General features: G+C 41.5%; 3 protein-coding genes and 1 non-coding gene across 4 annotated transcripts; 3 read left to right on the plus strand and 1 right to left on the minus strand.

The window, feature by feature from the left end:
• The first annotated feature begins 2,821 nt into the window (after positions 1–2,821).
• Positions 2,822–108,101, plus strand: LOC134205450 (probable peptidoglycan muropeptide transporter SLC46). Its single transcript, XM_062680700.1, has 7 exons — positions 2,822–3,423; positions 93,005–93,414; positions 93,493–93,894; positions 105,923–106,191; positions 106,373–106,612; positions 107,213–107,453; positions 107,586–108,101. The coding sequence occupies exons 2-7, from the start codon at positions 93,110–93,112 to the stop codon at positions 107,941–107,943; spliced, it is 1,815 nt and encodes a 604-aa protein (XP_062536684.1). The 5' UTR covers positions 2,822–3,423; positions 93,005–93,109; the 3' UTR covers positions 107,944–108,101.
• Positions 47,326–50,224, minus strand: LOC134206434 (uncharacterized protein K02A2.6-like). The gene is made up of 3 exons (XM_062682150.1): positions 49,556–50,224; positions 49,073–49,423; positions 47,326–49,026 (listed from the first exon to the last, which is right to left on the minus strand). The coding sequence occupies exons 1-3, from the start codon at positions 50,222–50,224 to the stop codon at positions 47,326–47,328; spliced, it is 2,721 nt and encodes a 906-aa protein (XP_062538134.1).
• On the plus strand, positions 62,258–63,178 carry LOC134206435 (uncharacterized). The gene has a single exon (XM_062682151.1). The coding sequence runs from the start codon at positions 62,258–62,260 to the stop codon at positions 63,176–63,178; it is 921 nt and encodes a 306-aa protein (XP_062538135.1).
• Trnag-gcc (transfer RNA glycine (anticodon GCC)) lies at positions 92,846–92,916 on the plus strand. Its single transcript has one exon. It is a non-coding gene; the product is annotated as a tRNA-Gly (tRNA).
• Positions 108,102–114,269: the final 6,168 nt, after the last annotated feature.

Below are 114,269 nucleotides of genomic sequence, written 5' to 3' on the forward strand. Positions count from 1 at the left end.
GTTTCAGAATACATCGACGGTTTGCTTCGGAATTCTTCGAAGATTTAGTTTGGGCTCCCTCGAGGATTTACTTCGGAATCCCTCGATGAATTGCTTCGGAATCATTCGAATTTACTGTCCCTCGACGATTTGCTTCTGGATCAGTCGATAGATTGCTTAGAAATCCTACGACGATGTTCTTCTACATCCCTGGAACATTTGCTACGAAAACCCTGAACATTCACGTTGAAATTCCTGGAGGATTTCAGTCGGAATCTCTGGAACATTTCCGTTGGAGCTCCTGGAACATTTCCATCGGAATTCCTGGAATATTCGCGTCGGAATTCTTGGAGAATTCCAATCAGAATCTCATTGGGATCCCTGAAACGTTTGAATATGATCCGTCGCAGTGTGCGGGACCAAGCCGCTACAACACTTGGTCGCAATAGCAATAGCTATCAATTTGAGTCGTTGTAGTAATCATCGGCTGGTAAACAAATGCTCTTCGACACCGTGGGCTACAACAGAAAAAAACATGCTTGAGAAAAGCACGTACTTGGATGAGTGTGATTGATCCGTAATTGCCTTAGGTGGTTGGACCATAATCATCACATTACCACTAAGATAGAAGGAGGTTTCAAATTGTTTGAGAATTTTTGAAAAGAAGCTCAAAATAGAGAAAATAGATGAAGGGGCTATAGCCCCCTCTGGGCATCGGGGCTAGTTACGCCAATGATATTCTGTATTAGTATTGGTGTCAGCGTTAGCGATATATATACGCTATCGGATGTGTGTGTGTTGACATTCTGTCACTTGTTGTTTGTTTATTACGCGCGTTGAAAATGGATTGATGCATCATAAATAGCCGTTTTTGAAGGTCAAAATCATTGCGGCGTACTACAAAACTAAGGTTTTGGGGACGATTGATGCCCCCAGTGGCCCGGTGCTAAGACGGAGATGAGCCCTACGTGTTCCAATAGGACGATAACCTTTTATACACGGAAATTTCGATTTTAGCCTAATATGGGGACAATTTCATCGACTTTTTGGACAAAACATTGGGACCTCACAGCTTCCAGGATTTGAACCCTCTTAACTTTTTTGTTTGATCCTTTATTATGTTAAAGCTGTACGAATACAAGATCAGTAACTTGGAAATGTTACAAACGTTCCTTATAAACAATACTTCCAATGAAATGCAACCGGGAAACGAAATAATTTAATCTAAATTTTTAAACATTTTTTGAAAGTGTATTCGAACTTATTGAACGTAGAAGTCGTGGTTGATTTGGTAGAAAATTCGATTCAAATTCCAGGACAATTTGGAGATCTTACAACATCTCAGATATAACATAAATTTTACCATATCTAAGTTTCATTATTTAAAAAAAATGTTGTATTGTAACCAAAACGATTCTTCAAACAAATATTTTTTGATACTTTGAATTCTGTGGGTTGTAGACTTATGACATGTTCAACAAAATACCCAAATATAAAAAAAATATGTTGAACTAAGTTTTTGCACTTGTAGTTTTTAGGATATTTAATTTTTTTTCTGACAAAAATTTCATTTTGGTTTTACCGCAATATTTTTCTACCTTGTGAATCAATAAACTGAAGTTATATTTGAGCTCTGGTAAAATTTGTAGCAAAATCGGTTCACGGGAAACCGAGATCTAAAGCTGCAAAGTTGTAAAAAACAGCTGGTGAGAACTTTATTATGTCAGCCAATGTGTATGACCCATCCGTATTGAATCGGTTTAAAATCACGTTGGATTGTTGCTTGGTTATGAGTTCGGGATCACTTTTTCTGCAGACATTACCTTCAAAATCAGACTCTGGACTTTCATAATTCTTGGAATGTTGATTTTCTATGAAGGTAGACTGTTGGATTAAGTAAAGATTTGACTACGACGTGGATTTATGGACTATGGATACCTGATCTATGTGTATGCGAATTTGGTTTATTATAAATCGGAAATGCGGACCTTCGACACAGAATTTATTTGTATTTATTTAAAAATACATATGAGAGAGTTAGTTCTGAAAATATATTGTCAGATTTTCTGGATATGATACACTGCGCGGCGTTTGTAATGTTCCCAAATGGGTACTTGCACAAAACTTCACGCGGCGAATGACTGTCGAAAGGTACGGCCGCGGCAAACGATACACCGCAATGCTATTCACCCATAAGAATCAAGTAAACGGGCTGCAGAAAGCGCGGCGGTACCTTTCATGAAGGGTTCGCCGCGTGCAATTTTGAGAAAATCAGGCAATATTGTGAGAGTTCGGCTACGTGCCCGATGCTGGGAATTTGGTTTCCGCTAAGCTGCGGAGCACGACGGAGGTCCTTCGTAGCTTAGTAGGGAAAGCACGTGTCTTGCGTTCTGGTTTCGTGGGATCAAACCCCACGGAAGGGAACGCTTACCCTCCAATACCTTTTCCGAACTAAATCTATCACATGTTGTGCATTTGCATAATCGAGTTTAAGACATAGTAATTAATTTCCACTCCGGGTGACTTAATACCCGGAACATAGGCAATTAACTTTGAATGTACAGAATTTATTTAACGTATTTTTTTTTCATATAAATATACGAATACGACAGATTGAATTGATTTGGTATGTAACTTTCAGTTTTTGAAGAACTTTAAAAAATATTTAACAAGCTGCGAGCGTGCCCCCAGTTCTCCTTGTGGCATCAAAGAAGACACACAACCAGCTTAGCCGGCAGCTTTATTTGGAGGCGCTCATCCACTGGCGCGCGCGCTCGCATTATGCTATGGCGAGGCACAAATCGGAGGGCGCTTTCGAACGGTGACTGTAAACTTAGAACTTCAGTCGGTCGGACGTTTAGTTTCGCGACAACCTCAACGGTGAGCAGTCGAGTTTCCGGAATAGTCTTCCATCAGGACATTGGCGACGTGCGAAGAAGTCCTTTGATATTGTGCATCGTTTTGGACCAGTGATTTATCGTCACTTGTGAACAAGATTGGGGGATCGAAAGATATGAGCACTTTTCTGTGATAAGAAGAAGCACAACTTCTCGCGTTTGGAATAATGTGGTGATCGGAACCAGTCGGGTCATTAGTGCCCTAGCAATATAGATAGATGGTGACAGACCGCTTGTTGACAAATTTGAATTTACGAGTTTAAATTGAATTTACGTGGGATTACCGTTCTCGGTAGGCTCAAGGAACATCAGCGCATCCATCAAATTGCGCTGCGGTCGTTGGCGGTTGATAAAGTGTGCTAAGTGTACCGGTTCTATTTGTAGTGAGATTCCTGAACGGAGAAATGATAGTTGAATGGTGTTGAAATTGAGGGAAAGGGTTTCACAATTGGAGCATCTTGGATACAAGCTGAAGGTCAGGATGAATACACTGTGAAGATACATTCATGAATACATCTGAGGAAGTGAATGATAAAGTGAATCATTGGTAATGGCAATTTGTATTGTATGCGATTTACATATGAGTTTATTGCGAGTAATGACAATTTGAGTTACAGAAATTATTGTGCTATATTAGGTTTTTGTTGCTGTACATATTTGTAAACATGCCCGACATTTTATATTTGCAAATGAAACCAGCCCCTTTCTAGCTCAAATAGCATTTAATGAACATATCTTCAAATATGCATTCGCTTGCGTTTAAATTCTAAAAAAGAATTTTACATACTTTTAGAATTATTTTTATATTTTGTATAACATTCACACACAACAACTGATTTACAACTGATTCTTAGACAAATATGCTGTAGAAACAAAGGTTTCCAAAATACAATTGTTCATAATTCATGAAAATGCATAAGCTTCAATAAATAGGGTAACCGTAGTGGAGGTAGCACCAATATAGTTGATTTAGTTGGGTTTAAATGAAATTTTTCATATTTATACACTTTACGATGGTTTCAGTTGATGCGTCATGCTTTAAATATCCTGTTAAATGCAACTTATCTTAAGGTTTTTGACATTTTCGAATGACATCTATCTCATTTTTGTTAGCAAATTTATTAGTTTATCTATTAGCTAAGATATTAAAGCTGTAAATTTCCCATACTTAGTTATCAATTTAAAAAAAAATATTTTCTTTTGGGGATCTACTAATACCTCCACTATTGGTACCGTTACCCTAAATGTCAAATATTTCGATTTTTAAATTTCAGATTTTTTGGTCATTTTTTGGTAGAAATCACGCGATTTCTGTTCGATCAAAGTTAATTGCTTATATTACGGATATAAGCCACCTGACATGGTCTTTAATTAAAATGGCTGAAACAATTACAATGGCTGAAATGTGTTGGAGGTAATTCATTTCCTTCTGTCACACGACCCCAGTCCGCTGGACAGGTGCTTTCCCTACTAAGCTACGAAGGACTTCCGTCGTCCTCCGCAGCTCAGCCGAACTATCGCAATCTATTTTTGGAATCAACGCAATTTCTAAAGCTATCCTCGCACCTTGATGGGAATCTTGTCTACGAATTTTGATCTCATGTGTTCAAAGCTTTTTCGGGTTAACGGAATTTTGGCACGGAAAAATAAAAATCGTGACCGATTTTGGGGACATGGGGACTAAAATCCAGTGGAAATTTTCCCGACGTGTGAGACTACCCCGGCGCAGCTACAAAGCAAGACCATGCTGAGGGTGACTGGGCTCGATTCCCACTGCCGGTGAAGGCAATTTTCGGATTGGAAATTGTCTCGAATTCCTGGGAATAAAAGTATCATCGTGTTAGCCTCATGATATACGAATGCAAAAATGGTAACCTGGCTTAGAAACCTCGCAGTTAATAACTGTGGAAGTGCTTAATGAACACTAAGCTGCGAGGCGGCTCTGTCCCAGTGTGGGGATGTAATGCCAATAAGAAGAAGAAGAAGTGAGACTACCTCAATAACCAGACTTACGCGAGTAATAATATCAATAAAAGTTAACTTTTTCACAGTTCTCGAGGTGATCGTGGACTTTTTTTTTGCTATTTCTAGTCATGATACCTGCATTTACAGTTCGCGATTAAGTGATAAAACGTCCAATTTTTCCACAAGAGAAGAGTGTTATAATGAAAGATCAACAAGATCAATGCCGCTCGATCACATTTTGCATTAGCATGTTGAGTGATCGAATAGTGTTATCTATTCTTCTTCTTCTTCAATGGCTCTACATTCCATTTGGAACTTGGCCTGCTTTTCAACTTAGTGTTCTATTATCATTTCCTCAATTATTAATTGAAAGCTCTTCTATGCCCGCTATTGCATTGCCTGAGTATGTTTGTTGTGTGGCAGGTACAATGGATACACCACAGACAAACAGAGAAATTAACATCGACCATGACTTCAGCGATCAACTTGAATTTGATTGCCTGCTTGATTCACAACTAGAGGCGCTACCGTCGTAATCCTTCGAGTTTGACATTTCACTCCAGCGCCTTCTGGTGACAATGTCATACGAAACATTGTTTCGTGTAACATGCTCGCAAGATGATGGTAGAGGAGTTGAACGATGGATTTTTCAGAAAGTGCTTGATAAAGCGTACTATTAGTACTTCGCGTAACTGAAGGAATAAAATAGACCCCATGTCGCGGTCCTTAACCCCCGGTGTTGGCCGGGAAACGAGGAACCTTAGGGAAGATCGAGTAAAAAACCCCGGTGGAAACTATGACCTCCTCTCCGGGAGTGCACATCCGATCGAGCGTATGTTCCTTATGTCAGGGCGGCTGATCATCGTCCCAGTGCCAGGAGGGACATTAAGCATAATTGTGCACGATGGTCCTCCGGAAATTTAGGGGGTTGGTGTCAGGTACTGCAAGCCAGTTAAAAAAAAAAACCTGCATCGAATTATCAGCGAGAGAATACGGCCCGGAACAATCGGCGAAAACCACAGCGACTAAAAGGGTCTAGCGATTGGAAACTCGGTTCATGGAACTGAAAATCTCTCAACTTCATCTGGAGTACACCGGAAGGGGGCACCGGGGCCGACAGCTTGTGGGGACCCCAAAATGTACAAAAAAGGTTGGTTTTGGTACATAAGAATTAAAACATTCCCCGTTTCATTCATCTTCCCATGGATTCAAAAGATGCGATTCAGTTGTGATGACTGGAAACTGCGTGTCATTTGTTGAATTGAGATGAACGGTCTGAACGCCAGTAAGATCAAATTCGTTTTCGTCAAGCCATTCACAGTCGGTAGATTCATTGCGAACAAAAACCGCCATCCATTCCATTTGGCGTTTGGCCTGCTAATCTTGTGAATAGCGACATCTTTGGATTTGTGTAGTCTCTTATGCTCACGTAGCATAATCTGCGTTGCGAAATACAATCCACAATTTGTACAGACACGCTCTTTCAAACAATCCTTGAGCGAAGGGCAATACAAATCATAAGGAATAATCTTGAAGCCAGAAAACGATTTTGGCAGTATCTTTGACGTATCTACGGAATTAAAAAAAAATACCGAAGGAAAATACTGTCGATCATCACGAGCTGATCCTTTCAGGTCTTCTGGAGTCTGCGTGATGGAAATGGGAGGTGGTAAAAATTTGTTCACTTGTCATAAGACGAGTTTGTATAATCCCATTTAATTCCACCACTTATTTGTATTTTGACAGATACGTATTTCGACCTCAACAGTAAGGCCGTCTTCAGTTTCTTGTACTTGACTCGACTTAGTGGTGGAATGGTGGTGGAATTTAATGGGATTGTACAAACTCGTCTTATGACAAGTGAAGACATTCCACTAAAAAGCTCAAAATAATTTCCTTAACAAAAATTTATTCTCAAAACATTACCCAGGATCAATATATTCAGCAATTGTTGGGTAGTCATCGATAACCAGTTGATTCCATACGTTACGGCCAGTGTAACACCAGCATATTTGAAGTTCATCTTTTCAAGTTCTGTATCTGTAGTTTTGAGTTGCGAATCAAGGTGGGATCTGAAGTGGTCGTGTGGAATGATAAGTCCAGCCAAGTCCCGGCTGAGTGGAGCCATTCACCTTCCAACCCTGTTAAAGGCACTACGACCAGGTGCGTTGGTTGCAATGAACAGTGCGTCCAAATTGTACTCCTTAAAATGGTGAATTGCCGTTTGAATAACCTTTCTGTATCGCGGTTTCTCATCTGGGCCTCCATCTACAACAATTATCATCACGGGTTTAACAAAACCATCGTATTTTAAAACTGAGTCAAATCCCTCGATTTCCATCAGGCGATTCATATCGACAGCGTGAGAAAAGGCAGTAGAGGAAGCATGATAACCGGATCTGATAGCCAAATTCGTTGGGCCGGAGTATCCAACCGCTTCCAAGACCGTTCCTTTTGATATCAATTCCGGCGTACATGGATGGAATCAATTTATGTTTATTGGCCAACAACCACCGAAGTAACCAAAAGTTCCTTTAAGAGTACGTTTTTCGCTTAAGCAGCTCAATGAAGCTGATTAAGCGAGATACGTACTCTTAGAGGAACTTTTGGTTACTTGGGGCAGTTGTGATCTGGTATGGCAACTTTATATTCCACGTGCATGAGTATTGGTGATTGCTTAGTAGCAGCAGCCAGACCAATTACCACAAGGGCCTTGTCGTCCTGACTTATAAACGCGACCGCATCAGGTCCCAGTAAAGATGCGATTTCCTAAAGTGCCCTTTTCGTCGCAGTGCAAAATTTTCCGTCCTGGTGGTCATGATGGTTAGTGGCCGTTCGACTGATGGTGAATCCTTTGCTATTCAATCCCGCAGTTAGATCGTCCAGCGTCTCAATGCTCCGAATACTTTCGTCGTGTCGCTTTTCTTGTGCTGCTGATGCATGAAGCGCGATATCGCAGATCGTTTTCAACAAATCGCTTTGAGTTTCTTCAATGCGAGGACGGCCCGGGGTAGCTCGAATCTTCAGATATTCACCTAGAAATCTTCGTCGCATGAAATAGTAAATATAATAGGGAATTGAAGTTATAACAGCATTTTTATCTTACCCGCCTCAGGAACCGTTTCAAGAAGAAGCAGTTTTGCATTGACACTATATTTTTGCTGCCGATCTTGCTCGTTTATCTTTGTTTTGAAAGTCTTTTCAAGTTGTAGTTTCTTAGTTCAGTTCACTTTTTTGCTTGTTAATTCGATCTTGAACATGTGCAGGACGCTTCGATGTACCGGATGTGGATGCTGTTTGTTCCTCAACACTTTGTTGACCATACGATTTACTTTTTGTGTAGGAATGTTCAAAGTCGAGGTTGACGCTGCCGGTTGTTGAGTCGGCAAACGTTTGTGACCATCCTCTGCAGCTTTCAATGATTGTCCCCAGAACTTTTTTTCCTCAGTGCACAACCTTCTAGTTCCCTGATTTTTTTTTCGACACATTCTCTTTAAATCAGGTATCTGGCACCCCCAATCCTTTGACAATAGCCAACATCTTTGAGTTTCCCATTGTTCGGTTGAAATTGAGTTTCCCATTGACAATTCTATTTTGTAAACAAACCACTATTCCGAAGTGATTTTTTTTTTCCATTCGGAAAGTGACTTTCAAGCGCAGCGGTAGTTACCGTTATTGTTGGTTGAAAAAATTGCGGTTCGATAAATCAAAATCAAATTTTTCGTATTAAATCGGATAGTGAGAAGAATAAAATAGTAGAGCAAAAGAAAAAGCAGTGCGGTGTAATAATTTAGTGAAAGGTTTAACCCGCGTGCAGTTAAAACCGGATGCCATATTGGTGAAAAAAGTGAAGTGAGGTTATGGAGGGGAAAGAAGATCCTCCGGATCCCGGAGGTGACGCTGCAAGAATAAAAAATGGAGTCAAACAACGAATGAAGTTCGAATACGCAATTAGTGATGAAGCGCCATATCGGGTGTACTTCGAAATGCGAGGAGGAGCGCAAGCAGGAAGAATAAACAAGTTTTCACTAGGATCGAAGCTACGGGCGGCGCAAAGGTACAAGAACCACATAATCGACATGAAGCAGATTGGACGTAACAAAATCATGGTAATCTTCAATAGTTACATCAGAGCAAATTCTATCGTCGAAGATATTAACAACGAGAACGGCATGTACACAGCGTACATTCCAAAACACGTTGTTAGCATATCAGGAGTCATCACAGGAATCCCGACAGATATCTCCACGGAAGAAATATTCATGGACCTGGAAAGTGAGACACCCGTTCTGGAGGTTTACAGGCTGAACCGTTATGTTAATGGGGAGAAAATACCGTCGAACAGAGTATCCGTTACATTTCGGTCAAAAGACTGCCGGATAGGGTACGACTATTCTGTTGTCAGACCAAAGTACTACCGTTCGTGCAGAAGGTGGTTTTCTGTGGCAAGTGTTTAAGATACAACCACAAAGCGGAAAATTGTAAGAGTTTCAGGAGATGTCAGACGTGTGGTGATCGTCACGATGACGAGAACTATGACAATTGTCAAGAACGCAACAAGTGTCTACACTGCAAAAAAACACACCCCACCGGCAGCTTGGACTGCCCAGAGCGAATGCGACAGGAACAAATAAAATCGATAATGGCGAAGAAAAACTACACGTACGTCGAAGCAAGAGAGATGGTGTCCTTCACCTCGAATAACATCTTTGAACCTCTGAACTCACTTCAAGATATGCCTACACTCGCGGAAACACTAGCAGAAGGCAGCAACCTGCAGTCGGAATGGCAGCAAACAAACAAACCAAGAGTACCCATAACTCCGGCGGTAAAGCTGTACGCTGAAAAAAGGAAAAACCATAAAACTAACGCGGTGTTACCAGAAAATGAAGCACAACCAGAATCGTCGAGTGGGACACAGATGGATGGAGTAGCATTACAAAATCCATACAAAGTACACGAGATGGAGAGATGGAAGAACAAAATGCAACAGGAAGCCAACAAGATGATTGAATCAAGTGTAACAAACAAATACCAACACAAAGCAATGAGCTTCTATTCGGAGCTGGTCAGTGATGGAAACTTAAGCAGTGAAATAAAAGAAAAAGTGAAACAAGCAGTGCAAAAACATTTTAAACTGAATCAAACGATTATATAAAGTGACAAAAAGAAGTAAAAAGTGAAAATGAGATCAACCAGTGAAAACGAAAACAAACAAAAAGCAACAGTGGAAGGAAATATAAAAATAATACAGTGTAATATCCAAAGTTTAAGTAAACATAAAGAAGAATTACAAAGAGTGTTGGTCGGAGAAAAATATTCAGTAGCAATATTAACAGAAACGTGGTCTCAGGAATTGTACGAGGAGACGGCTCGATACAGGATTTCCGGATACCATAACGTTTTACAATCAAGAGAAGACAACTATGGAGGAACAGCTGTTTATCTGAAAAACAATTTCAACTACAGTAGAGTTCCAATTGAGAACCTGACGGAATGCACCCAAGCGGTAGCAGTTGCCATCCCGAGTAAGGATCTCGTAGTGGCAGCGGTTTACATCACACCAGCAGCAACGAGTCAGAATTTTGAAGAAGACGTAATCAAAGTGTTCGAGGCTCTCAAGGATTTCAAAAACGTAATCATCGGCGGAGATTGGAACGCGCACCACGTGACGTGGGGGAACGATTGCAGCGATAGAAAGGGGCACATTTTCGTAGAGCTGGTCAACCAATATGACCTGCTAATTCTTAACGACGGACAAAAAACATTTGTGCCAATACAACTAAACAAAAGGAGTACAGCAATAGATGTATCGTTGTGCACCAGTAATTTGTATGGAGAGTTCGATTGGAAAGTGCTGGATTTCGGAATTGGCAGTCATCATATGGCAATACAAATCACTGATAAAGAAAAGCAGTCAAAGGAAGAAAATGGATTTATAACAGGAAAAAATAAACTCAAAACTCGCAATGCTAGGAAATGACAAAATACACTCATGGGAGGAATTAACCGAAGAAATGAAGAAGATCTATAAAACAGCAAACAACGGGACACTAAAACGCCTAAGTACTGGTGGTCCACAGAAGTGGAAGATGCCTGGAAACGAAAAACAGAAGCAAGGAGGGAGTTCAACAAAATAGGTAGTGTAAGAAACTTAATCGAATTTAAAAAAGCAGCAGCAAAGTTCCAAAGGCGGAAAAAGATTGAAAAAGAAACCAAGTGGAAGGAATTCATCGATGAAATAAACCCAATGAATAGCTCCAAACAGCTTTGGCAAAGTATCGGCAGACTAACAGGTAAAACTTTTAGGAGAAAAGAAAATAATCCCCTTTTGGACGATAAGAAGATAGCAGAAAAATTCTTGGATCTACATTTTGGAAGGAACAGCCCTGTGGACATGATTGACTTCGGTGGATCATTTGCAAGTTACGATATTCTTGATCAAGAAAAATGGAATAGGATAGTAGGGGATAAAAAACCGAACTCGGCACCTGGCGTGGATAGAATTACCTACGGAATGCTGAAGCAGTTGCAACCCGGTGTTGTGCAGCAACTATTGAAGGATTTTAACGGACAATGGCGTAGGAGTTTCCCTGGAGATTCGCTGAAAACGATAAAGGTGGTCGCAATACCTAAAGCCGAGAAGGATCAAAGTAAACTGGAAGGTAAACGTCCGATTTCACTGGTTCCAACTTGTACCAAAGTTGTGAATACAGCCGTATTGGAAAAGTTAAAAGAAGCCTTGGAAGCAGGCAATGTTCTCCCCACAAGATCGTTCGGTTTTAGAAAAGGACTATCCACGAATACTTGTGTGACGTATGTGGTCAACAAAATAATGGCTAATAAAAGGAAGGAAACTTAACGAGCATAATCTTTGTGGATCTAAGTAACGCTTTTGCAACGTAAAAGTAGATACTTTGAAACAAATATTGTCAGAAAAAGAATACCGCTAGAGTTGATTTGCTGGATCACAAATTTTCTAACTAATAGAAAAATAATTTTTCATACAAATAAGGAAAAACTTGTAAGAGTCGTCAGTGAAGGTCTTCCACAAGGGGATGTTCTATCCCCCACTCTCTTCAACGTATATACTGCTCCTTTGCATGAAATCCAGATCGATGACGTAGAGCTGGTGCAATATGCCGACGACTTCGGCATCATAGTCACAGCGAAAACAGTAGAAAGGCTGCGAATAATCGGACAAGACTATCTGGACCATTTCGTAGAATCAGCAGCGAAGCTCAACTTGTCAATAAACCCAGCAAAAACTAAATCCATACTATTTCAAGCCAGTAATAAAACACTGGACTATAAGATAGATGGAACAAACATAGAAACTGTTAGGTCACATGACTATCTGGGCATGGCACTAGATAGATCTTTAAACTTTGGGAGACACACTAAGGAATTAAAAGGAAAGGTCAATGAGAGGCTCAACATGATCAAGGTCATCAGCGGAGTAAAGACTGGAGGGCACCCGGAGACAATGCTGAACGTACACAAAGCGCTTGTTCGAGGAACGCTGGAATACGGCTCTACGGTGTACAGCAATGCTGCAAAACCAAACCTAAATAAGCTAGCTGTTATCAACAATCAGAGTCTACGAAAAGCCACAGGATGTACCAAAAGTACTCCCTTAAATACTCTGTTAGCAATATCTGGCTTAGAATCCATGCCAATAAGACAGGAATATATAACAGGAAAAGAGATCGCACGTAACATCGCACAAAGAACGGCGGTCGGAGAACAGCTAATCGGAACAACCATAGATAACAGATCGGACACGAAAAAGATAAGTTACATGGAAACAGTTTTTCTTAACCACTTTGAAGTATTCGATGCTATAATGACAATCAGGAAGAACTGCGTGAAGTACCCGGATATAATAATCCGACCGACATTGGATGGACTGGTCAAATCCAAAGGAAACACGAACCCAAAACACCTAAAACAACTAGTTCTGTTTGCATTTAACGGCACCTACAAAGGACGCAGAAGAGTCTTCACGGACGCCTCGAAGACAGGGCATTTATGTGGAGTTGGAGTTTTTATTGAAGGATCAAATAAAAGAGTCTCCGTTCGACTTGCTAATGAAATTAGCATCACAGGAGCAGAGCTTGCAGCAATTAAAATAGCTATGGAAATTATTTCTAAAGAACAATTGACGGGTGCTGTAATATACACGGACTCGCGATCGGCTTGCGAACTTCTGGAAGCAGCGAGAGACCAACAGGAACGAGAAGAATTATTAGATGAAGTGTTAACAATGGCAGCAGAGTGGGGAGTTTCGATGCAGTGGATACCGAGCCACATAGGAGTGAATGGTAACGATATCGCAGATCAACTGGCAAAGGAAGGTATTACGAACGATCAGCCAATACTAGATAATATAATATCATACAAGGATGTATACTGTATACTGAAACGCCGAAAGTCACTGAAAATCGACGAATGGTACAAGGACTATGCTATTGAAAAGGGACAAAAATTCTTCCAAATTCAACCAGATTTCAGATCTAAACCATGGTTTGTTGGTCTAAAGCTAGACGGGAAACAAGTTCGATTACTAAATCGACTGATGGCCGGTCATGACTGGTCAAAAGTCTGGAGACACAAAATGAAATTAATAGACAACCCAACCTGCGAAACATGCAATCAGATTGAAACAGCAGAACACTTAATTCTGCACTGTGAAAAATACCGGAACGTACGCGTAAGATACTCATTACAACAATACAACAACCTGATAGAAATATTTAAAACGAACAGTGTAAACGAATATCAGAAAATCTTGGATTTTGTAAAGGATGCAGCTTTGGATTTATAAGAACCCTCAGCTGTGGTCAGGCGACCGAAGACAAGCAACAGGGCATATAGTCTTGGCAACTGGCCCTTATTCCTGGCAAGTAAAACTTGCCTCCCAGAATGAAGAAGAAGAAGAAGAAGAAGAAGAAGAAGATTTTTTTTTTTCCAAATATACATAATTATTTTACATAATTTTTCAAGAACTTGTGCGAAAGTATGAATGCGAGGTGTACACTTCAACAAGAATATTGACGCCTTTAAGGACATAGATGGAGGAGTACCACGATGGCAGTCAATATGGCACCGAACCTCCCACGGGTCAACCCCACACCTCCCGCACTCCTCTCCCACCAACATTCGAATGCATCGAACAGCATCGAACAAAAGTTAAATATTCAAATTACTAACCTGTTCACAGCATATTTATTCATTTCCCGTGATAATGAACATGTTTATCCAAAGAGTTTTATGTATTTCAGCTCGAATAATATCATAAATCAGCAATTTCGTGCCGATTTATTAGCCGTTCGCGATTTGGTGGGTTCATCACTGCACTTCATATCTTCTCAAAGGGCACTGAAAAAATCAAGTTTTAACTCACCTCTCCACACATGAGCAGCCCGAAATGTTGATGGAATGCAAATTAAACATCACTTTTCGAAATCAGTCACTTGTTTGAACCGAAAACTTAATATAAACTGCTATTTTTGCCCGAAAAAAACCATTAAAAACTGATCGCGGAGCGAATGTAAACAACGGCACCGGCAGCAGCAAACTAATAACTAGGGTGGTTCAAAAAATAATTTTGCTCCGCCACGCTCAGTCGATTATGATTTATAATTTGGGTGTCATCCGATGGTTTGGGCTGGTTTGAACAGAGGCTTACCGTGCACAGGTCGTTACAGGTTTGTATGACAGTTGATATGGCGAGGTTGAATTTTACATTATTCTGATTGTGGCGCTCCGTCATTGGGCGCTGGCGAGGGGGGAGACCATATGAATGGATAAAATATTCAAGAGCTTTAACTCTGTAGACAATGCATATTGAATGGTCGTTCCAATAGTTAGAAGTCGATTTCAATCGAGGTTGCGTGTCTTTAGCCTGATAATTAGGCTTCTCAGAAGGCATCAGTTTGGCAACAGAAATGTGTGCTTCAGCAAAATAGCCAAAATTTGTCTGTGATATCTATTGCACCAGGAGCAGATACTTCATACAAAAAGTGTGACATGGGGGTGAGCGGGGTATAAAATGATATTTTTTTTGCGTTACGTAATCAATGGATCTTTCCTGCGGTGCGATTTTCGTTCAGTGAAGTCTTTAGAATGTTGCTTTCAGCTATGTGGGTTCTCTTTTCGCCAGCGTTCGAGGAGGCGCTGTAGCCAGTGTAATGAAAGGTTTTGTTTCCCATACTAGTTTTCATACAAACTTGAACCGGCTTGTGCTCAACCAGTTTTTGTTCAATTCGATTTTTGGAGGACACTCGGAGCATGGGACGGAATCGAGTGAGCGTGTTGGAGCTGGGTCGTTTTTGAACCACCCTACTTATATTTTATGTTTTTTTATAAATACGATACCAATACTACTACAGTATATGACAGTTTTTATTGTACCAACACTTTCAAAGCTTTGTTTTGGTACTCAACCCACCTTCACCTTAATAAATTCTCATATTTCAATCGGCACCAAGCGCTCTACTTCGCCAAAATATCATAATATTTAAAACATATTTTCATTAGCAGGTTTCAACGACTATGATTACATCTTTGTATTAAATTAATCGATGATTTTGATGCTGGAATCAGAAACATGGCCGCTTCGCAGACCCCTGCTTTAAATACACTTTTATCCTTCTCCTTCACCGTATTGCAAAAGACAACAGCTTCGGATTGGCATTGTTGCTCTGTTTTCTCCGGAAATGCCTTTGCAAATCCATTGTAAAGTGCTTGGAACAGTTCGTTTTGATTCATCGTAGACCAACCTTTTTTAAATTAAATAAAAACTTTCACTGCAAAATTTCTCTTCACGAATTGTTAAAATCAGCTAAATACCCAATACTAAATACCTTGCGCGGTATTTTTGTTTTTGACAGCTTTGCAACTTTTAAGTGCACGGTCAAATAAATTTATCCAAAATTAAAGTTGAAAATAGGGGAAACTGAGGTAATATGCACCCACGGGGCAAAACGACCCTTTAGCATTTTTGAGGACATTTTCGGCAGTTTTTCGATAGTATTTACTACAGAGCATGTATTTTGGATCTCAAACTTCCAACTCAGTAGTAAACATTCTTGAAAATATTCCTGGAACACCGCCAAAAAAGCCAAAAGGTCGTTTTGCCCCGGTAAGACGCGCAGCTACAAAGCAAGACCATGCTGAGGGTGGCTGGGTTCGATTCCCAGTGCCGGTCTAGGCAATTTTCGGATTGGGCATAAAAGTATCATCGTGTTAGCCTCATGATATACGAATGCAAAAATGGTAACCTGGCTTAAAAACCTCGCAGTTAATAACTGTGGAAGAGCTTAATGAACACTAAGCTGCGAGGCGACTTTGTCCCAGTATGGGGATGTAATGCCAATAAGAAGAAGAAGAAGTGAGACTACCTCAATAACCAGATTTACGCGAATAATAATATCAATAAAAGTTAATAACTTTTTCACAGTTCTCGAGGTGATCGTAGACTTTATTTTTTTTGCTATTTCTAGTCATGATACCTGCATTTACAGTTCGCGATTAAGTGATAAAACGTCCAATTTTTCTACAAGAGAAGAGTGTTATAATGAAAGATCAACAAGATCAATGCCGCTCGATCACATTTTGCATTAGCATGTTGAGTGATCGAATAGTGTTATCTATTCTTCTTCTTCTTCTTCAATGGCTCTACATTCCATTTGGAACTTGGCCTGCTTTTCAACTTAGTGTTCTATTATCATTTCCTCAATTATTAATTGAAAGCAGCAGAAAGCAGCATAGTTAGTGCTAAAAATGTATCGAGCTGACAAGCCATGAAGCGGAAGTTGAATCTGGCTATGGAGAATTTTTAAGTTAAACTATTTCACTTATTTTAAGTAGAGGTGTGCGCTGTTCCAAAAATCATCGGCGGCGGCGGCGTTTTCGGCGTCACGCCGATAGCCATTTCGGGCTTTTTTATTGCGTTCTTTTTTTTATATATATTTTGTTCTTGATTTCTTCGGACCATTTTCAAGACATTATATAGCATTACCGGGAGAATCTTTTAAATTTTGTCGAAAAAATCTGATGAACTTCCCCAAAAAAATAGCTCTTAGTTTTTCCAATTAATTAATTTGGAAATTATTTTTAGATTTGGTACTTGAACTACTTTAAAATTGTCACGAGAAATTCTTTGGAAATTCCTTGGATAGCTTTTCGAAATTTCCATGGGAAATTGTTCAGAATTTTCGTGGAATATTCTTCGTAAAATACAAAAAAAAATTCTAATATGCACGAAAAGTTCTTTGTAAATTCTGTTAAGTATTCTTCAAAATTCACACAGAAAATTCTTTAAAATACCCACGAGGAACTTTAACGAGTTTTCGCAGGAAACTCCCTGTAGTTTACACGAGAAATTCTCCGAAGTTTCAACGGAAAACTCTTCAGAGTTCAAAACTGTGGATATCACCGAGAAATGATGGTAAACGAAAATAGTTTGAAATTTTCATAGAAAAATTCTTAGAAAATTTGCACGATTTTTTTTTATATTTCTATGAAACATTCTTCAGATTTTCCCCGGGAATCGCACTGAAACTCTATAGAATTTCGGCGCATAATTTGAATTTTTTACGAAAACTTCGGTAAAATTTCAATGTATTTTTGACGGAATTTATTTTTTGTTTCTACTGGAGATTATTCATATTGTCCATAAGAATCTTTTTGGCAATTCCACCAAAAAATATCAAATAGGAGGAAGGGTCGATTGACTGAAAATCTTCCGTTGGAAAGCCATCTGGCCGAAATTAATTTGGTCAAAATGAATTTTCGAGCGAAACGGTTATTAAATCAAAAACGGTTTGGCTGAAAATTTCAACACCAAGGCGTTTGCCCTTGACCCTGTTAACGAGTCATTTGGCCGAAATGGTAGTTTGACAGGAGAAGTTATCTAGCCAAAAATTCAGTTCGGCTGAAATGGTCGTTTGACAGAAATGACCAATTGAGGCTTTTCTACCGAACGACCATTTCGGCCAAAGGACCATTTTGCCAAACGGTATTTTCGGTCAAATAACATTTTTGGCCAAACGAATTTTTCGATCAAATAACCAGTATGTAGGTTGTATGTCCATTCGGCTAAACGACATTTTCGGCCCTGTGGCCTCCTCCCATTCGTCCATTTCCCTCGTTTGGCCGAAAGTTATTCGGATGCTTTCTTCCGGTCGAACGGTTATTATGTCGAAAATAATTTGGCCTAAAATATCATTTGACCGAAAGCGACACACAGCCGAAAGAAACATTTGTCCGAAGTGGTACCTTGGTCGAAAAAGTTTTTTCTTTTTTTTTAACTAATTTTATTTGCTAATTATCTAATACATGCATTCATCTCTTAGACTAGGTGTTCCGTGTTTTCTTAACACTATCATCCTTATTTGTTATGTTATTTTTTTAGTTATCATTAATACATTTCAATTGCCTCTGGCAGTTAGAATTTTTCCTCTGGTTGAATTGAACCATGTAGGAATTGCAATGTTTTTAAATTAAACTAATCTTAACCTATTTTATACTAAGGGTACAAGGAGTTAATCGTTGCAATAGAAGATTGCAACGATTTTTGTCTAAAATTGGAAATTATTTTGTTGGACATTTGTTGCAATGTTTCAATATTAGAAATTCTATGAAGTTCATTGGTACTATACCACGGAGGCAACTTCAGAATCATTTTCAAAATTTTATTTTGAATCCTCTGAAGTGCCTTCTTTCTGGTATTGCAGCAACTAGTCCATATTGGCACAGCATACAACATGGCAGGTCTAAAAATTTGTTTGTAAATCATAAGTTTGTTCTTAAGTCAAAGTTTTGATTTTCTGTTTATAAGTGGATATAGACACTTAATATATTTGTTACATTTGGCTTGAAGGCCTTCAATGTGATTTTTAAAAGTTAATTTTTGATCTAGCAGAAGTCCTAAATATTTAGCTTCGCTAGACCAATTAATTGGAACCCCATTCATAGTGACAATATGTCTGCTAGAAGGTTTCAAATAAGAAGCTCTCGGCTTATGTGGGAAAATTATAAGCTGAGTTTTGGAAGCATTCGGGGAAATTTTCCATTTTTGCAAGTAAGTGGAGAAAATATCCAAACTTTTTTGCAATCTACTACAAATGACACGAAGGCTACGCCTTTTGGCTGAGAGACCCGTGTCATCCGCAAACAAAGATTTTTGACACCCTGGTGGTAAATCAGGTAAGTCAGAAGTAAAAATGTTATACAAAATGGGCCCCAGTATGCTGCCTTGGGGAACACCAGCTCTTACAGGTAATCTATCAGATTTAGAATTCTGATAGTTTACCTGCAGTGAGCGATCTGATAAATAATTTTGGATCAGTTTAATAATGTACAGAGGAAAATTAAAATTCATCAATTTTACAATCAAACCTTCATGCCAAACACTGTCAAATGCTTTCTCTATATCAAGAAGAGCAACTCCAGTCGAATATCCTTCAGATTTGTTGAGCCGAATTAAGTTCGTAACTCTTAATAACTGATGAGTGGTTGAATGCCCATGGCGAAAACCAAATTGCTCATCAGCAAAAATAGAATCGTCATTAATATGAACCATCATTCTATTTAAAATAATCTTTTCAAACAGTTTGCTTATTGAAGAAAGCAAACTGATAGGGCGATAACTAGAAGCCTCAGCTGGATTTTTGTCCGGCTTCAAAATTGGAACAACTGGCTGTTCTGCCACATTGAGAGTTGACGTAAAGTCAATGTCAACTTCTCTCCACGAACAGCCTAGATAGCCGTGTGGTGTCGGCAGCTGGTTATCTGGCTAAGAATAACATTACAGATTGCCTGTTCCAGTGGTAAAAGTCCACCATACAGGTGACCCCCAATTTTCGGTGTGATGCGGCTTTATGCTTACCGTGCCTACGAATGAATGGTTAGGGGGGTCTAATAAGAACCTAACCGCAAACGGAGCCTGTGAAGCACCAGGGCCCCCTTCACAGTATTTTAGCCCTCGCTGCGCTAACCGGAGCTATGGCGTAGTTGACTTTTTACTTCTCCGAGATAATCGGCTACTCTTATTCAACCTCATCGTGAGGTTGAATAAGAGTAGGGTTATAAATATGTGTTTTAATTAGTTTTCAACAAATTGTCACCTATATGGATTCACATTATGCGTTTTTTACAATGTGCTTTGTGTATGTTACCTATATGGATTCACATTATGCGTTTTTTCACAGTGTACTCTGTGTCTCGTCCTTGACGTTTGGCTTCGGCTACTATTGTTCAATCTCAACGCGAGGTTAAATAAGAGTGGGGTTATGAATATGTGTTTTACTTAGTTTTCAACAAATTGTCACCTATATGGATTCGCATTAGGCGTTTTTCACAGTGTACTCTGTGTCTCGTCTTTGACGTTCGGCTTTGGCTACTCTTGTTCAATCTTAACGTGAGTGTGAGGTTATGAATATGTGTTTTACTTAGTTTTTCAACAAACTTCCACCTATATGGATTCGCATTATGCATTTTTTTACAATGTACTTTGTGTTTGTCACCTATATGGATTCGCATTATGCGCTTTTCACAGTGTACTCTGTGTTTCGTCTTTGACGTTCGGCTTCAGCTACTCTTGTTTAATCTCAACTTGAGGTTGAATAAGGGTGGGATTATGAATATGTTTTTTACATAGTTTTTCAACAAATTGCCACCTATATGGATTCGCATGACGCGTTTTTTTTAAATGTACTTTGTGTTTGTTACCAATATGGATTCGTATTATGCGTTTTTCAAAGTGTAATCTGTGTCTCGTCCTTGACGTTCGGCTTCGGTTACTCTTGTTCAATCTCAACGTGAGGTTAAATAAGAATGGGGTTATGAATATGTGTTTTACTTAGTTTTCAACAAATTGTCACCTATGTGGATTCGCATTATGCGTTTTTTTTTTACAATGTACTTTGTGTATGTTACCTATATGGATTCGCATTATGCGTTTTTCACAGTGTACTCTGTGTTTCGTTCTTGACGTTCGGGTTTAGTTACTCTTGTTCAATCTCAACGTGAGGTTCAATAAGAATGGGGTTATGAATATGTGTTTTACTTAGTTTTCAACATATTGCCACCTATATGGATTCGTATTATGCGTTTTTCAAAGTGTAATCTGTGTTTCATCTTTGATGTTTGGCTTCAGCTACTCTTATTTAATCTCAACTTGAGGTTGAATGAGGGTGGGGTTATGAAAATGTTTTTTTACTTAGTTTTTTTTCAACAAATTGTCACCTATATGGATTCGCATTATGCGTTTTTTTACAATGTACTTTGTGTATGTTACCTTTATGGATTCGCATTATGCGTTTTTCACAGTGTACTCTGTGTCTCGTCCTTGACGTTCGGCTTCGGTTACTCTTGTTCAATCTCAACGTGAGGTTAAATAAGAGTGGGGTTATGAATATGTGTTTTACTTAGTTTTCAACAAATTGTCACCTATATGGATTCGCATTATGCGTTTTTTTTTACAATGTACTTTGTGATTGTCACCTATATGGATTCGCATTATGCGTTTTTCACAGTGCACTCTGTGTTTCGTCTTTGACGTTCGTCCATTGTTACGTCCTCTGTGTTTTTGTGACACCTCTCTTTAGTCCCTAGCTGAATGCGTGTGAGTCTACATAATTGGCTTTCCTATAAATGGTTCCATTCTCCTTTCCAACTTCACTTCCTCTTCCTTTCCCCTTTTCCCTTCCTTTTCCGTCAGGTGAATGATGAGAAAGGCCAGTGAAGGCGATGGCACAAATCTCCCAAATTGAGGGGAACGTGCCTCCTGAGCCGACGTTCTGATACCTGATACCTGAATATGAACCATCATTCTACTTAAAATAATCTTTTCAAACAGTTTGCTTATTGAAGAAAGCAAACTGATAGGGCGATAACTAGAAGCCTCAGCTGGATTTTTGTCCGGCTTCAAAATTGGAACAACTTTGGCGTTTTTCCATTTATCGGGGAAGTATGCCAATTGAAAACATTTGTTAAATAAATTAACCAAAAAGGACAAAGAGCTCTCAGGAAGTTTTTTAATAAGTATGTAGAAAATACCATCATCACCCGGGGCTTTCATATTTTTAAATTTTCTAGTAATAGATCTCACTTCATCCAAATTAGTTCCCAACGAAGGGTCAAAAACATTATCTTGGTTGAGAATGTCTTCGAAGCTTCGGGTAACCTGATCCTCAAATGGACTAGTGAGACCTAGACTAAAATTATGGGAACTCTCGAACTGCTGAGCAAGTTTTTGAGCCTTTTCGCCATTTGTTAATAAAATTTTATTTCCCTCTTTAAGCTTGGTCGAAAAAGTTATTTGCTTTTACAGGTCATTTAGCTGAAAATGCCGTTTGCTTTAAATGGTCGTTTGGCCGAAAATGTCGTTTGGTAGAAAGGATCTTTTGGCGGGAAGAGTGAATTGGCCCGATAATGCCTTTTTTCAGGCATTGCAATATCATCTGAGCACATGATATCATCTTTGCTTGTGCAAAGATATCATCCCTAATCAAAGAGCACTCTGGAAAGATATTATCATTTGAGCATTTGATGATGATCCTGATAGGTCATTGCGCGCGGCAAACCTAACCTCACTATTTTGACAGGTACTGGTCCTGTTGTTTACGTTTCGGACTGAGAATTTTTTTTATCCAAATTAAATCTGCATATTGCACGATGTTGAAGACATTCTGTACATTCCGCATTCAAATATTGCTAATTATCGATAAGTTTAGGTAATTATCGATCAGAAAATCCAAAGAATGATAGAAGTATCTCAAAATAAAGTCGTCTGTAAACAACAGGACCAGTACCTGTCAAAAGTCGTGCATGACGTCACTGTGCAATGGAGTATAGCCAGCGCGGTTCGGGGTTTGTTCACGTTGCGAGGGCGTTGCTACAACAAAAGCAGTGAAAAAACTTTTCTCCATGGCGAACATTGCACTTTGTTTACTGAGCAGATAGATAACAAAGATCGATATCCCAGCATATCAGTATCTTTGCTCAGAAGATCGAATGATGGGATAAATTGCAATGCCTGCTTTTTTTGCTAAACAATCTTTAGGTCAAACGGCATTTTCGTCCAAATAACCTATTCGGCTAAACCAGCGGCTATCAACATGGGGTACATGTACCCCTGGGGTAACTTTACCGGCCCTAGGGGGTAACTTTACCGGCTTTAGGGGGTAACTTTACCGGCCTTAGAGGGTACCTCGACTTAAAATGCGTAATGGCGGTTGTATTAAAATTCCAATAAAAACTTATTAAAACAGTAATAAACGTGTAATTTTAAATTCCAAAACATTATATTGTACATAATATGCATGGATCAGTAAATCAAAACCTATACTGAATCCGGCCCATTACAACCAGCATATAGTGTATGAAGGGCTGCGGAACAAAATATCAAAAGGATAAAAAGTAGAATGACTAAAATCATGAATTTAGAGGTTTGGAAGGCTCAGCAGCCTTTTTTCAAGATGTTCGGAAGCCATCTTTTAACAGGCTGGCCTCCTTTCAAGAGACTGAAAAACGTCATTTCAAAGGCCAGGAAGCCTCCATTCAAGAAGCTCGGCAGCTTCTTTTCAAGAGGCTGGAAAGCCTCCGTTCAAAAGGCTGGGAAAGTTTTGTTCAAGAGTCTCGGAAGCTTCTTTCAAACTGCTCGGAAGCCTCCTTCCAAGAGCCTCGGAAACCTTCTTCCAAGAGGCTCGAAAGCCTCATTTTAAGACGCTTGGAAGCCTCCTTCCAAGACGCTCGGAAGCCTCCGTTCAAGAGGCTGGGAAGCCTCCTCTCAAAAGACTGATAAGCTTCTTTTCAAGAGGCTGGGAAGCATCCTTTCAAGAGGCTGAGAAACCTCCAATCAAAAGACACGGAAGCCTCCTTTCAAGCGGCTGGAAAGCCCCCGTTCAAGAGGCTCGGAAGACTGCTTTCAAGAGGCTGGAATGCCTCCTTTCAAGAGGCTGGGAAGCCACCTTTTAAGAGGCTGGGAAGCCTCCTTCCACGAGGTGCGGAATTCCATTTTTAAGAAGCTTGGGAGCCTTAAGAAGTCATCAAAGTCTTATAGGAAGCTTGATGTATAGACTTAATTTGAGTTGCAAAATTCCATAGCACAACGAAGATTTCAGACAACATTTTGGAGAGCCATATATTGCGTTAGTCTTTAGGTCCATTTCCATATATCTAATGAGTTATTCTTATTTTCATGACCAGCGAAAAAAAGGGTGTGCCTCAATGAACGTAAAAGCGAAAAAAAGGGTGTACCTCAATGAACGTAAAAGTTCGAAAGAATACCTCTCAAGAAAAAAATTAGACCCGCTGGGCTAAACATTTGTTCCGTAAAAACAACCAGTTCAGCCAAATGATACTTTCTGTTGAGTGTCCATTTTGGCCAAATGGCCAAACGACCATTTTGGCCAAATGGCCAAACGACCATTTTGATCAAATGGCCTTTTCGGCGAAACGTGCTTTTAGCCAACCGAAGGAACTGTTTGACCGAACGTCATTTTCGGCTGTCTGTCCCTTTCGACCAAATGACTTCTTTGGACAAAAAATGTTGTGCCAAGCAGTTTGTTTGGTCAAATAACATATTGAGCAAAACAACAAATGACTCTCTGCTGAACAATGTATATCCGTTCAAAAACTTTATTTCAATGAGAAATTCTATGCATTCCAGCGGGAAATGTTACGGAATTTTTTTTTGCAATTATTCGTACGCGGAATTTCCACAAAAAAAATCTGCGTACTTCTGCAAATTTTAATCGGCGTAGAAAATTATTGATTAGCGGCGTGACAATTTTAAAACGGCGGCACGCCGATGCGAAAATGTCGGCAGCGGCGGCGTGCCTAAAACTGTCGGCGGCGGTGGCGTGGCGCGGTGGCGCACCCCTCTAATTATAAGACGTAAAGAATATAGACACTATAGGTTCCATAGAAGAGCGGAGGCACGGTTGAGTCATTTCGATTTAGTGTGTTTTTCCGTTGTTCCACAGTATACCACGCGAATATGACGTCACACGCTCCATTGCTTGGATTGCATTTGTGACGTCATGCTCGTTTGGATACACTAACTGACAGTTCGTTTGGCTACACTCGCCTTCGCCTCAGCTCGTCTATGGAATCTATAGTGTCTATAGTAAAGAATACATTATTTCAACACTCACCTAGTTCAGTTGAGCAAATTATCATTTAACTGCTACTCCAATGTTAGTTTTCCATTGCCAGTATCGACTTAAAAATAGAGAGGTTACGGTATTTTGATTCAAATTATCGAGCGTAACACTCGTTATATGTGATAATGACGTTAGCCGCGAGGTGAAAAGACGTGTTGCGGATGCAAGTAAGACTTTCTAAGGTTTGCGTAGCCAGCTAAAGTTTCGCAGCCTACATACACGGATAAAAGTAGTTTTTTTTTGTTTTGGACATAAAGTGAATGTGAATGATGTCATCTACTCCTCCTCTATCCTATGTCACATTTAGTCCCCCTTAAAGCGTGACATAATTTGTGCATGACCCCTAATCAACATCCATAGCCCACACTTCGGAAGCACTGATGATATAAGGACGCATTCTACGCGCAGCTGGAACGTGAGTACGACAGCTGCCCAAGCCACGACGTCAAAATCATCATAGGAGATTTGAACGCTCAGGTTGGCCAAAAGGAGGAGCTTAGACCGACTATTGGAAGGTTTAGCGCCCACCGGCTGACGAACGAAAACGGCCTATGACTAATTGATTTCGCCGCCACAAAGAATATGGCCCAAAATGAGAGACAATTATGTGTACACACACATACATACACACAGACACGGACATCACCTCAATTCATTGAACTGGGTCAATTGGTATATAACACTATGGGTCGCCGAGTCTTTTAAAAAAAAGTTAGTTTTCGGAATAAATTGAAAGGCTTCGTACAATAAAGTTGAAAGGCAAAATATGCCCTCAGTACGCAGATACGATCACTTTCCCAATCTTTGGTCACCACATATTACATATGTATCAAGTTACAACATTGCAAAACTTACGGCAGTACCGGAGAATCATTAGTAGAGAAAAGGGGAATCGGACAAGAACGAAAGGAAATAACATAGTAAATGACGTTTAATAATAAAATTGTCCATTTATTACCAAATAAATTAGCAATCAATGAAAATCTGGCAATTCATAAAACTGTTTCACAAGGACGACAGAGGAAAATGCATAAATGACACGGATATCAAACCTGTTTAGATAGCTTCAAATACCCCATCTGCGAGATGAACTCAACGAAACGTAACGGTGCCCATCCGGCTCGCTGCGAACTGCCACGATAGTTTTAACCGCCACACGCAAATTTGCATGCAATCAAAGTACGTATTCTCAAATTATCGAATAGGTACATGATATACCAAACCAGCATGTCACTCTCGAACCTAATCATCACAGTACAGGGCAAACCGCCTCGGGGTACCGACAAGTAAGTGGCGGCGGATAAGTAATGTAATGTCCGATAGGCGTGCATTGTCACCAGCATCAGTAATGTTGCTTAATAGGTAGGTACCTAAATATTTAGATAAGTATCACGTTGGAAGCGTTCGAACGTTGCATCGTCAAACCATGTGTGCCATTGCCTTGTACATAGAGGTGTAGGTATGTACGTTTCACCAAGCAGCTTGCCCTAGAATGCATTGTGCAATTGTGTTTTGCTTAAAAATTTGAAACATTTTAGGAGCGACTTAGAATTGTCGTTTAAATTAGTTTAAAGCTATATAAGACACATAGGGAAGATCCATTAATTACGTAACGCAAAAATTGACCATTTTCAACCCCCCCTCCCCCCTTTGTCACACTTTTTGTATGAAGCATCCAAAAAATTTGTATGGATTGTCACACTTCAGGCAACCCCCCTCCCCCCTCTAAGCGTTACGTAATTTGTGGATGCTCCCATATAGAGCTTTTAAGATAACCATGATATGATATTTTGATGATTGAAGAAAGCCTTGGAAGATTATTCATTAGATACTCTTTGTGCATAACTATCCCGTATTTGTTTTAATTTTTGTCAGATGCAACAGGTCTAATGACTTTCGTTTCTGCTTCAAACGTAGAAAGTTGTGAGTTAAATCGATGGCCCTATATTCCTAGTTTGTGTCTACAATGCAGAGCATGACGATAACCCCTCCATTTATTTTCTCTATTTTGTGCTTTTTTTTTAAAAATCTCGAACATTTTACCACCTCATTAATCTATCTTAGTGCACCCAACCGGCGGTTGTTAGATTTTCCAACAATTCTGTATAAGAATCTACCAACACCTGTATAAGAACTGGGCATATGCGATATTGCTAGATTCTTATACAAACATTTTTTGTACAAGAATCTAACAATTTGGCATATGCCCAGTTCTTATACAAGTTTTGGTAGATTCTTATACAGAATTGTTAGAAAATCTAACAACCGCCGGTTGGGTGTGGTAATGTTATAAATACGGTCCAACCACCTAAGGCAATTGCGGATCAATTACACCCATCCATATTCTCTTTTCTCAAGCACGTGCTTTCTGTTGTAGCCCACAGTATCGAAGTGTGTTTGTTTAACAGCCGATGATTGCTACAACGACTCAAATTGATAGCGTATGGCTATTGCGTCTAAGTGTAGTGGCGCTCGACGCACACTGAAAGGACAATACGTGACGGATCGCCGTCAGGTTCCCACCGGTACGCAGTGGAAATTTTTGCATATTTCATAAATATTCTATCTAGGGGAACAGACGGCTTTGGCAGGTTTTGTTCTATTATTGTCAGGGGGGTTTTTGTCGACCGAATTTCGTGAAATTTGGCCACAATATTCTTTGATATGCAAAGAATGTTTGAGCCAAATTTGAGCATAATCAGTCATAAAAAAACCCCTTGACAATAAAAGAACAAAACCTGCCAAAGCCGTCATTTCCCCTATCTAAAATGAAAAAAAAAAATGATGCCACATTCCTCCAGGGATTCCGATGAGAATTCTCCAAGGATTTCGATTCGAATTCTTCAGTGATTTTGACGGAAATGTTTCAAGAATTCCGACGGAAATGTCCCAGGGATTCCAGTGAGAATCTTCTAGATATTCCGAATGAAATAATCCAGGAATTCCAACGGGAATGTTCCAGGAGTTCCAACGGGAATGTTCCAGAGATTCCGTCGGAAATCCTCCAGGAATTCCAATATGAATGTTCAGGAATTTCGTAGGCAATATTCCAGGGATGTAGAAGCAAATCGTAGAAGGATTCCGAAACAAACTGTCAAGGGATCCCTAAGCACATCGTCGAAGGACTCCGAATTAATCCTCAAGTGATTCGGGAGGAAATCCTTCATGGATGTTGAAGCTACTTTTTGAGGGATTCCGAAGCAAATCATCGAATGATTCCGAAGAAATTCATCGAATAATTCTGAAGTAAATCATCGAGGGAGCCCGAAATAAATTTTCGAGGAATTCTGAAGCAAACCGTCGAATAATTTCGATTCCGAAGCGAATCTTCGAATAATTCTGCTATTCGTCGAGGGATATCGAAGCAAATTATTGAGGGAGTCCGAGGCAAAACGTCGAGAGACTTCGAATTAAATATTCAAGGAATTTTGAAGCAAATCGTCGAAGTATTCTGAAACCAACCGTCAAGGAATTCCGTAGCGAATCTCCGAAGGATTTCGAAAAAAAATCTTCGGATGACTCCGGAGGAATTCCGAAGCAAATTCTCCATGGATTACGAAGCGTATCTCCCAAAGATTCCCAAGTGGATTCAGTGTGAATTCTTCTGGATTCCGGTTGGAATACTTCGATGATTTAGAAAGAAATTCTTCAGAGATTCCAATGTGCATTCTTCTCGGATTCCGATGGGAATTCCTCTCAGATTCTGATGAAATCCTTCTCGGATGCTGATGGGAATTATAGAGAATATCATGCTCCTAGGCAAGCGGAAGACTGCTGGAAAACTGTCCCTCTAGTCCGTGATGGTTTACCGCATGTCTTTGACTGCTGGCAAAGTACCATGATTGCTTTGAATAATATTTTGGTGGCTCTCCGTTGTTGTTCATATCAAACTAACGCTGATACTTTCAAATCAATTAGATATTGCCTTTTCATAATTAAGGTGAGTTACGGCGGCGTCCAAAAATGGCAGCCACAATGGCCGTGCTATCTCTCACCTCGCGTTTTTGCTCGCACAAATGTGAATATTTAGGCGGTTAGCACATCTGGAAACCATTTTTTCATGTATGCTGCAAGTGAGCAAAAGTGAAAAACTACTTTTTGCTTTTGTCTGTCGTTTACTTTTCAAGTTATGTGCCCTCAAAAGTGCTATGTAGATTTGAAATTGGGCTCCAACGCGATTCACCTTAACACCAAGTGCAATTTCACTTCCACACAGGAATCTTTCTCAGAAATGAGAAACAAGCTTAATTCTCTTTCACTCATTTTAGTATGATAGGATCATGAATATGGGAGATAACTCTTTTGTTCAACCTTTTTCAGTGATTCATTGTGCTATATGTTCAAAAATGATATCACTGCTTACTAACTTTTCAAATCCTAGGGGGGAGCTAATTTTTTTTCTAGGGAGGGCTAAGCCCCCCCTTATTTACGCCAATGCGTAAAGTGTAAAATAATTTATTTCGAGATATTGAATATGTTTATTGATGCTGATGGCTTGGACCGCTACCGATGCTATGGTTGCGATTGAACTGCAGTCATTAGGTAGTTGCGGGCGTTTGCATTTTTAAGAAAATTACTGACAACTTTTAATAATGCGCCTTTCCTACTACTAACAGCAACCGAACGATAGTCTGCATCTTGAGCGAAAATTTATTTGGAAGTTGTTGCAACTCGACGATTTACCACTATAGACGCCATCTATGCGATTAAATATTCTGCAGCAATCAACTCCGAAGGTCGTCACCAAAACCGCTACTGATGAAGTTGAAGTTTCTACAGTCCCATTCAGTGGAGCTTTGTACTTTAAAGAAAATTCTTCTCGAATCAACTATATTTTGTATAAAAATAATGGTCCTGAAAAGAACCGATTTATTTTCAATAATGTGCATTTTCAATCCCTAACAGCAACAAAACCGAAATCAGAACCTTTCGAGAAAATTTTTCTTTTCGCCGTCGACAGCCAATCGATGATTTATCGTCAAATTACTGAAGTAACTCACATTATTGAATAAATATCTAGCAAGCAATCACCGACGGCCGGCACTGGGGGTGATATTGACCAGTTTTGGGAAAAACTCAAAATATCAAAACTCATAACCGATTCAAATCACTTGTGAGTTGAAACGCACCCAACTCAGCACACCTAAAAAACCTTTTGTTCTCCTTCGTAAAATAACAGTGAAATAACATTCAACACATAGAACAATTGATACTTTTGCGTGTGTAAACAATAAATAGCCCCCAAATTGATTAGAGCGAAATGATTTTTTATGAAATGAGTGAAATGATCCGTTTTAGCATGAAAAACTCAGACGTGATGCATTATTTTAAAATCGCAAACGAGTTAGTTCGCGCGGGAGCGCTCAATGATTGAGTTTTATGAATGTTTTTACCAACACTGATATTGACACCATCAAATTTTGTGCAGTCACCAAGCGATTATGTTTTGCACTAAAATCATCTCTGCTCAAGCCTCTCTTGTATAAAAGGGTGGTACTAAAAAAGCACCGATTTATTTTCAATAATGCGACTTTCCAATCATTAATGGGAACAAAACCAAACTCAGAATCTTGAGAGAATATTTTATTTGATGACAATGATGATGCTGACTCGCCATATATCTCTACAAAGGTTTGAGCTAGACGATTTAAGGTGAAGCACTGTGACACTCTAATTTCTATGTAGTTATGTCATAAAAATCATCAACCCTGGATTAGTAATGGTAAAAACTTCCAATACAAATTCAGTAAGCATACGCAATTGATTAATTTTTTTGTTAACATCCGGTTATAGTAAACATTGCATGCATTTGGACTAATTCAGCCTGATTTAAAAGCAGGATTATTTGGGACAATCGTCTCCGTACTCCGTGAAATCTTGATTGAACTGAAGATTAGAGCCCAGCCCGTAAGTTGCACGATTTTGAGGTCTGCGCTTGAGATGCCCATACGGGATTGGTTAGTTTTTCAAATTTTAACAGTGCCTGGTGAATTTAATTCTTTATTTTAGCATCTTTAATTCATGGTTTTTAATTATTGGGCAAAATCTTAAAGAATTCGATTGATTAATACTAAATTATCCAAAATCGGTTGGAAGATGGCTGCATTATTAGCCCATACTTCCTGATCACTTTTTGTGGCGATCTCAAATTTGAATCTGCAGAATGACCCTCCTATCTTCCTGAAGGACGTAATCCTACGTCAGAAGTCGTACATTTAGGTAGAATAATACATATTCCATTAATTCGAACTAAGTATTACTGTCATCAGATTTTTAAAAAGACGTCAGGTGCTGCCTAATCGGGTTGTACCGGTTGTAGATAAATGTGACGTAGGACTAAGTAACTGTGTCTAATGGGCGGCAAAGACCAATGATTCCATTCTAATTTTTATTTGTCATCACGCGGTAGTGTTTCGTTATCTGGATTATTGAAACTAAGCGCTCGCGCGAGGCACGACTTTGCCATTTCTTTGCCAAGTAACACGAACCGAAGCCCTTCCCTTTGGTAAACCCAATACACACTGATAGGGCGGGGCTGATGGTAATATGTTACTGGATATTAACAAGTTGCACTGTCGCGCGTATGCTTCATTTAACTTAATATTTTACGTAGTACAGACGCTCTCCTTCGCTGTTGCTGTCGCCGTCACATTGACACCATCGGAAGGACATGTCACGTCACAAAGCTGAGCCACTGGAGTCAATGCTGCTTTATTTATTTTGTGAAGGAGATGATTTGAGAGCTATAGTAATTTTCAAAATGTGCAATCGCATGGAGTATACAAAATTTGATAGCGTAGGTAGACCTCATCGACTCCCAAGGTGTTTTTTTTTCTTTTTTTTTTCTTCCTAAACAATGGAGGGGGAATCTGCTCAACAGACATCCTGGGTTGACCAGGAAGTGCTGGGTTAGGGGCCACCTCCAATGAGGGAGGCAGGACTGCATCCCCGACCAGCTAAACCGTTTCCATTGCCGCCAAGCCCATCGTCCCTTCGGTACAACCAGAAAGTAATGCTTTGGGGCAGCAGGGACAGCAGGGACAGCATGATGTCCAAGGGCTTGACGACCCCTCCCCAGCTGTCTGCGAGTCAGGGAGAACTGCCTAGGGCGTGGTGGGATTTAGCAGTGGGCTCTGCTAAAATCCCTCCCAAAAAACCACAAGTGCCCGTAAGCGGACTCTATCAAAGCGACTGTGTGCCGCTTCAAAAGCACAAGCCCAGGGAGGGAGTGCCATCTGGCATGTGGAGTGTCCCTACTTCGGTAGGGTAGTGCGTGAGTTGCTTCGGCAGGGAGTGAGTGATCTGTTTGTGCTGAGGCAGGAGTGTCATAGCGAGTCGCCGCCGCTATGGCAGCCTCGAAGCGCAGCAGAAGTCTGACTGAGTATGGACTGCACATGCTAAGGTAAGAGTGTCGTAGCGTTGCTACCGCTATCGACACCTCGAGGCATGGCAGTGGAGTGTTAGAATAAGTTGTGGAGTGTACCTACTTCGGTAGGGTAGCGCGTGAGCTGCTTCGGCAGGGAGTGAGTGATCTGGTTGTGCTGAGGCAGGAGTGTCATAGCGCGTCACCGCTATTGTCACCTCGAAGCGCAGCAGAAGTCTGAGTATGGACTGCACATGCTGAGGTAGGAGTCGAGGGACCTATCGACACCTCGAGGCATGGCAGTGGAGTGTTAGAGTGAGTACCCGAAAAAGGGTCACATGGAGCGAATGGTCTTTGGAGAAGCTGCTTCGGCGGCAGGGTAGCAGTGGGTTGTACCCACACACCTACAGTTGTGCACATGTGGTGCATGGGGAGTGTCCCTGCTTCGGCAGGGTAGCGTGTGGTCTGCTTCGGCAGTGGTGTGATTGATCTGCTCGTGCTGAGGCAGGAGTGTCGTAGCGCAATATCTGTAGGCCCAGGCAGTTACCGCTATTGACACCTCGAGGCACGGCAGCGGAGCGTCCGGGAGAGCATCCAAGTAAGACTCAAATGGAGTGAATGGTGTGCGAGCACCCAAGTCAGTCTCGCGTGGGACGAGTGCCTGTGTGAGCGATAATGAGCGAGTACGCTTAGTACTGCCGTCCCCCCAGAAGTAGTACTGCGAGGTAGTTCCTGGGGGAAACGATGGTGGAGCCCAAGGGAGTTTAGTCGGTATTACCGGTATGGTCGAGTCCGACACTCCAGTACACTTCCGTGTGGTAGTTTGGCAACTACAATGCACGTGTACTGGGTTAGTGTGTAAATGCATTCTCCCTTGTAAAAAAAAAAAAAAAAAAAAAGAAAGTAATGCTTCAAAGGGGGGCCAGTGCATAACGCACCCTCGAGGTTAGCTGCGTGTCCTTGCAGCATCGAACATCGTGACTCGCTTTTTTAGAAGAACACCATGGTATCGTGCCAGCGCATTGCCGGCTTTCCAGGTGGCCTTACCACGCCCTATGTCCTCGGAAGGTGGGCAGGGTCGACTTCGCGCCTGCTTCCCTCTGCACGACTGGTATCAAGAATGATGATGCCGCGTGCACCCCAAATTGACCTTTCTGCGAAAGGGCCTATTCGCCAGCACACAGAGGGACTTGCCGACACGGTGCCTACGCCTGCCCCAGCCTTGACGAGGACCCCTTTCCGTCCTCGGACTCGGAACCCGCCCGGTTAACCGACGCCGCGAAAGCGACGATACCATGTTGTTTTTCACGCGGCCACTTGTTCGATAAAAGGATCGAGTTCGACCACAGGGCACCGGTATGACCCATGAAGCCGACTCTGAACCCTTGGACCACCTCTTATTTGCGCCTGGACTAGCCATCCCTCGAGTCCACGCGCCACCTTCTGTGTAGCTCCGAGACGATTTGGACGATAGCCGATAAAACGGCGTTCCAGCCGGGCGAGGCCGAGTGTCCGAACCGGTGTAGGTACTGTCTGAAGCAACCATGGCCTGTAAGGACCTGGGTCAGGTGGAAAGTGATTTCCCCATGGCGCCTCTTGACCCACGTACCTATCTCCGGTATCAACCTATGTGTCTATCTACCCTTAGTGGAACTGTCCCACGCACGCTGCCATTTGACCATTGAGGCCAACCTGACAGTCCTGCGGATGCCTCTCGTGCCGCGCATTTCAAAGCACTCTGTGTCTTCACCGATAACGATGTCAATAGGCATCATACCGGTGATGACGCAGAGTGCATCGTGCGACACGGTACGGTACGCGCTCGCAACTCTTAGGCACATGAGCCTATACGTACTTTCTAACTTCGTTCTGTAGCAGTTAATACGCAGGGCCGTGCCCTAAGCTGGCCCCCCATACCTCAGTATGGACAGAGCAACGCTAGCCAGAAGCTTGCGCTTGCTGGCATAAACCGCAGAGCTATTGGACATCATCCGGGACAATGCCACTATAGCTGCGGAGGCACGCTTGCAGGCGTAATTGACGTGGCTACCAAAGGTGAGCTTATCGTCGATTATTACACCCAAGAGTTTGATTGAGCGTTCAGAGGTGATCGTGCAGTTGCCTGCCCTTATCACCGCTTGCTGCTCCGACTTTCGGTTGTTAACAACAACCACCTCAGTCTTGTAGTTCTAACTTCCTGGAACTCATCCACTCCTCCACAATTGCGATCGAGTGGGCTGCAGTCAACTCCACCTCTTCGATCGATTCGCCGTAGACCTCCAGCGTAATATCGTCAGCGAAGCCGTCGATTACCACGCCCACCAGGAACTTCAACCTCAAGACACCGTCGTACATGACGTTCCATAACACCGGACCCAGTATGGAACCTTGCGGAACCCCTGAGGTTATGTCAACGCACTTCCGACCGAGTACTCGATTCTGGAAGTAGCTTCCGAGAATCTTGTACAGGTACTCGGGAATTCCGAGACGCAGGAGCGCATCTGCAATAGCTGCCCAACTGGCACTATTGAAAGCATTCCTCACGTCGAGAGTCACTACTGCACAATAGCGAACTCCCCTCCTCTTACGCTGGATAGCTATCTCCGCGGATTTGGTAACCGACAAGATAGCGTCTACGGTCGACTTACCCTTTCGGAAGCGAAACTGGTTACTCGATAGACCATCCGCACCCTCCGTGCGTATCAACAACCTGTTGAGGATGATCTTCTCGAGCACCTTCCCCGCCGTATCAAGCAGGCATATTGGTCTATATGCCGACGGATCCCCTGGTGGTTTTCCCGCCTTTGGCAATAGGACCAAGCTCTGCCTTTTCCATGCTTCAGGAAGACTTTCGTCGTCAGGCATCTCTGCATGACAGATCTGAACATCTCAGGAGCCTCGACAATGGCCGCTTTAATGGCCAGGTTCGGAATACCATCCGGTCCTGGCGCCTTACCACACTAAGGGACTGTGCAATCCCGCAAGTTCCGCCACAGTTACTCTTCCCTCGTCGGCCACCCTGGCTCCTGGCAGCTCCACGAAGGGAGGCCAGGGGCTTGGGTGGTGACGTGGAAGAGCCCTGCGATGATCCTCTCCAGCATCTCTGGAGACCGCTCTGTAGGGGCCATCGCCCCACGTGTCTTGGCCACTACGACACTATAGGCGTCACCCCATGGATTCGCGTTGGCACTTTGACACAGGCCCTCGAAGCAGGCTTTTTGCTTGATCTAATCTCAGTCTTCAGAGCGGCTCTAGCAGCCACGAACGCCACCCGTCGTTCAACACGCTCCTCTTCTGTGCGTGCTCGCTGCATCCGCCTCCTTGCCCGTAGGCAGGCGCGGCGCAGGTTCGCAATTGCTTGAGTCCACCAGTAAGCCGGTGGTCTCCCATTCCTAGGGTGGACTTTCCTAGGCATGGTGGCATCGCATGCACGCGAGAGTACTGTTACCAGCTGCTCGCCGCTCAGACCGAGAGTATTGTGCTCGCGGCGGACCGCTTCCTTAAACACCTCGTCGTCGAAGTATGATGTCTTCCACATACGAGGACTAGGCCTCGCCCCTCTTCCGTCCGCTGAATGCTGGTCGTATAGTCGATACTGTAGCGAACCGCCAGCTGGTCGCTGTGAGTGTAGCCATAATCTACCCTCCAGTTCGAACTACTCGTTTGGCCAGGGCTCCAGAACGTAACGTCGATAATCGACTCGGCACCGTTCCAGCTGTAGGTATTTTTGGTACCGACATTAGCCAAGTCCACATCCAACATGGCCAGTGATTCCAGCAGGATCTGCCCCGTTGATTCGTGGATCGGCTTCCCATTCCACGGCCCAAGCGTTGAAGTCCCCGCTATCACCACCGGCCTACGCCCCATCAAGTTAGCCGTCAAACAATCTAGCATTCGACCGAACTGCTCGATCGACCATCGAGGAGGCGCATAGCAGCTGCAGAAGAAGACCCGTTGATTTTGGCTATGACGAAGCCCTCGTGTGTCGAAGACACCAACTCTTGAACTGGGTATTTCCCCGTTGTCCATATCGCCGCCATGTGAGACCCATCGGTGACCCAATTACCGTTCCTGGCGGGTACCCGGTAAGGATCTGCTATGATGGCGATATCCGTCCCCCATTCAGCAACTGTCTGACACAGCAGTTCCTGGGCTGCATCACAGTGGTTCAGGTTTAGCTGCGTTACCTGCACTGTGATTTTGCAACACGCTTAAACGCCGGGCACTTCGAACCCCCCATGGGGTGCTTGCTGTTTGCAGCTTTGCTGGAACAGATCAAACAGTTGGGAGGGTTCGTGCAGCATTGTGCCTTATGTTTCTCCAATCCGCAGCGTCGACAGAGCTTGCTTCTGTCAGGGCCTTTGCAGTCCCATTGCTTGTGCCCCGGTTCCAGGCACTTGAAGCAAACTTCGGGTTGCTCGTATATGCCCACAGGGCATACCGACCACCCCACCTTGACGCTCCCTAACTTGACTACCTTGGAGGCGTCAGCTGCAGGTAGCCGAACCAATGCTACCTGTGTCCCTGCTGGACCTTTCCGTAGCCGAACGGCTGCGGTGGACGCCTCCACTTCACACTGTCGCCGCAGTGCCGTGACGAGCTCTTCGACTTCGGTGATCTCGTCCAGGTCTTTAACCCTTAGATTCACCTCCGTCGTGAGTGCCCTCACCTTGACCGTCTCGCCTAGGACTTCCTCCGCCAACTTCTTGTAGGCGGCGCCTTTTGCGAGACGCCCCGCTTTAGCTCGAGGATCATCTCGCCCGTCCGGGTACGTAACCCTCCGCGTTTTGGGGCGGCCCCCAGGGAGCTCATCCCCTGGAGACTGTCTCCCCCGTTTTTGTGTCTGCTCCGTTGGAGCAGCCACCCCCGACGTGCCCGCGAATACTTGAGCCTCGGTCTGGGTAGACTTTGGCACCACCGTCTTCGCTGGCACGTCCTCGGTCGATTCGACCTTGCCCAAATCCGCGAGTTCTTGGGCCTCAGTCTGGGTAGACCTTGACTCCATGGATTTCACGGGTTCGCACTTGGCCGTCCCGACCGCCGTTTCCAGCTTGGCGTCCAACATCGACTTCGAAGTTTCTGCAAGCTCCTCTTGAGGTCCTTACTGATATTATGCTTCGATGACGCAAAGTCGATGATGGCGTCCAGCTGTTCCGTCGCCACCTCGAAGGCCGAAAGCCCATCGCGTTTGCGGTTCATCGCCTCCACAAGCCATGGGCCGTCAATAACCTCTACCGGCGTTTTTTAGCCGAGAGGAAGGTTAAGTGACCCACGCTGGCGCTGCGCACTGAGCTGCCGACTATTGCCTCTGGCCTCCTAGGCGGAGACCTGAACAACCCACCTCTTGCGAAGGGGTTGTCGCCTACACTACTACCACTAGTTGAAGAATTGCCTTGGTTTTCCATTTTGGTCCCACGAGTTGCTCGGGTAAAGAGGTCCACCACGCCAGAGCCCAGCATGACGCGGTAAGGGACAATTACTGTGGAGGGTGTCCAGGTACCCCACAGGCTCCGTTAAAGGCCTAGCTTATTATTTCACCCCCCTGGCCATGCATCCCCTCGGCACGGGTCGCTTGACGCCTTGGGATTAGGGGTTAGGGATAATGGTCCCGGTCTGACTCGCAGTGGCCATGGGGAGGGGTCGTCAAGCCCTTGGACAAAGTCCCTGCTGCCCCCACTCCCAAGGTGTGGACTGACTGATAAGTGTCTGTTAATTTGAGAGGAATTTTGTCCAGTCTGTAATTTTGATCCTCCAATGCGCCTTACTAATAGCTAATATGAACCAAATGCATGTTCCAAACCTTGCGTAGAAATTTTACTTTGTGCTACTACCGTCCAATGGCCACTCGATGATTTTGCGCTAAGACACCACCATTAGAAAGGATTTTTAGCACTGTCTGTGATTTCGTGGGACCGCAACCGATGCCATTTTTGTATCTCACTTTTTCTCGCCATAAAAAGCTAGTTCTGAGAGAAACAGACAATTTTATAGCGTCGGTAGACCGTTGTCGTCACGTGAAATTTCCTACAAAGGTTCGCATTGATAAGTTTATTTATGTTGAATTTTCTCCAATGTGCAATTTTGTTTTCTCAATGCGGCTTTCAAATAACTAACAGCAAATAAACGCTTGTCGAATTTCACTTTGTGCTTCAACTGTTCGACGACCACCAGGAATTCCTCCGGAAGTTTTCGCTAAGACGCCACCATTTAGAATGAACTTTCAGCATCTCCGCAACCGGGACCGCAACAGACGCTATTTTTGTAATCAACCCTTTCTTTACATTAAATGCTGGTCCTCAGGAGAACCGACGTCGGCGACGGCCGCTCAATGATTTACTTTCTGCAGGAACCTCCTACTCGCCACTGCTGACGCTACTGAAAAAAGAGCTATAGCTGCCATCGTCGAGGTTGGATGATCTGCAGCATCTCGACAACATCGATGCAATAGTTTCTCGTTGAGACTGTTATCAGTGCCGTTGTGCTGCTGCCTTCTCGCTCCGCTGCGTCCACTCTGCATGAAATCTCATACGAATTGAGGATTAGATTTGATGTTTGTATTTGCGATGCATGTACGGGATTGGTTGTATTACTATTTCTAAACTGTTTGCCAATTTTTGATAAAAAAAATAGTTGGAAATATATGTTTTAGAACAATACAAAAAAGCGTTGAATCTTCCTTGATCGAATGGTTCAAAAATATTGAAAATCCAGCGTGATACGGCTGAGCTATTAACATTCAAAGTCTATCATATTTTCGTGACGGTCTACGGTTTTCGCAATCGCAGAGTATACCCCAATACAGAAGCAGTAATCCTAAATACAACGAGGTACCGAAATCCGTACAGCACCGAAATCCGTCCACCACATGAGATATCAATAAATTAAAGCATTTCAAAGGTAATTAATTTGTAAATATTTTATCTCATCCTGTTCATATTGTACCACTCATAAAGAATCTACTCCTTCGCTTATCTTTAGTCGCAACGAATAATAAGTACCAGATACTCGCCTAAGAAAAATATACCTTCAGAAACAAATCTACTTTGATATTTTTGTAAATTTCGCCTCTACGTGGTAGATTCTGGCGGGGAATACTTTGATAACACATAAATAGCACGTGATAAATTTCAGCAGAGGTCGATTTTCAGGTGCCATTTTTTGCGTATTAGGGTAAACACATACTAAAATTGACTGTGGTAAAATTGCAAATTTGTATAAATACAGTTCGTTCAGTGAAATATAAATTGAAGGTATCGCTTCTCAAGGTGCGTATTGAAGTGGTAGTGTAGTAAATCGGTCTGCTTTAATATAAATATTTAGTCAGATACTAGCTGTACGGATTTTGATCCTTCGATTCGAGATCCGCCAACGGGGAACGGATTTCGATTCAGGAGATGTTAACTTTATTCAATGTTTTATCGTGTTCTGCATAGTGTATAGTGCGTAAGAGTGGAACAAATATAGAGGCCCTCTTGCACTTGTATAACAACGAAAGCTAACGAAAATTAACTGGTGGAATTAAATGGACAGTACTTAATTCGTCTTAGACGGTTGTATACATTCCACTAAAAGAGCTATATATATATTTTTCTGAACGAAAGTTTTTTTTTTTTTGATTCGCAATTTCTAGAGTCTTTAACATATACTGAAGTGGCTAAGTGTACGGATTTTGATGCCTCACGGTATACGGTGAAATATCGGTAGCAAGAGCACGGATACGTTGGCCAAAAGTTCTACGACCGACTACTTGTTCGTCGTACGCCAGATACCAGACGCAAAAAGAGATCAAGAAGTGTTTTGATGAGGAGAACATAAACCATGCATTGCAGAAGCTGTTGGGGAATCATTCATCCTTTATGTGGCAAAAATGAAACGACTGTGGAGGGCCAAGTAGATAGCCAGAATGCTGGACAATACCTTGGTGAGAATGGTTCTCGATAATGATCAGAAGGGTATAGACGATTTGCAGAACCTCTGTGGGCAGCGCAACATGATAATAAATAGTGAACTACTTTACTATGATTCACAGATATTAAACATGTTGTCAACCATCTTCACATCTCGGGTACTTATTCAAAAGGACGTATGTGAATTTGTAAACAAAGATTCAAACGTCGATGTGTTCAATCTGATGGCACTCCCACGCAAACCAACACCACCAACAGGTAGCCGAAGGCTTCCCCTATCTCTCTGTGGTGATGGTTTGCGTGGGAGTGATATCAGATTGGACAAATCGACGTTTGAATCTTTGTTTACAAAATCACATACGTCCTTTTGAATGAGTACCCGAGACATCATCTTTGAAAGCGGGAACAACTGAACTCTGTGCTGATTCGGAACGACATATATATTCCATATCACCTTTATGTTGATAGAAGCTACAAGCTGGAAACAGACGGTGAATAGATTCAAATGACAATATTGTGGAAACGTGTCTGCCGTCTGATCATATCTTCACGACATAAGACGAACACATGCGCTATTACATGCTTGCATTTGCACACGTCCGATCCCGCCCTTCTATCGGTTTGTCTAAATGCGTCCATTTGAGCAGAAATTATCGTTCAGTTCACACCGAAATCTCGATGTAAATTGTGTTGTTGATGCCGAGATTTTTTTTTCTTTCCATTGGAATGTCCCCTTCCTTATATCGCATCGTTCCCACGAAGCAAATGAAATATTGCATCTCTATTAGGTGCTTTTTCAGGCTGTGAAAAAAAGAATGTTTTTCGTCATTGTCAATCGGTCTGGATGTCATCGCTGGGTTTCCATACCTATTGCTATCTGGTGTGTTATCCAACTGACGGCGGCGGCAGGTGGAATTCAAGTAGCAAAACGTGATCACAGGTGACCAACACCTGTGTCAATCGTGAAAACCGCACAAGCTGTCAACCGTTTCTAAGTAATGTCCAATCGAAAGAATGGCGCACGACTCTATGGGAAGATGATTCAAATTTGTTCCCATTTGAGCCGGTTCTAGCGAACGTGGTCGTATTGAGTTACGACGTATCGTCGTACGTTGTCCTTTCACTAAGTAATAATATAAACTTGTCGAGGTCAAGGATCACTTCGAGGATTTGGATGAAAAAACATTCTAATAAAAATTCTAGCTTGTTTCGCAAGCTGACGGCGAGTTCAATCTTCATTGGTATGTTTATTTAAGATTGTTTCTATGATTCAAGCAAAACACGCATTCAGCTATCGGTTGTCTTACATTGCTTATACAAAAAATAGTAGATGATAACACAGACAAAATGATACTAAAAGACCCAATACTTATCGAGTCAAATATGTTTTCTTCGCCATTTTCCATGAGAACATAAAAAAAATCAGAATGGGTGAACGCTTGATTCAACAGTTCAACTTCTCTAGACCTGGTTTGTGCGGATAGTGATAACAAAGTAGCAGATCAGCAGATCAGGGTCAGCGTTGAGGATCTCGGCTGATATGCGATCGACCCCTGCAGGGCCCTGGGGCTTTATTCGATTTCGTGCTTTGGATGGCTGTTTGAATCTCTAGCAGTGATGGATCTTCGGTTGAGGCGTGTTATACGTCGGATCCTAGGCAGAACATGGTACTAGCCTGACTGGCACTTAAAAAAGTTGTTCGAAGTGCTCGAACCAGCGCTTCGGCTGGTCAGGTGGGACGGTCAATAACCGATCATTTGATAGAGATATCATAGAGATATCATAGAGGAGGCGAATGTCCCCGGTTGCTGCGGCTCTCTCTCCTTCGTCGTCTGGTCCTTGTCTCGTCGACATGAGCGTTTCACTTCTTTCTCAAGAGCCAAGTATCGTTGACGGGCTAAGACTTTGAGTCCTCTGGTTTTATCCCGGCTTCGGCTTCTCTTCGCTTCTCTATCTTCCTCCAGGTCTCATCGGCGATCCATTGTTTTCTCTGGGTGCGCAGTTCGCCCAAATTGATCTCGCTGGTAGCGATGAAGGCATTCTTGATGGCAGTCCATTGATCTTCCACGCTGCCACCTGTTACCAATAATTAGTAGCAAGAGGGAGGTCCAGCACTGGGAGTTCGGGGTAGTCAGTCAGGCTAGAAGAAAAACATGTAATGTATAAAAAAAACTATCTTTTTTGGAAAAAATGTTATTAACTAAAAGTGTAATGATGGCTTAGATTTTATAGAATTCGTTGGCACATAATAAATATAAAAATGAAAAAAAAAAAAAACATTTGAATTATATAACTCATTTGGAATTAGGTTGCTATAAAAAAAACTGTTTATTTAAAATTATACAATAAGAGCAATTTACCCTTCACCGTTGAACCCGTTCACCACATCTAAAAGGTTGGCAGTGAGCACGGCCGGAAGAAACGACGATAAGGGAGAGAGAAAGGGAGAAAAAAACGGGAGGACGAGAGGGGAGGATAGGGAGGAAGGAGAAAAAAACAGGGGGAAAGTCGAGAACCTCCATCCGAGACGGATGTTTAATTTTTCGGAACCGCTCTGTGTCAAAAGAAAAGTGGAAAATTATTCCTATTATTCATGATCCGGTGCCGACAGTGGAGTGCCGCGTAAGAATCCCCGGAGGGGAGTTTTGAGAAGGAAGAACTCGAGCAGACCCGAAATCGGGCTAGGCAGACGACGCCCGGCAAGGGCTCCTCGTGTCCAGAAGGAGCAAAACCAATCACCGAGGAACGATCACCCACGGCGAGGGACGAGTCCAACAAGGTGATTCTGGTGGATGTACCGGAGAGCGGCTTACGAACCCTAAAAAAAGCTACGTCCGGATCGTTTTCCAAGTGTCTCCCACGTGGTTGGTGGCCATTGTGGAAATTGTAAGAATCTACTTCGAACGAGGAACCAAATCACTATCGGAAAGTTTCGGCGAGTTCCGTGCTGGTGGTTCGTGAGCCTGACGCAATTGCCACACCACACGCAACGGATAGTAGTAGTAAAATTCTTCTTTATTTAATAATTTTCTGTTCTACAATTATTATTTTTCTACATATACAGTGTTCGGCCGGCTTGGCCCTCCAACTTCAATTTTAAATTTTTATGTTTACATTGTTATTTAAGTGTTTATATGATATACTGTTAATATGACGGCCTTTAGGAGGCGCTGGTGTTCACGCAACGGATAGCGGTGGCCAACGCTATGGAGGTGAGGGTCTAGCAAGGTCCGAGGGCTTGCCCCGCTTGTTAGCGACCAAAATCCGATGTGCCACCGTCCCGTTAGCGAGCGCGCGGAACGTCGAGACGCCCCAAAATCCGAAAAGGTCCAACCTAAATCAACGTATGCTGCCAGCTCCCTGCCAGTCGCCGCCTCCACCTCCCTTCTCTCTGCATGCGAATCCATCGATGGGCCTCACCAGATCCTGCTCGGCCGCAACGAAGCTCAACAAATCAAAACATGTAAATATTTGAATAAATAGATATGTAAGCTTATTCTGTTGTGTCCGTGCCATTATTTTGTTTGGAAGAGGGTCCTGAATGTCCTGGTGTGGTCCGCTACCGATAGTTACAGGTTGTTTGGTTTTCCGTGTGTCCTCTCGAAGCAAGTGAGCCAGCCGACCCTGAGGTTAGATTCGCCACGAGCTAGCCATAAGTATAATTACACACCTTCCAGTCGGCGTTTGTTGATCCGTCGTCCATCACTCTCCTCCTGCCGACAAACATCAAGAAGGCTCTGTTTCCATTTTCGGCTGATGCAGATGTGGTCGAAAACCAAATCGACCACGTTCTAATCGACGGTAAATTATTCTCCGACATCACGAACGTCCGCACTTACCGCAGTGCGAATATTGAATCCGACCACTACCTCGTTGCAGTATGCCTGCGCTCAAAACTCTCGACGGTGTACAACACGCGTCGAAGTCGGACGCTGCGGCTTAACATTGGGCGGCTACAACGGAAGAGCAGCTAGACGCAGCGTCTTCTGAAGATGGCTGGAGAGATATTCGAACCGCCATTGGTAGCACCGCAACCGCTGCACTTGGCACGTTGCCCCCGGATCAGGGAAACGACTGGTATGACGACTGGCCGACGGCATTCTGTGTTCTCCAAAGTTTGGCTAACGGACTTCACTCAGTCCCAGGATTTCAAGCTTTATGCGGCGTGCCTCATTGGCAAGGTGTGTCAATTTACCCTGCTGGGCTAGGGTTAAAACATTCCATGTTCCTATTCGTGTCCGTTTTTTCGCGCTAAGAATCGTCGCTTTAAAATCAGTCCGTATTATTTCCTTATCGGATTCTCGAACCAATTGATTTTCCACCGGGATGGGCCTGCCATCTTGGGTAGCTTCCGGGGAATAGAATTTCATACTCAGTCGCTGGATGCCAGAACATACGCTGTTGGAGCCTCACCTCCTTGGTGAACAGACGCTCGATCAGTCGGGTCAATTTTTTTAAAGTCTCACCTAACACCAGGACTAAGCTAGTGCGCTTCGAGTGGCACACGATCACTTTGATAGGGCCTGCCTGGGGACACCTGAAGCTTTTTATAGAAGTTCAACAGAGCCCACTGTCGAACCCCACATCACCCCTGAACATCCTAGGCAGATCCCACAGGACGCACCCTCTCACTCTAGCTGATGTCAGATAGACAACAGTGCCCAGGCTACACTACCAGCTAAGTATGCAACCCTTAGCAGGTGGTCAATTGTCATCGGAAGACCCGTGGAAGCGTGAGTATTGGAACTTGTGAGGACCAGAGCTATGTTAGGCGCTCCTTCCCGGATGTCAACTCACCATTTCGCAGCCCTTCTGAAGACTTTTGGGGTTTTTCATGATGCGTGTTTTGCTATAAGAACATCTGGCTGATCGTGTTTTCTCTAGTCGCAGAACGATCGCGCGATCATCGAAATGTTGACCGAATTAGTTGGCGTGTGCATGTCCGATCGTATTTCCTTTATCACGCAGAACGATCGCGCGATCATTGGAAAATTTTGTTCTGCTTAGTGCGGTTGGTAAATCAATCAGTTAGCGCGCGTTCGCTCGATTGCGTTTTTGTTTAACCTCGATCAAATTACACGCTACACTCGGCATATCATTTACCAAACGAACCCTGTGTATCCCCATATATCCAAAATCCCAGTGATTTCTCGTGGAAATGCAGATGACTCATCGGCTTCCATCAAAGTGAGTATCACGTCAACATTTTCCTTCCTAATCCCTAATTAACTTACATTCGGTCACGGCCGGCGCTGGTATTGCTTAATTTTGGGTCACCAGTTCTTACACATTGAGGATGATGTTAGTCCCAAACACCATCTAGTGGTTTTCTGTGTAATTACAGCTGACCTGACAATATCGAAGTAGCAACCGTGGGTGGTCAAACATGCTATGAGCAATTCGCACAAATTCGTAGGTGGTACAAGCCAAGATTATTGTATGAGAGTAGCATTACTTTCATCCGTTACCTCAGATATTGATTTGGGACAAATCACTATCTCTTAGATGGAAGTATTCCACTCTCCAATAGTCGAGATCTGTCCTGGCCACGTCCTTGCGAATGCTGGGGAACTTAAGAAACCTACTTAAGAAAAATGCAGAGAATTCTACGACCTCTCATAGGTGCCACGGGAGGTTTTGGGATTGTGTGGAAGGTTATAACAGTATGAATCGTTTTGGTAGAACGTGAAACACAGAAATAACTAAGATAGAAATACAAAGTAGGAAAGGGAGCCTGGAATTGAACCCACGACCTCCTGCTTATAAGGCAGAAGCGGTAGCCACTAGACCACCGAGCTCGTCCATGTTATAGAAACATCATCTATATATTTTTCCCTTGTCGAGTTATAACAATTTATTTGAAAAATATTACATTTGTAAAATTGGTAAAAAGATAAAAAATAACATATCTCCAATGTTTTGACATAATAAAGAATATGAGTTGCTCTTTCAAATTCCGTGTAAACTTTTTTTTTCTGGTTTGCCCCAATTGGAGATATAAACTTAAAAAAAGCGTAAATTTGACAGAATAACGATTATAACTTTTGATCGGCAAAAGATATTGAGCATATTTATGCATCAAAAAGTTGCATTTTTTAAGCTCCCCCAAAGACGACTATTCCAAAGAATCGAAAACAAAAAATTTAGTTTAAAATTATTGTTATTTTTAGGGAAACCCTTATCCAAGTTTGTAAAATTGTTCTAAATTAGGCAACAATTAGCTACAGAAAAAGTTTTTTTTAGCAAAAGTCATTGGAATAAGCTGCGCTACAACTACAACATGTCAGTGTTCAGAGGTCTTTCGTAGCTTAGCTGGAAAAGCATCAGCCTAGCGTACTGGTTTCGTGGTATCAAACCCCACCGAAGGGAGTGGTTATCCTCCAATACCTTTTCCGAACTAAATCTATCACATGTTGTGCATATGCAATAATGCATGCATCAGACATAGTAATTAATTTCCACTCCGGTATTGATTTCCACTCTGGCTTAATACCCGGAACATAGGCAATCACCTTGAATGTACTAAAAAAGTTTGTTTTTGACGGGTGGAGCGATCGAGCAGGAATATATAAGAATTTATATTTTTCTCTACTTGATTTCTGAAACGTCTTGAGCCACTAAGAATCAGATTTTACACACATTCACGCTAACCTTTCTTTTTTCTGTATTCTATCACTATTTTATCAATAATTCTTGATGGCGGCTCAAAAACAAAAGAATTTTACACAGTGGCATTTTCCAGGCGGCATGTGTTGAACTTGTCGTCGAACTCTCTCAGAATGTCCCGATAGCACTTCCGTGGATATTCGAAAGAACTTCCCAAAAAAAATTCAATAGAAATTCCGGAGGATGACCTCAAGAACTTTCCGTGGAAAGTCGGGAAAATTCCAGCGGGAATTTGGAAGAATTGTATACGGGAATTCGGAAAATTTTCCTAAATTTTCAAGGATTTTTTTTCTTAATTTTCAAGGGAAATTCTTACGATTTTTCAAGAAAAAAATCTTACAAATTTCCAAGGTAAATTGTGTGCCATGAATTTACACTGTACTGCTGGTCCAGGAGATTGAATTCCAAACCACCAGGATACCCAGTGGTGTGGAATCTGCTGCGCCGGTTGTTGCTTCACTGGAATGATGCTTGAGCTGGTTGGAGTGCGATCTGATGAGCTTCTTCCGTCCATGCCAATCGTCCAGTAGCACGTTGTGGTTGACCCGTCCGATGACCTCGATGATTACGCCGGATGCCCACTGCCACTTGGTGTTGCTGCGGTAGACCTTGGCGTAGACCATGTCGCCTTTTCGGAATCCACGAGGAGTTGCGCCATGCTTGCGGTTGAACTGTTTGTCTTGACGTTGATTGAGAACCACTGGCTTCGGTTGTTGGTGATGCAGGAGATCGAGAACCGTCTTGATTCGACCAAGCATCAGCTGCGAAGGAGTTCTGCCATTCAGAACACGACTGGTAGTGGTTCGGTAGAACTGGAGGAACGTCTGGAGCGATTCCGAGACACTTTCCCCCTCGTTGATTTTGCGCAACGACCTCTTGAGGGTGTCCACAAATCTCTCCGACTGGCCATTGGACTGTGGGTGATACGGCGATGTCCGGAAATGTTGAATGCCGTTCTTCCTGCACAAAACCGCGAACTGTTCCGACGAGAACTGCGTTCCATTGTCGGTGACTATGACGTTGGGAACGCCAAAACGGGCAAACAGCTCGTCGAGGAACTCGGTCACTGCTGATGTTGTCGGGGATCGAACGATGCGAATTTCCGGCCACTTGGTGAAGGCGTCCACCACTATGAGGAAGTACAGACCGTTGATTGGGCCGGCGAAGTCGATGTGGATACGCTCCCAGGGAGATTGAGCGAGTGGCCACGACTGTAGCGGAACCTTAGACGGTGTCTTCGAATGTGTGACACAGCTTTCACATCTCTTCACAAAATCAGCAATGTGGTCATCGATCCTCGGCCAGTACACGTGACTACGTGCGATAGCTTTCATCCGCTCCATTCCCGGATGTCCTCGGTGGAGTTGCTTGATAATCCGCTGCCGAAAACTGTCCGGAATTACCAAACGGTTGGACATCATGACGCGCACCTTCACTACCGATAGAGCGTCTCGATGAGCGAAGAAAGGGCGAACTTCAGGGCTAGCGATGTCATCGATTTTGGAGGGCCATCCACGCTGGTTGTACTGGATCACTTGTTGGAAAACCGGGCACTGGAGAGTAGCGCCGCGCACCGATTTGAACGTAACTGGCAGCGAACTGATGGCTTCCTGGAGTGGAATCTCGATGTCGTCTTCCAGTTGAATCGATGCGATGATGAAGTCCTCCTCTGGTTTGACGTAACCGTTGATGAGGCGGGACAGTACGTCGGCATATCCAAACTGCGTGGTGGACACGTACTCGATGTCGAAGTTGTAGCACAGAAGCGTCAGGGCCCAACGTTGAAGGCGGTTGGCCGTGTGAACCGGTTTACCCTTCTTTTGTCCGAATATCCGCAGGAGTGGCTGATGATCCGTCTGGAGGGTGAACTTGCGCCCGAGCAGCATCCGATGGAATTTCGTTACGGCAAACACTAGTGCAAGACCTTGCTTCTCGATCTGTCCGTAATTTGCCTCCGCGGGGGTGAGTGAGCGGGAAGCGTGTGCAACAGCTTTGAGTGAGCCATCGGAGAACCTGTGTAGAAGGCAGGCACCGATTCCGGACTGCGAGGCGTCGGCAGCAACTATGGATGTCTGGTGATGGATCGTAGTGTGTCAGAAGCAAATCCGACTGGAGTACTTCCTTGAAGCGCCTGAACGATTTCTGGCACTCGCTGTTCCAAACGAATTTGGCATCCTTCTTCAGCAGCGCGTCGAGTGGCCGCCACAGTTGGTGCATCTCCGGGACAAACTTCGCGTAGAAATTCACCGCACCAAGGAACGAGCGTAGAGTTGTGACATCTTTGGGCGGTGGCATCTTGACAATGGCTTCCACCTTGGATGGGTCTGGACGGAGACCGTTCTCGTCAACGATGTGCGCCAAATACTTTACCTCCAGCTGCAGAATGTTGCACTTTTCTTCCCTCAGAACGAAACCGTAGGCTTGAAGGCGTTGAAACAGTGCGTTGACTTGACCATCGGCAACGTGGACCTGGTTGCGGGGTGTCCCACAGCTTGAACAGCTCGATCCAGTCCAGACCGATCAGGTTGATGCTGTTGTTGGTCACGTAGAAAGTTGCGGTTTTGGTGACACCTCCGAGTTTGATTGGATATCGGAGTTCACCAAGTAGATGAAAAGCGTCAGGTTCTTCTTCCACTGCTTCTCCGAAACGATGGTGATGTCGGACGCGGTGTCCAACTGCAGAGTGACTCGAGACCCGTCGATATCCACCGTTAGGAACTTCCGTCTAGAAGTGCAGCTGACCTGGTTGATGGAGAAAATTCCGTTCACGTGCTTCTTCTTCTTGAGTGCCGCCTTCGATGTGTGGCTGCCACAATATCCTTCTTTGTGGCCGGTTTGCTTGCAGTCCTGACAAACGTGCTTCGTGTAGGTGCAGTTCCAGACGTAGTGCATTCCGCCACACTGCCAGCAGGGTGTTTTTGGACCTTCGGACTTCGTCTTCTTCTTCTCTTTGGAATTCGGTGTCATCGGTGGAGGCTTGTTCTGCTTGACTGCGCAGATTGTACTCACCGATTTCTTGTGTTCCACCATGGCCGTGTCGTGCTTGAGGTTTTGCAGACGTTGGCACTCAGTGATGAGTGATTCCAGAGTGCATTCATCCGCCGCGTTAGCCTCAAGCTTGGATAGGAGTCTTGTTCGGATGTCTGCGTCCTTCGACGATCGTAGCCCACAGGTGAAAATCAGGCTCTTGAATTGGTCCGCCGTGATCTTGCTGAGCTCGAAGTCTTCACAGCATCGGTTGACCGTCCCACCCACACAACCAGAATGCATGCATATTAGAATTGTTTTTCAATATTGCGATGCCTATGCACACAATTTTCATCGCATACCAGTCGCGAAAACGCTTTTTACGTACAAAAGTGGAGGCGATATATGTGTAGTTCTTATCCGACGTTGCACGGAAGTGTATGCGATGTGCACGATTGTTATGTGAGTTCGTTTGTTATATATTGCGATGTAGTTTGTGATAACAAACTCTGTTTGACAGATAGTCCGATTTCATTTGAGTTTGTTTGCAGGAATATGCGAAGACAACAAATGAAGCTGGAATTAACTCGTAAAATAGCCTACTGTGCGGGAAAAATCATAAATAAACTGATGAGCTTCGCAGCACAATGCGATTTTGATTAAATTTGGAGCGGTAAACGATGTTATTCAGGCATTCTTATGCGATTTGTGGTTGTCTGGGCAGCGTACGTTAGAAAGTCGTCCGCGTCGTGCTTCGTTAGCTGGAAGCACTGGTACCGCTTGCTGAACAGGGAGATTCAGACGCTGAACAGCTCTGTCAACTTCTCCACCGTCTCATCGAACGAGTACTCACGGGGGTGCTTTGGGAGCATGAAGTTGACGTACTTGTCGTGCACCGTCACGCTGAGGCTTCTCAACAGCAACCGCACTTTCGCCGCATCGTCCAACTTCGCTCCGTCCTTGAGGAAAAGGTCTTCGTACTTCCGGTACCACCGGTCGAAAACGAGCCCGTTGTCTGGATCGTAGACGAACTCCCGGATGTTGGAGGCCAGAGATTCGATGATGAACTCCGGGCTGCCCGCCGACCGATTGGAAACGTTTTCTTGGTTGCCGAAACGTTCCATCAGCCGGGTGTTTTGCTCCGCCATAGCTTGATTCTGCCGCAGGATTTGCTGGTAGATTACTTGAAAGTCGCCGGATCCAGGCATCTTGAGAACTGCAGCTCTTCCTCTAAAGCGTTGAATTCTTGAAGAAAAATTCCTCGTCGCCAGAATGTTGTACTTTAAATACGACTTTATTCTAGAAATAAATTTTCACATTTGCTGATTATCAACTTGCTATGGCTGAACTAGTCGCTAGGGTCGCGACTGGTGGTAATCATTGACTACTATGTTCGTGGCTAACATCCTCTGAAAATCGTTCGAAATTCCTTCTCATGTAATTGTTATTCCTCCTTATCTAGAAACCCACCCTAAATTTTTTTTTAGGAAATTCACGAGGAAATTGCTTGAAGATTTCGTTTCTTCTCTCCAAGATTTACTTCTAGATATTTCTTCGGCTATTCTCTCTTCAGGAAGAATCCGGCATTTCCTTCAGGCATGCATTCGAGAATTCCGTCAAGAATACATACGGAATTTCTTCCCAAAATTCTACCAGAAGTTTCTTCAAAAATTTATGACGGAAATCCTCCGATTTAGCTCCATAATTTCACTTGTAAATCTATATTTCTTATAAATCTATATTTTCTTCGGAAATTCTTCTAGGAACTGCTCCGGGCATTCCTCTCGGAACTCTTCCTTTAATTCCTCCGGGATTACTTCCAGGAAATTTTCCGGGAATACCTCCAAACATTCAATAGCGAAATCATCTAGCATTCCAATCTGGAATTCTTTTCGCAATTACTTCAGAATATCCTTCAAGAAATCCTCTAGAAATATCTTCATGAATTTCTCCTGGAATTCGTCCAAGTATTTCCCCAGAAATTCTTGCAGGTATTTTTTCGGAAGTTTCTTCAGGTACTTCTCCAGGAATTCCTTCAGGAATTTCTCCGGGAGATTTTCCGCGGAAGTGTACTAGAATTCCTTCCGGACTTCACTCGGAATTTACTCGGATATCTGCCAAGAGTTCTTCCAGAAATTTCTTCGGAACAATCCGCAGGGATTTTCTTTAGCAATTCATCTGGGAATACTTTCAGGATTTCATCTGGGAATTTCTGCATTAATTCCTCCAGGTATTTTTCTGGGAATTCCTTCAGATATTTTTTCGGAAATTCCTTTAGGAACTTCTCTAAAAATTATTTCAGGACTTCCATGTGGGAATTCCTCCGGAAGTGCTTGTTGGAGTTCCTCCGGGAGTTCTTCCAGCAGTTTTTCCAAGAAATTCTCGGGTAATACCTCCAGGAACTTCACAGGGAATTCCTGGACGATATTTGGCAGGAATTTCAAGGGAAATGGGATTTCGGAAGTTCCTTCAGAAATATTTTTTTCTCTTCCTCTAGGGTATTCCACCGGATGTTCCTCTGAAGTTCCACCAGTAGTTCCTTCGGGAATTCAATCAAGCTTTCTTCCAGGAATTCATTTAGCATTTTTTTAGGCATTTATCTACAAATTCCTCCAGAAGTTCCTCGGAGAATTTCTCTGGGAGTTCTTACGGGAATTCCTCCGGAAGGTTCTTTTAAGAATTCTTCCAGGAGTTCCTCCTGGAATTCTTACGGAAGTTCCTTTGGGAGTTCATCCTAGAATGCTTACGAGAGTTCCTCCAGGATTTCCTCTGAAAATTCTTCCTGTAGTTCTTCAATAAATTCCTCCAAAAGTTCCACCGGCAGTTCCTCCGGAAATTACTCTGGGAGTTCCTCCGGGAGTTCCTTTTCAGAGAAACACCCGGAGAAACTGCCGGTGATACTCCCGGAGGGATTCTCGTAGAAACTGCTGGTGGATCTCCCGGAGGAATTCCCGAGCTGCCGGAGGAGCTCCCGTAAGATCTCCCGTAAGAACTCCCGGAGTAATTTCAGGAGGAACTCCTAGAAGAATTCCTAGAGGACCTCCCGGATGAGCTCCCAGAGAAACTATCGGAAGAACTTCGGGAGGAATTTCTGAAGATTAATTTCTGAAGAAAGCCTAAATGATTTCCTGAAAAAAGCCTGAATAATTTCCTGGAATAGCTTCTGGTTGAACTCCCTGAGGAATTTCCTGAGAAACTCCCTGATAAATTGCTGGTGGAATTCCCGGAGGAACTCTCGAAGGAATTTTCTGGAAGAATTTCTGAAGAAACTCCCGGGAGAATTTTCAAAGGAACCCCGAGGAAACTACCAGAAGCATTCTCGGAAACAAGAGAATTCATCTTATAGACAAATCTCGTCTAGCTGAAACCTTTGTTGGGGTTTGTAGCTGGACGATCATCATCATCAGAGGACCTCCCGGAGAATTCCCTGAGGAGCTCGCAGAGAAATTCTCGGAGGAGCTTCTGGTGAAAAATCTATATAACTTCCTGAAGAAGCCTAAATAAATTTCAATTCTGCCGAAATTCCCGGAAGAATTTTCAAAGGAACTGCCGAGAGAAATTCTTGGTGGAAATTCCGGTAAAACTCCTGGAAGAATTCCAGGAGGAATTTTCGGAGAAACTCCTGGAGGATCTCCCAGTGGAAATCTTGAAGTTTCCACCGGAATTCTTTCAGGATTTCATTGGGAATTAATCTAGGAACTCCTCCGAAAATTCCATTGTTGATTTCATTTTCGGTATAATTTCTGTATAAATTTCCGGTGGAATTCCTGGAGAAATTCTTTGAAATTTTCACAAGAAATTATTCGAAACAATTCACGGAAAATTTTATGGAATTTACACAAGAAATTTGAAGATTTTCGTGATGTTTACTGGCATTCTGCGGAATTTCCACGAAATATTCTAATTCTTAAAAATTATGAGAAACAGCACGAAATTATTTGAATGATTGCAGGGAATTCTGCAGAACTTATAAAGAAGTTCGTGAAGATTTTCTTGGAGTAAATAATGGTGGAATTTTCGGATCCATTCCCAGCAAAATTTATGGTGGAATTCCTGAAGACACTGCCGAAGAAGTTGCTGGAGGCATTCCTAAAGAATCCCTGATAGAATTTCGGATAGAATGCCAGGAGCAATTGTCGAAGGAATTCCTGGAGAAAGCTTGCATATTGATTTTTCAGCCTATTTTATAATAAATATTATTTCAGAGAGGATTTGTTTAGAAATTCAGATGTATGGTTCTAGTTTTCTTAAACTTATGGAAGAATGCAGGATTTTTATAATAATTGTTATAGCCGATTTTTTATTCTTTCTGAATACTAAGTTCGTTAATATTTTTCTCACTTTATTTAAAAATATCTGATGAGCAATAAATCACGCATTTTTTAATCCATTATTGTTTTAATCATTATTGCTTCGATTTGGTTTGGATTTGGTTTCATGTGTTTTTATAAAACTACTATAAAACTACGATTTAGAAGACCAAAAAAGTTGCCCCCCCCTTCTCGAAATCCTGGCTACGCCCATAATATCCATTGCTGATATATATCTAATCGATCTCACGTCTCACTTGACTTGCTCTCTCTTTGAATTGAGCATCAGTGAGCCATGACTTACAATTACAACACGTTTTCACAAGAAATGCTTTCAAGTTTCTACGGGAAGTTCTACCGAATTTCCACGGCGAAAAGTTTCGAATTTGTAATGAAGATGTTCCGAATTTCCACAAGAAATTCTTTTAAATTTCTCTGGGAAGTTCTTCTGAATTTCATGGAACCAAAACACGCGGTTTGAGGCTACCTTCAGTAGAAAACCAAATATGCGCTACCGGAAAGCTTGTTTCCCTCGTAGGCCAGGGTATAGCAGATTTTATATCGATGCTAATCTGTGTTTTGCAATGTTTGATCACCAGAATTTACTCAGTTCTGAGATCTCTTATAGGATCATTCTCATCATCTCATCCTAGGCGGGATTTTTTGAAGACATATCTATGTTGAATGCTCTTTTGTCATCTTGCTATTTAGCAGCCCGATTAACATTGTTGGTATCCAATCCATCTATAAAACGGCCTGACGTGGATACCGTCATAAAAGCAAACCGACTGGTCAGCGAAGTGAGATACATATGTTCATTCGCGCGATTGCTGAATTGGAAATAATGTTTTATACTTCAACGCATCTCTGAGAAAGATTGGAGCGCAAATACGACAGTTTGCGGGGCAAAGTTGATTCGAGAAGAACATCCAAACATAAACTTGGCATGGTGAAGACACTATATCTTTCGAAACTCGCGAAAGACTACTCAGTTTTATTTCTGAGATATTCTTTTCTGTTGGAATCGCTTCATAGTAATTGAAATAATCAGATTTAGAAAACAAAAAAATCATTCGATTATACCTAGCTTTACATGTGACCGGTGTTCTAGAATATAAATAAACAACTTCTATCAACAACCCACTGCTGGTAATCCAATTTGCTCAAATTATATTCAATTCGGAAGAAACAGTTTGTGAGCCGTGCACAATGAGATGTGCCTTTCTACTTCATTTGAAGTCAACAGTTGGGAAAGATGAATGATAATGATCCCTTATCATTATTTCAATTCGTCCGACGTGCGCCACTTTGTCAATATCGTATTTATGTCACAATTGTTGTTCATACATATGATACCGGTAGTTTACAGCATTATTCGTATCCCAAGCTAATGATAGAGTACCTTCTCATTAACTATACATTCACATCACGTTTGTCTCCGCCATGTAAGGTTTCTCGGAAGAACTTCCGTAAACAACACCAAAATAAATCTGGATAACAGGAGTCATAAAAGCAATAATCGGGTAAACCCTTTGCAGTAGGATAAATCTTGTAAACACTCCACATTCGTTTCAAGGTCGATCAGCCATACATAAACTTCTTTTCTCGTTGCTATTAGGCAGTTTCAGCCGTAGCGCGTTTTATTGCGTCTATTTTCAAGAATTATCCATTATCCAATTAGTATCCATCGTTCTCGTAATGTGGAACAATTTCGTTCAATTAATCTTAAACCACAATATGGGTTTCATCCATTGAAAAAAAAAAAATCGTGCCCAAAAAAAGAAATATGCATTGTGTCCACTTCGCAAGCGTACCTTATTGCCGTGGACACAATTTTCATCGCGTCACTGCATAGATTCTAAATTATATGCTAATGGCAACTGTACATACCGTCTGTAAGGGAGATCGGTTTGAAATGATTCGCACTTATCGATTTAAGTTTGAAGGCGATCACAACAGGTCTATGCTATCGGACCTTCATCCCCTATTCAGCAATAATGGTAGCAGCGTGGAAAATTATGCAATCGTCAAGTCTCTATAGTTGAATGCACAGTTCTACAATGAAATTGGTCGACTGTTGGCCTGGCGACAGATTTAAATGGTTGCCGGGTCGGTCGGTAGGTCTCGATTGTTCACTCCGCTAATGTGCGTCCAGCCTAATTTTTGCCGAGCATGGCAATAATGCACGGTTGATTTCAAGCGCCTCAATTGCATTCAACCAGCCAGGCAGCCACGAGATCAAACACCGTAACGGTCAGGGTTTGGCCTAGAACTGAGAGATTGACAATGGGTTCCGTCTGGTATTTATTGTCACAAACAGATAACATAGTGCATACAGTGTGGCAGAGAATAAATATGTACTGGACGATAATTAGTACAAAACAATTCTGTTTATGAATGGAATCTGCGCTGTTCGGTGAATAGTAATTAGTAGGTGATAGTTTCATCCAATATCGGCGAGAAATTCTGGGGCTTGAATTCTAAGTTTCTGAACCCCAGAGTTCATCGCTTTATTTTAAGCCGCTGAAGTCTCTCTAACGTTTCATGCATAAAAGATGAGAATTGGATGTGATAGGTAAACGGACATAGGTCTTCTAGCATTAGCTAGAGCAAGCGGATTAGACCCGTGTGCATAGGCGTAACTAGAGTCCCGGTCTAGGGGGGGCCATGGCCCCAGCTGATGAGAGATAATATTCTTAGGCGATAGAGAGCACTGCTTGCACGGGTTGCCAAGAGTTTTTTATGCCTTTGCCGCTAATTTTTCTTGTTGTTAACATTCACTATTTTTCATATTCATTGTACTAATTATAGATAAATGTGTGGTGGGGATTCTGAATCGCGATGTCCTTTAATTCACCACATGCTTTCCTATATTCCCATTTCCAAAAACCCAAATCTGACGTTACAATGTGTGTACAGTGTTAACATTAAAGTGTATTGTTCAGCATAAGTAAGCAAATGATCTACCAGTGTTTCGCCCTTATGCGCTTCATGGCTCTCTCAGCTCTTGCTCTTGAAAAATTATCGTAAACAGCACGTGGCTTCCAAAATGGACGATATGTGGCTTCTTTGTATAACTATGTTAATCGCATTTTCATTAATAAATTATGCACAAGGTTTTCTTAATAAGCTTTGCAGTTTTGGATCTCTTTATTTACGTTTGTATGATATGCGGAATGCTTCGAAAACGTTTAAATAAAAGGGTCGTACTTTCATCCCAACTTAATGATAATTGTATGATATTCCGATTTTTAAAAGTACTTTGAAGGTGAGGGCTTTGAAGGCAAGGGAAAGGAGGAAGTCGGTTATTTTCTCACACTCCATATAAAAAAACTGTGAGACGGAGAGATTGAACGCCTATAGACCTATAGGAAAATTCCACATTTTTGGGATTTTTGAAAAAATGTTATTTAAGAATTGGATGAAAAACACTTTGTTGAATCCAAAATCTAAAAGTAGTATCGTAGTCCGTGGAAGCACAAACTGCTAGAAAACGATAGTGTGTTGATTCTCTCAATCTCAACTCTTCTTACTTATCAGCTCTTAGCATTAGCAGCATTCGATCGGAAAGCCGATCGATATCAATCTTCGTTCCTATCATTCCATTTGATTATGTAAATTACCTGCTGTAGAATTAGAGAGTCAGTCGCAAATAAAAATTCGAACGCATCGTACTGTAATATCGTCGCGTATATTCAGTAGAGCAATAAATCTCGCCGTCTATCGTTTCCAACAAAATCGCAGCACAATCAATCCAAATTCGAAATTGCTACATAAATATGGTCCTTCGAACCAGATTGTTTGCTGTTGGATATTGTGTTCGCGATTTTGTCTACGTCGGCTCGGATTGGCAAAGTGGAATTAAGTGATAAGAACTAAATATCAAGCATATGCGAACTGTGAATAAATGAACGTATCTCGAACAATTACCTCCGCGTACAGTGTAGTTATTGCGAAACCATAGTTGTTGGTGCTAACGGTCGCTGATAGTGTGCAATCATCGAAGCCATCTCTCAATTGTGAAGCTGGTCTATTGCTGCATTGTTTCCGATCACCTTTGTCGGTGGCGTTCTATAGCAACAGTGAGCAGACGTGGCTTGGGCATTACCGCGTGGGTTGGCTTCAGCCCCCTGAAACGGCTGTCATCTGCATACAATGTGATTGAAGCCGAAAACTTGGTGCTAAACTTGGTGCTAGCTGTCAAGCGGTGGCTTTAAGCACGGAACACAGTGACGCATGCGACAATATCGCTTGAGCGCAGATTTAATTCTAATAAAAAATAAATAAACAGTATTTTTATTTTAGGCTCGATTTTAAGCTGTCGTTAAAAGAAAAAGAGCACCATCTAAAATATGTTTCAAAACTTTATTGCGATTATCTCTATAGCTGATTCGTTCGTTTCAGATACACATGTTTCGATATAACGCAAAAGTTATCAGCACTGTCTTTTTCACAATAGCAAATAAATACCAAATCTTCTTCTCTATATAATAAAAATGAAATGGTCTGTGTTCGTATCCGCATATCTCGAAAACGGCTGGATGGATTTATTTCACTCCTTCAGCAGATATGTTTGGTATCGTTTCCGACGGGTTTATATGATATTTTCTCATGCGATAATCATGCGTAGGGTTAAGCAAATCGTGAAAAACTAAAATTAGGATTCGTATGGAAATCTGGCAATGGCAGTTCACAACGCGCATTTTCGCCTACTATGCAGGACAACGTCTGCCGGGGCGACTAGTTAATAATAAAAACAAATTTGTCAAGTCAGCCTGATACCCATGTCGATATCTAAACAGTTTGATAGATGTCTGAAATAATTTGACAAATATTTGGCATTGTGATAAATAGTGGACCTTTAATTCCTAATGCATATTTCTGTTTGAAAACCTTTTTTTTGCAAGTAGAAACATAAAACTGCAAACCAATTAACTGATTGATCAGCAGTGATTCATTTTTCCTTCAAATTTTAGAACATTATTCTCGTTAAAATCTGAAGCAAAATAATGTTTGAATTTTGTTTAAATAAATAAAATAATTATCATGCTGTTCAGAAATGCCGCGTTATTGAAAAAGTGCATTGATCCGAATTCCGTAGTAAAAATAACGTTTTCAATCGCCGAAACATAAAAGAAATATTTGAATCTCGTGAAAATAGAACAAAGCTGTGCAACAGTTTTGAGCTTTTGAATCTGAACCTAAACTTATCTAGGGCAGCTGCTGGAAGATGCATGTCTTAGATTCATATTAAGATTAAATGCACCAATTTGAATCACTACCAAACTGATTTAATTTTTTGGTTACCTAGGATTCTTAAGATTAACTCATAATCAGCAAAAATTCAAATGTTACACATTTGCGACATGGGCACTGTAGTTAGGTTTCTGGTCAGCCAAAAAAACCTTTTCCGGTGCATGAACATGAACATTGGCAGCTCGATAGTTATTATTTTTAATCTCCTGACTTTTACGCTAAGTCCATTATGCTTCCAAAAACTATTATTCTGTCAACACACAAATGGTCCAGAGTAAAGCAAAATTGTATCCAGAATGTGATATCCACTTCCAGTTGAATCAGATCAAATGTAAAAGTAAAAGGTTCCAATAGTGTTCCATAAAACACCTGTCGATGACACGTACAATGGATAAGTAGATTAATTTATCTTAGTTTCGACGCCCTCATTATAGTGAGCTCAAGTTTGTAACCAAAGAGTTTATGCGCCAAGATCAAATAGATAAATTTATTTCGTCAACTGAAAAGTAGGTGTGCTGTCTCATATCTCATAGTGGTAGTTCAATAATTATCGAATAACTCTGCTTGCAGAGCAAGATTACTTTTGATAGATTTATGTTTTAATGGTTAATGGTTTATGTTTTAATGATTAAATCTATCTTCGAACTGGCACTTTCAAGTTCAATTCGGTGAATGAGACGGACCTTAATGTGTGTTTCCATTCGGATTCTGATAAGCTTATTTCACAGAGAACAGACGTGGATGCTCGAACAAAATTTCGTTGAAATCGTGTGTAAAGATTCAAATCGCACCTCAGCGCCGCAAACGCAGGCTGCCCGACATAAAAGCTCAATCTCACTAGCGTCGGCTAGCACTCCTGTAAAAATCCCATAAAACAATGGTGAAACAATTTCTAAATACGTCGGATCCAAGACCGGTCGATGCTACCGACGAGAACCGATTTAGTCTGGGGGAAAGCCGGGAAGATTTTTTATGGGGTCTTTTTTTTCATGCAACCTTAAACCAACCTTAAATTCGTGAGGATTATGATGATCGCTGCGATGTCAAACGACACAAGACAATCGTCAGATACATTGCACCTTACCAGAACATGTTTAATTGTGGCGGCTATCGAAATTATTTCATTGTCTTTTATAAATTTCGGCTTATTTCGATGATAATTATATTGTGGCGGCTATTACCGCACGTAAAATGCTGGGTAAATGACGAAAACAGAACAATATTATTTAAGATATTGAAATTTAAATTTTCACGATTTCATTTTGCGATCATTAAATACCCGCGCGAAATGTAATCGGTGCAATATGAACGGAGCTTTAAACTTCAAGAACAGCACTAGCGCCACACCAACAAACGGTGGCTTCAAGAACTAGTGCTTGTTTCGCGGGGTTGGTTGGCTTGGGTACATCATCGACGATTGTAAGTACTGCTAGGGACGGGAATGGTTGACATTTCTTTTTACCATTCCTTCTTCTATGCAAAAAAATATAAACAAAACCACGGCAGCCACAGCAGCAGCCACGCCAAGCAGACGACAGTCAGCACATGCTTTTACCATTTTCTCTCCCCACAATTAATGTTTTCGTACAATAATTTCATAACGTATAACCGTTTTTGGTGGGAAATATTCATTTCATTACTACTTGCTTGATTTAGAGACAAGAACGAATAAATCAGTACCTACGGATAGCACTCCTTCTAGGCTTTGCGCCACAGGTAATTAAACTCGATTCTGTGCTGTTTGTGCTGCGCACGAGCCGAAACAAAAAATCTCACGCAAATGTTGACCGCGCGCCGGCACGACTCTAACGTAGCAGCAAGCAAACAGTTTGCTTCATCGGAAAAATAAATGTCACGATGTCGCGTACATTTTTTTTGGCAAACTGTTTCGGCTTGTTTGGCGCAAGAAATTTGACTGAAAAAAAGATAAACATTCGCATAATCAAAGTGTTTTAATGTACATTTCCCAACACTGGTACTGCATGCTGTATATCCGATCGCGAGGAAATCAAGACAAAATTTTCAAAACGACTTATCTGCTTTTGTAAACAAAGATTCAAACGACGATTTGACGAATCTGATAGCTCTCCCACGCAAACCAATACCATCAACATGCAGCGGAAACCTTCAACTACCTATTGGTGGTGTTGATTTGCGTGGGAGAGCTATCAGATTCTTCAAATCGTCGTTTGAATCTTTGTTTACAAAAGCAGATAAGTCGTTTTGAAAATTTTGTCTTGAAATAATCACCTTTGAAAGATTTCCCGTATCGCTGAAGTTTTCGAGAATTTTGCATGATCTGATTGGATACAAATCACGGAATTTTGGCATTTGGGGTGGAACTTGGCAAAAACCTGCATACACACATCATCTGCGATTGTTTTAGTGCGCGCTATGGCCCCGAATTTAAGAAGGTTGGCAAAGGGAGAACGTTTCTGTCGGGATTCTTTGCGGAATCTGGCTCATCTGGTTGACGAGTACCAAGATAAAGGGACAGTGTCATCACAGACAAACAGACGTAACACTGAGGAAATTCCCATCGACCATGAGCTCAACGGTCGTTTCATATTCAACTGCTTGCGAGTTTCACATCCAGGAGCGCGCGCATCGTATTCCTTTATATTTGACATCTCACACTAGCGCCTTCTGTTGACATTATTGTACTAAGCTTTGTTTTGTACAACATGCACGTTAGGTGGTGGTAAAATAACTGGGCTATGGATTTTGAAACAAATTGTTCTAGCTGTTACGTCTGTTTGTCTGTGGTGTCATGCTCGAGGGGTGGAAAGAGCGTCTCGAGGAGATTTTTGATGATTATAAAGATACTAGGTTGCAACTAGAGGTTTCAGATGAATTCCAAAATGATCTTAAGCAAAGGCTGGAGGCAGACGCACTACAGCAATCGCAAAAAGGGGCTTCAGTTGAACCTCAATCAATTGAACAAGCGAATAGAGAGGCAAGAGCCTCATTCGAGTCCTCTTATTTGAGACTTAAGGGATTCATTCTGTCCAAAATTCAACTTAAGGGTAACGCATCCAGAGGAGTCGTACCTATTCCGGCGCAGCAAGTTCGGGTTAAGCTGCCGGAGATCAAATTGCCAATTTTTGATGGAACTATTAGGGAGTGGCCTTCTTTTCGAGACTCGTTCCAGTCGCTGATTGCGTCAAATACCCATCTTAGCGACGTGGACAAATTTTCTTACCTTCTTTCGTCCCTCTCGAAGGAGGCGAAGCGCGTAGTTGAGGTGATAGAAGTGACCTCCGATAATTATGCTGTGGCGTGGGAACTTCTTGAGAAGCGCTTTGAGAATAAATACCTGATCGTAAAGTCATACGTTGAAGCGCTTTTCACGGCCGATCCTGTCAAAAAAGAGTGTCACGAGTCTGTGAATCGCTTGATCGATACGTTCGAGCGCAATTTGAAAATGCTGGAGAAGACGGGAGAACGAACAGCCAACTGGAGTACATTGTTGGTGTTTATGCTGAGTTCTCGTTTGGATCCTGCAACTCTCCGCCATTGGGAAACCCACCGGAAATCAACGCTGGTTCCTAGCTACACCGATCTCACCGTGAATTTCCTGCGCAATCATAGTCTGGTACTGCAATCCCTTGACGCGTCTAAAGGTCGACCGACCGATTCTTCTCGCTCATCCACACACCGCTCCCCCAATGCGAAGTGTTTCGAAAAATGACTCCTGTTCAACGGTTTGAAGCCACTAAGAAAAACGCTCTGTGCATTAACTGTTTGTCACCTTCGCATCTCGTCAAAGCCTGTATGAGTGGAACTTGTCGTGTTTGTCAGCAAAGACACCACACAATGCTGCATCAAAGACCCATCGTTCCAAATAGCCAATCGATTCCACCTACCAAACCAACAGATCCACAGACTTCGTTCTCGTACACTCAGACCAATCGTCAGCAGTCTGCTTCATCGAGCAAACAGGCTCTGCAACCGGAAAGCCAACCCCCAGCCTCCGCGGTCCCTGCCCCACAAACCAGCCACTTTTCGATACCCTTCACCAAAGCCGAGCATATCGTTCCTGCAACCGTTCTTTTGTCGACGGCTCTGGTGAAAGTATTCTCTTCATCTGGCTTTTCATTGTGGGCCCGCGCATTGTTGGATTCCGGATCGCAGCTCAATTTCGTTTCGGAGAATATTGTACAAAAACTGAAGCTTCGTCGCACAAAGGAGTTCGTCCCAATCAGCGGTGTAGGCCTTTCGTCTACTTCTTCCAAACACACAACCATCATTCGCATTCAGTCTCACTGTGCTGATTTCGAGGATAATTGGAAGTTCCATGTACTTCCAAAGTTGACATTAGAACTGCCAAATCAAGCTGTTGATATTTGCCGATCGAGATGGCCGTCAGACGTCGTATTAGCAGATCCCACATTCGATCAACCTGGCACAATCGATCTGATTCTCGGCGTTGACATTTTCTACGACCTTCTACGAGATGGTCAAATTAAGCATGGAAGCGGAGATCCTGTGTTGCAGAATACTGCCTTAGGATGGGTAGTATCCGGGAAGGTTCAAGCAAAGATACCTTCTGCCTCGGTATCGAATTTTGCACACGTTGCACCTAGCCCAACGATTGAAGATCAACTATCACGGACCACGGTTCTGGGAAATTGAATCGTGTCGCACGTTTAGCACTCACTCCGTAGAAGAGGCTGAATGTGAAAAGTTTTTTGAAAAAACAGTCGAAAGGGATCCGTCTGGTCGTTTCATCGTCGCTCTACCGACGAAGTCTTCAGTGATTTCCATGCTTGGGAGTTCTAAAGATATTGCAGATCGTCGTTTCTACTCGCTTGAGCGTCGGTTGAACGCTACTCCTGCGGTAAAGGAAGCATACACTGCTTTCATACACGAGTACGTGCAGCTCGGACATATGCAGCCTATATCGGATGCGGAAACCCATACACTTCCATCGTACTATCTGCCTCACCACTGCATCGTCAGACCTGACAGTATCACCACGAAATTACGTGTGGTTTTCGATGCGTCATGCTCAAGCGACAGCGGTGTCTCACTCAACGACGCGCTTCTGGTTGGTCCTGTCATCCAAGATGATTTGCCGCAGTTTGCAATCATCGCCGACATTGAAAAATCTGAAGGGTTGTGTACAAGACACGACCGCCCAACGTAAACTACGTAGAACAGTTTGGTGCATTGAGGGATGTTGTCATATTTTAAAATAATTCTTTCGATTACTTATGTCACTGGTTTAGAACAAAATTACCATAACTTAAAATATAAAAAAATTGTTGGATACCGTAGTCAGGGGTGACGTCCGAGCCCTCACCGACAGTCTGGAGGTCGGATAACAAAATCGTTCAAAAAGGTCACTTATAATTCAGTTTTATTGTTCTCAGATACATTAAATCTATTCTACAAGCATTCTATGACCCATTCTTACCCCCATTTGACCCGTTGTCTCCCCGACGACGGTCCGATAACTTAAAATTTTAACTTTAAAACCCCAAGTGGTAATAATGCTTTTCACAATTCCAATAAGAATACGAGCCTTGGACCTTTGGCAGAATTTCCGCCTTCTGTTATTTGGAGTGACGAGGAATAGTTGGCAGAGAAGGGATAGTCGTATTGTTGAGTCCGACAAAGAAGCGCGAGTCGATAAAACCCGGTTGCGCCAACTAGAAATCAACAAATACTAGCCATGTACCGTTTTGACTCAAATTCCGAACATGACTCATATTCCGAACTTTAGCTTTTAAATGCCCATTTTAACTTTATTCGTGTAATTTTCTCCACAGGAGTTTGAATTCGTTTGTTATCTTGATCCTCAGTGCGGAAAACCAATGACAGTTTTAGTTTTAGGGCGCTAAAACGCCAGTGTTCGGAATATGAGTCATGCTCGGGATTTGAGTCAGAACGGTACCAAAAACCAAGCCACTCGGTTGAGATGCGCCAGAGTAGTAAACGCTGCGGACGGGAATAGAGTCATTCATTTCATTTATTTACTCTACATCTAAACAGATAACACTGAATCAACAATTTGGAACGGGAATAGGGTGTTTGTGCTATTTTATTACAATCTAACTTCCGCTATCTGGCAGTGGCATTATGGGTAACATATTCGTGCAACCATATCTTTTTTCTTTTTTTATATACATAAAAATGAATTTCTGTCTGTCTGTACCTTATAGACTCCGAAACTACTGGGCCGATCGGCGTGAAAATTTGTATGCAGAGGTTTTTGGGGCTGGGGAAGGTTCTTAAGACGGTTCGAGACCCTTCCCTCCTTTGGAAAGGGGGGCTTCCAAACAAATGAAACCGAAATTTCTGCATAGCTCGAGATCTAATCAGAGAATAAATCAATTTTAGGCGATACGAAGTTCGTCGGGTCTGCTAGTTATTAATATAATTGCCATATTATTTGGACATGGCATTTTGCAACGCCAAGTTTGATACTTTGCCGAAAAATTTATCAAAGAAGACATATGATGCAAGGCGGAATAAGGAACATGTGGTACATAAAAATTTAGTATTTTGGAATCCGATTTTAAAATTTTCTGGGGGGGCCACAAGTCGGTCTGGGGAGAGCCAGGCCCCCCCTGGCCCCCCCTTATTTACGCCAATGCCCGTGTGGCGCCTACGTAGGATGTGGTGGGGTTTGGAAAGGTGAACAGCGAGAAAGGATGATCGATTGGGTGAAAGATGATTTGCGTCCCCTTCGTTGGTTGTGACATGCAGCTATGAGCCCAGAGTGGAATGGAGACAGGTTTGGTTTGCAGCCCTGGGCTGGCTCACCTCTAGTACCCGTACGGTTATCCATAGATACATGAGGGGAGAACAGCAGCATAAATAAATAAATAAATGTATGTCCAAAATCAACGACCAACGATGCGTTTTCTTATTTCTTAATTATCAATTAGATCAAAAAACTGGTCTCCGAAATGAATGTACCCAACATGGAAAAAACGCTCATACCATAGATCAGTGCGGTTTATCCTAACGTGAACGATAAATGACTCTAGAAAGTTTACAGTGCCGGGGAATCACTTTTGGGCATGGTTTTTGTATGTACTGATAATCCGAATAGAGTAGGATTTTTTTGTCATTCTGTTGGACGTTAGGTCAAGCTTTTTAGATGGCGAATTGCTAGCTCATAATGAGCGATTGTTGAAAACCACCAAACGAGGGAATTCCAACGTGCGCTCCATTTGATAAATTACTTAACAGCGATGCGCCTTTTTATTCTTTTCAATTAACACTCAACCTCCCTTGATACTGTTTAGATATTAAAAAAATATTTTAAAAAATCCCAGCACCATTTTCAACCGACTTTGACGATCCACCAACCAAACGGTCCGGTTAGATGTCAAAAATGGGAAAAGAACTGGAATTAGCCACATAGTTCTGGAATAATCCCGGGGTCGAGTGAGGTAGGTTTTTTTTCCATTCCGAATATACTTCATGATATCACTAGTCATGTTCAATAGAGCCTATGCTATGGTTCCTAGATTGTTTTGAGCATGTTCCGTGGCAGTCCGGGAACCTGGTTCCCCCGGGGAAGTGGCCTCGTTTTGATGCGATCTGAAACACATTTTGCGACCTTCCAGACTTCATAGTTATGCGAGACATGTTCGATAGGGCTAATTCCATGGTATCTAAGTAGTGTTGGTCAGGTTCCGTGGAATTCCGGGAAAATGGTTCCGTGACCATGTGGTCTTTTTTATGTGATGTAAAGCCCATCTTGCGAAGTATCAAACTTCATTATTCATTAAAAAAAATGCGCGGTATTCTAGGAGCCTGGTTCTTCCAGTGAAGTAGTAACTTTTAGATGTACATATTTCAAAGTCCAACATATCAAACTTTTTTTTTCTTTGTCTTTATTAAAGAAACTTTTGGCTAGTCTCGGTATGTTTCTACATATATCAAACTTCGGTAAAAAGAGCATTATTCAAGACACAAGTGATACAACCCTCTAGACCAGCGGTTCTCAACCTTTTTCTGGAGTGGTATCCCTTCGTGCTTTTACATTCATTGAAGCTTCCCAATTCAAATTAAGGTTATAGGGGAACGTTCGCCACTTCATCTCATAGATCCTATTTCAATCCCATCAAAAACAAAGCAATAGAAAGGAATTCGGTTTGTTTATTATTTTTGTGATTTTTTTCAGCTATGAGCACGCATGTTGACCAAAAGAAGCGACGAATTTGGTGCCGTAGTTCTTTGTTTAGCGATGAGATGGATATATGTACAGTGAGATGGAGATCGGAACATTTCCCCTACATACTTCCAGGACTTTTGGAAGCTACCGAGGCTCTTAAAAGGAGGCCTCCGCTGCCGCAATCTGGAAAAGTGACGTAAGCGCCAATTTACAACATACATGTTTTCCATTTTTCTGTTAAAGAGCTCGTACCCGTTAACACCATTTTTGGAAAATGGCGTAAACGTCACTTTTTCAGATTACGGCAGTCCGAGCCTCTTGAAAGTAGGCTTCGGAGGCTCTAGAAAGGATGCTTCCGAGTCTCTTGAAGGAAGGCTTCCGAGTCTGTTGAATAGAGGTTTCCGAGGATTTTAGAAGGAGGCTTCTAAGCATTTTGCAAGGACGCTTTTGATCCTCTTAAAAGGATGATTCTGAGCCTCTCTCCTTAGGCCCTCTGAGCCTCCTTAGCGATGCGGTAAGACGCATGGCTACAATGCAAGACCATGCTGAGGGTGGCTGGGTTCGATTCCCGGTGCCGGTCCAGGCAATTTTCGGATTGGAAATTGTCTCGATTTTCCTGGGCATAAAAGTATCATCGTGCTAGCCTCATGATATACGAATGCAAAAATGGTAACCTGGCTTAGAAACCTCGCAGTTAATAAATGTTGAAGTGCTTAATGAACACTAAGCTGTGAGGCGGCTCTGTCCTAGTGTGGGGATGTAATGCCAATAAGAAGAAGAAGATGAGCCTCTCAAGCAGAGATGCATTCTGAACAGAACATGAGCCAATAGCGTGCCTTGATGTTCTAAGTTTTGATCTCTGAACACAGTTCAGTGTGCACTGGGTTGCACTATGGGGAATTCTCATACATATGGGCGGCCCGAAATATTTTTTCAATGAAAACAGTTTCTATGCAACATATATTATGTGAAGGAATATTTAAGAACCTTTTTCAACCCTTTAAGGGCCATCGTTAACCCTGCAAAAAATGACACACATGAATTTTTTTTTTCAATTTTTTTGGGGCATTTTTTTTGTTTGTTTTCAATACAGCGTGCATAAAATAGCAAACAATCATATTTCTAGTGATAATGTTGTTCATTTTTTAATCATTACGAGGTATAGAGAATAAAAACCACAATTTTCAAGAAAACTTTGATTGCAACGTTCTCGTAAAAGCGCAAATATGCGCATGCAAATCACTCACTAAAAGATGGTACTAGGGTTATGTTTCAATCACCCATTTACAGATGAGGGGACATTTGGGGATATTAGGTTTGCGGGACCATTTTATAGCGAAGAATTATGATAATAAATGTTTTCTTCTACAATCTCTTTATGCTAATCCTTGAGTGTAAATCAAAGCAAACTATCAAAAAGCTGAGATTTTGAGCTTTGAAATGGTATATAAAACTTTATATTTGGAGAAAAATTGACTTCATAACATACAAATCAAAGTAAGGAATGATTTTTTAGTTTCATCAGCTTTTTTTACTTTGCCAGCCCGTATTTTTTGACTGAATAAACACAGCGCTTCAATATTTTCCGATTCTCTTATCTAGGGTATATACTTCCATATGATATATAAATTGGACAAATTGGACGTAGTAAATTTTTTGATTAATGGCCACCCTTTTCCCCATAGTGGGTTGGTACGCAAGCAAAATGATCATAGTAACAAAGGTTCCCTAGATTTGGAACTATGTAAAAACATACGAGCATGCTTGATTTCTATTCGTTAGAGGCCTACGTGTTCCATTACTAGACGAAAAATGCTTACCATGCCGCCGCTTGAATTTATTTTCCTAGGATCCAAGTTGCTCTGTAGGGTCAATGCTCTTGTGTATTCTGCTGTGTTCAGAACGTTATGAACACAAACATGCGTTCTCGTGGTCAGAATGCATCTCTGCTCTTAAAAGTAGGCTTCCAAGCCTTTTGAAAGAAGGCTTGCGAGCATTTCAAATAAAGGTTCGGAGCCACTTGAATGGAAACCTTCGAGTCTCTTGAAAGGAGACTTCTGAACCTCTGGAAAGGAGGTTTCCGGGTCACTTGAAAGGAGGCTTCCGTATCTCTTGAAAGCAGACTTCCAAGTCTCTTTAAAGGAAGCTTCCGAGTCTCTTGAAAGGAAACTTTCGAACTTCATGAAAGGAGGCTTCCGAGCCTCTTGAAAGGAGGTTTCCGAGCTTCTTGAAAAGAGGCTTTCGAGTATATTGAAGAAGGTTTTCGAGTATCTTGAAATGGGGTTTTGGAGCCTCTTGATAAAAAGCTTCCAAGCCTCTTGAAAGGAGGTTTCCAAGTCTATTTAAAGGAGGCTTCAAAGCCGCTTGAAAGAGGCTTCCGAGCCTCTCGAAAAGAGACTCCCAAGCCCCTTGAAAGAGGCTTCCGACCCTCTTGAAAGAAACCTTCTGCGTTTCTTGAAAAGAGGCTTATGAGTCTCTCGAAGGGAGGCTTCTGAGCCACTTGACAGGAGGTATCCGATCCGAAAGGAAGCTTACGAGCTGCTTAGAAGGAGACTTCAAAGCCTCTTACAACCAGTGTTAGTAAAAACCCAAAATCTCAAAACTCATGAACGATTCAAATTAACCGTTAGTTGAAACACACCAAACTTAACTTCTTCTTCTTCTTATTGGCATTACATCCCACACTGGGACAGAGCCGCCTCGCAGCTTAGTGTTCATTAAGCACTTCCACAGTTACTAACTGCGAGGTTTCTAAGCCAAGTTACCATTTTCGCATTCGTATATCTTGAGGCTAACACGATGATACTTTTATGCCCAGGGAAGTCGAGACAATTTCCAATCCGAAAACTGCCTAGACCGGCACCGGAAATCGAACCCAGCCACCCTCAGCATGGTCTTGCTTTGTAGCCGCGCGTCTTACCGCACGGCTAAGGAGGGCCCCTTCTTAACACTCACTTCACTCACTTCAAACTTAACACTCACACTAAAAGAGAAAAAAGAAGAGATACAAAAGCGATGAAAAGCAAGCGAAAGCTCATCTGATTATCTTATTTTTTTATTATATATATATATATATATATATATATATATATATATATATATATATATATATATATATATATATATATATATATACAACAAAGTTGGCATTTGTACGACCGCGCATCACTCAAGAATAGACAGCCCAATATTTGCTAATTTATATTCGTTTTCTTCTCCTATTTATGAGAAAAAATGTTATGATGAAACTGGAATATTTTAAAAATCAAAACTGAATCTATTCAATGAAATGGTTTTTCGTACAATGTGCATTCATTTCATTTATTTAGTCTACATCTAAACAGATGACACTGAATCAACAATTTGACGCTACAATACACGGTTCGAGGCCGCATCTCTCCATCCTCGAATACGCCTCACGCTCGCCAAGTCGTTTTGCTCGTGGTCTGCCCATCTCGCTCGCTGCGCTCCACGCCGTCTCGTACCTGCCGCCGGATCGGAAGCGAACACCATCTTTACAGAGTTGTTGTCCGGCATTCTTGCAACATGTCCTGCCCATCGTACCCTTCCGGCTTTAGCTACCTTCTGGATACTGGGTTCGCCGTAGAGCTGGGCGAGCTCGTGGTTCATTCTTCGCCGCCACACGCCGCCACACACTTCTTGCACACCGCTAAAGATGGTCCTGAGCACCCGTCTCTTGAATACTCCGAGTGCTTGCAAGTCCTCCTCGAGCATTGTCCATGTTTCATGTCCGTACAGGACAACCGGTCTTATTAGCGTCTTGTACATGACACATTTGGTGCGGTGGCGAATCTTTTTTGACCGCAGTTTCTTCTTGAGCCCGTAGTAGGCCCGATTTCCACAGATGATGCGCCTTCGTATTTCACGACTAACATTGTTATCAGCCGTTAGCAAGGATCCGAAGTAGACGAATTCCTCGACCACCTCGAAGGTATCCCCGTCTATTGTGACACTGCTTCCCAGGCGGACCCTGTCGCGCTCGGTTCCACCCACAAGCATATACTTTGTCTTTGACGCATTCACCACCAGTCCAACTTTTGTTGTTTCACGTTTCAGGCGGGTGTACAGTTCTGCCACCTTTGCAAATGTTCGGCCGACAATGTATATATCATCCGCGAAACAAATAAATTGACTGGATCTGTTGAAAATCGTACCCCGGCTGTTACACCCGGCTCTCCACATGACACCTTCTAGCGCAATGTTGAACAACAGGCACGAAAGTCCATCACCTTGTCTTAGTCCCCGGCGCGATTCGAACGAACTGGAGTGTCGAAATCTTCACACAGTTTTGCACACCATCCATCGTTGCTTTGATTAGTCTGGTAAGCTTCCCAGGGAAGCTGTTCTCGTCCATAATTTTCCATATCTCTACGCGGTCTATACTGTCGTATGCCGCATTGAAATCAACGAACCGATGGTACGTTGGGACCTGGTATTCACGGCATTTTTGAAGGATTTGCCGTACAGTAAACATCTGGTCCGTTGTCGAGCGGCCGTCAACGAAGCCGGCTTGATAACTTCCCACGAACTCATTCACTAATGGTGACAGACGACAGAAGATGATCTGGGATATCACTTTGTATGCGGCATTAAGGATGGTGATCGCTCGTCGCTTGTCGCCTTTCTTGTAGATGGGGCATATAACCCTTCCCCCAATCCTCCGGTATGAACAGCTACAGTTTCCCAGATTCTGACTATCAATTTGTGCAGGCAAGTGGCTAGCTTTTCCGGGTCCATCTTGATGAGCTTAGCTCGGATACCATCCTTATCAGCTGCTTTATTGGTCTTTAGCTGTTGGATGGCATCCTTAACTTCCCTCAAGGTGGAGTCTGGTTGGCTTCCATCGTCCCCTGAACTGACGTAGTCATCTCCTCCGCTGCCTTGACTTTCACTGCCTATACCTTCAGCGCCATTCAAATGTTCGTAGTGCTGCTTCCACCTTTCGATCACCACACGTTCGTCCGTCAAGATGCTCCCATCCTTATCCCTGCACATTTCGGCTCGCGGCACGAAGCCTTTGTGGGATTCATTGAGCTTCTGATATAGAACTTGCGTGTTTCTTGAGAACGGCACTGCTATTCCATCTCCTCGCACTCCGCTTCTTCCAGGCGGCGTTTCTTCTTCTGAAAAAGGCGGGTCTGCAGTCTCCGCTTCCGTCTATAACGTTCCACGTTCTGCCGTGTACCTTGCTGCAGTGCGACCGCCCGCGCTGCGTCCTTCTCCTCCAGAATCTGTCTGCACTCTTCGTCGAACCAATCGTTCCGTCGACTTCTTCGCATATACCCGACGTTGTTCTCCACTACGTCGTTAATGGCTGCTTTGACTGTATTCCAGCAGTCTTCAAGAGGGGCCCCATCGCACACTGGTTCAGAAGACCCCGAAACGTGCGTTTTTTTAGTTTTCGACCTGAAAACTACATTTTAGAGTCATGACGTCTTCAAAAGAGTTGAAGGATATTTCTTGAGAAAGAAATATCAATGATCTATCCACCTTGAAGGGCGGTATGAAAACGCAGATGTACAAAAGCAAAGGTTGTCCTCTATAAAGAATGTGAATTGGAACATCTTTTCTAAAGACACAATATTGAACAAACGGTTTTGTAACGAATTAAGGCACGTTTTGTATGAATGACCTCCAAAAATCATATTTTGAGCCCAACTTTCTAGAATAAACCATTGTGCCAAAATCATTTTCAAAAAAGTTATGCTCAAAATATGATTTTTTGAGGTCATTCATACAAAACGTGCTCTAATTCGTTGCAAAACCGTTTGTCCAATATTGTGTCTTCAGAAAAGATGTTCCAATTTACATTCTTTATAACATTGCAGAAGACAACCACTGCTTTTGTACATCTGCGTAATTTTTTTATTTCATACCGCCCTTCAAGGTGGATAGATCATTGATATTTTCTTATCAAAAGAAAGCCCAAGAAATATCCTTCAACTCTTCAGAAGACATCATGACTCTAAAATGTAGTTTTCAGGTCCAAAACTAAAAATCGCACGTTTTGGGGGCTTCTGAACCAGTGTGCATCGAGCTCACCCTCTTCCGGCAACGCTGCCTCGAGATGCTGCGCGTATGCAGTGGCGACATCAGGTTGCTTCAGTCGCTCTAGGTCGTACCGCGGCGGCCGTCGGTACCGAACATTGTTGATGACGGATAGTTTTGGGCGCAGTTTAACCATCACCAGATAGTGGTCAGAGTCGATGTTAGCGCCACGATATATCCTGACGTCGATAATGTCGGAGAAGTGCCGTCCATCAATCAGAACGTGGTAGATTTGTGATTCTGTCTGCAGTGGTGATCTCCAGGTGTACCGATACGGGAGGCTGTATTGGAAGTAGGTGCTGCGTATGACCATATACTTGGAGGCGGCGAAATCAATTAGTCGTTGGCCGTTTTCGTTCGTTCGTCAGTCGGTGAGCGCTGAACTTTCCAATAGTCGGTCTAAACTCCTCCTCTTGGCCTCCTCTTGACGTCGTGGCTTGGGCAGCTGTCGTATTCACGTTCCAGTTGCGCGTAGAATGCGTCCTTATCATCACCAGTGCTTCCGGAGTGTGTGCTATGGACGTTGGTTATGCTGAAGTTGAAGAACCGGCCTTTGATCCTCAACCTGCACATTCTTTCATTGATCGGCCACCACCCGATCACGCGCCTTTGCATATCGCCCATCACTATGAAAGCTGTTCCCAGCTCGTGTGTGTTGCCGCAGCTCTGGTAGATGGTATGATTACTTCTAAACGTTCGCACCATTGATCCCTTCCAACAAACCTCCTGCAGCGCTACGATGCCGAATCCACGGTCCTTGAGTACATCGGCGAGTATGCATGTGCTCCCGATGAAGTTGAGAGATTTGTAGTTCCACGAACCGAGTTTCCAATCGCTAGTCCCTTTTCGTTGCAGTGGTCTTCGCCGATGGTTCCGGTCCGTACTCTCTTGTTAATTGTTCGTTGCTTATGTTTTTTTAATGGCTGGCTTGCAGGGCCTGACACCAAACCCGCTAAATTTCCGGAGGACCATTTCTCCTTATTCCCGATGGACCATATGGTGCACAGTTTCACTTAGAGTCCCTCGCTGGCACTCGGACGATGATCAGCCGCCCCAGAGAACAGATGTTGTTGTGAGCCGATCCTGACATGGAGAACAGACGCTCAATAAGATTTGCACCTCCGGAGAGCAGCAAACCCACCCCCCCCCCCTTCCCTGTCAGTATACGACCATAGTTCCCACCGGGGTTGGTTACCCGATCTTCCCCAAGGTTGCTTGTATCCCTGCCAGCCCCACGGGGAGGTAGGGATAGGAGTTGCTGGGTGACAGGCTAAGGACCGCAAGATGGGGTCTATTTTATTCCTTCTGGTACTCGAAGTACCAATCGTACGCTTTACCCAGCATTTGCCGTACAATTTGCATGGAATTTTAAAATTTGGTTATCTATATAAACAAAGTTGGCATTTGTACTACCGCGTAAAGAAAAGACAGCCAAATATTTGATAAATTATTTTCTTTTTCTTCTGCTATTCACGACGAAACTTGAAAAAAATGAAAATAAAACTCAATCTCTTCGAATGGTTTTTTGTACATTTTGTATAGAAATTTTAAATCTTGATCAATTATATATATAACACAAAGTTAGCATTACCATTCGACAAAGGAATTAATAGGAAAAATATGATGATAAAACAGTCAAAAAATGAAAAATCATTCTGAGGAACCATTTGTTTTCTACATAAGTTATATACGCAAAAAAATGTGTGTATCAGAAAATTGATTAATTTTTGGCAACACAGAGTTCGCCAGTTCGTCAGCTAGTAAAAATATAATTATATAGGGGAACTGTTCCATTTTCCATCTCACTGAACATATATTCATCTCATCGCAAAACAAAGAAATACAGCACCAATCTCGTCGCTTCTTTTTGCTAACACGCGTGCTTACTGCTGAAAAAAATCACAAAAATAAGAAACAAACCAAATTATTTTTCATTGCTTTGTTTTTGATGGGATGGAAATAGGAGCTATGGGATGAAGTACCGAACCGTTCCCCTATCACATTACGTACATCAACCCCTTATTTTGCGTACCTGGAATCGTTATCTCAACTATCCTCTTCTTCTTTCTTCTATCTTTCTATCTATCTTCTATCTCTTCTTCTATTCTATACATATAAAAACCAATCTATGTATGTATGTTCGCCAACTACTTCTGAACCACTTGGCCGATTTCAACCAAATTTGGTACACACATTCTCTATCCTCAGAAGAAGTTATCAAAGGAGTGGGATGGTCATTTGGAAAAGAGGGAGGGGTGGGATGGGTTTTGTTTAGAAAACGAACAATTCAGTGTAACTTTCAACTCCCAGGACCGATTTCAACCAAATTTCGTACACATATGCACTATGAGGAAACGATCATATGGGAGGGTGATTTGGGAAAGGGGGAGGGATCTGGAGGGAGGGGTATTGTTCAGAAAACGTAAGTAAATTATGAACCCCTGGACCGATTTGAACCAAATTTGGTACACACATTCTCTATCCTAAGGCAAAGATAACAAAGGGGGTGGGATGGTCATTGGAAAAAAGGGAGGGTACAGGAGGAGGGGTTGTCTTTGGAAAACGAGCAATTCAGTGTAACTCCCAACCCCCAGGACGGATATTAACCAAATTTTGTACACATATTCACTATGAGGAGCGGATCATATAGGAGGGTAATTTGGGAAAGGGGGAGGGGTCTGGAGGGAGAGGTATTGCTCAGAAAACGAGAAATTAAGTGTACCTTCTGAACGCCTGTACCGATTTCAATTAAATTTAGTACACAAATTCTCTATCCTAAGGAGAAGATAACAAAGGGGGTGGAATAGTAATTGGGAAAAGAGGAAGGGTAAGGGGGAAGGGGTTGTCTTTTAAAAACGAGCAATTCAGTGTAACTCCCAACTCCCAGGACCAATTCCAACCAGATTTGGTACACATATTCTCTATTTTTGAAAGATGTTTATTGAAAAGGTAGAAGGGCCATAGAAATCTATATAATATATATAACTCAATGTTTGTATGTTTGTGTGTATTCCAGCATAACTTCTGAACCAATTGGCCAGATTCAACCAATTTTGGAATACACATTCTTTTTCTTAAGGAGATGACGATAGTTGTGGTAGGAATGCTCTTTGGAAAAGAGGGAGGGGGTGTGGGGAGGAGTATTGTTAACTTATCGATCAACTAAGTGTAACTTCTGTACCCATTGGAAAAATGATATTTAGAAAACGGGAAGGTTGTGGGGGGACTGGCATTGTTCAGCTCTCAATCACCTCAGTGTAACTTCTGATCTCCCCTTAGCCGATTCCAGCTGAATTTATAATACACGTTCTTCATATTAAGGAGACAACGATAGTGAGTTTAGGAGGGGAGGGTATGGGGGAGTGGTATATTGTCGAAATCGAAATCATGGTTTGCCCGGTGAAAAGCAATGATTCATGTGTTTCCTTCTGGATGGTGAATGTGATCCCTTCTTCAAAAATAGACGTTTGCCCGGAATAAGACATCGGTGTATGTTTTTCCTTCTTTAGAAATATACGTTTACCCGGAATAAGACGATTTTGGGTTTGATCCCTTTTTCAAAATCAGTCTATGTTTTCAAATGAAATCTGCCTTCTTTTAATCAAATGATGAAGTTAATACTTGAAGTTAATAAGAAAACACAATTATCCTGTTGACCAATTGGTTTATTCATTTTCCGATTGTGAAAACTGCTAATCAAACTGGCAATTCCGAGCAAGGCCGGGTACATACAGCTAGTTTTATAATATTTCAGTTTCCAGATTTCGAAATTTGAGGAAAAATACTACCAGCTGAATGGGGTTAGAACGATAAAAGACCTAAAGCTTCCATTTCAAACACTCAACATGGAGGAGATAATTCAAAAGTATCCGCATTGTGGGGATCTGCCAATCGACTCCTACTCAAACTTTCGCCCGTGAATCATCATCGGCCCGAAGCACACTCCAATCGGCTTGGTGTAGAGAAATAAGAAAGGATGTCTAAATGAAGCCATAGCTGACAACACTAGACTGCGGTGGACGATCTTCGGTTGATTCGGAGGCAGCAAAGCTTTGAATTTCGTCCTCTACACCTATCACGTTTGTCAGTGCAGTCTACAATGCGACGAAGACATACATTAAGTGGTAAAGAAATACTTCTCAATTGACAGTCTTGGCATCACAAAACCTGACAAAGGTCCGTTGTCCAATGACGACAAAACATCCTTCATAATCCTGGAATCCCTCGAAAGAAGAATGCTAAGAGACTCAGAAGTCAGAAATGCAGCAAAGATGTCCAAGTACTTGGCAATAGGATATGTAGGTAAACTTGGGGCCATTGGATGGATACTTCGGTCCCGACCAGTTGTGTTCATTTTTGCAATTCTGCTTAAGTTCCATGTTAGAGAATTGGCATAACTGGTCACATACTGGAAATGTACCATCAGATCCTTGTGATAGAAGATGATCAACAATGTCTCAAATTGTTTTCAAAATCAAATTTGTTTTCATTGCTTTGTTTTTTATGGGATGAATATTGGACCTTAGAAACGCCAGGACCATTCTGGCGATTTTTTTCCCTAATATAACTGAAGATCCTTCTTCAAGAAGTGTAGCCAACTGGAATCCAATGGGACGAAGAAATCGGTGATGTCTTGTACGAGAAGTGGGTCTGGTGGCTAAAAGTGTTGCCTCAAATAGAAAGCGTCAGAATTCCACGATGTTTTCGATCGACACTGATTCCCGCCGATTGTGACATACAACTGCATTCGTTCGTACATAGATGCCAGCGAGAACGGCACAGCTGCAGCGGGGTCCGCGACGTTAGGCATTAGTACGTTAGACATAAGGACGTTAGGCATAATGGACATTAGGCATAACGGACGATAGGCGTAAAGTACGTTAGGCACAATGGACGTTAGGCATAATTCTGCCTTCTTTATGTCGTGGGCTATTCTTTGGGTCATTTTATGCATAATATACTTTATGCCTCAGGTTTTAGTTACATTAGTTTTAATGATAATCAGCACAACGGCCGTTCCAAAAATCGAAGTCGAAATCAATCATGCTTATTTGAAAATAGTTCCTAGATTTCGAGTACTGACAAACAAAAGGGCAAATTTAGGCATCGGATAAATCTAGGATGCATGAGCTCTGGTAGAATATTATATATTTTGTATGATTAATTGTATTCGCATACGTTGTACGCACAATAATTTGACACATTTTATGTAACTTATTACAAAAGTATTCCGACTGGAAGAATAGTTTTGGGAAAAAATGGCTTTCTCAGTCTTATATAAACAAAACGATGAGTCACATATTCCATGGATTCCATGTGGATTACTGCAACTCATTGTGACTAGATTCAGTCACACTCAAGCCGCTGTAACCATTTTTGGTGAGTGTACCAGAAAGGCAGAAATGTGTAAATCGAAATGTTGTCGTCAATATTTCATTGAAATCGAAAGCGGCTAGGACTGCATGCACGAATACGAAGGTAACCAAGTAGAATAGAAACAAACATATGATTGCCTCGAACACATGCGGAGATGACCGCTTTCTACAGCTGGTCTGAGATAAAACTTGTTTTGGCGAAACCAAGAGGTGGTGGGTATCAGGTTCCGTTGGTTACGCTCAATAATCGCGAATCGCGTGTACAGCGGACCACCATCACAAACGAATTTGCGAATCATGTGGATCTCATAAAAAACGTGAATCTTGCAGTTAACCTGGCAATAGTGCAGTTCCACCAAGTGATCTATTCGAACGGCTGACATGCGAAATAAAAAAAATGAAGGCCATGAATCTTCAATATGCGTCACAGAAATCTAACATAACAAACGGATGAGAATTGAAAGCAATGGTGCCTTTGCAAAATTTTTGCCGGTAACAAATTAGAGGCTTCTTTGTCAATTACTTCTATATCATTCAAGTTAGGCAACTAGCTTCCTCAACTGAGCTGTATTTTGAATAGGAATTTTCCCATCGCGAGATCGTTCCTGATTCTCATTCAAATAATATTCAAGGTAGCTGTTTTAATTTAAAATAATGATCATTCCAGACAAATTATGAAGAATAATATTTTTTGGTAATTAGTGACAACTTGAACTTAATCATAAGCATTCTCGTGGAGCGTATGAGTAAAACGTGACAATCGAATTGACAAAACATAAATGAAATATTTTCCGCGTCAAATCCGCGCCGACTAAAATCAAATCCGCGCCATTTGCGCGCGACATGAAACCCATTGCGCGCCAAATCCTCGCAACTTAAAACCAAATTCTAAGCAAATATACGTAAAATATCAAAGTTTCCAATATGAGAACTATTCCATTTTCCATATATTCATCTCATGTCGAAACAAAGAGATACAACCGATTTCGTCGCCTCTTTTCAAATTCCTTTTCATTCCTTCGTTTTTCATGTCGGATGAATGTCGGAGCTATGAGATGAGGTCCAGGAACAGTAACTCTATGATTTTAAACTGCAACTTTACATACATTTGTACCAAATTGAAAATAGGACTAAGAAACCCGCAGCTAAACAATCCTTCTAGATGGCCTTATTCACCCCTAGAAGTCGTTGAGCCGAAAATGTCGTTTGATCGAATAGATCATTTGGCCGAAAATCCCGTTTGATTGGAATGGTCTTTTGGTGAAAGAGCCATGTGGCCTGAAAATGTTTTTATTTTCTGTCGAACAAACATTTGACCAAAAGACTTATTCAGACAAACGACTTTTCCAACAAAAACTTTCGGTCGATTGTTCATTTTGCCAATTTCCATTTCGGGCTATTAATTGGTGCTTGTTTGATCGTGTTCCTGCTCGGTATTCAGGTTGTAACGACCCATCGGTCGGCGTGTCACTGCACATCACATACAATGTGTACAACCATAAGTACACTAAGTTCTCGGTTAACTATGGTTCGATACAGCGCCTATCAATTGAAAACAGGGTGTAGATAAACATTTAGCTTTCTAATTTATTTATTGAATGCTCAAACTATTATTTAAGCATTATATCCGTAATATCTACATATCTCGTAATTTGGTTCACGTAGCTGATTGAATTCGTATGCAATATGTACAATATGATTATCCAATGAGCGTTACAATCAAAATAACATTTCACGTGCTCTTAGGTTGACCTTGGGGTCAAATTGTATAAAACTCTGGGGTGAGACTTAGATAATTGTATTCTAGAAGGCGCAGTTACTAGCAACTAATTAGTGTTGCTCCCATTTAAGGCAAATTAAACGGAGATAGGCGAGAAAGCAGGATCTGAAGGATCAGAAATACTACACGTAAGCATTATTTACAACTTAAACATTACTGAACTCTAATGCATAATGCTATTCACAGGAAGGTTTTAATCCAACAGATCCAACAGCAGTTATTAGGGTGAATCCATACTGAGGATCAAGATTGCAAAATAATTCAAGCTTCTATGGAGAAAATTACATAAATAACGCCAAAATAGCCATTTAAAAGCCGTCTGTTGTCTAATTTTCCGTACATGACTTCGGAAGCACTGTTATCAAATTTCATTAAAAAAAACGAAAATTGATAACAGTGCTTCCGAAGTCGTGTACGGACAATTTAGACAAACAGACGGTGCAAGTTAGACTAAACAGACGACGACAAACAACAAAAATATTTTCCCCTTGAAAAAGACACAATCCCCGTGTCGAAACGTCGGGTAAATAAAAAACTCGTTGTAATACAACCGTCTAAGACGAATTAAGTACTCTCCATTTAATTCCACCAATTATTTTCGATATCTTTGCAGATACGTATTTCGACCACAACTGTGTGGTCGTCTTCAGTGTCTCGTACTTGAATCGACTTTCTCGTTGTAATAATTGTAAGAGTAGCCGTTCAATAAATATAATTAAAACGTACAGTTGATCCATAATCAGTAAACTACACGATAGCGACATTTTCAGCCAAAAAGCTTCAGGCAAGATGGGCTGGTTTGTTGGTTTTCGGCCGTTGGCTTTCTGTAAAACGGGTTTTCTCCATTTAAATTTCAAATTTCAACGGTTTCAAATTTTGGGTTTCAACAGGAATTCTTCGTAATTTTCACTGGACGTACGTCTTAGTTTTAACGGAGCACTTTTCTAAATTTCAACGTAAAATTTTGGAAAAATGGAATTTTTAAGGAAATCGTTGGCATTTTCACAAAAAATCTCTAGAGTTTTAACATGATGCTGTTGGATATCTTAGCCGCTTCTTAGCCCTTGTCAAGGCTTGACGTGCTTTACGCCGTTTTTTAACCACGCATTTTGTGGCGTCACTCCACCAATGGATGGCATTCCGTCCTGGGGTTGTGCCAGGGGGAGAAAGTGGAGCACTGAATCCCTACCCCAACATGTGCGACATCTGGATTTGGTTCTTAAATGTAAACAACAGTGTTAATTCTCTACCACCTTTTTGTTATGGCGAGGCAATTTTTATGCACATTTTTGTTTTCGATATTTTATCAAAATTAAACACTCAATCATGCAGCAATATAACGATGTGGTATGCTTGAGATACCTGCTTGATTATAGGGACTCGAAAAAGAATTTATTTGCAGTAACTAACCGAATATAAAAATGTTCACATTAACGATTGCGCCCTAACACCGGTTCTAAGCTTCGATGCAGATTACACGAGCTTTGTTCGCCAGTGACAGGCGTATGAGGCCCTTGGGTTGTGCTGGTGTTTGGGGTGCAGGTATTTGCTACCCGAAAGAATAGCGTCAGTGAATTGAACGACCGAGTTATGCGGTTATCTATCCTCGAAGGAAAATGGAAGAGCCAACGTGCAGTATTGTGGGACTGGTCTGCGTTACCGCGATGAAGATCGTGCTTCCTCTTAAGTTGTTCTTTAAGCTACTTCAAGCCGGATGGGGATCGTTGATATCGCCTCGAATAATTGCTGGTTTTGTAATTCCATAAAAATCATCCCAAGTTTATTCTGCATGTTCGGCAGCATTCAGTTCGAGAGGTAGATGGAAAACCAGGGCAGGTATTGAAAGCGTGAGTGACGCGGACGAGCATTGATCTAATTCAATCATAGCATCCTACACCAGTGAGTGAACATCCTTGCTCAGATGGATACCAAACAACGATTATGAGCGATCGTTGCTGCGTAAATAATGAGCAACATCAGATTTCACCATGCCAAACTTGGTATGGTATCCATGGAAGCTACGACTTGAGCATTTGCGTTACGCATGCTCTACTAGAATAAAACTAAAACATCACAACACATCAGGTGTTCTGCTTCATTCACTCTGCTTTCAAGTTGCTGGGATGGAGGAGAGAAAGTATGAAAGCCTCCCATGCAGTGTATCAGAACTCTATTCTCATAGCGGACTAAATTTTCCTAATGTATGAAAAGATTTTTATAACAGCGAGTCGTAACAACACTCATTGTTAGGTTACCAAATGATGTTACCAGAGGTCTCCCATTGCACAATGGGAAAACGCGAATAAATTCAATATCTCGGTTCGTTGTCGGCGGATTGCGCTGACATTTTGACACAAACCTTAGAACTTTCTGGGGAATCGTGCGAAGGTGGTTAAGTTCACTGCACGAAGCTGCAAGACCTCGTTTTACCCCAATGCACCTTATTTGTTATGTAATTCATAAAGTTCGGAGTTACAAATAATCTACAAAACATAACACATTTGACCTCAAATTCAACTCAACTGCACGATGTTGGGAGTTGAGATCTTGGTGATTTACTTCTCATAATCCTAAAATTGCCTACTAATAACCACATATCACTAGTCTGATCTAGAATTTCCCAGGCAATCGAGTGGAGTTATTTTTGCCCACAGCACGACTAAAGAAGCTAACATATTGCTCATTTTACCCCACATTCTATTATTTTCTAACTATTACCCAAAAGGCCAAGGTCTTCCGGAAAGCATAACAAATAAGGGGCATTAGGGTAAAACGAGGTCTTGCAGCTTCGTGTAGTGAACTTAACCACCTTTGCATTATTCCCCAGAAAGTTCTACGACTTGTGTCAAAATTTCAGCGCAATCCGCCCACTCCGAACCGAAATATTGAATTTATTCGCGTTATGGACATTTTTTTTCCCATTGTGCATTGGTGAGTGATGAAGATCTTTAAACTTTAAATCAACGAACACCAAATTTCAACGATCTAGAAAGCATCATCGATTAGGCCGCAGTAGAGCATCAAGTTGGCATGAATTTAGTCGATTTTTACTCATGATCTGATTTTTTTCAATGCCTGGACCAGGGTGACAGAAAAGGGTCGCGCACTGCAGTCTCACTGCAATTACAGAAAATCTAGTACTCCGACAACGACTGACTGATAGACATTAGCGCCAACTCCAAGGGTTTGATCCATAGCAGCTGGTGTGGTTCGGTGGATTTCTTGCAGCGCGATGACAAAGGGATTTGTTTCATTCACCAGCAGTTCCAAATCGCTGCAGTCAGAATGAAAACCATTTATGTTCCACTGGAGGGTCAGAGTGGTGTTAGGCCGGAGACGGAATTTCGATTCACGGAGGCAAGGTTGGTGGTCGGAGGAGGTGGAGCATCGACTAGAACCCACAATTGTAGGAGATGTGGAAGGCAACATGAAAAAAATGATGTCGGATTTTTACAGTTTTCGGGTGAGTGCCCTAGCAACACATGTCTCACATGCAACTTACTGCAACTCATATGTGACCAGATTTTTGGTATTTTGGACACCTGAATATATTTTGGACTTTTGGCTATATTTTTTCTAATTTAATTCGAAAATATGGTCAGAAATGTGATTATGAAAGAGGTTAAAGCGACACATTATTCCTATTTACCAAAAGGAAGCTATGTCGAAAGCACGCAAAATATAGCCAAAAGTCCAAAATATATTCAGATGTCCAAAATACATCATTTACCCTAGTCACAATTAAGTTGCTGCAACCACATTTTTCTGACTTGTGCTGCTCGGGTGAAAGAACTCCCCTCTCAGAGCTGCAGCAGAGACAGGTTCTTCACCGCAGCTGGCAATGGTTGCGATGAGGCAAGAGGTGGGAGAGAGTGCTATGACTCCTCAGTGTTGGGAAGGATCTTTCGACAGGAATAGCGACTGAGCGTCGGGGGTTGTCCGCCAGTTCCGGTTGGGGTGTAGAGTCAATAAATCTGTTTTATTATTGCAATCGTTTGAAACCTTAAATTGTCCCCTAAAACGTTGTTGAAAAATCCTCGCTTGTAAATCATAGCATAAGCGAGACAACATTTGAGACTCTGTAGTGCTGCGCTCGTGCTGAACCGTGAAACAAGTTCGCTATGTACATGTAACACTTCAGTACCAAAGTTTCTAGATACGATACGACAAAGGTTCGTCACTGGTAAAGGTGCACAAGGGTCTCTGTTATTTAAGGACAATCATTACGGAATCCAAATTAATAAGGACTCGCGTTTTTAAGGGCACATCGCTCACTACGGAAGCAACGCACAACTGTCATTTTTATTATTTCAGGTTTAATGCGAGGCAGCATGCAAACGCGAGTACTTTTTAATTTAAATTCCGTGAAGATTGTCCTTAGGTGATCTACTTTTACGCATGGACAACACGGAAAAAATGTAAAAATATGAACAGCAACTTATAGACGATTTGGCTACTACATTTTGTTTCCTAATAAAAAGTTCATAATGGAAAATTGTACTCCATAACTGTGTTAAGATTGAAAATCGAAGAAGTTTTAATCCTTTTTTTAAAGTTCAATAAAACATCCACCATTATGCATTTTTGTCCTAAAGCATTGATTTTTGTCTTAAAGCATTCATTTTTTGAAGACGTTATGTTGCTGTAACTGCATTGAATGCCTCTCTAAAGTCTAAAGTATCAAGTGTCTAAAGGAATTTATTTGAAAGCTCATTGATTAATTAAATTCTTGAAAATACGTAGGACTTGATGCCCCCTATTTTACCGATAGAATATTTAGTATTTTTAGTATAGATCCTTGAGACAAATGATCATTATGTAGCGAGTTATATTGTGGATTGATAACCGTATGGATTCTGCTGGACGATTTGTTTGTTTTGCCCTCCTAAAGATTTTTTTTTAGCGGCAACGCAAAATTTGAAGAACTTTTCCTAACTATGACCAAATGCAATTTTTTTCACGGCACAAAGCCATAAATATGCTCTATATTGGTCAAAATATCAACATTCAATCACAGTTTTAGAAATATTCGGAATTCAAATTATTGCGTCAATATGGGGACACTTGATCCCTCATTTGACACCCATATAAAAATAGGCTAGAAAATTTAAAAAATATAATTTTTTTCTCAGGCGGCTGCTCTTGAGTAGATTTGATAAAGGGTTGACTCGAAAAAATATTTATTGGGTATATGTCATAAAAATGGGATCAAGCATCCCCAAATCCTAAGCTTGCTTGCGCGGTCGAATTAAATATCAAAAATCGTTCATGAAAGTCGAAAAATCTGCGTATTTTGGAGGTAAAATATTCAAAAAATCAGATAGCACCTTTCTACTTTTATCAAAGCAAGCTCTTGGAGAGGGATCAATTCCCCCGAATATTTTTTAATTCGATTTTTGACAGCACTCCAAAAAAAGTTCTGTAACAATAACAACAACAATTCACAGACTGTCACACATCAGTAAAGTGGAATTATATATTTTTCTTCGAAAATCGCATAAGTTTAACCATTTTTGGCCATGGTGCATTGGATATTAGAAAAGTCTAGTTTTCCAGTCTCCCCTATAGACCTGTGCGCCGAAGTATTTGTGAACGGCGGCGGCGTGAATCGGCGTGAAGAATTTTGAGCCTAGAAAAAAAATCACGCAGCAAGGCATCTCATGCTTTTCATGAATTTTAGGGTTTTTTGTACAATTGCTAGCCTCAGTCAGACTGACGGGGGAACATTCTAATAGCTATTGCTTGTATCTCCACAGTAAAAGTTTACATTACATCCTCCACTAGGACATTTCGGCATCACAGCACATAAGTTCATTGGAAAGTACTTCGGATATGAATCCAGAAATTCGTGTGGAAATTCCTCAAGATATTCCTCAGAAAATTCGAGAAAGGAATTCTAAGAATTAATTTAAAATTTCCCTAATGAATTTCTTCAGAATTTCCACCAAGAATTCACTTGAAAATTTATTAGGGTATTTCTTCGGAAATTCTTTACGAAATTTCTTCAAAAGTTCCATCAGAGATTTCCTTCTACTTGAGGGATTTCTTCGGAAATTCTTCTACGGAGTCTTTTGGGAATTTCTTCAGTAATTCATTCGAAACTATTTTTAGGGATTCCTTTGAAATTCCTTTAAGTTTTAGATACCCATGGAGAATCCTTCAAGAAGTTCTATGAGAATACCTAAGGACACTGTTTTAGGAATGCATTCAAAAATCCATCTGGGAGGAATCCTTCAGAAATTTCTAATAGAAAATCTTCCAATAATTCCTCAAAACATTTCTTCGGAAACCTAAGGACGATATTTTTGTTATACTTTCGAAATTTCCCTCTGGAATTTATTTGAAAAATTTCTTCAGGACTTCTTTTCAAATTTCTTATAGGAATCCCTTCGGATATTCCTTTAGCAAACTATTCCAGAAATTCCTGTAGACCTTCGAAAATTTCGTTTTAAATTACTTTAAGAATTATTTCGGGAATCTCTTCAGAATTTCTATTGCGAAATCTTCGGATTTTTTTTTGTAAATTCCTTCATTTTTTTTAAAACGTTTTTAAGTGTTTTTTTTATTTGAAAATGAAGTTTAAGTTTGACTCTCAAATACCTTTAGAAATTTCTCCAAGTTCGAATTCTTTCCGGAACTATTATGTATGGTTTACTGAAGTAATTTCCTAAAGACTTCTTGGAGGAAGTTCCAAAAGAATTTCTAAAAATATTTCAAATCCCCTTCCGGAGGGATTTCTGAAGGAATCCCTGGATAAATGTCCAAATTAATTCTTGGTGGCTTTTCTAAAGAGATTTTCGGAGAAATTCCTGAAGAAATTTCCGACTCAATTGTTGAAGGAATAACCGAAAAAGAACCTGAAAGGATTTTCGAACAGAATTTTAAAATGAGTATCTGAAGGAGTATTCGAAGGAATTCTGAAAGTAATTTTCGAAGGAATTTTGAATGGATTTTCCAAACAGCTATTGAAATTTACATAGAAATTCCTATGTTTCTCCTGGAATTTCTTCAAAAACCCGGACAGTAGTAAAACAAATTCAGTTTTGACTCTAGAATCAAAATTACATGCCAAGAAAAACTCCCAAAATATCGAGATTGCAGGGCTGGTAGCGACCAATGTCGTTCAAAATAGTGACTTTAGTGACCAATGCTGACGAAAAAAGAGACCAAATAGTGACTTTCAGTTCCAGAAAGAATGACCAAATAGTCACTTTCAGTTGAAGTGACAAAAAATTGACTTTTATGTGGCAATGGTACTCATTTAATTATTTTTCAGACATAGAATTATTTCGACTCATCACGTTTATAAGTCTGTGGTCGGAATCTCTGTTGTTATGGAAAATATAGCAACGTTATATAGAATTTTAAAAACTAACTTTCTTTATAAAACTTGTAAAAATGCATCCCACTTTAATGTATATTCATAAAGGGAACTGTTCCGTTTTCCATTTCACTAAACATATATTCATCTCATCGCGAAACAAACAAATACAGCACAATCTTCATTGTAACTTTTCACAAACATGTATGCTCACTGTATAATTCCAAGAATAAGCAACAAATTGAATTCATTTTTATTGCTTTGTTTTTCTTGGAATAAACATAGGAGCTATGGGATGAAGTCGAGGAGCAGTAAATCTACAATATGATATCATGAATTTTACGAACATAAATGGACAACTTACTAGTAAGCATAATAAGAAAGTGACCGAGGAAAGTTTCCTACAAGCGTTGCCAGACTAGTTTTTACGCGGGTTAAATTCCACATAAGTTTACAAAGTTTACGGGAAATACCAATCACCAGCGTAAAAAACGACTCCATTGTACGAAACATGCTAGTTTACTGGGTAAACAATTGAGTGGGAGAAGCAAAAGGGTGTAAGTGACATTTTGGTCAACTTTGAGTTGACTATAGCAAAAAATGCTTAGGTTTTAGAACTTTGCGTCAATATATTGATATACTTAGTAGGGTATTTGTAAAAAAATAAAATTTCCCGGTATATATGATATTTTTAAAATCTTCATACGACTTGTATGAAAAAATATTGAAAAACTTACCAGTCATTTTTCTCAAAACTAAGATTTTGTCACTCAATTAAGGGTTTGCCCTCTTATGATTTCAAAAATATTAAGGAAACTCGTAAGCTTCATTACTTCAAGCAAATTCAATGAATCAAACTCAATGAAAAAATGAGAATGTTTAAAAATCTTATCAAGCATAAGTTTTAAGAAAAAAAAAAAAAGGAAAAAAACAAGCAAGAACAAAACTTGTTTATACATTCTAAAAGCTTTGTACGGCAATCGAAATTATAATTTATTTAACAAAAAAAACAACAATCTTCTCCCCGTCTCATAAAACTGTAATATTTGCGTCGAAATTATGTTATTTTAGAATTAGTTACAGCACAGATTCTTGCCAGAGATCAAATAATCATTTCAAAATCTATTTTTTGTTGATGACATGTCTGAACAAGAAGTTTGTTCGGAATATCATACGGTGTGTGTCATCAAAATTTTTAAACATTCACGATTTTTTATATTTGAGTATCCAAAATTTATGCATTTTCAGTTTCAGATGTATATCATCTGAATATATTTTTAAAAATTCACAAGTATTGATACGTAATCAATAACACAGATGCAGATTTCAATATTTCGATTCATATTATGTTACAAAATTGATATATTTATTTGTTGCAAAAAATGGGAAGCATGCATGTTTGCTTAAGGAATGCATTAATGACCTTTCGACCAACTCTTGCTCACTTTCAGTTTCCTCGAAACACTGGAAAGTATATCTAAAATTGAAAATATTAATCTAAACGTAAACAGTTCAATTGATATGAACTGAAAATTAATAGTTTTTGAAAAAACTTATAAAATCAACAAATCCCTGTGGGCATTCTGTTTGCATCACTTATAGTTTATAAACTATGACATGAAACCCTTTCAATAAATTATTATCGAAAATCCCATAAGAACACCAAGTTAAACGGTTGGCCAAGTTTCAAAGCGAATATTAAGTCACGAAGAAGTTAAGAGCAAATTTCGGACAAAAAGGCACTTAGCGGTCATTTTTTTCCGATCCGTCATTCAATTTCCGCCATGAACTCTAGGAATTGGCCAAAATTAAAATTAACCAAAAGTTTCAAAATAGTTGAAAATAGTGACTTTAGTGATTTGAGCTCGAAAAAAAGAGACTTTTTAGTGACTTGCCCAAAAAAGTGACCTAGTCACTAAAAAGTGACCCGCTACCACGCCTGAGATTGCGGATATCCGAATATTCTCAAGAATTCATTGGGAACTTACTGCAGGAGCTCCTTCAAAAATTTATACATATTTTTTTTCGTAAATACATTAGATAATTCTTCAGGAAATTTATTCGGTAAGTCATCAAGAAACTCATTCTAGTATACCTTCAAAAATTCCGTCAGGAATTCGATCGGGAATTCCTTCAAAAAACCTCCACAAATGAAACAAATTTTTCTGAAGATTCTTAAAAATCTCTCCTACAAATAATTCTGATAGTGAGCAATTTTCAAAGGAACTTCTAAAGGAATAACCGACATGCTTAAATCTCTTAAAGAATTTCTTTGGACATTCCTCCAAAAATTCCTTCGGAATTTTGTCCAGGGATTCCTTCAGGAAATCTTCCAGACGGAGATAACTTCCGAAATTCCTCAAGACTCTAAGAATTTTCTTCAGGTATTCCTTCAGAACTTCCTCCAGGACTTCCTTCGGAAATAATTTCAGGAAACCCAAGAAATTTCTTTGGAAATTGTTTATCAAATTAAATCGAAACCGTTATTTATAGAACAGTTCTGGCTATTTAAGTTCAAGGAGAATGAAGGAAATGTTCAATTTGGTGGGTCACGTGCCCCATCGTGCTCCAGCTTCAGAAGCCAAGTTACCAGCCAATAAGATCTTGGGTGATCTAACATTTAACACGCCAATGCGGGTGTAAGTGACAGAGATAGAAGCAAACAAGTCTGCTAAAGGTATAACAGCTATTTAATTAATGCCTGATAGGTTGCCTTGGTTCGGCAGATGCAAACGATCTGCATACTGTGATTTTTGTGTTGGGCAATCATCGGCGTGAAATACGAAATACGGCGGCGTCGAGCCAACCGGCGTATGGCGCGCCGCCGACACCTTGACCGGCGTCGGCGTACGACAATAAGTATCGGCGGCGGCGGCGTGGCGCGGCGGCGCACAGGTCTACTCCCCTATCGTTTCCATTTTTTGTTTTTATAGAAGTTTGAAAAGAATCCTCCAGTTCCATTAGAATCAAGGGATAGTTTCTTCAGAAATTCCAAAAAAACTTTAATCGTTTTTTATTAATGATCATCTTCAAAATCCCACCCGATAGCCAAGTTCATTTTTGAGGCCAGATACTCACGTACAAAGCTAATGCGTATTATGAGGTGTGAAGAAATACCACTAAATAGGTTCTAAAGATAAATTCCTATCAGGTAAAACCCACTTTTATCTTTACTGCTTTGCAGTATGCCTATAAATATTGTGGTGGTTAGTTATGATGCTCTACGGTTATTAAGATTGACGATGATGTGGTCAGTTATGATGCTCTACGATTTATTAAGTAGATATCATAGAAAGGGGATCAAGTCTCCCCAAATTCTAAGCTTGCATGCGCGGTCGAATTTCATATCAAAAATCGTTCATGAATACGCACAGCAAAACGAAAAATCTGCGTATTTTGGAGGATAAATGTTCAAAAAATCAGATAGTACCTTTCTATTTTTACCAAAGCAAGTTCTTGAGGAGGGAGCAGTTCCCCCCGAATATTTTTAAATTCGATTTTTGACAGAACTCCATAAGTCGATTATGTATCAATAATAACAACAATTTACAGACAGTCACACATCAGTAAAGTTGAATTATATATTTCTTAGCGAGTCTGTCCCGCGTAACCGCGTAAGTTTATTCATTTTTGGCTGTGATGCATCGGATATTAGAAAAGGGGTCAAATCTCCCCAATCGTTTCCAGTTAAAAAAGAAATCTCCAGTTCCTCTAGAATCAAGGGATAGTTGCTTCAGAAATTCCAACAAAATCCCTTAATCGTTTTCTATCTTCAAAATCTCACTCGGTAGCCAAGTTCATTTTTGAGGTCAGATACTTACCTATTTGTGAAGTTACAAAGCGCTGGAATTAAATGCTAATACGTGTTATGAGGTGTGAAGAAATACCACTAAATAGGTTCGAAAAATAAATTTCTATTAGGTAAAAACCACTTTTTATCTTTATTGCTTTGCAGCTTGCGTAGATTTATTGTGGTGGTCAGTTATGATGCTCTTCGATGTATGGAGATTGGTGCCAACAAAAACGTAAAATAAGAGTGACCTTTTTTTTGGATTTGTTGCGTTCTCCTTAAACCATGCTGTGATTCTGATATGGTGTTGGTGATGTAGTCTCGCCGATGTTCAGTCATTATCTACCAATTGTCATCAACCAAAATAGCATTCATGCCGGGTGAAATTAAAATGATTATATACAACCTTTGTTTAAATGAGAAAATGTGTTAATTACTTTGTCGCGGATTGGTGGACACCTGTTCAGAATCTTTCCGCCAACTGGGGGTCTGTTTTCGATGCACCTGCTCAGACTCTATCGGCACAGTAACAGATTCCAAAGTATCATCTTCATCGCCGTTATAACCATCATCATCATCGTGATTTAGCATTTTATGTATCGACCTCATCTGATCTATGCATGCGGTACCGGTTTTTCGAAATAGCGTGCCTTCTATTTACAACCATTTGGTGCTACAACGCTGCGGTGCCATCCCATGAGGTAAAACTCTTTTTTTCTCAGTTGTATCGACAATCTTATTAGGCACATATAGCGAGTCGTTTACAGATCATGCGCTAAGTTGATGTCGTATGAAGGCGCTAATCACTAGCGCTTATCAATCAGCATGATACATAAAATCATCGATCAAACATAATTTATAAATTAGCGCATATCATAACCGGACACAAGCATCGGTGGTTCAGTGGTAGAATGCTCGCCTGCCACGCGGGCGGCCCGGGTTCGATTCCCGGCCGATGCAACTCGTTTTTTGCCATTACTCGCAATTTTCTCCACTAGTTTTCACTTCGTAACAAAACACGATTAACACAAATCGTTTTACTTTTCAGTCGAATTATCATATAGGTATACCATTAGAACAAGCTCCCCCCAATACGTATGATCGTGGAAAGGTGATTTTAATTGCACGTGCGGTTCCCACGAGAGGCTGTAAAATGAGTGATGATATAGCAAAGGGTAAGCAGCTGCAGCAGCAACAGCAGCTGGATAAATTGGAACAAAAGCTTGTGAAGGAGTCGCAAACGAAACCAAAGAAGAAAAGTACAATTATGGATAAATTAAGATACTTTAAGAACAACATCACTGTGGAGCCGATAGTGGCATGCTACATCATGCCCAGCGTGTTGGCCGGACTGGCCACGCAGAATCTCAATCTGGAGAAAGCTTGCCGAGTGAATCTAAACTACGGGGATGTGGTATGCGATGCGCTAACCAGGCGAGAGACTGCCAATTTCACTACGTAAGTACGCATAGAATTACGCCGAACACTAACAAGCGCATCATTATCTTGATTCTATTAATCGTTACCCACATACAGGGAGGAAGCGGTGGTGCAACAGATGGTGGCCCGAATGGCCGGCTGGAAAACCGTCCTACAGAGCTCGTTACCCTGCATGTTGATTCTGTTCTGGGGTGCGTGGAGTGATCGCCATGGCCGCCGGAAGCCCTGCATTCTGATACCGATCGTTGGTGAATTTATGACGGCCGTTGGTCTCATCCTGTGCACCTACTTCGAGTGGCTCCCAATGGAGGTGGCCGCCGTTACGGAAGCTCTGTTCCCGGCGCTGACCGGCGGTTGGTTCACGATGTTTATGGGCGTCTTCAGCTACATTGCGGACGTGACCAGCACCGAGGAGCGGACCCTGCGCATCGGTATCGTCAACCTGTGCTTCTCGTTGGGTGTTCCCATTGGGATGGCTTTCAGTGGAGTTCTGCTCAAGTGAGTAATACTTCCCTCGCGTATATTACTTTGCGTGAAGCTAATTTATATGCTCGTCTCGTTCATGCCGGTGCGGCTTGATACGCAATTTCGGATTGTTATTATTTCCGGCAGTCGACAAGTTTGGGACGCGTGCCATAGGTTTCTGGAAATGAGTGTGATATATTCGACAAAAGTAGCACGGAATTGATTGCTTGCTGAAGTGAAGAGGAAAACTGATTGAGGGCTCGGGTTACTGCCCGAAATTCAAATGTGATAGGAATTAATTGTTATTTGTACAGGATGTGTAAGAGTTTTTATGTTGATGATTTTTATGTTGATTATTCAAAAAAATCACATTAATATATTCTAAACTATGCGGTCTGATAGCATTTCATGAATTTCGTAAAATTTCAACGATTAAAGAAAAAAATCTAAGAAGAATCTTCGAAAGAACTTCTTGTGGATATTCAGGAAAAATCCAGTAACGAAATTTTCTGTAATAACTTTGAAATTACTTCATACAATCCTGATGAAGTGTTGGAATTCCGAGGGATTTTCAAACAATTCTCGTAAACATTAAGAAGAATCTCTCGTTGAATCTGTGGAAAATTGTGATGGAAATTAGTACGAATTAATAAAAAAAACAATCTCCAGTCTAAATTTTGAAAAGAGTTTCTTAAATCACTGAAGATATTCTCACGGGAGTTCTCTGTCTGAAAAAGCAATTACGTAAATGGTTTTCGGTGGAAAAAAGTGCACCTTTCGTCTGATTTTTACCAGAGATTTATGTTGTTGACCAGTGACTAGGACCGGTCACTACAGCTCAGTATATAAATCTGCAAATTTCACAAGAAATCAATGTTCATGCAAGAAAATCTTAGGTTTCAAAAGTCAACCATTTTTAAAAAAAAGTTGAAGATGTACAAAATTCTGGTAATGCGTATAAAAAAGGTTATGTCATAAAGAAGCTTACATTTAGAAAATCAAAATGAAAAAAATGCTGCAGTGTTCCAGACACACTCAAATTCCTAAAGCAATCTAGGTTTTATAAATTAGTTCACGGTTTTATAAGTTATCACTGTTCGAACGAATCATGTACATTTACATCGAATATCATGCACATAATTGGAGCATGATAACGGATAGAAATTTACATTTCATTTTATTTTTACATCACTTAACATCTCAAATTTATGTGTTGTTTTAAATTTACATGTTCTATTTTATGCTATATAAATAAAAAACGGTTAACATGAGAATCGAACTCAGGTCCGCAGAGTGATAGTCCCAAGATTTTTTTATGTACAGGTTATCCGACTTGTCAATATCCCCAACTCAGCCATCTTGGATTTGTGTATGGAATTTATGCTCGTTTGTTTACGTTTTGCACTGAAAATGTATGTTTCCCCCCCGCGCTGGTTATTCCCATCTACTGACGAAGTCGGATAACCTGTACATAAAAAAGTCTTGGATATCCCGTTCTGATACCACTCTACCGTCTTCACTTCATGAAACTAACGTTGCCCAAAAAGTAACAGGTTCTGAGTTATGGTGATTCAAACATACAGTATCGAACCCGTCGTGATCGGCTAGGTAGTTCTGGCTAGGTAATGTAAATTTACATGCTCTGAGTAAGCGCATGCGTTTCGTCAAGGAGAAATATCTGACTGGATAAAGTGCAAGAATTTGAAGTTTTTTCCACAGATTTGAGTGCACGCTTGATGAAATACACCGATGAAATGACGCATCATGGATGTTGCTTTGTAGTCGTAATGGAAAATCTTCACTTTAGTATGATGGTGGTCGAAAACGAAGGTTTCCCGCTGCATTTGCAGCTGCCTTGATGGAATTGTTTGTTTTGTTTACATTCTACCGAGATCGTCGCAAGCGTGGCCATCTTTTGTTTCTGTTCACATAATATCATGTAAACTTAATGGTTTATAAATGAATTTTCAGGGTGAATAAAGTATTGTTTTCAACAGAGTGTAGTTATATTGGTTAGGTGATGTATTTATACGGTTTAATTCATGCTCTGTTTATGTGCATGATTTACAACGCATAATTACATTGAGAAAACGATTACATGAGCTGCATTTACATTAGTTTTATTGATTACATTACCAGTAAAAGTCAATTTTTTTTGCAGTGAGTCTTGAAATTGTATTCCAAAACAAATATTAAAAACCAAAATAATATAAAATAATTCAAGAACACTCAAAGGTCTACCAAGACAACTGGGCTCAATACAAAGCCAAAAGTAGCCTATGGGGTTCATACATGCTCTTAGCGGCCATGTGCATGATTCACGGTCTAGATATGTCCAAACCGGGTGTTCTAAGTTAGCTAAATCATTCTGGAGTTCAGACAAATTGGTCTACCAAAGCAACAGGTCAATAACAACCCATTGTGTTCGTACAGTGCCTTGGAGGTCATACACATGACTGATATTTACAAGTTCTCCAAATCATTCTGGAGTTCAGACCAACTGATCTACCATATCAACTGGGCTTGATACAAAACAAATAGGAACCCATGGTGTCCATATATGCCCATACAAGCCATACGCATGACTTGGGATTTTGTTATGTCCAAATTGAATGTTAAAAATTTTCCAAATCATTTAAGTTTAAGAGTTTAAACCAATAGATCATTTAAGTCAACTGGGCTCGGTTTAAAGCCAGTAGCATTCCATGATGTCCCTAGAGACTCTTTGAGACCATGTGCATAATTTACATTTTGGATATTGTGTGGCAGCGAAATAGCACTTGCCATTTACTATACAAAACAAATACTAAATTACTTTGAAACCATCGAAGTAGGCTCAATGCGAACCATACCTGACAGTCACATTATTAGCAATCAAAGCAATCGGGCAATGTGTCGATAGCCACATGCAGTGAACCATCAAATGGCATAAGGTGTTGGAAGTGCACGTGGCTCCCGCTTGCCTACAGTCAGATTACACTGCACATTTGGCGATCCTGCCAGATTTTTAGCATATTAAAAATACTGTTGAATGAAGCAAGCAGGAGCACCTAAATATGAATAAATTAAGTGGTTTCTCTAAGTGTTGTGATAAAAAAAAAAGCTGTGAAAAAAGGTAACAAAAAAAAAATAGATGAATGTGGATATTTGGTGAGTACATTTGAGAAAATAAATTATTAGTTGAATTAACAAAAAACTGGACCCGTTAACGCGAAATCCTTACTTAATTTAATAGCCGGTTAAACGGTCGCTCGATGAAAAGGTGAAATGTTTAAGTTTCTTTTCAGTTGAACTTTTTCATTGGCGTGCGGAAAACTTTTGCAATCTCAATCACGTTTATAGGCTTAAGAATCCTATTTCGGATGGGCATCGCGATGCCCAAGAGCATCGAGAGCCGCAAGCATAGAAAACTACGAATTTTGTATTAAAAAAAAAATGTTATAGGTTTTATATTTGTCCAGTGTTTGGAGATTCTCCTCAGATTTAACCCTTATTTTGTAATAATTTCAAGCAAAGAAATAGACAAATAAAACTTTTCGACTAAAGCATTTTGTTGCAAGTCCAGATTCATCTTTGAAAAGTTGAAAAAAAGTTAAGCGCACTTGTAGGGCGGCTAACGAATGAAGCTTCTCCTGATAATGGTATCAATTTTGATAGCAGTATTATGTTGCGTCGAGTTATTAACATATTTAATACATAAATTAAAACTAGCCATGCTTAGAAGTGTTCAGTACGAGTTGTTTTGATTTTTGAATGAGCGCGAGTGGTGCTCGCATAAAGTGCTCAGTACGAGTTGTTTTGATTTTTGAATGAGCGCGAGTGGTGCTCGCATAAAGTGCTCAGTGCGACTTAGTGTTGCTAATCTTCGTAAAGAGCGCGAGAGGTGCTCGCATAAAGTGCTTGTTTCGAGTTAGTGTTGAAAATTTTTGTATGAGTGTCCGCATTAAGTGCTGAGTGCAATTTAGGAATAAGCATATACAATCGCCTCTACACATCTCGATATTGAAGGGACCATCGAGATAGAGAGAGATCGAGGAATCGAAGGAAAACTGAAATGGGTACTAGATCCAAAAAAGCCCTTTGCTATGAAAAAACGACAACACAATAAATGTCATTTCTTGTTGTTGATATGTTTGTTATTGTCCAAAGATTGTCTAGTAGCCTGAAACATTTTGAACATATCGACATAAGGAGAGTGAATCCAGAACAAAATATAGAGATAGGGAGTTTATCGAGATGTAGAATTCCCAAATGTATGTAGATTGAACGGATTGCCCAGGTACCCCACAGGCTCCGTTAAAGGCCTAGCTTATTATTTCACCCCCCTGGCCATGCATCCCCTCGGCACGGGTCGCTTGACGCCTTGGGATTAGGGGTTAGGGACGATGGTCCCGGTCTAACTCGCAGTGGCCATGGGGAGGGCTCGTCAAGCCCTTGGACAAAGTCCCTGCTGCCCCCAGATTGAACGGACCGAGGAAACCATTGAGATAGGGAGAGATATCGAGATACAGAACATCGAGATATAGAGAGTCGATTGTAATTACGTTTAGTGTAGTAAGACACAGTCAGTTGTATTCTAACATTAATGACCCAGGAGGCCCTTGAAAAACAGTAGTTATTTACAATATTTGCAATATTTACAATACAAGATGACATGTGGTGTCACTAAGCGTTTGAAAAAAAAAAAATCATTCTGCATATACAATAGTTTGCTCTAAGGCTTAATGTACCTTATGCAAATTTCAGGAAGATAACAGTATTTATGAAAGTTCAAATAAATAGGGCCAGTGAAGAATGGAGAAGCAAGAAAAGCTACGTCATTGTCAACAGCATATTTGGAAATCCCAGACATTTAGATTCAGCAACTTACTGATATGTAATTGAAATACAATCTTTGTAAAAATCTAGCAAAAACGTCATCCCAAAACATTTGATTTTGATTCCTTTGTTTGGTCATTAGGGTAATAATTTGACTAGCTGATTTCAACGAGTATGTAATGTATGGTAATGTTAAATATAATTAACGGGCTAATACTTTGGTTCTTATGGGCATAGTGGAGTATTGTAAAACTAAACTTTTTTTTCCAAAAAAATCCGGAGAAGAGGGGAAATGTGTGGCAGCGAAATAGCACTTGCCATTTACTATACAAAGTAAATACTAAATTACTTTGAAACCATCGAAGTAGGCTCAATGCGAACCATACCTGACAGTCACATTATTAGCAATCAAAGCAATCGGGCAATGAGTCGATAGCCACATGCAGTGAACTATCATATGGCATAAGGCGTTGGAAGTGCACGTGGCTCCCGCTTGCCTACAGTCAAATTACACTGCACAGATATATCCAATTTACGATCTAGATATGTTCAAATCGGATGTTCTAAGTTCTCCAAATCATTCTGGAATTCAGACGAATTGGTTTACCAAAATTACTGGGCTCGACATCAAGTCAATAACAACCCATATAGGCCCTTAGAGGCCATGATTTACTATCTATTTATGTCCGAAACGGATGTTCTAAGTTCTCCAAAAACTGTTCTCCAAAAAATCTTAGCCGTGCGGTAAAACGCGCGGCTACAAAGCAAGACCATGCTGAGGGTTTCTGGGTTCGATTACCTGTGCTTGTCTAGGCAATTTTAGGATTGGACTGTCTCGACTTCCCTGGGCATAAAAGTATCATCGTGTTAGCCTCATGATATACGAATGCAGAAATGGTAACTTGGCTTAGAAACCTCGCAGTTAATAACTGTGGAAGTGCTTAACGAATACTAAGCTGCGAGGCGGCTCTGTCCCAGTGTGGATTGCCAATAAGAAGAGGAAGAAGAAGAATTCGTAAATCATGCGCATGGGCTCTAAGGGACCCGAGCAGCACACATGTTGTATGAAGGTTTCTCTTATCTATATACAACTGAATTCAGTTACATTTGAGTTGCAGCAACCAAATTGGACTGCCCTATGCTGCTGCGGAATGTATGAACACCTTCTTCATCTTCTTCTCCTTCAGAACCATGGACATATCTGGATCGTATCATGCACATGGCCTCCAAGGGCCTTTATGAGTTGCTATTGGCTTTGTGTTGAACCCGGTTGACATGGTAGATCAATAGGTCTGAACTTAAGAACAAATTGGAAAACTTAGAACATCGAACATTCATTCATTTCATTTATTTAGTCCACATATAAACAGATAACACTCGCTCGCCAAGTCGTTTTGCACCTGGTCTGCCCATCGCGCTCGCTGCGCTCCACGTCATCTCGTACCTGCCGGATCGGAAGCGAACACCATCTTTGCAGGGCTGCTGTCCGGCATTCTTGCAACATGCCCTGCCCATCGTACCCGTCCGGCTTTAGCTACCTTCTGGATACTGGGTTCGCCGTAGAGCTGGGCGAGCTCATGCTTCATTCTTCGCCACCACACACCGTCTTCTTGCACACCTCCAAAGATGGTCCTAAGCACCCGTCTCTCGAATACTCCGAGTGCTTGCAAGTCCTCCTCGGGCATTGTCCATGTTTCATGTCCGTAGAGGACAACCGGTCTTATAAGCGTCTTGTAATGACACATTTGGTGCGGTGGCGAATCTTTTTTGACCGCAGTTTCTTCTGGAGCCCGTAGTAGGCCCGACTTCCACAGATGATGCGTCTTCGGATGTCACGACTGACATTGTTATCAGCCGTTAGCAAGGATCCGAGGTAGACGAATTCCTCGACCACCTCGAAGGTATCCCCGTCTATCGTAACACTGCTTCCCAGGCGGGCCCTGTCGCGCTCTGTTCCACCCACCAGCATGTACTTTGTCTTTGAGGCATTCACCACCAGTCCAACTTTTGTTGCTTCACGTTTCAGGCGGGTGTACAGTTCTGCTACCTTTGCAAATGTTCGGCCGACAATGTTAATATCATCCGCGAAACAAATAAATTGACAATGTTGAACAACAGGCACGAAAGTCCATCACCTTGTCTTAGTCCCCGGCGCGATTCAAATGAACTGGAGTGTTCGCCCGAAATCTTTACACAGTTTTGCACACCATCCACCGTTGCTTTGATCAGTCTGGTAAGCTTCCCAGGGAAGCTGTTCTCGTTCATAATTTTCCATAGCTCTACGCGGTCTATACTGTCGTATGCCGCCTTGAAATCAACGAACAGATGGTGCGTTGGGACCTGGTATTCTCGGCATTTTTGAAGGATTTGCCGTACAGTAAAGATCTGGTCCGTTGTCGAGCGGCCGTCAACGAAGCCGGTCTGATAACTTCCCACGAACTCATTCACTAATGGTGACAGACGACGGAAGATGATCTGGGATATCACTTTGTAGGATGGTGATTGCTCGAAAGTTCTCACACTCCAGCTTGTCGGTAGCTCTTCAGTTTTCCAGATTCTGACTATCTGTTTGTGCAGGCAAGTGGTAAGCTTTTCCTGGCCCATCTTGACGAGCACAGCTCCGATACCATCCTTATCAGCTGCTTTATTGGTCTTTAGCTGTTGGATGGCATCCTTAACTTCCCTCCGGGTGGGGGCTGGTTGGCTTCCATCGTCCGCTGAACTGTCGTGATCAACTCCTCCGCTGCCTTGACTTTCACTGCATGTACTCTCAGCGATTCAAATGTACCTCGTGCTGCTTCCACCTTTCGATCACCACACGTCGTCCCATCCTTATCCCCGCACATTCCGGCTCGCGGCACGAAGCCTTTGCAGGATGCGTTGAGCTTCTGGTAGAACTTGCGTGAACGGCACAGCTGTTCCATCTCCTCGCACTCCGCTTCTTCCAGGCGGCGTTTCTTCTCCTGAAAAAGGCGGGTCTGCTGTCTCCGCTTCCGTCTATAACGTTCCACGTTCTGCCGGGTGCCTTGCTGCAGCGCGACGCTGCGTCCTTCTCCTCCAGAATCTGTCTGCACTCTCCGTCGAACCAATCGTTCCGTCGACTTCGTCCCATATACCCGACGTTGTTCTCCGCTGCGTCGTTAATGGCTGCTTTGACTGTATTCCAGCAGTCCTCAAGAGGGGCCCCATCGAGCTTACTCTCGTCCGGCAATACTGCCTCGAGATCAGGTTGCTTCAGTCGCTCTAGGTCGTACCGCGGCGGTCGAGGGTACCGAACATTGTTGATGACGGATAGTTTTGGGCGCAGCTTCACCATCACTAGATAGTGGTCAGAGTCGATGTTAGCGCCACGATATGTCCTGACGTCGATAATGTCGGAGAAGTGCCGTCCATCAGTCAGAACGTGGTCGGTTTGTGAGTCTGTCTGCAGTGGTGATCTCCAGGTGTACCGATACGGGAGGCTGTGTTGGAAGTAGGTGTTGCGAGTGACAATATTATTGGAGGCGGCGAAATCAATTAGTCGTATGCCGTTTTCGTTCGTCAGCCGGTGAGCGCTGAACTTCCCAATAGTCGATCTAATCTCCTCCTCTCGACCAACCTGAGCGTTCAAATCTCCTATGATGATTTTGACGTCGTGGCTTGGGCAGCTGTCGTACTCACGTTCCAGCTGCGAGTAGAATGCGTCCTTACCCAAGTAACATTTTTAGTTTTATAACGCTCTTGAAGACCATTATTTACTCTACAAGAGTGCCTTAAAACCATTATAAAACCAAAATGTTACTGGGGTATCATCATCAGTGCTTCCGGAGTGTGGGCTATGGACGTTGATTATGCTGAAGTTGAAACAAGCGCGATCTTAATAGTTTGCAGTAGCCAAATATTCCATGACCCATAAGAAACCGACATGTATTCCCGACAGGCTACTCGGCTTCCATTCATCTCTTTGAAATGGAATTTCACTTATAATGTTTCAACAAGCTGCATGTAATCTGTCTGTTTGGAATGGAATAGAACAATAATTTTATTTATCTGATGGGCCGTTCTTTTATTCGGTTTTATTTGATGCCCTGATGCTCTGGACAAAATTTCAGCCAAATCGATCAATGTTTGGGCGGTGCTGTACTCGTTGGAAGTTTATATGCAAAAATGTATACAGAAACATCGAAAAACAGTGATTTGCAGTTGGACGGCACAATTTTTGATCAAGAACCATGATACTCATTCAGTTCTTGTAGAATTAAATACAGAATGTTATGCTGAAAACCGCGAGAATAGAATAACCAAATGCATTTCCAGGGGAAACCCTGAAGGAACGAATACTGAACAATTTTCCGAGCGAGTTTTTGGAGAAATTTTGGGGGAAATACCTGGAGAAATTTCAGGGGTTTATTTCTGTAATAATTTCTGGAGGCCTGAGCGTAACGTTTTGTGAAGATTTCCTGGATGAGCTTCCGAAAGATTTCTCGGGGTGACGAGCGGTAGCTGTGGGTGTTTAGACAAATTCCATTCCAAGCAACTTGTGGGTTTTGATCTAATCCTTAGTTCGCTCAAGATTTCGCGCAGAGCGAGCGCTGCACAGTAGTGGGTTAAATCGGGTTTTTAGTGCATTTATTTAATAGTACCTTTATTATGTGATTTACGTATTTAATTTTTTTTTTTTTTTTTTTGTGGTAATACATTAACTACATTAATGTTATAGACCGTACGCCCTTCATCTTCAAAATTTCTAATACTTTTTTTTTAAACAGGTTTTCGTTCGTTCTTTGGTAGAAGTCCTACATTTCGGCCTGAACAAGGCATTGTTTGTTTGACAAATTTGATTAACTATCTACCTATGTACACTACAAACTAAACCCCCCCCCCCCCCTCTCTCTCTCTCTCTCTCTCTCTCTCTCTCTCGCTCTCTCTATCTCTTTCGTTCCTAACTTTGCAAAACTTGTAGCATAAATTCTCCGGAAAACCTTTGTCAAGGAAGGGAACCCGGGAACAGACCAACCACATTTCCTTTCAAAACGAAAAAAAAACATTTTTGGAAGTGATGCGGAAAATTTTGACAACCAGCCATATGATATTTTATTTTACTGAATTACCCACTTCTGATCTACATGCCCTCTCAACTTTTTTCTCTTTATTACGGTGTTCTTTTACTGGGGCTAACTACCCATTCTCAATGTACACGGAGCTCAAATATCTAAAGTCAATAACGGCGCCGGCGACGTCCTTACGGTCATATAGGAAGGGAAGGATTATTAGTCCGACTCTCGTTGCTACAAGAGACCGAGTATACCTCTGCATCTCCGCGATTGTCTTGGGATAGGATATCGCTTTAGTTGCAAAGGATAATTTATCAGGATTAACTTCGGTAAGTGATACGATCTATGAGATGGTAAATAACACTAATTCGCTGTCTCGCCACGACAAAAAAGTTATCGCGTTTTGGACGACCGAACGGACGCGCAGCACTTTGTACTTAGTTGCCCGATAGCTGCTGCAAACTATTGAAGATCGCACTTGTCTCGACCGGAGCAAAGGACAATACATGCGCATGAGCCACCGAGTACCAAATATATATTTTATTATTTTCCCGACGATTGAGACACGCGCTGCAATTATTTGATGGCTGCAAACCAAGGATGTTATCGATCATTCAGCAATCTACATTTTTCATTCATTCAGTATCTTATCAATAACTCATTCCAGAGGCTAAACTTCAAAATGTGATGCATTGCGGACCTCTAGTGCAAAGGCCCCTCCACAATTGTGCCTAGCAGTTCGTTGTCTGAATTTCACTAATATCAGAGCTATGACCCTAGTAGCAGTAACTCATACTAAGTGATTGAAATTGTGTAGTCATTTAAAATGAGTTACTGCAACAAGCGTCTTAACTCTTTCAATAGTGAAATTTGATCATCGATCTGTCAGACAGAGTTGTAGGAAAGCCCTCGCACCAGAAGTCCGCCATACAAAACACTTTAAAATTCAGCCTCTGGAATGAGCCATTGACAAACCACTAAATGATCAAACGCAGATCACTAATTGATCGATAACATCATTGCTGCAAACTATTAATGTTATTATGTATACTCACTTTATTATCGCGTTTTTTTACTCTAGCCTAAGTTCAACACCGAAGTTTTCGACTAAATGTCCTTGCGACTAAATGTCCATTCGACTAAATGGCCATTCAACTAAATGTTCATTCGACCAAATGTCCCCTCGACCAAATGTCCTTTCGTCCAAATGTCATTCGACTAAACGTCATTCGACGAAATGTCTTTAAGCCGTATGCTTATATAATGAACATGTTTAAAACTTGTTAGCATAAAAAGTAATGAATCTCCAAAAATAATGAAATTACGAGCTTGGCGTCATAGACAAGGAGAACTTTTGCCACAACTTTTGCCACAACTTTTGTGAAGACACGCAAGAAAGCGCATTACCTTACTGATAAGATTTTGGAGGTCACCATTACGCAAAATCGGATAATAAAAGTGGTACTAGGCACCTATTAAATAAACGTGATTAAAAAAAGATTTTCGCCACTGAACGCTGGTAGCAGTCTCAGCGGAAATCCATCTCAATGGTAGTGGTGGTCGGGGTGGTTGTTGCAAATCATTCAACCTCAACGATGGCTTTATACAACTGCCCTTGGAAATTCAGCAATTTTGTCTGTTGCTTATCAGATTTCTCGTAGAAATATTGAGGAAATTGGGAAGCATCTTTCTTGGAAAATTCTGAAAATTTCAGAAAAAAAGGCAAGTTGCAGATAAGTATTCCGAGATAGCCAGCCACTAAACGTATCCTAATGCTTGAAAACAAATCCTATCCAAATCCTATGCATTTGAAAGAGAAAGATGATTAAATGTCAGCAAGCTCAATGTCATTGGCCGTTTTTAATCCCATTTTATGAGCAACGTTCATTATTTCTAACGTTCTTATGCACAATGGGGTATTCCCGTTAATTTTGACATTTATGACAAGTGACCCAAGACCAGTCAGTATCATCCACAGATACGTATTTCGACCTCAACTTCAAGATCATTTTCAGTGCCTACTGTTAAGGTCAAAAACCTATCTGTACAAATAGATGGATAATAATGGATAATACCAACTTGTTCTATGTACGACAAGTGAAGACATTCCACTAAAATAAAATGATTAAATTTCTATTTTTCTACTTTTTAATTGACTTGGTTTTTTTTTAATAAAACGCTGTTTTCTTCCTATATAATCTGCTCCATAGACTAATTGGCTTCTATGGAATCTTCTCCATTTCGGCAACCCTATATCTGATTGCGTTCTTCTACGGGGTGTTCTTCCTGCCGGAGGTGGACATCGTCAGCGAAAAGGACCGCCTCAAGGCCAAGGAGAAGAACATGCTGCTCGATTTCTTCGACAAGGAACACGTGATGGAAACCTTCCGGGTGGCATTCAAGAAGGGCGAACGCCAACGCCGTCTCCGGGTGATAATGCTGATGATTGTGGTGATGGTCGTCATCGGGCCGCTACACGGTGAGTTTCAATTAAGACCGGTGCTTAAACTAGACACGAGCGCTTGCGAAGGCCACCGGAATTTATCAGCTCACATATGGTTACCGAGTTATTAGCTGCAATCTAGGCAGATGAAGCGCACGTTGCGATGCTCCGAGTTGACGCTTAATTGTCTTTGTTTTTGGCTTTTTTATCTTGACAGGAGAAATGTCGGTCATTTATCTGTTTACGCGGTACAAATTCAACTGGAGCGAGGTGGAGTTCAGTTTCTTCTCGAGCTACGGAATGCTGACCGGATTGATCGGAACCATCTTCTCGGTGGGTGTGTTTTCGCATCTGCTGAACATCGACGATGCCCTCATCGGGGTGATGTCTTGTATGTCGAAGATCCTTTCCAGCTTTGTTTATGCATTTGCTGCGACCACGTGGCAGCTTTATCTAGGTAAGGCTCATCACAACAACCATATAAACTGTTAGGAAATACAATATTGACTGAAATTGTTTTGTATTATTTCTTTGGAAATATCAGAAGAAATAGATTCTATTAAGTTTACTGCCTATTTTTCAGGTATTGGCCATCCGGAATGGACATAAATTATTATGTTTGAAAACATTATTTGTGCATAATATATTCAGAATTCATATTTGTTAACGATATTAAATATTTCCAATTATTTATTGCTAATTTTGATTTAGTTATGAAAATTTTGAAACATTCCTACATTTTCAGTGAAAAAAATATAATTTCTTTATATTACATTTATTTTGCTCTCACCATGTACCTACATCAGCAATTTGCATTGCTTCCGATTGAGCTCTGAGCTCTTCCGAAATTTTTAACAATTTTTGCAAGGTATTCATAAAGTTATACAGTTCTGTATTATAATTGTTTATAGAATAATGTTCATGTTTATTGTGTTTTGCAGAAATGGAAATTATCAGTAATTAACGAAGGAACAAAATTCCTAATGTGTAGTCCGTATTGAAAATACAAAACTTCATAATATTTATTCATTCGATTTCTCAATGTATGTTCTTGCAGGCCCTATCGTGGAGATGCTCAACGGAACGTCTTTCATATCGATGCGTTCGATCGCCACCAAACTGGTGGCGAGTAACGAGCTCGGTAAGGTGAATTCGTTGTTCGGTGTAGCAGAAGCACTGATGCCATTGGTGTACGCCCCGATGTATACCACCGTGTACGCAGCGACGATAGATGTGCTGCCGGGTGCGTTCTTCCTGCTGGGTGGTGCACTGACATCACCGGCTGTCATTATCTTCCTGTGAGTTTATCTGTGGTAGCGTAGCAAATTAATGTTCTTGAAATTTTAAATTTTTGTTCATCAGGGCAATAAAGCAGGTGTTTTTTTTGTCACAGAAAGATTATTTAGATTTTTTTTGCAATTCCATTTCAGCTGGATGTATCGCGTGCATCGTCGAGAGGCAATAGAATTGGCTGAAGAGACACGCCTTCAAGATAAGTACAAACAACTGTCACCGGATGGACTGGAAATTGTTGCCAGCAGTGGCGATAGCATTATGAACGGAACTGTGGTTGGAGCGGCACCATCGGCCCCGAGTACCCGGGTGCCAGAGTTGGAATCACCGGTCCTGAGAGGAAGACTGGGTTCCGTTAGAAAGTCTTCTCTGCCCGGGTTGGCCGGTCTCGCCAACCCGGCTTTCGCGCACCCAGCAGAGGGTGAAGTCATACACGAGACGATCGAAATTATGAAGGATCTTCCAGTGCTGCACGTGGAACATTGTAAGCTGTGATGAACGATGACGAACGATTTTACGATCAAAGTTATTAGTCGTTAATATTGTGGTATTATATATTGAAAACGAACCTCCTTCTAGAATATGCTAAGGATGTTAATGTATGTATTTTTATTATCGTAGTCGATATTAAATAAACATGACTTTTACACTAACTTTTGTTATTTGCGTTTTGATCTCTGAGAAATCACATTAAAAAAAAAAAAGATAAGTATTTGACTATTATAGGAGCATGGACATGAGTATGATTGACTGGTTACGGTTGCTACCTACTTCGTTATTGTCAGGTCAGCTGTAATTACAAAGGAGATGAAGTTTGAGACTAACATTATCTTCAATGTGCAAGAACTGGTGACTGTGTGTCCCTAAATGGCTGGAACGAAGTTTTTTCAGCGACTTTCCGTGGATGCGTGTGCGGAGGTCTGCCCAGAAGAGGCAGAGTCATGGCTCGCCGATTGACAGGCTGATGTGTAAATTTATAAACACACGCTGAAGGCATTTTACTCAAACTCCACATTCCCCTTCTTCTCACACTAAAAAACGCAAAAAATCTTCTTGCATAGGAAGCTCGTTTTGGCATCCAATTAGAATATACACCACCCTTTCATTGCTATCACATTGGCAACCCGTTAACCAAGACGAACCTCTACCATAAAACCTAACCCCAGATTCCAATAAAATTCCGTAGGAACTCGTGGCGAATGCAGAGATTTTCTTGGCTTGCAGAGGGCGAGTGACTGCATCATCAATTCCTTCCGATCCCCAATGACCGTGAGCACGTGGCCAGCGCCGTTATCGACCATCCAAAATACTAGAGCTCTTGGACTGTGTGTGAACATTGAGGTTGACGAGCAAATCCCATGTTTCCATGCATTGGGTCCCTGTGCAATTGCGATTGTTCTTCCAAATCCTTGTTCAATCCAAATCCAATCCAAATCCAATCCAAATCCAATCCAAATCCAATCCAAATCCAATCCAAATCCAATCCAAATCCAATCCAAATCCAATCCAAATCCAATCCAAATCCAATCCAAATCCAATCCAAACCAACCAAACCAATCCAACCAATCCAAACCAATCCAAACCAACCAAACCAATCCAACCAATCCAAACCAATCCAACCAACCAAACCAACCAAACCAATCCAAACCAATCCAAACCAATCCAAACCAATCCAAACCAACCAACCAAACCAATCCAACCAATCCAACCAACCAAACCAATCCAAACCAACCAAACCAATCCAAACCAATCCAACCAACCAAACCAACCAAACCAATCCAAACCAATCCAAACCAATCCAAACCAATCCAAACCAATCCAAACCAATCCAAACCAACCAAACCAACCAAACCAATCCAAACCAATCCAAACCAATCCAAACCAACCCAAACCAATCCAAACCAATCCAAACCAACCAAACCAACCAAACCAACCAAACCAATCCAAACCAATCCAAACCAATCCAAACCAATCCAAACCAATCCAAACCAATCCAAACCAACCAAACCAACCAAACCAATCCAAACCAACCCAAACCAACCAAACCAATCCAAACCAACCAAACCAATCCAAACCAATCCAAACCAATCCAAACCAATCCAAACCAACCAAACCAACCAAACCAACCAAACCAATCCAAACCAATCCAAACCAATCCAAACCAACCAAACCAACCAAACCAATCCAAACCAATCCAAACCAATCCAAACCAATCCAAACCAACCAACCAACCCAAACCAACCAAACCAACCAAACCAACCAAACCAAACCAACCAACCAACCAAACCAATCCAAACCAATCCAAACCAACCAAACCAATCCAAACCAACCAAACCAATCCAAACCAATCCAAACCAATCCAAACCAACCAAACCAACCAAACCAATCCAAATCCAATCCAAACCAACCAAACCAATCCAAACCAACCAAACCAACCAAACCAATCCAAACCAACCAAACCAATCCAACCAATCCAAACCAATCCAAACCAACCAAACCAATCCAAACCAACCAAACCAACCAAACCAAACCAAATCCAACCAAACCAAACCAAACCAACCAAACCAATCCAAACCAACCAAACCAATCCAAACCAATCCAAACCAATCCAAACCAATCCAAACCAACCAAACCAATCCAAACCAACCAAACCAATCCAAACCAACCAAACCAATCCAAACCAACCAAACCAACCAAACCAACCAAACCAATCCAAACCAATCCAAACCAACCAAACCAATCCAAACCAATCCAAACCAACCAAACCAATCCAAACCAATCCAAACCAACCAAACCAATCCAAACCAACCAAACCAATCCAACCAAACCAATCCAAACCAATCCAAACCAATCCAACCAACCAAACCAATCCAACCAAACCAATCCAAACCAATCCAAACCAATCCAAACCAATCCAAACCAATCCAAACCAACCAAACCAATCCAAACCAATCCAAACCAACCAAACCAATCCAAACCAACCAAACCAATCCAAACCAATCCAAACCAACCAAACCAATCCAAACCAATCCAAACCAATCCAAACCAACCAAACCAACCAAACCAATCCAAATCCAACCAAACCAATCCAAACCAACCAAACCAATCCAAACCAACCAAACCAAACCAACCAAACCAACCAAACCAACCAAACCAATCCAACCAACCAAACCAATCCAAACCAATCCAAACCAATCCAACCAATCCAAACCAATCCAAACCAAACCAACCAATCCAAACCAATCCACATCCAATCCAACCAACCCAACCAACCAAACCAACCAAACCAACCAAACCAACCAAACCAATCCAAACCAACCAAACCAACCAAACCAATCCAAACCAACCAAACCAATCCAAACCAATCCAAACCAACCAAACCAATCCAAACCAATCCAAACCAACCAAACCAATCCAAACCAATCCCAAACCAATCCAAACCAATCCAAACCAATCCAAACCAATCCAAACCAATCCAAATCCAACCAAACCAATCCAAACCAATCCAAACCAATCCAAACCAATCCAAACCAATCCAAACCAATCCAAACCAATCCAAACCAACCAAACCAACCAAACCAATCCAAACCAATCCAAACCAATCCAAACCAATCCAAAATCCAATCAACCAATCCAAACCAATCCCAAATCCAATCCAAACCAACCAAACCAATCCAAACCAATCCAAACCAATCCAAACCAATCCAAACCAACCAAATCCAACCAAACCAATCCAAACCAATCCAAACCAATCCAAACCAATCCAAACCAACCAAACCAATCCACATCCAATCCACATCCAACCAAACCAACCAAACCAATCCAAACCAATCCAACCAATCCAAACCAATCCAAACCAATCCAAACCAATCCAAACCAATCCAAACCAACCAAACCAATCCAAACCAATCCAAACCAATCCCAAACCAACCAAACCAACCAAACCAACCAACCAATCCAAACCAACCAAACCAATCCAACCAATCCAAACCAATCCAAACCAACCAAACCAATCCAAACCAATCCAAACCAATCCAAACCAACCAAACCAACCAAACCAACCAAACCAACCCAAACCAATCCAAACCAACCAAACCAACCAAACCAACCAAACCAACCAAACCAATCCAAACCAATCCAAACCAATCCAACCAACCAAACCAACCAAACCAATCCAAACCAACCAAACCAACCAAACCAATCCAAACCAACCAAACCAATCCAAACCAACCAAACCAATCCAAACCAATCCAAACCAATCCAACCAACCAAACCAATCCAAACCAACCAAACCAACCAAACCAATCCAAATCCAATCCAAATCCAATCCAAACCAATCCAAACCAAATCCCAAACCAACCAAACCAACCAAACCAATCCAAACCAATCCAAACCAATCCAAACCAATCCAAACCAACCAAACCAACCAAACCAACCAAACCAATCCAAACCAACCAAACCAACCAAACCAATCCAAACCAATCCAAACCAACCAAACCAACCAAACCAACCAAACCAATCCAAACCAACCAAACCAACCAAACCAACCAAACCAACCAAACCAACCAAACCAACCAAACCAAACCAAACCAACCAAACCAACCAAACCAACCAAACCAATCCAAACCAACCAAACCAATCCAAACCAATCCAAACCAACCAAACCAACCAAACCAACCCAAACCAACCAAATCCAAACCAAACCAATCCAAACCAACCAAACCAACCAACCAATCCAAACCAACCAAACCAATCCAAACCAATCCAAATCCAACCAAACCAATCCAAACCAATCCAAACCAACCAACAACCAACCAAACCAATCCAAACCAACCAAACCAACCAAACCAACCAAATCCAATCCAAACCAATCCAAACCAATCCAACCAATCCAAACCAATCCAAACCAATCCAACCAACCAAACCAACCAAACCAACCAAACCAATCCAAACCAATCCAAACCAACCAAACCAATCCAAACCAATCCAAACCAATCCAACCAACCAACCAAACCAACCAAACCAACCAAACCAATCCAAACCAAACCAAACCAAACCAACCAAACCAATCCAAACCAACCAAACCAACCAAACCAATCCAAACCAATCCAAACCAATCCAAACCAACCAAACCAATCCAAACCAACCAAACCAATCCAAACCAATCCAAACCAACCAAACCAACCCAAACCAACCAAACCAACCAAACCAATCCAAACCAACCAAACCAACCCAAACCAATCCAAACCAACCAAACCAAACCAACCCAAACCAACCAAACCAACCAAACCAATCCAAATCCAACCAAACCAACCAAACCAACCAAACCAACCAAACCAATCCAAACCAATCCAAACCAACCAAACCAATCCAACCATCCAAACCAATCCAAACCAATCCAAACCAATCCAAACCAATCCAAACCAACCAAACCAATCCAAACCAATCCAAACCAATCCAAACCAACCAAACCACAATCCAAACCAACCAAACCAACCAAACCAATCCAAACCAATCCAAACCAACCAAACCAATCCAAACCAATCCAAACCAATCCAACCAACCAAACCAATCCAAACCAATCCAAACCAATCCAAACCAACCAACCAACCAAACCAATCCAAACCAACCAAACCAACCAAACCAATCCAAACCAACCAAACCAATCCAAACCAATCCAAACCAATCCAAACCAACCAAACCAATCCAAACCAATCCAAACCAACCAAACCAATCCAAACCAATCCAAACCAATCCAAACCAACCAAACCAATCCAAACCAATCCAACCAATCCAAACCAATCCCAAATCCAATCCAAACCAATCCAAACCAACCAAACCAATCCAAACCAATCCAACCAATCCAAACCATATCCAAACCAATCCAAACCAACCAAACCAACCAAACCAATCCAAACCAATCCAAACCAATCCAAACCAATCCAAACCAATCCAAACCAATCCAACCAATCCAAACCAACCAAACCAACCAAACCAATCCAAACCAATCCAAACCAATCCAAACCAATCCAAACCAACCAAACCAACCAAACCAATCCAAACCAACCAAACCAATCCAAACCAATCCAAACCAATCCAAACCAATCCAAACCAACCAAACCAATCCAAACCAACCAAACCAATCCAAACCAACCAAACCAACCCAAACCAATCCAAACCAACCAAACCAACCAAACCAATCCAAACCAACCAAACCAACCAAACCAACCAACCAACCAACCAAACCAACCAAACCAACCAAACCAATCCAAACCAACCAAACCAATCCAAACCAATCCAAACCAATCCAAACCAACCAAACCAATCCAAACCAATCCAAACCAACCAAACCAATCCAAACCAATCCAAACCAATCCAAACCAATCCAAACCAATCCAAACCAACCAAACCAATCCAAACCAATCCAAACCAATCCAAACCAATCCCAAACCAATCCAAATCCAATCCAAACCAATCCAAACCAATCCAAACCAATCCAAACCAATCCAAACCAATCCAAACCAATCCAAACCAACCAAACCAATCCAAACCAATCCAAACCAATCCAAACCAACCAAACCAATCCAAACCAATCCAAACCAATCCAACCAATCCAAACCAACCAAACCAACCAACCAACCAAACCAATCCAAACCAATCCAACCAATCCAAACCAATCCAAACCAATCCAAACCAATCCAAACCAAACCAAATCCAATCCAAACCAACCAAACCAATCCAAACCAACCAAACCAACCAAACCAATCCAAACCAACCAAACCAATCCAACCAACCAAACCAACCAAACCAAATCCAAACCA

Source organism: Armigeres subalbatus, chromosome 1 (assembly GCF_024139115.2).
Source record: "Armigeres subalbatus isolate Guangzhou_Male chromosome 1, GZ_Asu_2, whole genome shotgun sequence".
NCBI classification, from domain to species: domain Eukaryota; kingdom Metazoa; phylum Arthropoda; class Insecta; order Diptera; family Culicidae; genus Armigeres; species Armigeres subalbatus.

Excerpts from the sequence above, each read along its gene's own strand:
- LOC134205450 (XM_062680700.1), top strand. The coding sequence starts at position 93,110 with ATGAGTGATGATATAGCAAAGGGTAAGCAGCTGCAGCAGCAACAGCAG. Across the intron at positions 93,895-105,922 it reads TTCAGTGGAGTTCTGCTCAA|ACTAATTGGCTTCTATGGAA; the intron begins GTGAGTAATACT and ends TCTGCTCCATAG. Across the intron at positions 107,454-107,585 it reads CCGGCTGTCATTATCTTCCT|CTGGATGTATCGCGTGCATC; the intron begins GTGAGTTTATCT and ends ATTCCATTTCAG.
- LOC134206434 (XM_062682150.1), bottom strand. The coding sequence starts at position 50,224 with ATGCATTCTGGTTGTGTGGGTGGGACGGTCAACCGATGCTGTGAAGAC. Across the intron at positions 49,424-49,555 it reads TGACGCTTTTCATCTACTTG|GTCCACGTTGCCGATGGTCA; the intron begins GTGAACTCCGAT and ends CCCCGCAACCAG. Across the intron at positions 49,027-49,072 it reads CGTTCAGGCGCTTCAAGGAA|ACATCCATAGTTGCTGCCGA; the intron begins GTACTCCAGTCG and ends ATCCATCACCAG.
- LOC134206435 (XM_062682151.1), top strand. The coding sequence starts at position 62,258 with ATGCTCGAGGGGTGGAAAGAGCGTCTCGAGGAGATTTTTGATGATTAT.